This window comes from Silene latifolia, chromosome 1, assembly GCF_048544455.1.
Source record: "Silene latifolia isolate original U9 population chromosome 1, ASM4854445v1, whole genome shotgun sequence".
NCBI classification, from domain to species: domain Eukaryota; kingdom Viridiplantae; phylum Streptophyta; class Magnoliopsida; order Caryophyllales; family Caryophyllaceae; genus Silene; species Silene latifolia.
In genome coordinates this window covers 15,113,386-15,257,564 of record NC_133526.1, presented here as the reverse complement: position 1 = coordinate 15,257,564, position 144,179 = coordinate 15,113,386, and the positions used below count along the sequence as shown (strand labels likewise).

The 144,179-nt window shown below is 39.2% G+C and overlaps 7 protein-coding genes, 2 long non-coding RNA genes and 1 other non-coding gene across 17 annotated transcripts; 6 read left to right on the top strand and 4 right to left on the bottom strand.

Moving 5' to 3' along the window:
• Positions 1-41,833: 41,833 nt before the first annotated feature.
• LOC141599762 (uncharacterized) lies at positions 41,834-43,848 on the bottom strand. The gene is made up of 4 exons (XM_074419875.1): positions 43,410-43,848; positions 42,905-43,121; positions 42,403-42,501; positions 41,834-42,090 (listed from the first exon to the last, which is right to left on the bottom strand). The coding sequence occupies exons 2-4, from the start codon at positions 43,001-43,003 to the stop codon at positions 41,965-41,967; spliced, it is 324 nt and encodes a 107-aa protein (XP_074275976.1). The 5' UTR covers positions 43,004-43,121; positions 43,410-43,848; the 3' UTR covers positions 41,834-41,964.
• Positions 43,849-44,904: 1,056 nt separating this feature from the next.
• Positions 44,905-49,042, bottom strand: LOC141599771 (uncharacterized). 7 transcript variants are annotated; one of them, XR_012523933.1, is made up of 8 exons: positions 48,858-49,037; positions 48,578-48,611; positions 48,411-48,444; positions 48,068-48,180; positions 47,509-47,879; positions 46,500-46,596; positions 45,113-45,222; positions 44,906-45,015 (listed from the first exon to the last, which is right to left on the bottom strand). It is a non-coding gene; the product is annotated as an uncharacterized LOC141599771 (long non-coding RNA). The 7 variants fall into 7 exon arrangements; XR_012523940.1 differs by having other exon boundaries at positions 47,519-47,879; positions 48,858-49,036; XR_012523943.1 differs by having other exon boundaries at positions 45,113-45,203; positions 47,519-47,879; positions 48,858-49,036.
• Positions 49,043-66,447: 17,405 nt separating this feature from the next.
• Positions 66,448-69,910, top strand: LOC141599795 (MLP-like protein 34). Its single transcript, XM_074419915.1, has 2 exons — positions 66,448-66,722; positions 69,410-69,910. Exons 1-2 carry the CDS (start codon positions 66,527-66,529, stop codon positions 69,679-69,681), a joined length of 468 nt encoding a protein of 155 aa, XP_074276016.1. The 5' UTR covers positions 66,448-66,526; the 3' UTR covers positions 69,682-69,910.
• Positions 69,911-70,193: 283 nt separating this feature from the next.
• LOC141652264 (MLP-like protein 31) lies at positions 70,194-72,835 on the top strand. Its single transcript, XM_074459816.1, has 2 exons — positions 70,194-70,419; positions 72,378-72,835. The coding sequence occupies exons 1-2, from the start codon at positions 70,218-70,220 to the stop codon at positions 72,650-72,652; spliced, it is 477 nt and encodes a 158-aa protein (XP_074315917.1). The 5' UTR covers positions 70,194-70,217; the 3' UTR covers positions 72,653-72,835.
• Positions 72,836-73,277: 442 nt separating this feature from the next.
• On the bottom strand, positions 73,278-74,583 carry LOC141652177 (uncharacterized). The gene is made up of 2 exons (XR_012547047.1): positions 73,647-74,583; positions 73,278-73,532 (listed from the first exon to the last, which is right to left on the bottom strand). It is a non-coding gene; the product is annotated as an uncharacterized LOC141652177 (long non-coding RNA).
• Positions 74,584-80,219: 5,636 nt separating this feature from the next.
• LOC141599753 (MLP-like protein 34) lies at positions 80,220-82,319 on the top strand. The gene is made up of 2 exons (XM_074419865.1): positions 80,220-80,457; positions 81,819-82,319. Exons 1-2 carry the CDS (start codon positions 80,262-80,264, stop codon positions 82,088-82,090), a joined length of 468 nt encoding a protein of 155 aa, XP_074275966.1. The 5' UTR covers positions 80,220-80,261; the 3' UTR covers positions 82,091-82,319.
• A 283-nt stretch (positions 82,320-82,602) lies between these two features.
• On the top strand, positions 82,603-85,255 carry LOC141652063 (MLP-like protein 31). Its single transcript, XM_074459740.1, has 2 exons — positions 82,603-82,828; positions 84,798-85,255. The coding sequence occupies exons 1-2, from the start codon at positions 82,627-82,629 to the stop codon at positions 85,070-85,072; spliced, it is 477 nt and encodes a 158-aa protein (XP_074315841.1). The 5' UTR covers positions 82,603-82,626; the 3' UTR covers positions 85,073-85,255.
• Positions 85,256-85,697: 442 nt separating this feature from the next.
• On the bottom strand, positions 85,698-135,059 carry LOC141599732 (putative catabolite repression protein creC). Of its 2 annotated transcripts, XM_074419845.1 has the most exons (12): positions 134,463-135,059; positions 132,833-133,138; positions 132,641-132,749; positions 132,464-132,557; positions 130,213-130,300; positions 130,017-130,097; positions 129,132-129,228; positions 128,947-129,034; positions 126,734-126,839; positions 87,923-88,015; positions 86,067-86,463; positions 85,698-85,952 (listed from the first exon to the last, which is right to left on the bottom strand). In XM_074419845.1, exons 1-12 carry the CDS (start codon positions 134,694-134,696, stop codon positions 85,870-85,872), a joined length of 1,776 nt encoding a protein of 591 aa, XP_074275946.1. In that variant the 5' UTR covers positions 134,697-135,059; the 3' UTR covers positions 85,698-85,869. The 2 variants fall into 2 exon arrangements, with proteins under 2 accessions (XP_074275946.1, XP_074275949.1); XM_074419848.1 differs by lacking the exons at positions 85,698-85,952; positions 86,067-86,463; positions 87,923-88,015 and adding exons at positions 124,271-125,045; positions 126,527-126,619.
• On the top strand, positions 89,047-97,886 carry LOC141599744 (MLP-like protein 34). Its single transcript, XM_074419856.1, has 2 exons — positions 89,047-89,348; positions 97,358-97,886. The coding sequence occupies exons 1-2, from the start codon at positions 89,153-89,155 to the stop codon at positions 97,627-97,629; spliced, it is 468 nt and encodes a 155-aa protein (XP_074275957.1). The 5' UTR covers positions 89,047-89,152; the 3' UTR covers positions 97,630-97,886.
• LOC141620312 (small nucleolar RNA R71) lies at positions 112,330-112,436 on the top strand. Its single transcript, XR_012531933.1, has one exon. It is a non-coding gene; the product is annotated as a small nucleolar RNA R71 (small nucleolar RNA).
• Positions 135,060-144,179: the final 9,120 nt, after the last annotated feature.

Sequence of the window (144,179 nt, the reverse complement as noted above, 5' to 3'; positions counted from 1 at the left end):
AGCGTTCGGTGCATTGGTGCAGGCTTGGAGGGATATCGCGAAGAGGAAGCTGCGGGCCAACCTTAGCCTGGTCCGCGCTTTCTTGGACCGATTCTGGGACACGACTTCCACTTTTCACATGCCTTTTGGTGAGGTGGGAGTCACTCTGGAGGACTACGGCATGATTTACAGTGTCCGCCGTGTGGGGATCGAGGCGTGGAGTGGCGGAGGCGCCATGAGGGTGGACTCGGCCGAGGTTAGGAGGTTTATCGGCTGGAACTTGTCGCTGAAGGCTGTTACAGTGCCTGGTTTGGTGCCCTATTCCTACGTTTGAGACTATTTCGCGGGAAAGATCCCGGCGTTGGTGACGATTGACGGGAGGGAAACAGCTCCTCCTTCCTGTACTGCTGAGCAGAGGGCTCGCTTGTGGCTTTGGTGGTTTCTGTCTTCGATTTACCTCGGAGACAAGAGATAGAGGCTGTCGACGAAGCTTCTTCCCTTCCTTTCTGACCTGAGCTCCCTAGGGCGTTGGGACTAGGTCACTGCTGGTTTTGCGGTCCTCATCCGCTTCATGAGGGCCATGGTTCGTCCGGAGTTGATGGAGAAGGGGACTTCTCCTGGTGCTGTCGACCCTGGACTGCTGTTGGAGGTATGAACCTTCATTTAGACTAAAGCCAATTCTTTTCCTTATCAATTTACGAAAGATCGATATTTGACTATCTTGCTTTACAGGCGTGGGTGTACTCCTACTTTCCGAGCCTCTCGCCCAAGAGGACGGAGCCGTTGGAGAAGGCCTATCCCGTGGTGAAGGATTGGGTGATATGCAGGACGAGGAGCAAGCGTTCCTCTCACGGTGTCTACCGGCGGGACGTGAACGCTCTTCAGCTGGACAGCATGAGCATCTCACTTATATTCATTTTGCTTCTACATTGCTTTTAATCGATCATAAGAATGATTCCTTGTTTGTCTTGTCCCAGTGTGTGCCCAGGCCTTGGGCGGAGTACGCTGGAGCGCCTCCTTTTGTGGCTGAGGTCCTTCGACCTAGGAGCTCGAGTCGGCTGCTGTTGAGGACGTCGATGGGTCATGTGTGGTACTTGGGCGAGCGCTTGGCTCGTCAGTGCTCTCGGGACGTGTTGACGGTTCCCATCGATCCTTCTAGGACGATGTTTAGGGAGCCTTCTGAGGCTGAGAGGGAGGCTTACTTGGCTGGCGTTGGTGGTGACGCCCTCCTTCTTCCTGGCGAGGACTACTCGGCGTTCCTCTACGGAAGGTTGGCGTACTGGCCGGTTATGGTGAGCATATTTTCTCTCCTTTTATTCTTGATTTTGAGAATATGATGAAAGATCATCGATTAATGGGAAACATTTGACTTTGCAGGAGGTTGAGGCGGCGGGCATCGAGCCCCCAGAGTACCCCGAGACCCTCGAGTACACTGACGCGACTGGGAGGACGACGATCTCCGAGCTACGTGACTTTGACGTGGCTGTGACGGTTGCTGGCCTGGACGATTGGCAGCATCTGATTCGGAGGGTGAGCCTCTAACTTGCATGATATTTGCGTAAGAACACATTTGGTTGAACTTATTCAATTATTGAGAACTTCCTTTTTTTTTGAAAATGCAGGTTGCGCCGTCTCGGTTCGTGGCGTTATGGAGGGTGGCCAACCGGCTGCGAGCTACTGCCGTCGAGGCACTCGTCGGCGGTCGAGGTCGTCAGGTATGAACCTTGTGTCTATTTTATTTTTGAATTTTGATTTTCTGACTTCTCTTGTAATTGCTTGAAATGGTTGACATGAGCCAATTTGTTGTTTACAAGGGGACCGTGAGCTGGAGCGAGAGTTGGCTCAGTCTCGAGAGGAGACAGCTCACTTGTTGAGGGAGCTCGAGGTTCGCGATGCCGAGGTTGCTGCTCTCGCGGCAAGAGTCGCGGAGCTGGAGGGCGACCGGCAGTAGTTTTGTTTTGTTGTTGTTTGTATCTTGCACATTTGTACATTTGGACCTTCGTTTTGAACATTTTTGGACTTTGCTTGGGGCTCAAGCCCCCAGTTTGTTGTACATTTCCCTTTTTTGTTGTATACATGATGGCCTGAGTGCCTTTGCTGCTGGGTTGCGTTGCTTGTATCTGCAGGTTAACTTTGAACAGGTTTGGTAGATGACGGTTTACGCCGTCATGCTGCCGAAATTACATAGAAATCACGTAGAACATACATTTGTATATACACATGGCCTGAATTAGCGCAAAACGAATGATTCAAAAAAAATGCAAAAAGTGCAAGATAAAATGCAAAAATGTAAAAATTTTGCCGGAAATGACCGGACGGACGGTAGGGAGGGTTACCTCTAAAAAAAGAAAAAAATAGAAACCTTTAAGTTAGAAATGAAATGAAAAAAGAAATGAAAGAAATATAAATGAAATGAATATATGAATTTTGAAATGAATTAAATTATAATGAAAATTATTTCCTAAAAAGGATGAATTAAAATGAAAATTATTTCCTAAAATGAAAATATACAAGTGTGGTAAAATGGCGAAAATGTTGATATCGTCTCGAAATGCGTGCCCGCGGAATTAGGAAACACGAAATATGGTAACTTCCACGTTTTTACCAAAATAATAACCTGTAGGAATAGGAAATTATTCGTCAACGAATTTAGGAAAGATCCAACGCGGAAAATCACAGAAACCTAGCTGAGGAAGAGGCGCAGCATGAGCTGCGTCCCTTTGAAGAGGCGCAGCAAGTGCTGCGCCTGTTCCCAAGTGCTTCTGTTCTGGCAGATTTTAGGAAACAGATTTTAGTATAAATAGAGACGTCGATAGAGCTTTTATTCACATAATTCTTCCGTCTCTTCTTCGTCTTTATTACATAAAAATTCTTAATACAAGCACTCATCATGAATACTTTAGAGATTCGTCTAAAAGAATGGACCAACGAGTTTTCCAACATGGAGAAGTACGACATGGGCGCCTATAATCTTGGATCTTTGTTGAGTTTGAAGCTTATCAAGGTTGTCAAACCATTCCTAGATGCTTGTCTTGATTACTGGGACCCGAATTATCATGTTTTAGCTTTCCCCGGAGGCGACATTTGCCCATTTCCTGAAGAAATTGCTGCGATTGGTGGGTGGGACCCTGAACACTTGCCTGCCATTCCCTCTACTTCGCAAGGGTATAAGAGAAAATATAGAGACTTGCTTGGGTTGACTAGGCTTGAGGTGGACCGTTTAGTGACCTCGAAAGGAGTGCGAATGTTGGACTTCATTGACCGATTTATCAACAAGGCCGACCCCACCGTTTCTTATGTTGCTAGGCGAAGGGCATTTTGATTTTGCTTGTTGCATGTGTATGTCTTCCAAGGGTATGTTGATGAAGACTTGAGAGGTGATCCTCGTCTTCTGGGCCTAGTTGAGCAAATGGAGCTGCGCAGGAGCCCAGCTTGTTTATGTCTAGGAGAGATCCTGTTGGGCTTGGATAATAGGAAAGCCAATCGTGACCTACCGTACTTGGGAAGTCCCGTTATCTTGCAGGTAAAAGAACATTTCTCTTCTCTTTTTTTTTTTTTTTTTTTTCGTTCCTTTTTTCGTTTTTTTTTTTCGTCTTTTTTTTTTTTATGTCTAATACCCGCTTTTGGTAGGTTTGGCTTATGGAGCGTCTTCGATTGATCGAGCCCCCAGTTCATGTTCCTTCTTATCATGCTCGTTCGATTGCAATGAGGACCAGGTTGTACATGGTGGACTTCACTCGAGTCTGCAATTATTGGGAGAACAAACTGAAGAGTGATGATGGCCCTTTGATTAGGTGGACTGTACCATGGTGGCACCTCAAATCTTTCACTGGAGTGTCTTCTTTGGATCTTACTCGATCTGTACGCATTCCTGTCTTGGAATTCATGGTGTGCATCTTCCCGGAAAGGCTGATGAGACAGGTTGGACTAAAACAGACGATCTCAAAGCTTGATACCATCCCGCAGACTGCCGTGGTGCTTACTACAGAGAGCCGAAGGGAATGGGCCATTAAATGGGCCCAAAGAAACGTGTGGTTATTGAACTCTTCTGCTAATGCCTTATGGGTGTCGGTTTCTTATCTGCGATGGAGGAAAGCTACTACTCCGGAAGAGCGCGAGAGATTGAGGAAGCGCGAGCCCGTTGACTACAAGGTGCGCGAGGTGGAAAAAGAGAAAGAGAAGCATCTAACCGAGGGAGAGGAGGAAGCCGGATTTCGAGTTGTTCATCCTTCGAAGAAACCGAAGACCTCTCCTGTCGTGGACAAAGTGATTGATAAGAATGGGAAGTCTAGGCCTCGAGAAAGACCGTTGGTGATTAGGTCCGAGGTGGCGCAAGCGCGTCCGGCTCGAGGTCGTGACAAGAAGCATGACAAGAATGACAAGGGCAAAGGGAAGATGGAGGAATAGCCAAATTCTTTATTATTATTTATTATTATTATTATTATTATTGTAATAAAAAGGTGGGGTTTTTAGAATCCTAGCCTATTTTTATTTTTATTATGTAGCGTATTATTACTATTAGAAAGTGAATGAAATAAAAAAGGTTAAATGGTTATGAAACCGTTGTGATTTTCTATTTATTATTCTTGTCGAATTCCAAATGCAATGCAAATGTCCTTCTATTTACACTTTAAAAAATAATGGGTTGTATCCTGTGAAGGATTGCCTACGTATTCATTAAGAAAATGAAATCAAACCATTGCGCGTAGTTCGAGTAAATGTAAAAGAATAATTGTTCTAAGCAAGAGCTTGTAATGAACTTAGAAAAATAAGCATGAGCTTTTGCTTACTCTGAAGGTGCAGTTTAGCTTATTCGATGATATGAGGATGACAAATTTGTCAAAATGCAAGAGCAGAGTGACATTAGCTTATTTCAGCTTGGCCAGGGGCCGTTTATTTAGTGCCACAAGAGCGACATGTGAGGTTACGCGAGGCGCGTTTTTGTTCCTATTCTAGGCATAATACCGTTTTAGTTGGTCAAGGTTTGTCGGGTTGGAAAACTCATTCCCATCTAGGTCTGTGATTCTAACCGCACCCCCTGGAAGTATGGATTTGACTAAAAATGGCCCGGTCCAATTAGGTTTGAATTTTCCCCGTGGGTCAACAGGTAAAAGAGCTCTAACCGACTTGAGTACTAAGTCTCCTTCCTTGATGTTTCTTGGCCTAACCCTTTTGTTGAAAGCTCGTTTGATACGTGCTTGGTATGTTTGGACATTATGCAAGGCGCGTAGCCTACGTTCATCCAGAAGGATGAGTTCTTCATATCTATCCCTCTTCCAATCGGCTTCCGGGATTTGACTTTCGAGTAAAATACACAAGGATGGTATCTCTAGCTCGACTGGTTGTACAGCTTCCATGTCGTAGGTCAAATAGAAAGGAGTAGCCCCAGTGGGTGTCCTAACAGATGTGCGATATCCCCACAAAGCAAAAGGTATCTTGCTTGGCCAATCTCGATAGTTGTCAATCATTTTCTTGAGAATTGTGACAAAGTTCTTGTTTGCCGCCTCTACCGCGCCATTAGTCTGAGGTCTATAGGGCGAAGAGTGGTGATGCCTAATTTTGTACTTGGCTAGCAATTGCTCAGTCTCAGCTTGGAAATGTGATCCATTATCACTAATGATCTCATGTGGGCAACCGTATCGACAGATGATGTCGTTTTGTATGAACTTTGCCACGTTTTTGGCCGTGAGACTAGTGTAGGAAGCCGCTTCTACCCATTTGGTGAAATAGTCGATTGCTACTAGGATGAAACAGTGACCTTCTGTTCCGACTGGGGTTATCTTCCCGATTATGTCGATTCCCCAGGCAGAAAATGGCCAAGGAGATGCCATCGTATAGAGCAATGAAGGTGGGACATGTTGTACATTCCCGAAGATTTGGCAATTGTGGCAATGCCTTACGTATTTGATGCAATCGGACTCCATTGTTGTCCAATAGTACCCCAAACGTGTGATCTTCTTTGCCATCATGGGTCCACTCATGTGAGGACCGCACTCTCCATCGTGGACTTCTTCCATCACTTTCCGTGCCTGTGAATGATCAAGGCAACGTAGGATTACACCAAGAGGTGTTCTTTTGTATAACTCTCCTTGCATGAGAACATATTGGGAAGCTAGTAGGCGTATAGCACGTTGTCCCCTTTTGTCCATATCGGGTGGATAGGTACCGTTGAGCTTAAATATTAGGATTGCTTGGAACCAGGGTTCCTGTGCGATTTCCTCTTCGTCGGTGATTTGATGGACATAAGCTGGCTCTGACCGTCGTTCGATGCATAAAGGCATTTCCACCATGTCATCTAGCATATTAATCAAAGATGCGAGTTTTGCAAGAGCTTCCGCAAATTGATTTTCTTCCCGAGGTAGGTGTAGATAGGTTACGTGATCAAAGAATTGGGCCACTTGGTCTATTCTAGCTTGATAAGGCGCTAAGCTTTCGCTTTGAATTTTCCATGATCCTGTAACTTGATTGATGATCAGGGATGAATCCCTATGTACTCGGAGGTTTTTGATGCCCAAGCTCACTGCCGCTTGTAGTCCAATGAAACAAGCTTCGTATTCTGCAGCGTTATTTGTCGTCTCGAAGTCGAGTTTGACAGAGATTGGTGTATGCTCACCTTCAGGAGAAATGAGCAACACCCCTATTCCAAATCCTCTTAAGTTTGATGCTCCATCAAAGTAAAAGTCCCACGAGTCTACATCTGTTTGGAGTATATCCTCGTCTGGAAATGACCAAGTGTCTACCGTTTGTGCATCGTTAATGGGATTTTCTGCAAAGAGTTCGGCAACGGCGCGCCCTTTTATAACTTTCAGGGGCACGTATTTGAGGTCGACCTCTGAGAGCATCAAAGTCCATCTTGCTAGGCGTCCGTTGAGGACGGGCTTCTCGAAGAGGTATTTGACTGGATCCATTTTGGAGTATATTTTGACGGAGTAGCTAAGCATGTAATGGCGTAGCTTCTTCGTCGCCCACACAAGAGCGAGGCATGTCTTTTCGAGTTGTGAGTATTTGCACTCATACTCCAAGAACTTCTTACTAAGGTAGTAGATAGCCCTTTCTTCGTTTCCTACGGTTTGAGCTAGCATGGAACCCATGGCTGTTTCGGTTACTGTAAGATATAAACCAAGAGGTTGATCTCGTTGAGGTGGCATGAGCACTGGTGGTTTAGCCAATATCTCTTTGATTCGGTCAAATGCCTTTTGAAAATCGTCATCCCACATGGTGTGGTCCGTCTTCTTGAGCTTCTTGAAGATAGGTTCGCAAATCATGGTGAGTTTCGATATGAATCGACTTATATATTGCACTTTCCCTAGGAATCCTCTGACTTCTTTTTCTGTTTGAGGTTGTGGCATTTCGATCAGAGCCTTGATCTTGTAAGGGTCTATTTCTATACCTCGTTGGCTAACGACATATCCCAGGAGTTTACCAGATGTTACTCCGAATGCGCACTTCTGAGGGTTGAGCCTCATGTTGTATTTTCGTAGCCTTGCGAAAAATTTGTGAAGGTTCGCAATATGACCCTCTCTATCTTTGGACTTGACAATCATGTCGTCTACGTATACCTCAACTTCTTTGTGCATCATGTCATGTAAGAGTGTAGTTGCGGTGCGTTGATATGTAGCTCCGACGTTGATTAACCCGAACGGCATGACCGTATAGCAATAGGTTCCCCATTGAGTGACAAAGGCGGTCTTATGCATGTCTTCTATGGCCATCTTGATTTGGTTATAACCCGCATATCCATCTATGAAGGATAGTAATGCGTGGTCTGCAGTATTGTCCACCAATATGTCGATGTGTGGCAGAGGGAAGTCATCTTTAGGACTTGCTTTGTTTAAATCCCTAAAATCAACACAAACAGGGATTCTCCCATCCTTTTTGGGTACAGGTACTATGTTGACTACCCAGTCAGAATACTCGGAAACTTTGATGAACCCCTGTAATACTCCGTATTTATATGTCTTGGGGGTACTCTATCGAGTAGCCCTTACTCTGTCGAGTATGGGCAAGTTGCGAAATAAAATAGTTTCTGACCTGTTGGGTACTCGATCGAGTAGCTGGGGTACTCGATCGAGTAAGGGGGTACTCGATCGAGTACCTTGGGTACTCGATCGAGTGTCCGGTTTACGGGGAGTTTTTCGCGGGTTTTGTTAATTATGCGATTAGGGTATTTAAATATAATCGTCGTTGTTTTAAAACACTTTTACCAAAACCTAAAACCTGTTTAAGAGAGAAAGCAGTCGGTTCATCTTCCTAATCGCATCCTTAACAATTCCCGGAGTTCAGACGGTCGGTTCTCGTTGTTTTTCGTGTCGTTGGATTCCTTGCGTCGAGGGTAAGCTTTTAACATAGTTTTTATAATGTTTTGTTAAGATTGGTTAAACCCTAATCTAGGAATTGGGGGTTTTAGTGTGTAGTTTGTGATGTGTAGTCTTTATGTGCTGTGTGATAGGAGGAGAATTCGTAGAGGAGCCGTTTTGATACAGCTGTAGATACCGTCTGCGTGTTGTGCTTTCCAGGTAGGATTTCTACTCAAAAGTATTAGTCCCATAATGGGATATTGGTGATGTGCTGTAGTTAGTTGTTGATATGATGATTGTGATTGTGATTGTGATTGTGATTGGCTGTTGATGGTTCTCGAGATGCGTTCTCGGCTGAGTGGGGTCACTTGCGGGAGTGACTTCATGCCCTAGTTTCGCCCTTCGTGGAACCCGCCACGAAAGGGGATGTGCACATTAATGGGATAGGGTTATCGCTCGTACGATGAGCGGGGCTTAGGTGGGAACGGCTGCGGTCCCCCATCGCGGGGTCCGGTGGACGGTCGGTGTTGAGATGATGGGAGTTGTGTGTGTGTGTGTGTGTGTGTGTGTGTGTGTTCGGTTGTATCTGTGTATCTTGTTATTGTTATTTATGTTGATTGTGTGATTAGTGCGACCCGGTGTTGTTTTGTAAACTGCGGTGATCCATTCGGGGATGGTGAGCAGATATTGAGCGGTATAGAGATGAGTTGGGATATTTGGGATGGCCACGACACGACGATAGAGTCTTCCGTTGTAGTTTAGCATTTATTTACATTTCAGTTGAGAACAGAGAGTTTGGAATAATGTATTGTACTTTGATCGGTTTCGAGGATTGTATTTATTCATTAAACTATTTACAATAAATGTTGTTTCTGTTTTGTCTATTTGATTATCATACCTCGGGCGACCGAGATGGTGATGTCTTCATACCTGAGTGGTCCTGGTAAGGCACTTGGAGTATGGGGGTGTTACAAATGGTAACAGAGCGACGATCCTGAAACCTGTAACCAATGAACTTAATGAACATAGGGAGTCAATTAAAATGAACCCGGGGTAAAAGTTGTAGGAGCTAGTGCAAAGGCTTGGGAGACGTCCTAAAGTCGCGGGGGTCGCCCTACAACTTTGAACCGGTCACGGGGGAAAGTGTTTGTCGAGTATATGTGTGCTTGGTTAACTTGTTAACAATGTTATGAAGTGTGTGATTGTTGGATGTTGAAGGAGAAGTTGGGAATGTGAAAGAAAAGTAATATATATTAGGCTTGATGTTGGAATAACATGTTGGATGTTTACAATGTGGCTTTAATGGCATGATGAATTGATCTTGTTGATGGTAGAGTAGATACGTAGCATATTTATTATGATATCATGTGATTTTGTGAAGTTTAGCATGTTAGTATATGACGTAACATGCGGGTAGCTCTTACGTATTAGTGGTACTCGATCGAGTGAGACTGACTCGATCGGGTGCGTTTTTAAGCGATTTTGAGTCGAATCGAGTTTTGGGGCACTCGATCGAGTAACTAGGGGTACTCGATCGAGTAGGGGTCACTCGATCGAGTAGCCTAGATACTCGATCGAGTGTGTAAGAGATCGAAGGTCCTGTTTGGTTCGGAGTTTGGGTACTCGATCGAGTACATGGGGGCACTCGATCGAGTAGCCCGTTACTCGATCGAGTGGGTTTGGATACTCGATCGAGTAGGTTCTGGGCAGCGTGTTTTCGTGTTTTGAAGTTTAGTGCGTATGTTCATATCTACCCCTTTTCTTATATATGTATAGTTTCAAGATGCCGCCTAAGAGAAATGCTTTGTACGCGAGAGCAGAGCTTATGACCACGGATGACATCGTTAAGATGTTGGAGCACCAGGATGCCCTTACTGAGACCCTGAAGAGAGTGAATGAGGACAAGGATAAGAGTAAGGAGAAGGAGGTTGACCATGCTAAAGTCAGCCTCTATATTGCGAGGTTTAACCCGAAGGAGTACAAGGGAGTTGAGGAGCCTAACCTTCTTGATAGTTGGCTGAGGGAGATGGAGAACATACTAGATTTAGTTATTTGTCCGATGAGATGAGAGTGGATCAGCTGCATTCTATTTGAGGGAGGCGGTGGCAAGTGGTGGGATTCGGTGAAAGTGAGTGCCAAGGAGATATATACCAACCAAGGGTTACCTGCTATACCTTGGGAGGAGTTTTAGTAATTTGTGAGGAAGGAGTTCGTACGAACATGTGAGGAGTAAGTTGAGAGAGGAGTTTGACAAGTTTAAGATGACAATTTGAGATGTCTGTGGGTCGAGTACTACAGGCAGTTCAATGAGAAATCTAGATATCGAGGATATGGGTTTGAGTGAGGAGAATCTGGTTTTGAGGTTTGAGAGAGGGCTAACCACGAAAATTATGGATAAGTTACCCGTGGGAGTCCTTACTGATGTAAAGGAAGCGTATGAGAGGGCTGGGAGAGCTAAGAGACTAGTGGAGATGGCTCAGGAGAGGTCGGGTGGAGAGAAGAGGAAGTCTGAGAGCGAGGGTGGTGGCCAGTCTAATTTCAAGAAAGGCAACCACAATAAATCTAAGGGATTTTCTTCTGGATCTGGGTTTAGTGTTGGAACTTCCTTTGGGCGAGGCCGTGGGAGTGTGAGCAATACCTGGGGAGTGACCTGCTTTGGTTGTGGTGGCGTAGGCCACAAGAGACATGAGTGCACAAGCGCACCAGGATCTTTCCAGAGACCTGCGCAGAGCTTCGCGAGCAAATGCCGGCGGGATCATGGCCAAACCGGGGAAGTCGAGTTACCGAGTGAAGGCAACCGCAACGGCGGTAATTCTTATCGAAGACACCGATGAACAACAACAACAAAAATCAAGGGTCGGGTGCTAAGCCGACCGCATCGACCCAAGATCTTGTCCGGGGAGGTGGGCGGAAGACCGATGGCAAGTTATTCATGATGGAGAAGAAAGCGGTGAGGAAGATGCGCATGTTATCACCGGTACATTTCTTGTTAATGGTGTTCCTACGTTTGTTTTGTTTGATTCGGGGGCTTCTCAGTCGTTTGTGTCTTCGAGTCATGTAAAACAGTTGGGTTTGAGAGTATATGAGTCTGTTATGGAGCAAGTCTTCATACCTTCGGGTGAGTCTGTATCGTGTGGGAGGTTGTTTAGAGATGTATCTTTGATAGTTGGGCAAGTCGATTTCCCGGTAGACTTGCTAGAGTTTCCTTTTAATGGTTTTGAGATGATAGTTGGGATGGATTGGTTAGGAAAGTATAAAGCTAAGATAGACTGTCATCAAAAGAAAGTGTCTTTAAGAGGTCCAAAGGGTGTTAGTGTGTCTTACCGTGGGTTTCTAGTCAAACCCAAGGTTAAGTTGATTGCAGCTGTTACCTTGAAGTCTTATCTGAGGAAGGGATGTCCTTTGATTTTGTGCCATGTGAGAGATGACCGGATAGAGAGCCCGGCAGTTGACGAGATTCCAGTGGTGGGAGAGTTTGCAGATGTTTTTCCAGAGGAGATTCCGGGGTTGCCACCGAAGAGGGAGATAGATTTCACCGTTGAGTTGAAGCCAGGGACGGGGCCAATCTCTAAGGCACCGTACCGTATGGGTCCTAAGGAGATGGAGGAGCTTAGGAAGCAGTTGGATGATTTGCTAGAGAAGGGATACATTAGACCAAGTGTATCGCCTTGGGGAGCACCAGTTCTTTTCGTGAAGAAGAAAGATGGGAGTTTGAGGTTGTGCATAGATTACCGAGAGCTGAACCGTGTGACGATAAAGAACAAGTATCCTTTGCCAAGGATAGATGACCTGTTTGATCAGTTGAGCGGTGCAACAGTCTTTTCTAAGATTGATTTGAGGTCGGGGTACCATCAGGTGAAGATTAGAGATGTGGACATACCGAAGACAGCTTTCACGTCGAGGTATGGCCATTATGAGTATGTGGTGATGCCGTTTGGGTTGTCTAATGCGCCGGCAGTGTTTATGGATTTGATGAATAGAATCTTCAGACAGTTCTTGGACCAGTTTGTAGTGGTGTTTATCGATGATATCTTAGTCTACTCTAAGACTAAGGAGGAGCATGAGGAACATCTGAGGATCGTGTTGCAGACTTTGAGGGATCATGAGTTGTATGCTAAGCTGTCCAAGTGTGAGTTCTGGTTGGATAAAGTTGCTTTTCTGGGGCATGTGATCTCTAAAGATGGGGTAGTGTGGATCCGGCGAAGATTGAGGCGATGACAAAGTGGGAAGCACCGAAGAATGTTCTTGAGGTTAGAAGTTTCTTGGGTTTAGTGGATACTACGAGACGGTTCGTGAAAGATTTCTCCAAGATAGCTAGACCGATGACAATACCGATGAGGAAAGAGAACGAGGTTTCGTTGGGATGAGAGTTGTGAGACGGCGTTCCAAACATTAAAGGAGCGTTTGACCACAGCTCATGTCCTAGCATTGCCTGAAGGGAGCGAGAATTTCGAGGTTTATACAGATGCCTCGAAGAATGGGTTGGGATGTGTGTTGATGCAGAATGGTAAAGTGATTCCCTATGCTTCTAGGCAGTTGAAGCCTTATGAGGAGAACTACCCTACTCATGATCTGGAGTTGGGTGCAGTGGTGTTTGCTCTCAAGATTTGGAGACATTACCTTTATGGAGCAATCTTTAAGGTATTTTCTGATCACAAGAGTTTCAAGTACATCTTCACGCAGAAGGAGTTAAACATGAGACAGAGGAGGTGGATGGAGTTGATTGGCGATTATGACATGGAAATCATCTACCATGAAGGGAAGGCCAACGTTGTAGCTGATGCCTTGAGTAGGAAGAGTGTACATTCCTTGTGTACAGCTCTATCTTTGATGAGGCTGAGGGATGAGGTAGCGAGCTTTGGGATTCATATGATGCAGAAAGGAGATGCCATGGGTGATATGACAGTACATATGGAGTTTTATGATGATATTCGGGAGAAGCAGGCTTTGGATCCTAAGATAGTGGAGTGGAGAGCTGGAGTAGAAAAAGGGACAGTGTCCCGGTTTTCCATTCATACAGATGGTAGCTTGAGGTTTGATGGTAGGTGGTGTGTTCCTAATAACGAGGAGTTGAAAAAGACGATCATGACAGAAGCGCATTGCACACCATATTCAGTTCATCCAGGTGGAGACAAGCTATACAAGGATTTGAAGAAAACGTTTTGGTGGCCTGGGATGAAGAAAGAGACAGCGGAGTTTGTGTCTCGTTGTTTGACATGCCAGAGAGTTAAAGGGGAACAGCGAAGACCACAAGGTAAGATTCAGTCTTTAGAGGTGCCTGAGTGGAAGTGGGAATCCATTTCCATGGATTTCATTGTGGGTTTGCCTAAGAGTCAACAAGGTAACAACATGATTTGGGTGATAGTGGATCGTCTGACCAAGTCAGCTCACTTCGTTCCAATGAAAGATACATGGACTAAGGCACAATTGGCTATGGCCTATCGAAAGAACGTGCTTAAGTTACATGGAGTGCCTAAGGACATAGTGTCTGACAGAGATGCGAGGTTTATATAGAGGTTTTGGAAGGAGTTGCAGGAATCGTTGGGAACAGCTTTGAAGATGAGTACAGCATTTCATCCTGCGACAGATGGATGGGGGACCGAGAGAACAATCAAGACCCTTGAGGATATGTTGCGAGCTTGTGTGATGGATTTTGGTGGTAGCTGGGAGCAGAGGTTGGACTTGATAGAATTTTCTTACAACAACAGCTATCACACCAGTATAGGTATGGCACCGTTTGAGGCTTTGTATGGGAGGAGGTGTAGGAGTCCAATCTGTTGGGACGACAGTGCTGAGGCAGTGGTTTTAGGACCAAAGATGGTGCATGAGATGGTGGAACAGATTAAGATGATCAGGGAACGGATGAGAGCAGCCCAGGATCGACAAAAGAGTTATGCAGATCTACATCGTCGGGACATAGAGTTTCAGGTTGGGGACAAGGTTCTTTTGAAAGTGTCTCCGATGCGTGGAGTTATGAGATTTGGGAAGAAAGGCAAGCTAAGTCAGAAGTTTATAGGGCCTTATGAGATCTTAGAGCGAGTTGGGGAAGTTGCTTATCGTTTGGCCTTACCAGCTGCGTTAGAGAGAGTGCATAATGTGTTTCATGTATCGCAGCTGCGGAAGTATGTGAGTGACCTGTCACATGTGTTGGAGGCAAAGAGCTTAGAGCTAGATGAGTCCTTATCATATCTTGAGGTGCCTAAGCAGATCCTAGACCGAAAGGTTAGAAAGACCAGGAGTGGTGAGACAGTTTTGCTTAAGATCCTTTGGTCTAACCACGAGACTGAGGAAGCCACATGGGAGGCAGAGAATATCATGAAAGAGCGTTACCCTTTCCTTTTTGATCAGGTATGTATGGTTACGGGGACGTAACCTTGTTTCTTTTAGGGGGGTAGGAGATGATCGCGAGCAGTTTTTAAGAGTTTATACACCTTTTACATGTTGTGTCGGTATGGTTGTCAGGATAAGTTGGGTTAGTATCATGTTTTATGTTATGTTAAAATTTTGTTTGGCTTTTGAGTCGGGAATGTTGTGGGAGTACCTTTGTTGGGTAGTGGTTTGAACTTCGGGGACGAAGTTCCTTTTAAGGAGGGAAGACTGTAATACTCCGTATTTATATGTCTTGGGGGTACTCTATCGAGTAGCCCTTACTCTGTCGAGTATGGGCAAGTTGCGAAATAAAATAGTTTCTGACCTGTTGGGTACTCGATCGAGTAGCTGGGGTACTCGATCGAGTAAGGGGGTACTCGATCGAGTACCTTGGGTACTCGATCGAGTGTCCGGTTTACGGGGAGTTTTTCGCGGGTTTTGTTAATTATGCGATTAGGGTATTTAAATATAATCGTCGTTGTTTTAAAACACTTTTACCAAAACCTAAAACCTGTTTAAGAGAGAAAGCAGTCGGTTCATCTTCCTAATCGCATCCTTAACAATTCCCGGAGTTCAGACGGTCGGTTCTCGTTGTTTTTCGTGTCGTTGGATTCCTTGCGTCGAGGGTAAGCTTTTAACATAGTTTTTATAATGTTTTGTTAAGATTGGTTAAACCCTAATCTAGGAATTGGGGGTTTTAGTGTGTAGTTTGTGATGTGTAGTCTTTATGTGCTGTGTGATAGGAGGAGAATTCGTAGAGGAGCCGTTTTGATACAGCTGTAGATACCGTCTGCGTGTTGTGCTTTCCAGGTAGGATTTCCTACTCAGTATTAGTCCCATAATGGGATATTGGTGATGTGCTGTAGTTAGTTGTTGATATGATGATTGTGATTGTGATTGTGATTGTGATTGGTTGTTGATGGTTCTCGAGATGCGTTCTACCGAGTGGGGTCACTTGCGGGAGTGACTTCACGCCCTAGTTTCGCCCTTCGTGGAACCCGCCACGAAAGGGGATGTGCACATTAATGGGACAGGGTTATCGCTCGTACGATGAGCGGGGCTTAGGTGGGAACGGCTGCGGTCCCCCACTGGCAGGGCTGGTCCAGTGGACAGTCAGTGTTGAGATGATGGGAGTTGGTGTGTGTGTGTGTGTGTGTGTGTGTGTGACAGTTCAGCTGTCTGTGTATCTTGTTATTGTTATTTATGTTGATTGTGTGATTAGTACTGACCCCGGTGTTGTTTTGTAAACTGCGGTGATCCATTCGGGGATGGTGAGCAGATATTGAGCAGGTATAGAGATGAGTCTTGGGATATTTGGGATGGCCACGACACGACGATAGAGTCTTCCGCCGTAGTTTAGCATTTATTTACATTTCGATTGAGAAACGAGATAGTTTGGAATAATGTATTGTACTTTCAGTCTGGTTTCGAGGATTGTATTTATTCATTAAACTATTTACAATAAATGTTGTTTCTGTTTTGTCTATTTGATTATCATACCTCGGGCGACCGAGATGGTGATGTCTTCATACCTGAGTGGTCCTGGTAAGGCACTTGGAGTATGGGGGTGTTACAACCCCACTTTGAATTGCTTATCGACTTCTTCCTTAATCTTGAGAGCCCATTCCGTTCTCATTCGACGAAGCTTCTGTTTTACAGCCTTGAAACCTGGCTTAATTGGGATTCTATGTTCGGCGATATCCTTGTCGATCCCTGGCATGTCTTTGTAGGAACACGCGAAAACATCTTTGAATTCGTGTAGGAGATCTATGAAGTCGGCCCTTTCGGTAGAGCTCAGGGTGGTCCCTATCCTAAGTTCTTGGGGTTCTAGTTCGGTTCCTACATTGATGGGTTCGGTGTTCTCTATTACTGGTCCCCCTTCCTTTTCCTGTAGTATTTCTTTGGCTACGTAGGGAGGTATTTCAATTGAGTCTGGGTCTTGGTCATCCTCAGTATCATCGTAAACAAAATTGCACTCAAGATAACACAAAGAGTAAGCAGAACTTGATTTATTCATATTAAAGTTTGAGAAAAGTTGAAACAAAGAAGCCATCTGATCTGTGGTCAGTGGCGGCAAAGGGACAGTGATTGGGACATTTCCCGAACTACTGTTACTACTCGAGGCTAAGCTAGGAGAAACAAAGGGAATGGGGATGACGACAGGAGGTGACTCCTTAGCGACTTCTCTAGATTCCGACTCTGACTCTGACTCTGACTCGAACTCATCGTCTTCTGGTTCTCCTTTGAACATCTCTCCTTCTCCAGTGGTGAGCTTGAAGAGTCTTCCTTGATTGTTGGTCCACTTGATTGATTTTCTCCATCCTTTCTGCTGACTCGCGTTAGTTTCTGTGATTAACGCGGTAGGGTTGAAGCGATCGTCTTGAAGTATCATGGTAATGATCTCATCCTGCGCGGCTCTAACGAATCGATCCTCACCAAACAATAGACTAACAGCTTGTTCGTCTAAGCAAGGTGCTTGACGGGTTTTGACGGTAGGAACCGTTTATGGAGGGATGAAATAGCAATCGTGAAAGATCTTGATTCCGGCTAGCTTCCTCTCGAGATAATGCCAAGGCTCGGGAAATCCGTGAAAGAGTTCTAGACTTTCTTCCTTAACGAAGTACCCATTTGGGGTAGGGAGGTAGGGTCGCATTTGGACTCCTATGTACTTGCGGTTTTGAACCTGAGCAAGCATCTCGAGAACTTCCTCTTTAGTGGGTTTGTACCCTAGTCCAAGTGGTATCCTTTTTTAGTTGCCTTCCTTGTATGGTGCGAAGGTGTTTCTTCGGATGGGTTCAAAGGCATTCCAGGGAAGTATCCCTGGGATTTGATTATGTGGTTGACCACCAAGTTGGAGTATGGATCATAGTATAAGGGTGCCAACTCGCTTTCTATGACATTTATGCTTTGGAAGCCCCCAAGTTCATTTACTGGATCTGCAAAGACTTGATTGTTCGTCTTCTTTTCGATTATTTCCTTGATGGGTGACGAAGTGATCGTCACCACTTTGCCATTTAGTGGGATCTTGATCTTTTGATGAAGGGTGGATGTCACCGCTTTGGAAGCGTGAATCCAAGGTCTTCCTAGAAGTATGTTGAAGGAATCTTCAATGTCCACTATTTGGAAGTTAACCTTTCGTTCAATTGGCCCTATGGCTATGGTTAGGTTAACGAGTCCTACTACCTTTCGTCGTGTACCATCATATGCGCGAACACCTTGATTGGTAGGGGTCCAATCCGACTCTTTCATGCCTAATTTATATGCCGTTTTGAGGGGTATGACGTTGACTGCGGAGCCATCATCTACCAAGGTCATTGGCACATTTTTCTTTAGACAAATGACAGTAATGTAAAGAGCCAAGTCGTGACTAGCGCCAAAAGGTGGCAAATCTTCATCTGAGAAAGTAATAGGATTACTTAGCTTCGGTGATTCTTGGAAGACCAAGTTGACTACATCTTCGGGTGTGGAGTTATGTGCTACATTTAGTTTGGCCAAAGCTTGCAGTAAAGCTTGGCGATGCGGGAATGAGCTTGCTACCAATTGCCAGACTGAAAGATCAGCCTTTGTCTTCTGTAATTGCTTAAGCAAATGATCAGTGGAGTCATCTTCGTTATCATTTGGTGTGACAACGTTGGTTGGACCATTTTGAGTAGTACTTTGATATGGACGCCCCGAACGAGTTAGGTGGTCCACATCTTGGTCTTCTCCATTTTGGACTATTTCTTTGACTAGGGAGTTTTCAATGAGATACTCGTCCTCATCATCATCGGCCCAAACTCCATTGATTGTAGCTAGTTCCCTCATTCTCATGATTTCATCTTCTAATTGCGTGATTTGGTCGACTAGTTTATCAACCACGGCGATTATTTCTTGCATAGTAGCGTTTTGAGAGAAGATTAGTGGCACATGCTCCTTGGGTGTTGCGTTAGAATCATGTAAAGTTGTGACCACATTTTCTAATTCCCAAACTTGCCTATCCACACTCCTTGCCCATGTGATGAAGTCGGAAATAGTAGGAGAGATAGTATAGTAGAATCCATCACTCTCGATCGCATGGATCTCATCTTCAATTGGAGAAATGAGGTGTGAAAAATCTAAGGTAGATTCTTCACTTGTGATCACTAGAATACCAAGAGGGTTCGAGTGTTGTTGGGTTTACCCCCTGGCGGTATTGGTAGTCGTCCATCTTCAATCATGTCTTGAAGCACATTTTTCAATTTGCAGCATTTTTCTGTGTCATGCCCCTTGCCTCTGTGGTATTCACAGTACGAGTTCTCGTCCCATAATTTGGATTTCTTTTCAGGTTCGGGAGTAGGTCCTATGGGTTGGAGTTTGCCTTGTTTCATTAACCTTTTTAGAGCGTTGGAGTAAGTATCCCCAAGGTTTGTGAATTTCCTTGGTGGGGTACTTTTCTTGGATGGCTCGAGAAGGTTAACTTCATCGGTCTTGCTAGTGGAGCCGTATGAACGACTTGTTGAGCCTTGGTATCCTCGACCTATTGTTTTGGACAAGAGTCCTTTACGGATGTCATCCTCAATTCTTGTTCCTAGTACGGTTAAGTCCTTGAAAGTCTTGATGTTTTGGTATCTCAAATGGTTGGCATAGATGGGTTTGAGATTATCCACGAACTTCTCCATAAGGGTAGCCTCATCCGGGCGTTCAACTAGTTGGGTACTAGTCTTTCTCCACCTACTTAGGAAGTCGGTGAATCCTTCTTTGTCATTTTGGGTAAGAACCTCTAGAGTGCGCATGTTAACTTGGATTTCGGAATTATACGCATATTGCTTAGCAAACTCGATCGCGGCATCTTCCCAAGTAGCGATCTTCTTGTGTTCTAAAGAGTAGAACCATTGCTTTGGGATGGTATCAAGAGATGAAGGAAAGAACCTTAAGAACATCTCGGGTTTGATGCCTTTGATAGACATGTAATCCTTAAAGGCACGGATGTGGTTCAAAGGGTTTTCGTGCCCCTTAAATTTAGGAATATCCGTCATATTGAAGTTGGTTGGCAATTTGGAATTGACGGCCTCATACTTGCGATTATTCTCCCTATAAATGTCATCCCCTTTATTATACATCAATTGCTCCTCCAAGTATTGGAGCCTTTTCTCGGCTACAGTCATTCCCATGGGAGGATTTTCGTCCTTGGATTTACTCACGAAGTCACCCACTACTTCACTTTCTTGAGGAGGCAACCTCCCCTCTACGGCGTAGATCCGGCCCTCGATGGTGTCAAGGTGATCATACACTTGGTCTTGGGTGACTTGGATTTGCGCTAGCGCGGCTAGGATTCGATCATTACCATCTTGAAGTTGGTTGAGGTTCGCGTCGCTGGTTCCAGGCATCTTGAAAACTTGATAAGAGATCGATGACGAATCAAAACATGATCGACCATTCTAACACACTTGCTAAGAGAAGAAATGTTTTGACTCGTGAAATGGGTGTGTGCCACTTGTGTTGAGTGAGCTTTGAAGAAAAGACAAAAATTTGAAAATGTGTATCCTAATCAACTATAGTGTAGTTGTAGGAGTGGACTCGAAGTGAGGTTTTGAAATGGGCTTGGGCCCGAAATGTTGACTCGACAAACGGACAGAGTTTTGACTGGGTTTTGCGCTAATCAAAGGCCTTTTTCGAAATTTTTATTAAAAAAAGGGTTTTGATTTTTTTACAAAAATCGTCATGGTTTCGTTTAGAAATGGTGATCACGTAAGGTACAAACATTTATACAAGCATTGTAACGGGATGCTGAGTGCATTTAAAAGGGTTTTGGTTTAAAGGGTGGGTTGCCATACCAAACCATCAAACCCGAAGTCTGTGGAGAGGCTCGTGCCAAACAAGAGAAAGGCCGATTCCTAGTCCATTTCCTCAAGTAGTGAAGGCCCTTGATACAAACAAGAGTAAGCATCATGGTATGGATGACGTCAATCGTTGTCCATCCTTAGGCCCAAATAAGAATTAGGACCGTTTAGACGGGACGATTGGTCGAATGGGTTGGGTTGGGCCTAGGAAGGCCGAATAAAACGGTCTAGGAAGACCGAGTTATGAAAACCGACAATTGTCTTGTACAAACTATTCCCTAACCTTGTTCAAGTTTCACCCTTGGCTACACGTAAGTGTATTATCCCCAGCGGAGTCGCCAAACTGTGGACGATGGGGCCCACGGGGGCGCTTGGGAGAGAGAACTAGCGTTTGCATTTTTGTGGAGTCGCCACCAATTTTTATGGGAAATTGGAACCGTTCGAATACTTCATGCCATGTCAAGACACAAAGTAGAGACATGAACACCAATCAATCATTACCCTTAGCATTCTATGTCTAGAATGACTCTCGTGGATGCCAATGAACACGGATGTTCACAGAGATCTGGAGTAAGGGGTGAGGGTACGTATTATGAAGCTCTTTTGATCGAACACCTAATCCCGCCCGCCTCGATAGCGGCCTCTACTAATGATTAGGGACATCATCTATACTCGATATATCGTCGATTATATGCATGCAATGCAACATCCAAGTTTTAATCCTAGCATGTGAAAATTAACTAAGTCGGTGGACACGTAATTTAACATACAATTAAGGTCGAAGTAGGATTTAATGCTCAGTTACATGTGAAGACATGTAAATAAATCATACAAATGCGATAAATAATACAATGATAGAAAATTACAATAATTACAATGGATTAATTGATTTATGTCGAAAATACCTTTAAAACGGATGATTTGAGAAAAAGAATAAAAGGAAGAATTAACGAACAAATTAGTAGGTGATAATACGGTTAATAGTTAATTATACGTAAGCTAATTAAACTAGGTCAAGCAACAACGGAGTTCAGAGACAGAACTCAACCTGGAACAGTGTAAGAAGAGATCGCGCCCTTTGGAAAAGAGGCGCGCAGCGATTCTTTGCGTCTGTTCCAAGGGTGAGTTCTGGCTGTGAAGCCGGAACTGCAAATCGTTAATATTAATTGGTTAATTATTTAAGGATTGATTATGATATTTACTCGGATGGAAGTGATTAACAGGTTATTTACATGTGATTAATGGTCATAAAAGCAATAAAACATGGATGAGACGGATGCAAACGAATTATTTACAAGATTAATGAGTGATTAGAGACATGGGTGAACAAAATAGGTTAAACATGACGAATTAATGACAAATTAATGACGAAAACGACAATAGACAGATGAAAATATATCAAAGATTAAATTCCAGAGACTCAATAGGGATGAATCGAACCTCTAAAACCCAAATTTGATTTTAATGACGAAAATCCGCAAATATGAGACTATAAGGGATTTAAGTCGGATTTAATAACGAATTAAACATGTTAATGATGATGATTAATATACATATGAAATTATTATGGTGTTGTAACAAAGAATTAACAAGAACAATCGAAAACAACCAAAAACGAACGAATTACAGAGGACGAAGGAAGAAGAAAGGAAGCAGGAACTGCGGCAGCCTCACGAAGAGGCGCAGCAGGAACTGCGCTCCTTCGAAGAGGCGCAGCAGTTGCTGCGTCCTTTCTCGACGGTTGGTCTTCTGGAAATCCGTAAAAAGTGTTTTAAACGAGGTTTTAGAAATCGGTTTTAATAAGTATTTTCGACATAAACCTTACATTGATGTTACAAAAGGTAAATAACAATAAATAAAAGAGAGATTTACACCCTCAGACTTACATGTTTGACGAAACGAGATGAACTAAATTTACGATTAGTGATGCTCGACTCGAATGTAGACAAAAGTGCCCTCGTAAGAGGAAAATAATTAATATTAATTAAGTTGATTAATGTGGAGTTGGTCAAAGTGGTCGGTCATGCAAACGAGGCTGATACTCAGAAGGATCCGAGCTTACGTGGTCGAAAGTTCAAGCACGTAGACGCCAAAAAGTAAGAACAAAGGTCTAGAATGCAAAGGGAGAAGAGAAGGGCGGACACTCGCGTCAGAAATATGAGGAGCGAAGGCTCCTATTTATACTAATCACGTGAAAGAATTAGGGTTTCGGAGAGACTTTGGAAGTGAATCTCGGAAAGATATGAAAAAGATACGAAAAATACGCAGAAAAGGACCTGGGAAGAGGCGCAGCAGCCACTGCGTCTCTTGGAAGAGGCGCAGCACCTGCTGCGTCTGTTTCCAAGTGGTTTCCTCCTGCGAAAGAAAGATTTCCGTGTTTAAGTTATGGAATAAAGGAATAATTTGGTTTTCCTTAATAGTTTGTATGAATATTACGGGAAATTGTTTACCAAAGATTAAAGATTGTGAAATATTTATAAAATATGGAATATAAATATCCGGAACATTCCAGAACATTCCGACTCGGGATTTAACGGTTATCAGACAATGAAGACGGTTTTAGGCCCGGACTCCAAATGTACTCTAATTACTGTCAAAACGACCGTATCGGCACGTAGATGACAACTAAGAGGTAGACATCAGTGTTTGAGCAATCACTTGAAGATAAACTTACGAACTGTCACAAATCGTTCCGCGTACCAAACATGCGGCCCAATCATCACCGGGTGGTTTGCGAGAGGTGCAGAAATGAGGTATCTACAATAATTACTTTTGTTCATGTTTAATTGTTCATGGACCCATGTTGCTGAGGGTTCTGAAGCCGAATAATTATAATTGTAGGATCAATAAAGTAAAGTTTCAATGACTATTGACATGTTTTTATTCAAGCCAAGTTAAAATAACTTTCATCTCACAGGCATTTCAATATAAATAGTTTATAAGAGAGAAAGCAAAATAATTAAAAGATGAGATATGACGGCCCAGTACAGTATGTGTAGTTTCAGCAATTTTAGTAACATAAACATCATCTAAACCTTATTTAATTTACAATATCTATTTGATTAGAGCATGTTGCTCGGATGTTGATCAATTGGTTGAATTACTCATGAATTTGTTGAATGTGTTTTCACATGGGTGTCATGAATTACTGGACTCATTGAAGTTATTTTTTTTTAAAAACCACAAGTTATTAGTATATTAATCAAAATAATAACTAAAGTAGAACATATAGCTTTGAAAATAAACCAAAGTAGTCAAAGAAATAAGGCACTAGCTAACTAACTTTTATGTAGTTTAAGACTATATCTTTTTAAATGGATCAACTAATTGCTCGGACTAATCTTAACAATACGATAAAATAATAAAACTAAAACAGATAAACCCGTGAATTTCACAGGTCACAAATCTAGTTATTATATTAAAACGCTAACATAGCGACGATTTGTCTCAAATTTCTGAAAACTTTAATATGGAATAAGTTGATATAAGATGGCACATGTCACTATGAACCAAGTTCAAAGTATGAAGAATCAGTTAAGATAAGAACCTAACTTTGTGAAAATCAAAATCCGGGTAGGTATACTACCTATTTTCGAAAAATTTAAGACGGATAAATTTCTCATGAACAACTTCACAAGATATTATAATCAAAGATTAGGACAATAAGGAGTAAAGAAAGTACGTCACGAGCGTAAAATCAAAGCTTATGTACACTTGTCACAACATTTTCGGGACATTTGTCAACCTTTAAGATGGAAAATTTTGATTCACACCATTTTAGAGCAATTCCCAAACAATATTATAGTCTTGCAATACTATTAAACCGTTGTTAAGATAAAAATCAAAAATTGTTCATATTTCTCACTTGGTTCGAAAATTATGGCAAAATCGACGATGAAATCTTTGTTTTTAAGACAACGTACCACACTACTAGTGAAGATAGTAGTTTTATAAGCGAAACAAACCAAGTTTTATGCATGGATAATCAAAATTTGGGCATGAACACCCTATATTTCAAAATTTAAGACAGAATTTTCACATACAAGAATAGATCTAACATTAACAACAAAGGTTAGGCCCTTGTTGTTCAATTAAACCCAACAACAAACACCAAAAATCAATTTATAAGCTCAAGAACACCATTTTCGTGTTCCACCATTTATGTGGCAAAATTGACATAAAAATTTGATTTCTAGGAACAACAATAGTGTAGAAAGCTATTTACTACTATGAATTAAGCAAAAACATGTACATAATTGACAAATCTTGGACAAATTAATGCAGATCTAAACAAATTAAGATGGAGAAAAGAAGAGGAAAGTTTATCTACTTACATTGCTAATTAAGAAGAGATTTGAGACGAAAAATGGATTAGAAAGCTTAACCCAAGTAGCAAATTACAAAAATGGAGTTTTGGAATTAATTTTGGAGAAAATTTGGTGTTGAAGTTGTGAGGTGAAAAGAAGATAAGAAAAAGATAAGAAATGAGAGAAAATGGATTAGCCCGTGTAAAAATCTCAGCTACAGCACTCACTCGGTCGAGTGAAATTCCACTTAGTCGAGTGGTCAAGATCACTCGATCGAGTGCCCCCATTATCCAGAATGTTTCCAGTTTTTAGAAACGGGTCCACTCGGTCGAGTGCCATGGTCCACTAGGTCGAGTGCCAAGGTCCAATCGGTCGAGTGCACTGTACTCAACCGAGTGTGGACTCGTACTCGGTAGAGTGATTGCTGACGGCTTGAAATTCCGAGTCGAATTAGAACAATGAAGTCCCTGCAACACAAAGTGAAGGTTCGGGAGTCCACCAACTATCGGTGACTCACCCGAGTTAGTCCATAAATCATCCTACTTACCATCTTTGGTACGTTAATTACCGTAGCACTAGTAGCTACTCTACTAACATCCATTACTAATCATACATGATCGATAACGCTAATATGCATTCAATTAACACATAGTGTAATTCAAAGAGAAACCATTATCCGTATACCAACACATGTTAGCCATTCTCAAGCATGTTATTCACATCAATCCAAGCATTCAACTTCTATACACATTCACACATCATTGGAAATAATTATATCATGCAAGAAACTTATTTTTTTTTCGATAAAATGTAAGTATATTAAAGAAAAAAATCGTCACCATACAACGAGCGATTCGGCATAAACCAAAACCTCGTACAAAACTACAAACAAAGACTGGGTCGGCCCATTATCTGGCCAACAACAAAAACAAGAAAAGCATAGAACCCTAACATAGACAACAAATCGAGATCACTATACTCTTCATCCCAAATCTTCATCTCCCTCCATCCAATCCCTATCGTCTTCAAGCCAAGATCAAAGCTGTAGAGCTTTTATGTTATTAATCAAGTTTCTATCATGATTGCCCATCACAAGCAGCGGAGAGCTCAAGATGTGCACCTTCATTTCTTTACTTATCAACTTCGCCAATTTCTAGGGGTGTAAAATAGTAAGATCATGTTTGCTTTGATTCTGTTGCCTCCAGATGTAGTGAATACATGCATAACCATGCAAGAAACTTAACGCTATCACATAATCATGCAACCATACAACTTTTTACATAACGTTGACCCATACTCTTAACCACCTACGTAGCAACCAACCTCCTATTGTACTCATGTTGGGTTTATTTTTTTTGACACTCCTAGATTCATTTTGGTTCATTGGTTTAGGTTTCAAAATCGTCGCTCTAATACCCCTTTGTAGCACCCCCTTCTTACCCGGCCAAGGTAACTGGGAGGTGTTACCATCTCGGTTTCTCGAGGCGGTGAATCGGATATACAATCGAGAAACATTTATTATAAATGATAAATTTAGCCAATTACATAACCATGAATGAATAAATAAAATAATACAACTCATGACTACTATACTCTTTTAGTTAACTATACTCGACTCGGACGTTGTTAAGGCTCGTCCCTCTCCCACGTGCTACCAAAGATAACCTGCATTTAACCTGCTCCCCATATGATCGGAAATATCATATGGATCGACACGTGTGTCACGATCCGGTACTTTTGCCGGATCGTGGAGCGCACCCTTTCCCGGCTCAAGGTAAGATGCAAGCGACAAGGATCTTCGTACTAGTGAAGGATCGCTCACTAGCACGATACTCGGGTCTCGGCAACACTCGACAGGATTGCAACGAGAGCGTAAAGCACTAGTGTTTGTCAAGCACTAGGCATTCGTAATCGGTCTCGGATGTGTGGGTCGGGATCCTAGGGTCGATCCAAACACGGCTTGTTAGAAAGTGAAGGCAATGAGTCGTTCACAACAAAGCAACAACAAGCAACACGAAGGCACAAGGTAAGAAGCAGATTTTCATTCACTAGTACTCCCTAAAGAGGGAAATTTGATAGTTACATCCTGGTAGCAGGAGACATTGAAATTACAAAACTAGTGTAGAATAGCGATATACCTATTTATGGAAAGAAAAGCTATGCTAAACTAGGAAAGTATTTACTAAAAATATACAAGGGAAATGAAATTACATAAGCATGAATAAATCTAAGGGTTTGAAGTATGCGGATCATCACACTCTCCCCCACCTAATCTTGTTGCTGCCCTCGGCAACGCCATAGTCTTGAATTGTGCTTCAATGAGACATCGTGCTTGAGCCTTGAGTTCGTTGGTTTAGTTAGTTATAATTATCTTTCATCGGATATTATTAGCTTAGTTAGTTATTATAATTAACTAAGCTAATAATATCCGATGAAAGGCAATTAATCTCATAAGCGTTTTTCCTTACCCTAGTATAATCTACTCACTAAACATAATTATAACTAAACTAATAATGCTACCCACTAACATTAAACATAAGATAAACATGACTAACACAATAAAGATACAAACGTTAAACTAATTACCAACTAAAATTGGAATAAACATGAAAGGGGAATAAATGCTATAAAAGATAAAGGAGGAAGAAATTATACCATAAAAAAGATTAGAAATAAAATTGCATAGATCTAAGAGGGTGATTACAAAAGATGAAATATTGTCCCAAATTAATTATTAAATTCTACTCTAAAATAATTTTAGATGAGGAAATATGAGAGGAAAATTAGAGTGTTTTTGTTATAAATTATCTACTGCCTACTTTCTAAGGCTGCCGTCAAAACTCAAGTCTTTTGCTGACTTCCCTTTCTCTCTTTTTTATACCCTACAATATAACATATCAAAAAAAAGAATTGCCCTTCATTTAAACTCAACAAAAGGGAATGAATAAAGGAAGAACATGGTCATTTCACTTCTTCAATGCATATGGCCATAAGTTACTAAACTTTTGCCACGGTTTATTATTATTTTGTCACGAATTTCGCTACGTTTGTGCTTCTGTTTTTGTTTTTGGTTGTTGATGCGTAGTGGGGTCTTATGTTATTTTTTCTATATAATAATTTGTTATTCTATTTTTTTTGCACGTAATGTGTTTTTTTTTTAACATTTTAAATTGTTTTTCTATTTTCTTTTTATGGGTCACATGATGTGTTTGATCTTTTATTTTCTTTGCTTATTATTTATTTTTCTTGCACGACAATGCATTTATTTGTTTGATATTTTTTACAATTATTTTTCTTGTTTCGCTTTAATTTGTCTTTATCTTATTCCAACAATAAACGTGGAACTATAAAATTTAGTATGTATTTTAATTTTTTAATATTGTTTAATTTATTTTAAAGCTAAATAGGGCTAAAGTTTAATGTTTATTATGTTATTTATTTGCATTTAATGTTTACAAATTCATTTGTGTTTTCTTTATTCTTTTCAAAATAAGAAATGATAATGTTGTTTGATAAATTGTTCTTAAAATGTTGAATGGTGAAATGTTATGCTTTTGATTGTCTTTTTTTTTTTTATATATATATTTATAGATAGATATTGTTTAATTTATTTTAAAAGTAAATGGCTAAAGTTTAATGTTTATTATGTTATTTATTTGCATTTAATGTTTACAAATTCAATTTTTTTTTCTTTTTTTTTCAAAATAAGAAATGATTATGTGGCTTGATAAATTGTTCTTAAAAAGTTGAATGGTTAAATGTTATGCTTTTTATTGTCTTTCTATTATATTTATAGATTCCCTTTTCTCTTTGCTTCTTTTTTTCATTTATTTACATTTGTTACCTTTTAGTTTAAATTAATAGTTTAATTGTTGGAAATTGTCTTGTTTGTTGTTAGAGTAGAGTAATTATCTCTCTTGTTTGTTTATTCATGAATTTGGTTAGATTTTCTCAATTAAAGTTTGAACCTTTGCTTTGTTGTGCCCAAGTTTATTTCTTTTTGGATTAATTCTCCTCCATCTTAATTTAATTAGCCTCTTCTCATAGTTTTGTTGGTTTATTGCTTGTTTAATTGTAGAATTCAAGTTTATATCATGTCCATGGTTAAAGAATCCATCTTTATCAATTATTTTGTCTTAATAGCTATGATTAGTGAGTAGCCCTTTAACTAGGACTCGATTTAACCCCAACATGAGTAGTTTATTTAATTGATTCCCATATAATAGTTGTTGGGAGGATTAGTAAGGGTAGGCTAGAGAATTGTTTTGATTATTGGGTCAATTGTGGGTAATGTTGGTTTGTGACCCTTGTCCACCAACGAGAGTTGGTTAAGTCGGGAACCGGGTACCCAAGAATTGGATCTATTGCTAACCTAGGTTGAGACCGAAAGGGAGAACCGAGAGAGCGCACCTCTAGACTAGCGTTTGAATTCGACCTTCGAGAGAAGGAGTTGAATGACCCGGAAAATGATGAGAGTTAAATGGACTTAGGAGAAGCTAGGATACCTTAGAAAAGTGCACGTTTCTAGGGTAGTCGGGTTTCTAACTTGGGATACCGACCTCTGAGACCGAAAAGGAGGGGGGTTGGGAGAACTGATGTCCTAATGCGAACCCGAGAGGGGGGTATTAGGCGAATTAGAGTCATCTTCTCCTTACGTATCACCCTAATAACTAGTCAAAGGGATTCATGATAGTAAACTCGAATTGTTGGTGGGAAATCGGGTCCTAGGCATTTCCTTTTATTGAATTACATCCTTAACAATTAGTTGCTCATTTTCATATTTATTTCATTTGCATTTTAATTTAATTAGTTTAGTTGATTAGTAAAAGAATCCAACTAAATTTACGCCGACTTAGCTTAATAAAAGACTTAAAACGATTAGTATTTTCCCATGCTCCTTGTGGATTCGACTCGTAAATAGTGCAAGAACATGTTCACTTGCGTGGTAAGACTTTGAATCATCATGGAGTGAAAAGGAAGAAGATAGAATGAATGGGGATAAGGGAATAAGATTTCCTTATCCCGTGTTCTGATTCAGCGTCACTCGATCGAGTGGCGAGTCCACTCGGTCGAGTTTCACTCACTCGATCGAGTGCCGAGTCCACTTGGTCGAGTGGCCTTCACTCGGTCGAGTGCAAGTGTGCAACGCAGTTCTCAGCAATGACCAATTTTCGTAAAAAGTCATATCTCACTCGTTTCTTGATCATTTTGGGCGAGTGACCTACCGTTGGAATCTTAAGAGAACAAGCTATCACCTCCAATTGGAATCAAATCAATACCATATCTAGATCTCAAGTTATGGTAGTTTTAAGAAGACCCTTCTATTGGTGGACATTATAACAACTCCATTAAGGCCTTGATCTTTCTGGCTTTTTAGAGCTGAACTGAATGGAGCTGAGCTGAACTAAACTGAATGAAGTTGAGTGAATCGAATCGAGATGGATGAATCGAATGGAGCTGAAATTTGAATCGAATAAGTGAGTGAGAAATTGAATAAGTGATTTGAACTAAGCTAATTGGAGCTGAATTGAACTAAAGTAATATTAATATTATTACTAATATTAATATTAATACTAAATATATTATTATTATTATTATTATTATTATTATTATTATTATTATTATTATTATTATTATAAAATGCGCGCAGCTTTCATTATAATAAAAATAAAAGGTTTTCATTATAAAATATTATTATTATTATTATTATTACTATTACTATTACTATTTTTTTTTACAAAAACGCACTTATTATTACTATAATAATTATTACTATTATTACTATTTTTTTTATAAAAACGCAGATTATTATTATTATTATTATTATTATTATTATTATTATTATTATTATTATTATTATTATTATTATTGTTATTGTTATTGTTATTATTATTATTACTATTATTACTACTATTATTACTATTATTATTATTTTATTTTATTTTTTATGGAATGATGCGCGCAGATTTCATTAAAGGAAAAATAAAAGTTTACATGAAATTGGTGGGGAGCCGAGAGACAATCTGGGCTCCCACACCCTAAGCAATAGCAAAGCTAAGTCTAGTAAAAATATAAGCGGCCACCCGAGCCCCCGCATCCTGAGATATCGAGAATTTCTGGATCCGCTTTAGCAAGGCAACAGCATCCGAACCCAACTCCCCAGGTGAAGAGAAAGAGAAAGGAAGGAAACCATAACCCGCTACCGCGCACAAATCCCTATACTTAGCACACTTTCATTTGAGCAAAGATCGGCGACAACCCGGCCAGGCACAAAATCCGTCATCCCAGTCTGAGTCAAAGGAGAAGAACCTGTCAAGTCAACGCACACATCACGCCCCCTGTCCCAAGAATAAATCCGCAGGACGAAGAGAGCCACCATGTCCATCAACCAAACCGATATCAAGCTTCTTTCCCGCAGTAATAGATCTATAGCAGATGTCGAAAAGAGTGTCCCGGACAAGGTTATGCCGATGTTTAACGCCCACAGTACCAGTACAAGAAACAACGTGGTCCCCAAAAACATCCTCATCAAAAACCCGAGAGCAAGCCGGACAAGGCCTAGATACCGTGAATAACGGAACACCTAGACGATACCCCAGCACACAACGGTAAGTCCTCTCGTTCATAGTCTGACCCAACCCCGAGATAGGAACCGCACGTAACCAATCAGAGGAGTGAGAACCCTGCTGAGACTGCCATAAAGCAAGCTGGCGTGGTGTCAAAGAGAAAACAGACTACGAGGCGAAAGAACCGTCGCGAAATAAATATCTGCCAATTTCTTCATAAGTTTGGGGGCAGAAATTTCACTAGGGTTACCTAAAATACCAGAACCTGTAGTCGCAGTAAACACCTGCGCGGCATCATCAAAAGCAGGGCCAGCAGCTACAATACCAGAAGGGCCGAGGAGCTTAGCCTGCAAACCAGCAGGCTGCAAACGGGACGCAATAAAAGCATAAAATAAAACATCTCCCGCCACTGCCAATCCCCAAAACCCGGCCCTGACGCGGTGACAATACGTTCCAAGCTAGAATGAAGAGCGGCATCAAAAGGAAGATGGACAGACCCAAAAACACTAGGGGAGCAAGTACGAAGTGAGAAATAGAGCTTGGAAATACCAGTACAAGCTCGAAGAAGAAGCAACTCACATTGCGGGTCCTCAATCCTCGCAACCAAATCCATTAGCTCAATTGTCTTGGTTACTCTTTTCGCCACAATCCCACTGCTAAAATCAGGACAAGCACTGACATGTCCACCCAAAACTGTAACACCATGCAATGGCCGAGAAATAGAAGGGAGGAAAACCCCAGGAAGCCGACTCCGAGGATCCTCGACCGGCCAAAAGACCTCTTTCTTGGAGACATTAAGATGCAATCCAAAACGAGGGGCATCCACCATAATCAAATCCAAGACCTTCCCCACCTCCAAAGTATCACCCACGATGGTGCCATCATCTAAGTACCACGCCTGCAAAGTGAGGTCAAAAGTGTCCCGGATCTTGCAAACTAATGGATGCAAAACCAAAGCGAAAAGCAAAAGGCCCAACGGATCACCCTGCTGAACACCCTAACAAGACCACGGGCAGTGCTCCCCATAAAAAAGGCGGGTCGGGAGAGAGCCGGGCAACGACGGCGGACCTTCTGAAGTATGGTTGAACGGTCAACAAGGTTGAACGCATTCTGGAAATCAACCAGCAACATAGAAAACCCCACCTGAGCCCCTTGAGCCTCAATGAGCCGGTTCAAGGCATGAAAAATAGCCTCTCCTCCACCGGACACACCCACCCCGAACTGAAGCCCATCAAAATAAGAAGATAAAGACGGACCAACCATAGAAGCACCAACCTTAGAGACAAGCCGTCTCCAAACCGTACCAATAGCAATAGGACGAACCCCACCACCCAGTTTAACGAGTGGCGTGAGAGGGGCGCTGGCAATGTACTCACCCAGAGGAAGAGGACACCGGCCCTCAAGAAAAAGATTAACCACCCTAGTAATAGAAGTGAAATCGTCAGAGATAGCCACAACAGTGCCATTCAAACAGTCCATAAGGTGCTGGGCACGAAAACCATCCCTCCCACAAGAAGTACCACGTGGGAAACTCCGAATCATATCCAAGACCACCGCCGAAGAGGCAACCAGAGGATGATGATCCCCAGACAAAGGAGGCAATGAAGGAGGCGGGTCGACAGGATGCTTCTCACGCAGGGCCACAAGAATGGCATCCGAGTAGGGGGCAACCCCAGAGGAAGAAAGCACCCGGACAGCAGCAGTATAGTGGCCATCACAAATCTTCCGCCGACATTGGCGGAGGTTAAGCTCACTCAGATCCAGATCCTCATCTACAGTAAAAGAAGAAGGACCCTCATCAAAACACTCCTGTAACAACTGCAAACCTCCCCCCCCCCTAAGGTGCCCCCAAGCAAGGATAGCCCTGGCAATACTCTCCTCCTGATGCTGACACCGAATAGCAGTCCGACACTCGTGATTACTCCGAGGAGCGAAAGTCCTAAGCAAACAAAGCGGTAGAACTAGCAAACGAAGCCAGCGGGAGAGATCACTAGGGGCATCAAACACCTCATCCAAGGCCCCTTTCAAAGCTCGAGCAAACCCAAGACGGCATTATTATTATTATTATTATTATTATTATTATTATTATTATTATTATTATTATTATTATTATTATTATTATTATTATTACTACTACTACTACTACTACTACTACTACTACTACTACTACTACTACTACTACTACTACTATAAGAAGAAGAAGAAGAAGAAGAAGAAGAAGAAGAAGAAGAAGAAGAAGAAGAAGAAGAAGAAGAAGAAGAAGAAGAAGAAGAAGAAGAAGAAGAAGAACATTACTAAATTAAGATTAATACTAGTAATTATACTAATTAGAGTGATTAACTAGGTAGCCACTATGAACCACAGTACACCATCAATTTTATTAGGTGAAATAATAGAGAACCGATTCGCTAGAATAGTGTTCAAAGTCTAGCCATATATCATCCTGATTTGAGTGATTAGGTAGCCACCACGAAGCAACAACAATCCTAATTTTATTAATTAGATAAATAAAAATCGGCAGGCGGCCCTAATTTCATCTTTAACCAAAAATAAAATTTGATTGATTAATTAAAATTCAACAAATAATATTAATAATTGATAAATAAGTAAATTAATTTATTATTTGATAAATTAGAATCTTTCTTATAAGTTTTAAATCATTTGAGCAATTAAATTAAGTTTTAGGGAAAAATATTGATTCAAGAGACCATTTGGTTTAGTTTTAGGTGAAAAGGGTACAAACTAGAACGTTTATGAAAAAGTCTATGTGAAAGATTAAAGTTCGTATATGAAAAAATAATTAGGTATTAATAATAGTAATATTAAAATTAACAATGTTATTAATAATATTATTAATAAATAATATTCATATTCATATTCATATTAATAATAATATTAGTAGTATTATTAATATGAATATTATTGATTTTAATAACTATAATATTCAAAATGATAACAATAATGAGGCTCATTAATTAATAATAAATTAATGATAATAATAATAATTTGCTTTCTACCGTCGGTGCTGCTGGTTGTCTGCCCTTATTGGTTGTCATCAACTGCTGTTGGGAGTTCGGGTTGTATGGTTTTTTGGGGCTGTTTGTCAACCATTATCGTTTTGGTTGGTGTGTTGGTCGTCCTTGGCTGTTCAACGCCGTCGTGTGCGAGGAAGGCTGTTGGGGTTTTGTTGTCCTTTCATGCCTGAGCTAGTACGGTACCATTTTCCTTTTTCGAGTCTTCATGGATGTCGGAATGGTTTCGGTAAGGGCCTTACAAAGGCAGCTTGGCAGAAACATTTACAGGTCCGACATTGTCATGACGGTGCGTTGGACCTTACCCGTCAGACTCTTACTGATAGTTTGACTGTTTATTCCAATGCCGAGAGTTCTTTGAGACGGATGAGGCTCTGGTTGTGTGGGGTGTGTTTTATGACCCGTACTGTTAGAGCAAGATGTCGGCATCGTCGGGGTGATTTTGTGGAGCATCCGAGGTGTGTTGATGGCATTTACACCTTCCATATTCATGGTATTCCGAGACCTTTGGCTCCTTCTATTTCGGTTTCTTCTGATGATAGTGTAGAGCACGTTCAGTGGTCTATATCTTCGCTGGATCGTTTGCTGTCTTTAAGCCTTCGCACCGTGAAATCTATTCCTCTTAAGTGACGTCTTGGGTTTGCTCGGGCTTTGAAAGGGGCCTTGGATGCGGTGTTTGATGTCCCTAGTGATCTCTCCCGCTGGGTTCGTTTGCTTGTTCTACCACTTTGTTTGCTCAGGACTTTTGCTCCTCGGAGTAATCATGAGTGTCGGTCTGCTATTCGGCGTCAGCATCAGGAGGAGAGTATTGCCAGGGCTATTCTTGCTTGGGGGACACCTGGGGGGGGGGGGTTGCAGTTGTTACATGAGTGCTTTGATGAGGGTCCTTCTTCATTTTTTGTGGATGAGGATCTGGATTTGTGTGAGCTTAACCTCCGCCAATGCCGGCGGAAGATTTTTGATGGCCATTATACTGCTGCTGTACGGGTGCTTTCTTCCTCTGGGGTCGCCCCCTACTCCGATGCCACTCTCGTGGCCCTGCGTGAGAAGCATCCTGTCGCCCCGCCTCCTTCATTGCCTCCTCTGTCTGGGGATCATCATCCTCTGGTTGCCTCTTCGGCGGTGGTCTTGGATATGATTCGGAGCTTCCCTCGTGGTACTTCTTGTGGGAGGGATGGTTTTCGTGCCCAGCACCTTATGGACTATTTGAGTGGCGCTGCTGTGGCTATCTCCGATGATTTGATCACTTCTATTACTAGGGTGGTTAATCTTTTTCTTGAGGGCCGTTGTCCTCTTCCTCTGGGTGAGTACATTGCCGACGTCCCTCTCACACCACTCGTTAAACCGGGTGGTGGAGTTCGTCCTATTACTGTTGGTACGGTCTGGAGACGGCTTGTCTCTAAGGTTGGTGCTTCTATGGTTGGCCCGTCTTTATCTTCTTATTTTGATGGGCTTCAGTTCGGGGTGGGTGTGTCCGGTGGAGGAGAGGCTATTTTGCATGCCTTGAACCGGCTCATTGAGGATCGGGGGGCTCAGGTGGGGCTTTCTATGCTGCTGGTTGATTTCCAGAATGCATTCAACCTTGTTGACCGTTCAACCATGCTTCAGGAGGTCCGCCGTCGTTGCCCGGCTCTCCCCCGTTAAGTGGAGTTTTGTTATTCCAGCCCGGCCCGCCTTTTTTATGGGGAGCACTGCTTGTTTTCTTGTCAGGGTGTTCAGCAGGGTGATCCGTTGGGGCCTTTGCTTTTCGCGTTGGTTTTGCATCCCTTGGTTTGCAAGATCCGGGACACTTTTGACCTCACTTTGCAGGCTTGGTACTTAGATGATGGCACCATTGTGGGTGATACTTTGGAGGTGGGGAAGGTTTTGGACTTGATTAGGTTGGATGGCCCTCGTTTTGGTTTACACCTAAATGTCTCCAAGACGGAGGTCTTTTGGCCTGTTGAGGACCCACGGAGCCGGCTTCCTGGGGTTTTCCCCACTTCTATTTCTCGGCCATTGTGCGGTGTTACAGTATTGGGAGGACTCACAAGATTACTTGTCCTGGTTTTAGCAGCGGTGAGATTGTGGCGACGAGAGTAACTAAGACCATTGAGCTAATGGACTTGGTTGCGAGGATTGAGGACCCGCAATGTGAGTTGCTTCTTCTTCGAGCTTGTACTGGTATTTCTAAGCTCTACTTCTCCCTTCGTACTTGCTCCCCTAGTGTTTTTGGGTCTGTCCATCTTCCTTTTGATGCCGCTCTGCGTTCTAGCTTGGAACGTATTGTCACCGCGTCAGGGCCGGGTTTTGGAGATTGGCAGTGGCGCCTTGCTACTTTCCCTTTTCATCTCGGTGGACTTGGTGTCTATGCGGCGGGAGATGTTTTATTTTATGCTTTTATTGCGTCCCGCTTGCAGTCTGCTGGTTTGCAGGCTAAGCTCCTCGGCCCTTCTGGTGTTATAGCTGCTGGCCCTGCTTTTGATGATGCCGCGCAGTGTTTCTGCGACTACGGGTTCGATATATTAGGTCACCCCGGTGAAATTGCCCCCAAACTTATGAAGAAATTGGCAGACATTTATTTCACGACGGTTCTTTGTTGCCTCAGTCTGTTTTCTCTTTGACACCACGCCGCCTTGCTTTATGGCGATCTCGGCAGGTTCTCACTCCCGATTGGTTACGTGCGGTTCCTATCTCGGGGTTGGGGCGGACTATGAACGGGAGGACTTACCGTAGTGTCTTTGGGGTATCGTCGGGGTGTTCCGTTATTCACGGTATCTAGGCCCTGTCCTGCTTGCTCTCGGGTTTTTCTTTGGGGATGTTTTTGGGGACCACGTTTGTTTCTTGTCTTGTATCGTGGGCGTTAAACATCGGCATAACCTTGTCCGGGATACTCTTTTCGACATCCGCTATAGATCCGGTATTCTTTGCGGGGAAGGAGGTTGATATCGATTTGGTTGATGGGCATGGTGGCTCTCTTCGTCCTGCGGATTTATTGCTTTATTCTTGGGACGGGGGCGTGATGTGTGCGTCGACCGATGGGTTCTTCACTTTTGACTCGGACCGGGTTGGCGATTTTGTGCCAGGCGGGTTGTCGCCGATCTTTGCTCGGCGAAAGTGTGCTAAGTATGGGGATTTGTGCGCGATAGCGGGTTATGGTTTCCTACCTTTCTCTTTCTCTTCACTTGGGGAGTCGGGTTCGGATCTTTGTTGCCTTGCTCAAGCCGATCCAGAAATTCTCGGTATCTCAGGATGCGGGGGCTCGGGTAGCCGCTTACATTTTTACTAGACTTAGCTTTGCTATTGCTAAGGGTGTGGGAGCCCAGATTGTCTCTCGGCTCCCCACCAATTTCATGTAAACCTTTTATTTTTATTTTAATGAAAGTTGCGTGCATCTCATTATAATAATAATAATAATAATAATAATAATAATAATAATAATAATAATAATAATAATAATAATAATAATAATAATAATAATAATAATAATAATAATAATAATAATAATAATAATAATAAAATAATTATTATAATAATAATAATTATTATTATAATATAATAATAATATTAATAATATTAAAAATATTAATAAAAACTATTAAGTTTAAGATGTGCAAAATTGAAATGGCCTGAATTTAGTGGAGCCGAATCGAATCGAGCCGAATGAATGGAGGTGAGTGAAGTTGAATCGAATGGAGTTGAGTGAATCGAATCGAATAGAGTGAATCGAATCGAATCGATGAGTGAATCGAATCGAATAGAGCTGAGGTGAACTGAAGTGAGATGAAAATAAGTCAGAAAGAATGGGGCCTAAGTCTAGTATAGGTTATACATATTATAGTCATACTTCACTCCCGAGTAGAGTCATCAAACTCGAGGGTCCTCTCATGAATCCCAAGGTTCCTTTGCGGGTCCCAAAATATCCAGGTATTACACATACTCACTGATTCACAAGCTTATTTAGTTAGGCTCTGTTCTTTTGGACTTCAAGTTGCTGATCTGAACTGAACTAAACGTATAGGAGCTGAAGTGAACTGAACTTATAGGAGCTGAACTGAACTGAACTTATAAGAGGTGAACTGAACTGAACTTATAGGAGCTGAACTGAACTGAACACTACTACAAATCCAGGCAACTACAACGCCCCTTTAACAACGATTATTCACGAAAATCACAATAGACGTTGTAGAATGTATAGCGCGAATTTTACTAAAATTAATTACAACGGGTATGGTTATAAAAACCGTTGTTATTAGTTTTAACAACGGGTCACACATGCACAACCGTTGTTAATAATTTGGCGCAAAATTGGCGCAAAGTTAGTGAAAAGTAATCACAACGATTACTTTTGTAACCCGTTGTTAAAACATATTTGACAACGGGTGTTTTTTACAACCGTTGTTAAAACATATTCACAACGGTTGTTGTTTAATAACTGTTGTCAATACCTTCCATATTATAAACCACACAAACACAAGTCTGCTGCAGCCACAAAACACAACCCTTAATACACAAACACAAACACAGCAGACAAACAAACACAAAACACACACTTTCTCTTTCTCTCTTTCTCTCTTTCTCTCTTTCTCATCGTCGCTTTATCTTCTCGCCGTCACTGTTGATTTCATCGTCTCTTACGTTCTGTATTTATCAGGTAAATATCGCCGTCACTGTTAGTTTCATCGTCATTATTTTCTTTTTCTATTTATTTCTTTTGCATGCATGTATGTGTTTTTATCGACCATTATGTTATTTGTTTAAGTATTGTTCGCATAATTAATTAGTAAAACAATGAAGAAGCAAGATGAAGAAGCAAGATAAACATAATTAATATATATATATATATATATATATATATTTATAAATACATAAATTAAAAAAAAAATTACATATATAAAAATGCAATTCTTATATTTTCATAGAGGATCTTATTCTGCTCTATCGTATCCGTCCTCTCCTCCTTGGCTATTTGGAGGTTCCGTTCAGCAGTTGCTATATCATCATATAGCTGCAACTGCTGCTGCTCCGTCAAGCCATCTTCTTTGGTGTGCTTCAGTGCGGATCGAGCATCCGCAAGGTAGCTCCTGAAACTTTCCTCAATATGGAGGAACCGGCGGATGAAGCTGTTGTTGTTCTCGATCATAGTAAGAGTCTTAAGGATGAAATCATTCATTTTGTTGGAGTTTGGAGTTTGTTTTGAAAGATTAAGTAGAGTTATTTATTTGGAGTTTGTTTTAGCAGTTAGGGTTTGGAGATGTATATATTGAGATAATGGAAATGTTAGTTGAGATAATGCAATGTATTTATACTAAGCAATGTGTGGGTTGAGTTGTTTTTTAATTAATATATATGTTAGGAAGTTGTGCCATAATCATCATCATATCTCTCAATGCTGCTTCAAATCTTATTACTAACCCTTCTCATTCCATATTGTCCGTTCATATGCACTGTGATGTCAGTAATAATGCATGCATCGGAATTCTAACGGGCCGTAATTATGCATGCATCTAGTAATATTTAATTTAATTTTTTTTTTATTTTTTAAGAACAAACAACAACGGTTATTTACAAACAACCCGTTGTCTTTAGTTATAACAACGGTTTTGTATATTAAAACCCGTTGTTATAACTTTCCCCCCAAAATTAAGTCACACTTTCCACAACGGGTTTTTATACTTAAAACCGTTGTTAATATTTTTAACAACGGTTTCCTTAAAAAAACCAACCGTTGTTAAAACCTTTTACAACGGACGCTTTAACAACGTCCGCTTTTTTTATATAACAACGGTTTTTGACCGTTGTTATAGCCTGTATCTGTAGTAGTGGAACTTATAAGAGCTGAACTGAACTGAACTTATAAGAGCTAAACTGAACTTCTATGAGCTGAACTTATAGAAGTCGAACTGTACTTATAAAAATTTTACGTTTATTATAAGGTAGATTTTTATATAAGTACTACAATATATTACAATAAAAAATACATTACATATTATATTTTTTTTCTAACCATCTATTTCCATATATTACATTTTATATTTTTTTTCTAACCATCTATTTCCATATTATCATCCTCCTCGTCACTTTCATCTTCATCTTCATTTTCTCTGAGATCATCGAATCCATTGTCTCGCCAAATGTCTTTTACTATGTTATTTCGTACCTTGTACATAGCTTCCTTACGCTTACACTAATTTGTTAGATGTTAGGTGTAAAAGAAGATAACATGTAGTATGTGTTTGACTATTTTACCTACACTAATTTGTATGGGTGTAGTTACTGCTTAGGTTTTGTTTTTTTGTTTTTTTAAGAATAATGTGTATAGGATAATTTTAATATTGAATTTTTTCATTGATTTTAATGAAAAGCGTACTATTTTTTTTTTTAAATTCGTCAATATTTAAAAAAAAAGTATGAATTTAAAGTTAATATAAGTTGTATGAGCTTGTCTAAACTGAATTTATAGAAGCTGAACTGAACTTATAGGAACTGAACTTATAAGAACTGAACTTAACTTAACTAAACTGAACTTATAGGAACTGAACTGAACTTAAAGTGGCAAATAGAAGTCCAAAAGAACAGGGCCTTAATCATACTTGTTTGAGTGAGGACTGGATCATAGATACAGAAGCCAGTGATCATATGACTGCCAATAAAAGACTGTTGCATGACATACACCAGTTGTCTAAGCCTATTCTCGTAGGTTTACCTGATGGCACAATCAAATCTGTTCATTTGACTGGTTCTGTTTACTTATCCCCCACCATTACATTGTCAAATGTTTTCTATGTCCCAGACTTTAAACAAAACTTGTTGTATGTGGGAAAACTAATCTCAAATACTAACATGTGTGTCTTGTTTTATCCCACTCACTGCATCTTTCAGGACCTTTCAAGTAAGGTCACTGTTGGGCAAGGGCTTAAGAGTGGTGATCTATACAAGTACAAGCTTCCAGTTGCTTCTATACTAGAGAATACTATAATAAATGTTGTGTACTCAATCTTAAAAAGAGTTGGTGAAACTCAGAATAATATACACAACCATTGTAATGTTGTTGATACTTTTTCTGTTGTTAATAAGTCTAGACAAGATCTAGATATAGGTTTAATGCATGCTAGGCTTGGCGATGTTTCTTCTGATAAAATGCAGCATGTAATACCTAAGAGTAGAAAATTAATGGAAGATCTATTTTTTGAATCTTGTTTATTAGCTATGCATCACAAACTCCCTTTCCCTAGAAGTCAGTATAGGGCATCTCAGTCTTTTGAATTGACTAGTTGTTGCGCCGCGCCCTCCCGGGCGCGGAGCCCCAATTTGGTCTTCTGTTTTCAGACACCCGAGAGGAGTTTTGGGTATGTGTTGTGGTTATGCTTAAAATACATTTTGCGTTTTAATGTGCCAATTTGGGGCTAGTTAGGTAACAGCCATATTTCTGTGGGTGTGCATCATCTAAAGGACTACGGTAACTCGTTAGCGTAGCATATTATATAGGATTACGATGTGTCAAAGCGGAATATATATATATAAAGATAACAATGTAGTCTTGTAGAAAAGATAGTTACTTATACACAATATATATATATATAAAGATATCTAGTTTCTTCTTGTGCCGACAAGAGGTAGTCAAAGTGTGTGCAGGGTTAGCCCGACAGCTGCTGTATGGTAGTATATTTGCCTCCAAACAATGGCAGGAAATGGGAGCAATATGAAGTAGGCAGTCGAGCGCCGGTTGTTGGCCAAAGTGTTGCTCGGTTCAGGAGTCTTGACTGCACATGCAAGGCATAGCAATAGCTGCGTGAGCATATCAAAGAATATTTGCAGGGACAACAGTAGATTTTGAGCTTCTTGTATAGGATAACAGAAGTGCGACATTGTTGAGGGAATCTAGAATGGTGCCTATGTTTCAGTCAGCGATTAGGTAGGTTCTCTGTTGTGGCCGATCCCAAACAGGGAGGGTGTGGGGTGTTGGGGGTTTTAGCCAAGTGTGTGCAGTACAACGGGTAGAATGTGGATGGCTTTTGCAAGAGGTCGCGTATACGTGAAGTCAAATTAATCTGCGAGTGATACTCGATAAATACCTGCTCGGCAAAGGCAGTGCCTCCGGTGCAGTTTTGGCATGTCAATGCAGGAGATGTAGCTTTCCCTCGTACTGCGGCGACACTGGTACAATGCTTGCACTACAGTTGCAATCAAAAAATGGTTAAGATTATAAGGGGCACTTCAACGCAAATTCACGATTGCAGTCGGTTAATAAGCATCCCAAACGTAAAACATCTGACAATAACAGTCCTGTGGAGATTATACAACTTTCCTGGCGCTGTAATTTTTTTTTTTTTTAGAGCGACTGGTTTGATGGGTCTAGTACAAATATCTGGGAATGACGATTAAGTTTAGTACGAGTTTGTTTCGCTGTACAAAATTGAAAAATGAGCACTAAGAAGGTCTATTACTCATTAATATTTGGTTTTTATCATTTAATTATACGGGTTATTTGTACCATTTCAAAGTAAAATGTCATCAACAAAGTGAGGGGTACAAAAGAAGAAGCCTCCATAAGAGTTGTTCAAAAGCAATAATTACCTGGAAAATCAACACGGACCATCCCACCACGTTGCTTCCGGATGACAACACCTTACCACCAGCCACCGTGCTGCCATGCATCAACAATTGTACCAACATTAAAGGCCCAAGAAAATTTGCCTTTAGGTGCCGCCAAGGATGGTCTAATCATTGTTCTGCCATGAAGTCTTAGATCCATCTCATCCCGAACAACAATTCTTAATGCTGATACCCATTCCTATAATGCAAACCAAGACAAAATCGTAAGCAAGCCTGGAAAGAAATGGGAAGTTTAATTAATTAAATCCCAATGTGGTAGGAAATATGTTAAATATATAAACCACTGAACAGCATACATTCGATATACATTTGAAGTTTACTTGAAAAAAACTGCAAAATTTAGTGAGAAGAAGTAAACAGAATTTAATTAGAAGATTTAATGCAAGTGAATACATAAGTCCAGTAGCTTAAAGGTAGTTTTTCTAATTGAAAATTTTTTCAGAGAAAAACGAAATAAAACATATACCTCAAGACAATTTGCTTCATTCTCTGCATCCTTAATGTCATGATAAGACAGAGCCGACAGAAGCTACTCGAGGGGGAGCTTCTACTTTCCCTCCAAGCCTGGATACAGTTACGAGTGGCCTTTCTTTGGAAGAATAACGGTATCAATTTACGTTGCATCTTTAACAGTTAGTTTCATTCTCCAATCGCGTGCCAAACGCAATATTTTGCCTTGGTTTCGACCCGCTCCCATCGTTGATTTCCTTTTTCCGAGAATCCTCGGGCTCATTTGCATCAGACGAACCACCACTGGCCTGAGGTGATACAAGAGTTGGAAAATGTGCATGTAATTGTTTAGGTTGTTATTTAAAAAATAGACGTCCAGCGGAGGTCCAGAGATTAAACAACAAAAAGCAAAATCAAACTATCCACACCAAAGAAGGCAACACTACTACAGATGAGGGGAAACACCAGCAGCAAAAGGTAAAATAAAACAAACAACAAAAAATATTTTGAACCACAGATAAAGAGGTGACGGGAGTTGGAACATGTAATAACCTAGATATGAAGAAGGCATAAGGGTGCCGAAGCTCTGAACCGGATTGGTATAACAATCCTGCAGCCCATAGCAGCCGTTGTTAAGTGAAAATAGTTTTGTGAAAGAAATGACGATGATTAAATTATGACATATTAACCATACTGAACAACACTTTCAGTTGTCATTACAACAATCCCCGACAGTTGCGCTAAAGTGTAGCATTACTTGTTTAAGGATTTCTTAAATACGAAACACTTAAACCATCAACAAATTCCAAAGCCTAGACGTTTTTGTCCTGAATGTGATGCACATGAGTACTCACTTCACCAATTTCATCCAAACTTACGCTTCCCATAAAATATTTACTTCAAAATATTTGGAAAACTCTTTCGGCATAGTTACAAATAAATCTAGGGTAGAAAAAAAGAATCACAATATAGATTAGAAAAGTAAACATATCAGCCATCCTTTAACATCATAAAGCATATAATCCACCTGTACGAATCAATTTTTATTGGGACGGTGGAGTACACATAAAACTTCGCTGTACATTGAGTTACGGGTTAATTTGGAAAGAAAAGACAACTATAGTTCAAAGTATATAAGCCCAATTTATACTTCCTCTATAGAAGAAGTTTGACAGCTATAGTGTTTTCAAAACATAAGTGTAACTTTCACGTGAATCATCCATGGCCATTTGAGAAGACATACCACACAGTTTTTTGGGTGGCGTAACCAATTTTCTTTATAAGAATCACACAGAGTCGCCGAAGGTTATTCGAGTGTCTGAAAACTAAGGTATTGTTCCCTAGGTTCAAGATAAACTTACATCCAAACAGGAGCTATGAAGTTTGTTAAAAAAATTCAAAGCAATAGGCAAAGCGTTGGGTCCTAATAGCAGCTGTACCTGAGAAGGTGATACAGGCTACACATGCCTCATGGCGCGTAGCAAGCTGGCAAGATGCAACTCACCGCATCTACCCCCTATGTAGATCACGTCTCTGCTAGGCTCTAACATAAAAACGGGAATAATGGCCCAGCAGCCTTATAGACTCTGCAGGTTTGCGGAAATTTGTGTTGCTCCAAAGATCTGTCGTACAACACTATACAGATCAGCATCGTGGTTAACGGCATATTACCATGTATATAAACTTTAGTAAAGATACTTGCTAGGTTGCTTGCATTACAAGGCAAGAAGTGCATGCACCTTTTGGTTAGCGAGGCGTTTAGTGCAGGACTGGCAGCCGCCATCGATCCAGGCGTTAAGGGCCGACCTGCCTGCGGGTTCAAAACACGCCTGTAAACTTTTCCAAATAAGAAAGAATAAAAGCGTCAAGGTAAAAGGCGGTGTAGGTTAAGCTCGGATTGACGTGAATAGCACTATCAAACTCACGGGAAAAAATGACATGGTCAATAAGGTGCATTACATCAAGGCACTATTGGAAGCTTAAGTAAACCCATAACGATTAATTAGAGGTAATTGGAAATGTATAACGGCGAATGGCGAAACTTTCCTGTTTAGGAGTCCCTAATCAGAAATTTCAACACTAACATCTGAGGCGATGTTCACTTGGCCATTGCAGCCCCCGAATGGGGTGACTTACATGGTCCATGTGGTGGTGCGGGAATGCATGGGTCCGGGGGAATTCAACCCTCTCGTCATCAAAAAAATTTGTTAGGATTGTGTTTTAAGAAAGTTCCCCCAATTTGTTTTTGTTGCTCTAACCAGATATCTTGACTGGGGTGATGGGTTTATGTTTGGGTTGTGGGATGGTTTTTGTTATGACATCCATGGGGAAAAAAACAGCTTCAAGCACCGCTTGTGGAGATAAAAAAAAATGGCATAAAAAAGAAGATAAACACCAACATGAAAATCAAACTAAAATTGTCTTGTTAAAAAATACGCCTTCAGCTGTGTCCCTTTAAAACAGGTGTCTGTTTTGTACACATTTCATTAAAAGCTATTCTCTCCAGAGCAGCAACAGAGAGAATGTAATAGCTGGCAGTCTACAGCAGACGCCACGAAACAGAGAGGATGAACAACAAGAACAAGAATAATAATAATAAAAAAAAAAAGAAAAAGAAGCAACAATCATGAGACGACAGCGGCGATGAAGAGGAATTTGGTGACAGAAGCAAGGACAATAAAAAGACCTGTTGCTGCTCAATGGAAAGAGGCTTATATGAAATTCAATAAACAATAAAATGGTTTCCATCATCGGGCATGTTAAAACTTTACTCTCAAGAGTTACAATTTCTAATTGGTTTCTCTATAAGGGATTGAATAAAGACGTTAAAAATTACTTGGGACGACATGCAAATTATCTCAAATCACTTCGAGAGACAAGAAGATCAAGAATATGGAAATTGTATATTGTCTGAACAAAAAGAAAGGCGTCCAGCATTTTGGGTAAGTAATAGCTCACATAAAGAATAGAATAGGCCGCACATGGAACCGGGGGCATTTCTAAGAATAGGAGAAAGTAGTTTTTGGGCAAGTAATAGCTCATATAAAGTAATCACAATTCACAATGTATAACCATATGTTCAAATTGAAATGCGAGGGAAACATACCATCTTCCCAAAACATCCACTGGCATTTCGTAACCATACTTGTGGCGAAATTCAGCAGCTTGCTGTCTTGCTTGTTGGACCAAGTTCCTAGATTCAGCTGATAAGAAATGGCATATCAGTAACAGTAACGTTTCTCAAGCATTCTAAAAATGATACAGAAAGTACATATCCAATTGCTCCAGAGATATCAATAAATCCCAACTCAGACCAGCTTATAACATTGTTAATACCACTTTATCAGTTCAACATGTCGATCATATAAATACTTCAACTACAATAGCAAGTTATCATCTAAAAGTTATCGCACTGCATCCACAGCAACATCGGTTCTAAAAAAAAAAGACATGCTCGCTTCTCTATCGAGTATATCTCTTCTTTAACCACATAACTAAACTCTTTTAATTACAAAGAAACCCTAAAAGCTACACCCAACCAAGATTTCCCTAACACTACATTGATTTACAGATGACCACCTGCCCGCCCTAAAAGACTACGCTAAGGAACCCCTAAAACCCAGGTGTTAAAGCAGACACCACCATTTCCAGTATTGTAACAGGAGGCCCGACCAACAACAGGCAAACAAAGCAGTGTAGATAATTCTCAAACAGACTAAGCCTGAGCCCTGGAGCGGTCAATTGAACTGCCAATCCTAAGGCGGCATCACACATGTTTGGTCGTTTTGTGCAAATGAGTCTAATCTGCAACGGTGCGACCTTAGGACTCAATTTGGTGATGGTAGCAGCCGGATACTAATGAAAAGGAGAGGCTGATAAAGTGCAGGTTCTTAGTCCCCACCTCAAGGACTCTCACAGTCACCGCCCCTATTTAAAACAGCCACATATCCACAAATAAGCCTGCTATGGCAGTAGTAAACCAAAAAGTAGTCAGATGTTTCCCTGTTTGTTTCTAAAATCTCTGGAATTCAATAAAGGCGGTGGATTAGAAATGGGACATATTGTTGTACAAGCTTAATCGCGGCACCTGCAATCGTACGACCATGCCTGCTTACCTCAACGTACCTATAAATGATATGAAACTCAGGCGTTGTACACGATCCTCTGTGTAAAAAGGGTACTCCACCACTAATAGTGGGACCCGCCAGCACTAACACCCGCAGCACAGTACAGGTAAGAGACTGTTCTAGGTAAACCCAACAACTGCAGCACAGTTAGTCAAACAGAATACCAGTTCCGCTGCAGCCGAAGATAACTGATTCCTGAAAAAAAAAAATGTAAAGCCAAGAAACCCTCATCGACATAGTCTAGAAACTGTAATCAAAGTCTATCACACAATAAAAGTAGCAACCGTATGTTCGTATTGAAAGCCGGCAACGCCGCTAGGCGCCCACAACACACGCCGGTATCTGGAAAGGGTAAGTTTCTGGAAATCCACGAAACCCAAATGAACAAAGCGCAGAAAATTCTCGAAAAGGTAAAAAAAAAAATAGACAGCAGAGTTTAAGGAAACACACAGGCGTTAGACGGTAACCCAATTACCACCGCTACCAACAACAAACCTCTGTCTGTGGACAGTACACAATGCAGGAACTATAATGTTTGAGCCCTCACCTTATAGTTACATCTACACTCCTCTTTACCGCTCCTCGTTAACAAAAAACGCAACACTAACAAATCAGGAGCCGTTATCACTTTGTACTTCTAACCTCTACAGCCCACAACAACTGCAGATACATCAAAGACCAACCACATCAATTAAGGAAGGGCAACAAATCCGATTGTAGCACAATAACAATAGTAATTAGCACCCATATAACAGATCTAATAGTAATAAGCAAAATATAGTCATAGAAAGGATAACACCAGAAGTAGTAATAGCAATAATAACACTACAAATGCCCAAACTAAACCGTAAAAAAAATGGCTCAGATCAAAAGATAATTAGAAGTCATACCTTTGAAGACAAGGTCGTATCGAGCTCCTAAAGCCTATACGAAAAAAATCTGGAAAATTCAGTACTAATAATAACACCAGAAGTAGTAGTAGCAATAATAACAGTACGAATGCTTAAACTTATTGGCAAAAAAATGGTTCAGCTCAAAAAATAATTAGAAACCATACCTTTGAAGACAAGGCTGTACCGAGCTCCTAAACGCTAAATGAGAAACACCGAAAAAAATCAGCAACAATAATAACAATAAGAACAACAACAACATCAACAATAACAACAACAACAACATTGGCCGTCATAAGGAGTAAATAACTTAGAGCTCCTAACCCCTAAACCAAGTACGACAATGGATCTCACACAGAAACAACAATAACATCTAAATAGTCTAACAATAATACCGCCCAAATCAAATTGAAACACAGAAAAAAAAAGGGAATGAAGACTAAATACCTTCGAGAGGATGTGAGATGCTAGGTTGTGTGTTGAGAAAAAGGAGTGACGGATGAGAATGAGCAGTGGAAAGAATGGGAAAAGGTATGGTTGTAAGTGAAAGAAAAACGGAGGGAGGAGATCTAAAAGTGGGAAATCAACGGTGGAAAAGGAGACTTGGTTGTGCACTATTCATTGCTACAGTGCAGCCAAGTTCTCTCTTTTAAAGAGGTAAGGATTCACATTGACATACGGGGGCAGTATAAGGTACCCAGTCTTTCAAGGGCAAGATATTTTCTCACCATTCTTGATGACTATAGTAGAGCAACTTGGACCATCCTATTTCAAAACAAGGGACAAGTGGGATATTTGATCAAAAACTCTCTCTTATGTTCAAACTCAGTTTAAAGCCAATATCAAGTTAATAAGAAGTGATAATGGTACTGAATTTTACAAGAACAATGTGATGAGTTGTTTAAAGAGAAAGGGATTGTGCACCAGAGAAGTATAGTTGGGAGACTACAATAGAATGGCCGTGTAGAAAAGAAGTATAGGGATCTCCTAGATACTGCTAGAGCCTTGAAAATTCATGCTAATTTGCCAACTAAGTTCTGGGGAGAATGTCATGATAACTACTTATCTCATCAACAAGATGCCCTCTGTTGTTAATAACTGGAAAACCCCTCGTGAGTTTTTGTTTGGGAATCACCTTCTTATGAAGAACTTAAAGTTTTTGGATCAGCATGTTATGCAAGTCAGCCACTTACTTACAAAGATAAGTTTGGTCACTACTACAGATACAGGCTATAACAACGAGTAAAAACCGTTGTAAAAACAAAAAGCGGACGTTGTTAAAGCGGCCGTTGTAGAAAGTATTTACAACGGTTTGTTTATTTAATGAAACCGTTGTCGATAGGGGTGAGCAAATTTAGGTCCGGACCGGAAAAATGGACCGGACCGGACCATTTGGTCTGGACCAAACCCGGACCGAATTATTTTGGTCCGGTCCTCGGTCCTCATTTTTTCAAGGTTTGGTCTTCGGTCCGATCCGGTCCAAGACCAGTTATTTTAGGTCCGGACCGAATGGACCAAATTTCATGTGTTTTAATGACGCAACATTAAAATATTATGAATCAAATTAATATTTTATCTTCAAAAGACATTATAAATTAGTATTGTCAATGATTTTCATAAAAATAGTTGTCTAATTATTTGAATGCATTTTATTTATCGGAATTAAAATGTAATTATCGTATACGAAATAGTGAAAAAACTAATTTTAGGTCCATTTCGGTCCAAGACCGGACCGGACCAAATATTTCGGGTTTGGTCCGGTCCAAGACCGAAAGATTTAGGTCCGGTCTTCGGTCCACTAAATTTTTATTTTTGGTCTTTGGTCCGGTCCGGTCCGATCTTGGACCGATTCTCAACCCTAGTTGTCGAATGTATTCACCACGGTTAAAAGCCGGTGTTGTTGGGTGTTCTCCGTTGTGGAAAGTGTTTCAAAAATTTGGAGGGAATAATATAACAACGGTTGTCATATGTATAACCGTTGTTGTAACTTTCCCTCCAAAATTGTGAAGTCTTTTAACAACGGGTTTATGCTACATACCCGTTGTTGAACTTGTTAGTAACAACGGTTCTTAGTTTAAAACCCGTTGTTGTAACTTTACCTCCAAAATTGTGAAGACTTTTAACAACGGTTCTTCGTTTAAAACCTGTTGTTGAATATTATGCGCGGTATTTGTGAAAGTCATTCACAACGGTGTTATTTTTATTAACCGTTGTGAAAGGTATTCACAACGACGGTTTTTTTTAGTAACCGTTTTTATTACGAACTCCTAATGTTTTGAAAAATTAAATTTGTTTCATGCCATTCAAAAACTCGCATATATCAACAAAGACCGTATACCAAAGACTAACATAAATCACAAATTTGGGTTTATCGAACTCAATAGATTCAATTCAACCACAACAAATGACCTCATATATATATATATATATATATATATATATATATATATATATATATATATATATATATATATACTTACAAGGAGTTGAATTTACATGAACTAATCATTCCCTAACTTCAACAAAAAATTTACTAATAAGTTGATCTAAACTCTGAGTATCATGCATTTCTATTTTCTAAGACGTATTTGTCCAACATGTCCCTTACCTCGTCTATATCTATACTTGAGTACTCCTCAATCTGTTGTGACGGGTTGATTACATACTGCGGAAAAAACAAAGAGAATACATTATTGTAACAACATCAATTACTGCATAGCAACATCATGGTATATATAGCAGCAAGCAAGACAACATTAGCTCTAATTTAAAAAAAGTAATAAACACATTATTAAATTATTAACCTTTTCTGGAATAATGATATATCTTCGCCTAATAATCTCCAACATGAACCGACAAACGTAGTATCCACATTGTATGCTATCTGGCTGGCGAGGGGCCTATTATTACATAAAAACAAACAAACGAGAGAAGGCTCACATCAGAATCTTGAACTTTAGGTATTGTATTAGTATTAAAACATGATTTTTGCACTTAATGTTATTGTATTTGAGCACGTACCTCGTTATCGTAATAAAATCGGGGCCAACATCGAATCTTTCCTGGGTTGATCCTGCTCATTTGCTCTTCTCTTCTCAAAGGCCCTTTTTTTAAAAAAATAAAAAAGGAGGCAGAAACTCATTTTTTTAGGGGCAAAAATGAGCTTTTTTCTATAAATAAAAATTGAAACTTAATTTTATTATAAATAAATCAGTATTATAAACTTACTTATTAATCAAGCGCTTAAAAGTCTCGCTTGGTGGATGATGTATAGAGTCCAACCAGAATACTTTTTTCCTTGTCGGCATGATGGCTGCTAGCACCCAATGAGTCCCACATCAAGAGACATCATCATTATTAACAAGTACATATATTAGTTATGAAAATGCAATTGTAGGGGAAAACGTAATATTAATTTGTTTATTACCCTTTTTCATTATAAGCGCCAAAAATCAGCTTCTTGGTTGTCGCCAATTGTTGAGCAATATAATCTACCCGTTCTTCGAACGAGAAATCCGGAATAAATAAAGATAAAACATAGGGGCACAGGAATCCGTATTGATCAGATGGAATATTCTTCTCGGGCATCACTCTCAATTTCAATATCCTACATTATTACGGTATTAATTCTGGTATTTAAAACACTATCTATTAGTCAGAATATTATAATATGAAATTATTTATTAAGAAACTTACTTCATCCAAACAAATAGGTGTGCCGCATCAATCTGGTCTAGGCCAGCCCAAACGGCTAGCATATCCCATGATATAAGTGCTTGGCGCTCAACCCCTAGAATATCCTCCTCGAGCGGAATAACTATCAATTGCTCGGTGGCTATGCGATGTCCAGCCTCCTCATGCAGTTTCCTCATCGTCGTCGTTCTTACTTTTTGCATGTAATCCTTCCCAGAATATTTTGAGTCGTTTAAACTCCTAACTTCTTTCAGATCCGGAAAAGAATGAGTCTTTGATTTTGTGCTACTACCACCAGCCTACACATGTAGTAGATAATTAAAATAATAAAAAATCCAAAGGTAACATATCCTAGTTGGAGTAATAAAAATAAAAGCGTACTTAATTAAATACCTTGTCAACCTGCTCTTTCAATGATGAGGTAGTAGTAGCAGGTAAGACTGGGGACTTAGGCTTATCAGTCTTTTTTGTCCCCTACACAAAATTACCATGCTTTTTATAAATACAGACAAAATATAAATAAAGGGAGCGAGGTTTCTAAAAAAATGGAGAAGTTAATTAAATACCTCATCAAGTTGTTGTCTCGACGAGGTCGTTAGCATGTCTGTGGACTTAGGCTTATCCGCCAAAGCCGGCTTTTTTGTTCCCATCAAAAAAAAATAACATATAAATTTAACATATAAAAACATTCAACAATTAAAAATTTAACATATATATAAAGGTATTTCTTCTAACCCCAACTGCTTTCCGCTTCTGAGGCGGAGACGTCCGAGCCAAGTAGATGTGAGTTTCAGGCCATTAGATGAAACTTCCAACCGCATCTCCCAGAATGGTAATGTCATCACGAACTGGGACAGGCAGTTGAAATTTTTCATGGCCTGGAAAGACTGTAGTTATCTCTACTTTGGTATGATTCGGCAAAAGTTTTTCGCCATGAACTATAGTTTCCGCTACTGCAGATTTGGTGTGCATTTCTACGAGACCCCGGCCAACACGCACATGTGGCTTTTCGGTTTTAGGGTCAGCAAGAATAACTGGCCTCTTGTTTACGGCCTGAAGAATATACACATACATTATTATATCCCAAAATTTAATATAATTCATATAAATTTAACTAATTAAACACTTCATGCATACCTTACTGAAAACAGGAACTGACTTGAAGGAGATGTATGCTGTTTTCCATCAGCCGTCTTCTTAAGTTGCATCTCCTTTTCAGGCCCATTATTTACCTAATAAAATTAACCAATGGCACCAAGTCAGAAGTTATAGCATTAGAGCTGGCAGGGAACACACCCCTTGATCTTACCCAAAAAAAAAAATAAGGAAGTATTAGGTACCTGATCGGCTTTAGTTGTTACAACTTCAGAAGCATTATTAGGTACCTGATCTTTCTGAATCTCGTTGACCGATACTTCCTTCTCATGTATTGCCAAGGTAGTAGCGGCCTCTTGACCAATCTGTTGTACCTTATTATTACCCCCTTTAGAAATGACATCCTCCATCATCTTCACTTCTTCTTCGGAAAGCTTGCCTCCAGCATTCAGCTTTAGTAGTACGGATGCCATTAACTGAAGCTGCGTACCAAGAATGTAATGTGTCAGCAATTTTTATCCCAACAATAACATGTGAATTGAACTTAAATGAAAATAATAGAATAAATGTTACCATGTCAGCCTTCTCAGACTTAGTCTTCCTTTTCTTCTTAATCGGGACAGTTTTCCCATAATATTTCGTTACTCCAACCTGTAACGGGACGCCCCTCAAACGACCTGGATGTTCGGGTCGGCCGATCGCTCTAGCAAGAACGTCATTACGACCACTGGGAGTGAATTTCCTTTCTTCTACCTCTTTCAATACGTTGTCCTATAATATATTAAATAAACTTCAAATTATATTTGTGACTAAAATAATAAAGTTAGTAATGAACTCGTCTTAATAAAATAATGCTTACTATGTTGGCCAACACTTCCTCATCATATTTGTCACGCGACCGGGATCCTTTAGGCGTGTGCCCTTCTTTATAAGTTACATGCCGATCCACCTCTTTCACTCTCTTTGCCACCTACACATTAACATGGTAACATTTATACACGTAAATGTGTATCAATGCAAGTCCAAGTGTGATTAAAAAAATAAAGTCTCACAGGGGAATAATGCATGCTACTTACGAAGTTCTCTTCTATCTTTTTGTAACCGCCTCGAGAACCATACCATTTCCCCTTCTTGCATGAAATGTTAGCACGATTTCTTCTGCTAACGGCCTTCAAATAATTATATAAAAGCGCAAGTAGATGAGATAATAAAAAGATTATATAAAGGACTCATTAATTAAAAAAATGATAGGTAAATCGTTAAAAGGCGAGGATATTTAACTGAAACTTCTCGTAGTTCTCATCTTTTGAAAAGATCCCATTGTTCCTGCTTGATGGTGGGACACTTTTTTTCCGGTGGGCTCTTACGCATCTCCCCCGTTACCTTGTCCACATACAACCAATCCCTAGCAACGTCACACCTCCACTGCCTGTGGACATCCGCTGCCTTATGCATTAAATACTTATCATGGCTTTCATCGGGTATAATAAAGCCTTTCTTTACACGAGCCAAGTATAACTCCGCCAATTTTGGATTCAAATTTCTAAAATCATCTAAATGGATAGGCACAAAATGTCTTGTGCAAGTACCAATCCAACCGGAGAAAAACCCGCATTTGGACCAAGAGGGAAACCCATCTCACTCCATGTTATTTCCAACTACTGTTTAGCGGCTATAGCCGCAAGGACTTTTCGGCATTTCGTAGCACCCTCTCACCAGGCTTATTATCCCGAGGCTTATTATTCTTTTGACTTCTTTTACGTTTTTCACCCATGATAATCCTAAAACCCAAATATGAATGATATAGGAAATGAACAACTTAACAACGTACATGCAGAGTATTATCTAAAACCCTAAACCCTAATAGGAATGAAAATTTAAAACAACAGATTGAGCTTCTAAAATCCTAAACCCTAATAAGAGGAGTGAAGTAGATGATGCGGGATGATAAAGATAACAAAGAAGACGAAAAACAAACAGATGCATGAAAAAGAAAAAAGATGATCGTCTTAAAACCCTAATGACGAAACACAAAATTAAAGTGAACATACCTGATGATGATGATGATAAAGAGAACGAGCAGGATGATAAGGGAAGGCAACGGAATCTGGGCGTCGGAAATTGGGCGACGGCCGGCAATGAGAATGTAGAAAGCGAGGAAGAGAGAAGAATTAACTCAGGATACCAACGGTTGAACTAATGTTGTGTGTGTTTGTGTATGGCATGCTGTATGGGTTTCTAAATTAGTTTTTTATTAAGACAAATTATTGACAACGAGTGCTCAAAGAAGAACCGTTGTTATATGTTAATAACAACGGGTCAATAAAAGTTAACCGTTGTCAAAAGTTTATTACAACGGTTAAAATATACCCGTTGTAATATATTTTCACCAAATTTGCGCCAAATGAAATATGTCAAAAAAATCATTGACAATGGGTAGAGGTACTACACCCGTTGTTGAAAGTATTAACAACGGGTAATTTAAATATAACCGTTGTTATTGTTGAACCTCTTTTTTTTAAAAAAAATTACTGTAATTCCATTACAGTCCAAACTGTAATAATACATATCGTAATGTAGAAGCACCATATATTGCAACATTATTCAAAGCAATTTCAACACCAAAGATCCACATCTAATAATAAGATCAAGAAAATAAGACAACACCAAAGATGCATGCATACCGCATATCTAAGCTACAGGATTTACCATGCCATGCAAATTTGGGAATTTTTATTTAACAATATAATGACCATTATTGATTTACCAATAAATTAAACCATCAAATTATTGGTCTGAAAATGACTCAAAATGTTGGTCGTCCATATCACTGTGTCCTGATGAACTATCTCAGGATCGGGGACGTTTCTTGGATGTCATAGTTTCTTCGTTAACCCAAATACCTTCACCATGGTCATCACGCATATAGATGCTTTCAGTGTCCTCATGATCAGTGTCAACATCGTCGAAATAAGATACAGTGGTAGACTGATCCATTCCCTCAAAAACGACATCTTGATCATCATCACCATTATCGGATGGACTACTCCTTCTACTACTTATAGACAGTACAACATACCACTTCTTATTCATAGGATCGGTGACATAGAACACTTGTTTAGCTTGGGATGCCATTATGAAAGGATCATCCTTATTATTGCCAACCTTACCCAGATTGACCAACGTAAATCCCATCTTATCCTTTCGGACACAATGGATGTTGTTATCAACCCAGTTACATCGAAACAAAGGCATTGTGAAATCAATGTAATCTAGTACCAATATTTCTTGAATAACACCATAATAAAGGCATTTTCCCCAAATAGGCTTTTTATCTTTTGAAGTAGCAAAGTGCATTGCCTCAAATTCAGAACTCACACCACTATTTTGCATTGTGCTCAACTCATCTTGCTCGCGGGTGTAAAAAGTATATCCATTAATGGCAAAACTGTTGTAAAAGGTGACCCTGACATTTGGACCTAAACCAAGACGTAGTAACCTAGGAGAGATGTCATCACCAGTTTGATCAGTACACTCTAAGACAATATTCCTAAACCACTCTGCAAACGTCTTCGTATGCTCGTTCCCAATCCACTTCTCGGTCTTGTTTGGGTGATCGTATTTGAGCTCATCTTTGTGTTGTTGAATATAAGGTTGCACCTCATCTTCGTTGTTTAGCACATACGTGTGTGCTAAATGCAACATTTCACGTGTCACAATTTTTTCAACCCGGCCCCTAATACCTTTTCCGGTCATCCAGTCACTATGACGATTCTTAGGAACGCCAATCAACTCCTCAGGGGAGAGATGAGCGTAACAATATGAAAGAGCTTTGTCTAAAATAGCGCGTTCAGTAATACAACCTTCCGGACGATACCGATTAGATGTATAGTCCTTGTAGACTTTCATCAATCTTTCGAAAGGATACTGGTATCTCAAGTACACGGGCTCAAGGTACAAAATCTCCCTAACCAAGTGAATGGTCAGATGAATCATGATAGTGAAGAAAGAGGGTGGAAAATACATTTCCAACTGACAAAGAGAGGTTACAACGAGATCCTGCAATGAATCCGCGTCATCGGGATTGATGACTTTCTCGCATATGGACTGGAAGAAGAGACAGAATCTAGTTATAGCATATCTTACCTTTTCAGGTAAAATGGAACGAATAGCCACAGGTAGTAATTGTTGCATCAATGTGTGACAATCATATGTCTTTAACCCGGTGAGTTTTAGGTCTTGCATCGACACTAGGCTTTTGATGTTCGACGAATAACCATGTGGCACTTTAATTCCATTCAAGCATGCACAGAACTCTTTTTTCTCATTCCGTGAAAGGGTAAAAGCTGCTGGCGGTAAAAATGTACGATTACCTCTCTTCTGTGGTGCCAACTCTAGCCTAATACCCATCATTTTCATATCTTCCCTAGCTGCGGCGTTATCCTTTGTTTTACCAGGAACATTCAGAAGGGTATTGATAATATTATCACAGACATTTTTCTCAGTGTGCATGAAATCGAGGCAATGCTCGACCTCCGTGTCGACCAATATGGAAGTTTATCAAAAAATATGGATCTTTTCTTATACCCACGAGTAGACAATTTAGAGCCGCTCTTCTTCCCATAATCTATCTTAATATGCTTTACTTTCTGATAAACTTCATGCCCACTCAAAATTCTAGGAGGTTGACGAAATTCTTGTCTTCCATTGAATGTTTTCTGCATCTTGCGATAACAATGGTCATGATACAAGAACCTCCTATTTCCCATATACACATACTTACGAGAAGACTTCAAGTATTCAGACTCGATATCCTCCCCACACAATGGACAAGCCTCTTTCCCATGAACTGTGTGCCCAGAAAGGTCGCCATAAGCCGGATAGTCAGTTATTGTACACAATAACATCGCTCTCAAATTGAAAGTTTCGTTATTATATGCATCAAATACTTCTATCCCACTATCCCACAACAATCGCAAATCATCTAGAAGAGGTTCCAAATGTACATCTATATCATTTCCAGGTTGTTTAGGGCCGGAAATTAACAACGACAACATCAAATACTTTCTTTTCATGCACACATATGGAGGTAAGTTATAAATAGCCAACACTACTGGCCAAGTACTATGTTGGCTACTCATGTTTCCATGTGGGTTCATTCCATCAGTGGACAGCGCTAGACGTAAGTTTCTAGGTTCATTGCCGAACTCGGGATACTTAGCGTCGAACGATTTACATTGCTTACCATCTGTCGGGTGTCTTAGCTTTCCATCATTTATTCTTCCTGTTTCATGCCAAGTTAACATTTTTGCATCATCGGGATTCGCATAAATCCTTATGACTCTTGATATCAATGGAAAATACCACAACACCTTAGCCGAGATCCCTTCCTTATCCTTATAACGCCACTCCAAACATTTAGGGCAATTGGTTAAGTTTTGATATAATTTCCGATACAATATGCAATCATTTGGACATGCATGTATTTTCTCATATTTCATACCCACTCCTCTTATTAGTTTTTTCGCCTCATATGTCTTAACAGGTAGAACATTACCATCAGGAAGCAACTCCTTTATCAAGGCTAAAAAACTAGTGAAACACGTGTCACTCACCCCATTTGCCCCCTTGATATTACAACTTCACCACAGCCGACATTTTTGTGAACTTACAACCAGGATACAGAGGTGCTTCAGACTCACACAACTTCTCATACATGTTGTTAAGGTCATCCCAATTACTAGTGTCATCACCTACATCTTCAAAAGCAATGGACTAATCATCATTCTCTTCATTATCTATAGACCCAACATTCAACTTCTCTACTTCCAACTCTTCCAACTCAAAAAACTCGGCAAACTCAGGATCATCAGTTAGCCTTTCGTGTACCTCAACATCATCTTCTTCAGAGTTCTTCTCTTCCTCTAATGATTCCCCATGAAAAATCCAATGTGTATAGGATCGACTAAATCTCCACTTTTCTAGGTGTATTTTAACGTCCGGAAAAGTCATATAGCTAATATTACCACATCTTTCACAAGGACATGCAATACTAGAAGAACCTTTCAAATTGTTCGAAACGAATTCATAAAATTCAGCTAAACCCTCCTTGTAGGTGCGGTCACTCATATTTGCATCAATCATCCAAGTTCGAGTCATTATTCTACATTCGTAATAATAGGAACTAATTCAGAAAATACAATAATAGGCAAACAAATAAACGAAATTCAGGGAAGCAATTAAACTAAATTATCAATAAATTAGATAATAACCCAAAAAATCCTATATCTATAAGCGTTGCTAAGAAACATATATATACCTGATTGATAAACACGATGAGGGAGAGAAGACGTGACAACAGTGACGGAGATGAAGACAGAGAGACGATCAGGGAGGAAAGGAGGATGATATAGTAGCAGTATTAGCTTGTGTTTGTGTTTTGTAGCGTATAGCAGAATAAAGCAATCTGTTGTTCTTAAGATTTTCATAATATTAATAACAACGGTTATTGAGTCTACAACCGTTGTTAAAAAGTATTAAAAACGGGTTCTAATATAACCGTTGTGATTACTTTTCACTAATTAAAACCATTAACGGTTAAAATTTAACCGTTGTTATTAGTTTTTTCATTAACAACGGTTTTTTAAGTATGACCCGTTGTTAAAACCAATAACAACGGTTACCAACACAGAACCGTTGTAATTAAGTTTGGTAAAATTCGCGAAATCAATTCTACAACGTGTTTTGATGATTTTCGTGAATAAGCGTTGTTAAAGGGCCGTTGTGGTTGCCTGTATTTATAGTAGTGGGTGCAAGGGCAAGAAGATGTATAATATCCTTTTGCTCAGAAGGGATATCATTTGTATGATTTGGATAACCACAAAACCTTTGTAAGCAGAGATGTAGTTTATAAAGAACACATTTTTCCCTATAAGAACAAAAAACATCATCATTTTGTTCTATTTACTTTAGTTGATTAGTTAAAAACAAAAAACATCATCATTACCCACTTAACTAAACAAAAGACTTAATGCTATGTTTGGGAACCTTGAATTGGAATTGAATTATGGAATTGAGACATTTCAAGTGTTTGGGAACTCTTAGAATTTGGAATTGGAATTGACTCAATTCCTTATCAATTCCAAGCTAGTTTAAATTTGAGGTTCTCAAATACCTAGCATATACTAGTCATTTCAATTCCATGACTTCTTACGTTTTATTTTGTGTCGCAAATTTCATCACAAAATTTTTATTTATGATATTTTTTCCGATGGCAAATATTTTTCGAGACAATATTTTATTTTTTCAAATATAAAACATCCAATGGTCTCAACCCATATCCGTCTCGCCCAAATTCAATTCCAATTCCAATTCCACGGGTTTACCAGACACAATTTTGGAATTGGATTTGGAATTGAATTCAAACATTTCAATTTCTACAATTGAAATCATGAAAATGAAATCAATTTCGTGTTTTCAAACACTACCTAAAACATTTAGTATTCTCTCATACTCCTTGCGGATTCGATCCTTAAATAGTGCAACGAACTCGTTCACTTGCGAGGTAAGACTTTGAATCATCAAGGTTGCCAGAAATGATACATGCATCTTGCTCAATCAGAGGAAGTATATACTTGATATACTCCATGATGTAGGAATGGAGAACTGTCAGGACAACATTTTTTCCATTGCCAAGGGGTTTGAAGTTGACAGTTCAAGATGGGGATCTTCTGGACAATCCAGAGCAATATAGAAGACTTATTAGAAGATTTCTGTATCTTAATTTGACTAGACCTGGTATTTTCTACTCTGTTCAACACCTAAGTCAGTTTTTAAGCCAGTCAAGGACTCCCCCATCTACATGCTGCTATTCATGTGCTCAGATATTTGAAGACCACTGTTAATGTTGGATTATTCTATCCTGCTCAGAATGATCTTCATTTGATTGCATACAGAGATGTAGGGCTGAGCAAAATCGGTTATCCGCTCCAGCTTTGCAAACCGGTTCGGTAAAGGGTTTTAAAATTTGGCTTTTTTCCTAAACCGAATCCGCTCCGGATTAATCCGTTAACCGGTTTTTTCTAAATTTAAAAACCGGATCCGAGAATCGGTTTATCCGCTCCGGTTTCAAGAAAGATGCCCAATAAAATGCATAGAAACACATAGAAAAATTAGGTTAGCAGTTTAAAAAGCGGTTTTAAAACAAGTTTCCGGTTTTGAATTTACGTTAATTTTGACTTTTTAGTTTCTAAAAAAGAAACCGGTTTAAAAACCGGTCCCCGGTTTTGAATTTTCTACAACCGAATCCGCTCCGTTTTTATAGTAAAAAATCTGGTTCGGTTACCGCACAAAAAAAACGAATATTTAGACTCCATAATTCGGTTTTCGGTTCGATTTTGGTTTAAAAATACGGTTCAGACTTTTTTGCTTAGCCCTATAGAGATGCAGATTGGGGTCAGTGTGCTTTCTCTTGCAAATCTCTTAGTGGTTATTGCATGATGTTAGGCTCTTCTCTCATTTCATGAAAAACTAAAAAGCAACGCACGGTGAGTAAGAGTAGTGCAGAATCAGAGTACATAAGCATGTCTTATGCTTCATCTGAACTGGTCTTGCTTGTAGGTTTGCTTAAAGATCTGGCCATTAATGTGCCATTACCAGTCGCCATGCTTTGTGACAATCTAGCAGTTGCTCACATAGTGTAGAATCCAGTATTTCATGAAAGAACTAAGTGCATCAGTATTGACTGTCATTATATACGTGACAAGTTTCAAGAAGGATTGTTTGTGCCAAAGTACATTAGGACATGATTGCAGCTAGCTGACCTAATGACTAAACCATTAGGGGCAGCAGAGCATAAATTCCTCTCAGTCTAGCTTGGACTGCAGTTTCCTGACCATATTCGAGCTTGAGGGGGGGGGGGGGGGGTGTATGGATTATATCTGAAAGACTCAAAATCTTCAGTTGACTCCTTGCTGTCATGCTGGCAAAAGCTGGCCCTGCGTTAAACTCCTTGTTCCAAGGTTTAAGCGCGAGACTTTTTTTCAAACGTCATGGCCGAACCGCAGGAGATAGTTTCCTATCATACGGCTCACCAACTTCACTTGCCTCTATGGGAGGCTCGCTCCGGGCAGGTTCGGATCACTTACAATACACGGCTCTACAAAGGAAGGGCTTGGGCGAAAATCACGGGGTTTTACTAACTTTTGAATTTTAAAAATCAGTATAAACCATATGGGTTAGTTAGAAGTTAGTTGTCAAATGATCAATTTGTATATATATATATATATACTCATAATGTACTCATTTGACTTAAGTTAATACAATAACAAACTTTATTTACTCTTTCTCTACTTTGCTATTTATCTCTCTATAACTGAAAATATTTTTCTGTTATTTCCATGGTGTTCAAGAGCAAGGTTTCATAATTTAATCTGTAACCGGATGTAGAAACCGACTCTCCCCACCATTCTCGATCGACCTAACCCAAAATTAGAGTGCATACACCTTGCTTTCTCAAAAAGTGTACGGTTCAGCCTTTTCTCCACTTCATTTTATTGTGGTGTGCCCTTTTACTGTCCAGTGTCCTACAATATCTTCCTAATTACTAAACCTCTTGAACCCTCGATGAATTCGGTACCGTTATCGTACCCTATAGGTAAATAGGTGTAAAACTATTTAGGTTTGGAAGCAATTAGAGGTGCTCATTGGGCTGGGCCGGGGCGGGCCAGGGGCGGGTCGGACTAAGGAATGGCAGCACTAGCACAGCACAAGTGAGGGACCGGGCTGGGCCGAGCCAGTGCTGGGTTGGTTTTGTCCAGCCCGAGCCCAACCCACATAGTAGCGGGGCAGGGCAGGGCGGGTCAGGGTCACATATATTTTTATTTTTTTAGTGTTTGGACTGGGCTGGGTCAAGGAAAATACGGCGCTGGCCTGGCCCGAGGGAAGGAACGGCATGTGTTGCGCTGGCACACGGGCTGCTCAAAGTCGGCCCACGAAATCGGGCCGGGCTGGATAGGCCCCATGTTGAGCAGCTCTAGAAGCAATGGACAAGTTGTGGATCCCATCTACACCTAAAATTGGTAAACGCGAAAGAGAGGAGAAACAACATAATTCATGTGAGGCAAATTGATGTGTGCCATTATCGAATGAGATAGCGAATTGTGTATCCCATATTTGTGATACCTGAGATAGCGATCTCTTATTGCCTATTCTAAGATACCCACGAATTTTTATATAAGACCATATGTCTGTTTTATAAACCAAGACTCATTGTAAGATAACACACAAGACGAAAGTGACGACATGTCTAATAGACTAAAATATTTCATTAGACGACGGTAGCTAAGTGCTAACTCAAGTTCTCTGGATTTCTATTAAAAAAAAAATTCTTTTTTTCCTAATGTTTATGGTTGATGTGAAATGTACGCTAAGAAAATGACATATTACATGGTTTTAAAATTCATGTAAATTGAATAATGTTCAATCATCACATATATAGAAAAAAAATACGGAGTAGAAAATTAGACAATCTAACAAACGACTAAACATTATTTGACAATTATAATGCCGATATAGGCTGAGTTATGTGGTTTCTTCCCTTCAACATTTTTCAGATCCTTGATATATTGTGAATATTCTCGTTGGAATTTAATTTAGACTTGAATGTACGCAACTAAAACTAACATATTACTTAATTAATCTAGACAACAATAATTCTCGTTTACCTAGCTTCTAAAAGGTCAAATGTTTATTTTGTTACAATTGGTCTCTCTTGTGACGGGTTACCATTTGTGGCGGATATTTTGTGAGTTAAAATGATAACAAAATGGGTTAGTGGAGAAAGGGGACCACATGAATAGTGTTGCAGAGAGAGAAAAAGTGGGTACTTTGTGAGGTAAAATGGTATCTGTCACTCAAGAGTGACGGATATGTACCGTCACAAACAAGAATTTGTGATTTTGTTATTAACGTTAATAAAAGCATAGAGTAATATGGTGACAGAAAACCTAACCTTAAAACAAGAATATAAATACTATAATAATAATAATAATAATAATAATAATAATAATAACAATTTCTTTGTGTGTTGAAAACTTCATGATTGAAAAAGATTTTTAAAAAACAAATTGAAACAAGATGATCAAGAAAGGTGTAGTACTGAACGAATTCATGTGATCAAGTATTATAATGCGGGCCATCTAATAATTTAACCTTACCCTTGAATAATTCTACCTGCTCGCATTCATGTCATATCATATCAATTATTTTGTTCATATCAATCCGATTTCTAAAATGATCTCATTCTGATTACCATGTCTCAGATATGTCTATTGTACCCCCTACCACACTTTTCATGGTTGCACAACTTAAGAGAGGTTAAATACGCTTATGTGGTCAAAATAAGATAAAAGCAGAATGTATTGAAAAAAAAAAATTGTCTTATATACACATGTGGAATGATATTTAACCCGTTTTAATATTAAGTTTTAGGGAAATTAAAACTGACTGTGCTTTTATAGTTATATTAATCCCTACATGCATAAGTTATTATAGAGTCCTTTACGCAATAAATTTATTGGACAACATAATCTAAATCGAAATTGCTCCACTTTGTTTTCATGAATATTACCAAAAATTTATCCAAAAATTTGCTCCATCCCAACTATTTATTTGTCTTTTTTTATTCCTTGTAAGAGATTAGATTTTAAATTTAAGATATACAAATAATTAGGATTGCTTAGTAAGCTCTAAGAGCAACAACATTGCCTTAGTGTATTAAACGACAAGCGGGGAAGGTCGGATGCGTGCAATATTGATCTGTAATTATTTTTTGAGCTTAATATTTTAGTGAATGAACTCAGAAACCTTATGGTAAAACTCATAATTTTTAATGCTCAAAAACTATAAAACGTATTTAATTTAGTGAATCATTTTTTTTATTGCATAATAATTCTAACCTTATGGTAAAACTCATAATATACTCATCTCTGCGAAGTGAAAAGAAAAATAACATAGTTTACTGAGTAGTCATATGTACTGGTCCGTTAGCCTAGCCACTGGTTAGGTTGTCTATGTAATTGAACTCTTTTCTTTCAATAAAAGTTCATTGTTGTCAAAAAAAAATAATAATAATGATAATAATAAACCTAGTGCTGCCAAAGTGCGAAATAATTCAAACTTTAAATCAACATGATACAACTAGCCAAAACTCAACTCTCTCCATTCATATTTAAATTTACCATTTCGATTTTTAACGCTATTCATTAATAGTAAAGAAAATTGATATTAAGAACTTCTTGCAATATGTGAAGAAAATATAGCCTGTGATGATTTGTTTCAGACTACAATAACAACGTAAAATATTTATAATATTTTATAATACTCCCTCCTATTCTCTATTTTCTTCCCTATTTCCTAAAACGGATTATTCAGGTTTTCTTCCCCTTTCCTTTTTTGGAAACTTTTTAATCTTATTTTATTCATTCCTCTCTCCTATCACCAAACCCCACCCAACTCACAATTCTTTATTTAATTCCTAATTATTCATTTCTCTCTCCTATCACCAAACCCCACCCAACTCACAATTCCTTATTTTATTCATTCTTCTCTCCTATCATCAAACCCCACCCAACTCACAATTCATATTTTATTATCCTCCTTAATATTTGTGCCCCAACCAAAGAGGAAGAAAAAGAAGAATAGGAGGGAGTATATAATTAGAGATATTAAGGTTGCATTATGGGCATTGACATATGTCTAGATTGAGTGTTTGGATTTTTTTTTTTTTTTTTTTTTTGACAGAAGGTGAATAACTTACATTATTGTAACCAATACAGAGTAAGCTATTCGACTAAATAGCACCAGACACTTGACAGCTAGATCTAGCACTATAAAGCCATACGTAAAGATTACATAACCTTTATTTAAAAATAAATCTAAGACAGCACGATAAGCAAGATTGAGTGTTTGGATTTGATCCAAGTAAGACCTTATTCTTTTCGGTTAAAAGGAGCTAGTTTGAAGTGAATAAGGTTGAGTTGAGTTGAGCTAAACTGAAGTGAATGAAACTAATTAAATTAAACTGAATGGATATGAAGCAAGAGTTAATTTAAATTAAGGTAGGTTAAACTAAAATAAGCTGAATTGCACTGACATGAAATTAAGTCGGAGATAAAATGGCATACCCACCAAAGTGAAGTCATTTGAGACGTCACCCACAAGGCCACAGTAAAGAAACAAAATTCCAATACCCCTATAAAAGGAGTGGCTCCACGAAGTATAAGACATCACAAAATCCAACTAGTTTGTAATCTATATTTGTCTTAGAAATGGAAGGTATGTTGAAACGAAAGTTAGAGGGAGAAGTAGAGATAAGAGAGGGAGCAGCAGATGCATTCCATGACTTTTTTGCAAATAGACCACACCATATCCCTACTGTTAAGGATGATTTTATTCATGCTTGTGACTTGCATGAGGGTGATTATGGTACTCAAGGCTCTACCATCGAATGGACCTACACCGTTGGTATACTACAATACTCCCTTTACTTACTATTATTTCTTCATTAACTTCCAATATATGTTCCTATAATCCTATGTTAATTCCATGTAGGCTAGCCTTTTTTATTCCTATTGTAGGGTAATTGACTAGTTACTTACTAATCATTTTCAAAAAAACAATTGATCTTGTTTAACACCGCTTTTCTCACAACCTAACATATTATGGTATTTGATCTTACTAAACTTTATTCTGAATGAAATTGTAGTAGATCCGTATTACCCCCGTGTTTTAAGGTCTCTCACAAATAGCGGGATAAGGGGTTCGGATATACAGAATATTACCTTTGTGTTAATGACAACATTAGAGAATATTAGGAATAATAGGAGAATATATTATCGGTAGATAATATATTATAGTTAGGTAGTATTATCTTTAGGAAGATCTTTAGATTGTTTCCCAATGCATTGCTACTATAAATTGTAATGTTTCATTAATAATATTCACATCATTCAGTTATACTCTCACTCATATTATTAACAGTGACAACATTGAAGATGAATTTTGCATTGAAAGCTACATCGTATAACTGATACTTCACAATAAAAAAAAAAAGTGTGTAATCATTATAATGAGTCATTTTCCTTTATTTCATCATAATTCAGAGCTAAGAATAATGAGCCTTTAATCTGTTAAAAGTTGGAGAATAATTTTGACTAAACTCAAGTGATTTAATCATGATCCAACACAAACTGATTAAACTCGGTTAAGTTTTCGATTTTGAAATTATTTGGTCTGGTTTCACTTATTTCCAAGTTTTAGGTTTAATTTAAGAAATTAAATCTTTATAATAAGATTTAATTAGAAAGACAAATGGATTAGTCTTGTGTAATATAGTTGTAGAACAGATTCAAACACAATACTATTAGGAGGTAAAAATAGTTACTAAAATATTCCATTTTACGATTAATTTTTCACTAATAAACCAAATATGGAAAGATTCATATGATATTTTTACTAATTATGGTAAAAGTAAGTTTATAATTGCATTTATCATGAGAATATGTCGTAAATCTTTCCATATTTGGTTTAGTAATGTGTGTCCGTAAGGACACCCGTTAGAAAAACCCCAAAAATTAATCGTAAAATAGAATCTTTTAGTAGCTATGTTTACCTCTTAATAGTAGTGTGTTTGGATCCATTCTACAACTACTATTACAGAAGACTGGTCCATTTGCCTTTCTAATTAAAGCTTATGCAAGTATTGGTATTTTTTTAATGTGAGTTTCAAGGACCCGATCTCTTTAAATTAGGCACATGTAGAATTAAATGTTGTGTCCTCTGTTTGGACGACTCCCAGCAAAATACGGTTTACTCCATCACGTCTTGAGGACCCGATCTCTTTAATATCCTTGTTCATATTCACTTCAACATTGAGTACCGTACTTTGTACTCTCATTATTTTTGTCGGTCGATTTTAAGTTAACATGCCACTTCTATAAATGCTTAAAGTACGCGTCCAATTATTATCACAAAACATGAGGGGTCGGGCAATGTTTAAAGTACCCGTGACAGTGGCGGTTTTGACCCTTTGTTCAGAAATATGTAGAAGTTTGTTTCAATAAGGAACATTAAATGTTTAGTGGTTCAGTGGTTGGATACTTAATTTCCAATCCGATGGTCTTGAGTTTTCACTTTTATCTCATTTAGTTATAAATTGTGTTTTTAATGCTATTTAATGCCTAGTTTTAGTATTTTATTTTCAAAATTGTGTTAGTTATAAATTCGTTCTATTATTTTTTTGGTTGTTTCATCAATTTTTATATAATTGCATAACTTATAAATTTAGAATTAAAATTTATTTTCAATTAAATAAAATCCTCGTATTTATTTAGTAACGATAAAATATCATGTACTCAACTATCTATTGCATTTAACATCAAGAAAAATATCATATTATTAGACTACTCATTATTTGGATCCAATTTTATTTTAATTTAGTGTTTTACTTTATCCTCGCGAATTTTTGTGTTTAAATTTTAGTTTCCGACCTACCGTCGCCGAAATCATTGTTAAACTTGCACCTCCTGTGATCAACTCTTAGAATCGCCCCTGTACCCGTCCAACCCTGTAAGACATGGGAGTCGGGTGGGATTGATTTGATGGTAATGGTGATGGCCGGACTAGTTCACCTAATGTGTAGTAGTAAATGGAAATTTATCTAGCTCAAAAAATAAAAAAAGGAACTCGTAACTATGAAAAAGATTTAACTTATAAAATTATTCAACATTCTTTATACGGAGTAGAGTAGTTTATATACTCTGAAGTCGATATAAATTGGCATCAAACATACTTAGTTTTTTAAGACTTTTACATAATATTATTGTAAAACAACATTTTCATTGCAAATAAAAATACCAATGAGATAATTTTACAATATGTCAATTGTCGAACCACTTTACACTAGGCGGACCTTCTAATTTTTTTTTTTTGGGTGTAAATCATCCGGTTTAGTTCGGACTGGGAGCGGGGTAAGATTACTATGGTGGTAAAGCTCTCTCTTATGACTTGTAATACTGTTAGCATTCTCATGGCTCGAACATAAGATCTCCAGTTAAAGTAGATCAAACTTCTTATTGTAGTTCTTACCGTTAATCTGACCTTCTAATTAACGTTAACTAATACAATACAATGTTTTTTTGTCCCGTATATAGATGGGAAGAAGAAAAAGATAAAGCAAATTCTTGAATTGATTGATGAAAAAAACAAGGTAATGAAGTTCAATTGCATTGGTGGAGATTTAATGGAGGATTATGAGACCTTTCTAGTGACATTCCAAGTGATTCCTGTTACTGAAGGAACTTGCAAAGTTGTTTGGACATTTGAATATGTTAAGAAGAAGCCTGGCATCCCTGAGCCAAGTGGTGAAATGGATTCTTTACTTGAAATTGCTAAACATATTGATGACCATCACCATTCTAAGTAGGTCTTCGAGTCGATACTCACCTACTCGGTACACCTATTTTCAGGTTAAAATGGACGACTTATGGTAGTACTGTGTTCCTCGTAATATGTTGTGTTTTATTTAGTGTTGTTGAAAATGAAATAATAAGACGGGGTGTTGCTGTACTTTTATTGTAATATTATGTTTTTATGACGAATATTGTATTATTATGTTACTCCTATGAATGAAAATGTAATTGTGATTGTATTAATCGTTTTAGACAGACTTAATTAAGTTAAGTGTATTCATAAGTCATAACCGACTTACATAATACAGTATTAAAATGAAAAGGGAATTGTGAGAGGTCTTAAGTTAAGAACGGCTTAGGCAAGACCTACTCTCCAATTAATTGACGTAGTCATAGCTTACTCATAATAGCGCACGTTAACACCCCTAATATACAAGTATGTCCTAGTTCCACTTGCTCATATACGGAGTAAATAGAAGGCTTCAACCAATTCGAGTTGTTCGACTAATTCAAACCTACACAAAATTACAAAATTTCTGACGTTGAAGAAATGGCAAGAAGTCATCTGAAGCGGAAGCTAGAAGGGGAAGTTGAGATAACAGAGGTGGCCGGAGACGTTATGCATGCCTTGTTCTCGAAAAGGCCTCACCACATTCCTGCCGTTATTAGCGAAGGGTTTATTCATGGTTGTGAGGTGGTTCAAGGTGCCTTTGGTTATTCTGGCTCCACCATCAAATGGACTTATTCCATAGGTAATCTTTTAAATTCTATGTCTAATTGGATACACGACTTTTAGAAGCAAAGGGAAAGGGAGGAGAAGAAAACAATGACATAATACGTAGATGTGAACTAGTTTAGTTGATAAAATCATAAGAGACGATGTTAATAACCTGAGTTTAAATCCTTTCAGCATTAATATACTTCCTTTGCATTGCTTCTCATTTTTGTTTATTATTTGTTTGAGTCTTTTTCTCCGTGTAAGTAGAGGTTGCATAATCGGGTAACTCAGGTCGGGTATGTCAGATCAAAGCATGTCTGGTCATATCGGGTTAGCTTGCGTAGGGTCAACAACGAGTTTGAGTGGTTACGGTTCATGTCGGCTCGTTGTCGAGTCAGGTCATAATCAGGTGACAAGTCGAGTCGGGTTAAGTTTGGGTCAAACAATTTAGAGATGTACCTATTTTAGTTTTAAGCTTAAAAAATTAAAATGAATACATTATTAATTAGGTAATTTTGTTATCCGGTCAAAATCGGGTTGTAATATCGAGTCACGGGTCAAATCAAGTCAGGTCGGGTCGGCTTAGGTCGAGTTCAAGTTGGGACAATTAAGGTAGTTTTCGGTTGCTAATTTGACCCCTGCAAGAGGATTGTATCAATCCGGGTTTCGAGATCCGGGTTGGGTTCCTTAGTCAGCTATAGGTAGGGGTGTTAATGAGACGAGACAGCTCGCGAGCTACTTGAGATCGGCTCGGTCAAAGCTCGGCTCGTGTGAGCTCGACTCGGGCTCGACTCGAGAGCTTAACGAGTCAAGCCGAGCAAAGGCTGGCTCGACTCGAAAAGCTCGCGAGCGGCTCGAACTTGTGTGATTACCTAAGATATTGTTATTATTTTATAAAAATATGTTATCATGATTATATTTTTGTATCACACAATCAAATGTTTCAATGAGTTGCTAAATATTTTTACATATAACCTTCGAGCCTTGTTATTGAAAATATCGAAAGAAAAAAATAAAAAAAAACAAACAGTTTTATATAGGCTCGATTTGGGCTCGAGTTTGGCTCGAGTTCGCGTTAAAGCTCGCAAGCTTTATAACGAGCGCATTTTTTTCAAGCTCGGATAAGCTCGAGATCGGCAAGTGGGTGGGAAATGGATACTCCAATGGTGTCTCTTTCACAACATGAGAGTGGATAGTGCAAGTGGGTGGGAAATGGATACTCCATTTGTCCTCCCACTTGTATTTTATGAGAGAACCACTATCCGTCTACAGTTTTAGACGGTTAGTAACCGTCTAAAATGAGACTGACTGAAAAAAGAACTTGATACACTGAAGAAAAAAAAAAAAAAAAAAAAAGATCTAACTTAAACCACCCTTGAGATAAATCGATTTCAAGTAGATCGAACCAAATCATCCTCTTATATTTAACACTCTTATTTTCTTCCACTAGATCATATTGCAATCATCAAATGTTGTTTGGTAATTGCCTAATTGGTCACTCACTAATGATGTTCCCTACTTTTCTTAAGCGTGTCTTTAAATTGTGTTACAGTGGTAAATTGGTAAATGGTCAACCCATTTACTCCTACAACCACTAAAGAATGTCCACTCAACAATTAATTTATCCAAACTCAACACTCGCTACACGTTTAACATACCAAGAACAAGCAATATCTTTTTTAAATTCTTATGGGTTATTTTCCGTTTGAAATAAGACGGATTAAATGTAGTTATTTTACCGTAAAATGATACTAATTTCTGATAAAATGTTGCCATCATTTTCACGGTAAAAAGTGGCAATTTTAATTATAACATTTTGTCATTAAATTGTTACATTCTATTAAAAAAAATGGTGACATTTAGTCTGTTTTATTTCGGACCGTTGAAACAAAACTTATTATTTTTTTTTTTAATAACAACTACCATATGTAATCTCGTAAATCTTTTTTTAATAATTTCTAGATAATTAGAGTAATTGGTGTTCTTATGTAGATGGCAACACAAAAACAGTGACACAAATATTTGATGTAATAGAAGGCAAAAACAAGGGGATGGATTTCATCTGTAAAGATGGAGATTTGACGAAGGATTACGAGAATTTCGTAGTCTCGTATCGCGTGATTCAAGTTGGCCATGGAAGTAGCAAAGTAGTTTGGAAATTTGAATATGAGAAGAAACATTCTGGCTTTCCTGAGCCTACCGGAGAAATGGATGCCTTCATTAATATTACTAAGGATATCAATGACCATCACCATGCCATACGGTAGTAGGCTTGAGATCGAAATTGGATGATAGTTATCACCGGGTGACGCTATCGCATTTTCCATTCCATATTGATAATGATTGAATTGAATTTGTAATTTGGATACTAAATTACTAATATCCTATAATTGGTATAGTCAAATTGTTGGGTCATTAGTCACGTCTCGGAAAGCATTTTATGCTCTGGATTAATGAAGCGGTTTAAACATTCGACACATTTGAATATCTTTTATGAGAAATTCTTGGGTACATCGGGTACACCGTACACCACATCATCGTACACTCTACGGTCTCTACCCAATAAAAATATTAGAAATGCCTACCCTCTCCAGAAATAATTAAACTCAACTCATTTTGGTATTGGATCCGATTTCCAAGGCTCGGATCGGAAATATAACCTGAATGATTTGATTTACAAGCGACCACGGCAACTCTTTATATTGCATCATAAATTCATAACCAGAGTCCAATACTATATACGAGGTACATGTCATTGCCCTAGTTCTGGTCTCATTAAGCTCTTAAAAAGTTAACATATGCTCTAAAACAAAATTTCCATAACAAGAAAAAAAAAGGTAAAAGAATCGAAAAAAGATAGTGAACACAGCAAAGTACAAGTGATTTTTGACATGATTTCCAACAACGCTATTATATAACACCGCCCTCTTGAGGAGGAATATAAGAACATTGTATATATCATATTAGTTCGACGTTGCTTTTCATCAATGACATTATGTACTCAAAGCTTCTTATTACTAGATATACTAGAGTTTCTTAGAAAACCGGGTTTTCTTAACCACATTTACAGCTTCAGAGCTTCATACATGCCATATCCTTGCGACAACTTTTCATCGACGACCAACACAGTTAAATCTGTGATATCAACTAAACAAAGAAAATCACAGTGTGTAATCTTTGACATTCATAGACGTAAGACGCCTAGGCGAGGGCAAGCGCGGTAAAAAGTAATAGTGATTAGATGTTGTTAATGTTTAGAACCTGATATACCGTTATTTGCAATTATCGATGACTTCTCTCTCGAACCAATACTTGGATTCATTTCTGAATTGCTGGCTTGGTTCTCGACACACCCCGGTCTCATCCACACTTTAATGTGACCTTCTCGACAAGCCGTAAGAATGGAGTCTTGAGTAAATAACACCCCTGAGAGAGGCTCGGTGTGGACCCGATGAGTGACTACCGGGTTGAGCTTTGGGACATCTCTCATGCTGGGAGAGGGTTGAAGTGTACCCACAGGGCCAATGTTGTCCCAGTGAGATGATTGGCTCGCAGTGCTATAAGTTGGGGACCCACCAAGAGGTGACCCACCAGGAGCTCGTCGAAGAGGTACCACAATCTCGTTCATTTCCAAGTCCCAAGGCAGAAGTTGTGTGTCCTGTTGCAAAGAAAAGGCAAATCAAGACCAATACAACAACAACAACAACAACAACAACAACAACAACAACAACAGGGCCTTAAACAGGTTGACCAAAGTTGTAGGTTTTTTCCATCAAAGTGTGGGAAAGCAAAGGCAGAAACTGCAGAAGTTGGAGCCATACTTCCAAGTGACCAGGTCTTCAACAGGTTTGGTGAAACTTTTGTTTGTGGGTCCATTTTGGGCCCTAAGATCTTCATGGCTCTTATACAACTTTGTCCACTTGTCATTCAAAAACAATATCTATAAATGGTCCCTTCCACTCTCCCTGGTCTTTGTGCCAAAACCAAAGGTAAACAAATGATTCAGACGGAGGGAGCATGATAGTATATGTGCACTTGTCACAGCATATTATAGAGAAATCTAACACTGTAATAGACTGATTATGGCGCTCATGGCTTGGCAATAGCAGTTTCATACTTGGTGGACTAAATCAAAATGCCTAGCTAAACCCAATGCTTTCCTTTTCATAAAGAGAAGAAAAGTGTCGTTCTGGTATGATAAGCAGTCTCTCTTTGTTGCAGAAAAACTGGTTGTATAATCCATAAATTGGCCAAATAATTCAAACTTTTACAATTGTACAACTAGCCAAAACTCAACTCTCTCCATTCATATTTAAATTCACCATTTCGATTTTTAACACTATTCATTAATAGTAAAGAAAATTGATATTAAGAACTTCTTGCAATATGTGAAGAAAATATAGCCTGTGATGATTTGTTTCAGACTACAATAACAACGTATAATATTTTATATTATATAATTAGAGATATTAAGGTTGCATTATGGGCGGCATTGACATATGTCTAAAATTAAATTGAGTGTTTGGATTTGATCCAAGTACGTAAGACCTTATTCTTTTCGGTTAAAAGGAGCTAGTCTGAAGTGAATAAGGTTGGGTTAAGTTGAGTTGAGCTAAATTGAAGTGAATGAAACTAATTAAGTTAAACTGAATGGAGATTAAGCAAGAGTTATTTTGAATAAAAGTAAGTTAAAATAAAATAAGCTAAACTGCACTGACATGAAATTAAGTCGGAGATAAAATGGCATACCACGAAAGTGAAGTCATTTGAGACGTCACCTGTTGAAGTGTGAGACTTTTCTGGAGTGTTCTAGAAGGTTCCAGTATATTCTAGAATAATGTAGAAACATCTAGAATGTTCTAGAATACTCATGTACATACTAGAATAATTTAGAAGAGTCTAGAAGGGTCTAGAAGAGACATGAATGTTCTAGGTGTGTGTAGAGAAACCTAGAATATTCTAGAGATATCTTGTATGTATAGAAGAGTCTAGAGGCTTACAAGTTTAGGTCAGTATAGAATGCTCTATTCTAGAGAATTCTAAGAATGTGGGAGAAGGAGGAGGAGCACTATAAATAGAGGTCCTCCCCTCCCATTTTGGTGTATCCAACAAATTCACAAAAATCAATACAAAAACTAATTCCTTCAAACTAAACACCAACTAATCAACCTTCAACTAATCAACTAAATAAACTAACAACTAATCTCCACTCTACTTCCTATACTCCCCCATACACCAACAAGTGGTATCAAGAGCTCTAAAGATCTTAGGGCAACAAAATAAAACTATGGCTTCCGCATCAAATACTCTATCGTCTACTCTTCCAATTTTTGGAGGAGAAAATTACGACTATTGGTGCATTAAAATGAAGGCTCTCTTAAAATCAAATGCACTATGGGAGATTGTGGAAAATGGTCCCGAAAAGCAACAAGAAGGTGTTCAACCCACCGAAGCATCCTTAAAGAAAATAAATGAGGATGAGATAAAGGACGCCAAAGCCTTGTCTTTTATCTTTAATGCTGTTTCGGAGACCATCTTTCCAAAAATAATGCGGGCTTCTACCGCAAAAGAAGCATGGGATTCACTCCAAAAAGAATTCCATGGTGATGAAAGGATAAGAACAATACGTCTCAATACCCTAAGAAAAGATTTCGAAAATTTGAAGATGAGGGAGAATGAAGACATACAAACTTACACTTCAAGAGTAACGGAGATAGTTAATCAAATGAAGATATATGGCGAAGATATTACCGACACGAGAATCGTGCAAAAAATTCTCGCGACTTTAACCAAAAAGTTCGACATGATTGTCACTGTTATTGAAGAATCAAGGGATCTCTCAAAGCTCACAGTAACCGAGCTACTTGGATCCTTACTCGCCTATGATCAAAAATTCAAGACTGGAGAATCTTCTTCCGAGGATGCTTTCAAGTCATCGCATAAAGAAAAGCGGTCCGGAGGGTGGAAGAAGAAAAGTGACGATGGTGGCAATAAACAAATGTCACAATCAAAGGGAAAGTTTCCTCCTTGTGGCATTTGTGGAAAGAATAATCATGCGGAAAAGAATTGCTTTTTCAAAGGCAAGCCCCAGTGTCACCATTGTAAGAAGTATGGGCACTTTAAAAAAGATTGTAGACAAAAACAAATGGAGTCCAAGGACCAAGCTCATTATTCAAGTAGCGTTAATAATGAGCACCTCTTCTATGCCGGCCAAGCAAAGACTTCAAGCAAAGAAAGTAGGTGGCTAATTGACAGTGGTTGTACAAGGCACATGACGAATGATTCAAGCATCTTTAGCGAGTTGGATACTTATGTCCAAACTCCGGTACGAATGGGGAATGGTGAAGTTCTGACATCGAAGGGCAAAGGTACGATCATTGTTCCAACTAATCGGGGTACAAAATACATTAAAGATGTGCTACTTGTCCCGGATCTTGCTGAAAATTTGCTAAGTGTGGCACAAATGATCAAGAATGGTTATTCACTAGTCTTTGCAAATAATCATTGCACCATATATGACCCCGGAAATAAGGAGATTGCTAAAGTTGCCATGGAAAATAAAAGCTTCTCCTTGAAATGGAAGTATGGCCTAGAGTCATCATATCGAGCTCACGCCGCGGAGACCTGGCTATGGCATAGAAGGTACGGACATTTCAACTTACGTGCACTAGCCGACTTACACAAGCAGAATGTTGTGCGGGATTTTCCAATGATTCAAGCAACTAAAGAACTATGCGAGCCTTGTCAACTTGGAAAGCAACACCGCCTGCCATTTCCAAAAGGCCAAGCATGGAGGGCAAGTAAAAAGCTAGAGCTTGTTCACACAGACGTATGCGGTCCTCAAAGAACTTTATCTCATCTTGGAAACAGGTACTTTATCCTGTTTATTGATGATTTTACTCGAATGACTTGGGTATATTTTATGAAACAAAAATCAGAAGTATTCCAAGTCTTTCAAAAATTCAAAGCTCTCGCTGAAAATCAAAGCGGGTGCAAATTGAAGATGATTAGATCCGATCGCGGGAAAGAATATACTTCTTCACAATTTGACCAGTTTTGTGAAGATGAAGGTGTAGAACATCAGCTCACAGCAGGATATACTCCACAACAAAACGGGGTATCCGAAAGAAAGAATAGGACCGTGATGGAGATGGCGGATGCATGTTGGTGAAAAGAAGATCCGAAGAAATTTTGGCCGATTTGTCTACACATCCGTATACCGCTCAACAGACTTCCAACAAAGGCGATTAAGGGAAAAACTCCAGAGAAGCTTGGAGCGGTAAAAGCCTACTGACTAAGCATTTAAAGGTGTTTGGCTCAATCGCTATGCTCACATCCCGGCGCAAAAAAGGAGCAAGCTTGATGATAAGGCGAGAGAAAGGTATATTTCTTGGCTACGACTCAAAATCAAAGGCTTACCGGATTTTCAATCTTAATACGGAGAAGATCATGATAAGCCGAGACGTGGAGTTTGATGAAGATGCAATGTGGAATTGGGAAGAGAAGAAGGTGGAAAGAAATGTGATCCTAGTTCCTTATCACCAACATCAACCAGAAGGTGATGATGATACGATCAACAATAATGATCCTCCTACACCTCCATCAACTCCAATGCATGCACACTCTCCATCCTCTAACGACAATTCGGAGAATGCTACGGGACCTCGAGGTAGGAAAGATCTCTCCGAAATTTATGCAGAATGTCCCGTTATTAATCTAAATGAAGAGGAATGTGAGAGATGCTACTTCGCTTTTGAGGAGCCAAGAGACTATGATGAGGCTTCCAAATACAAAGAGTGGCAAGACGCAATGGAGACAGAAATAAACATGATAAAGAAGAATAACACATGGGAATTAGTGGACAAACCCAAGGATCGAAAGGTGATTGGAGTGAAATGGGTCTACAAAACAAAGTTGAATCCCGGATGGCTCAATCAATAAGTACAAGCAAGATTGGTCGTGAAAGGGTACTCCCAACAAGTGGAATAGACTACGGAGACACATTTGCTCCGTTGCTCGTCACGATACGGTAAGGACTCTTATTGCTCTAGTTGCTCAAGAAAGATGGAAAATTTATCAACTTGATGTCAAATCTGCCTTCCTTAATGGAGAACTCGAGGAGGAGATATACATCGAGCAACCTCCAGGCTTTGTCACACAAGGAAATGAAGAAAAGGTGTGCAAGCTGAAAAAGGCTCTATATGGCCTCAAACAAGCTCCAAGGGCGTGGTACAGCAAGATTGATTCTTACTTCCTTGAGCAAGGATTCACGAGGAGTAAAAATGAGCATACACTATACGTAAAGGAAAAACAAGGTGATCTTCTCATCGTTTCTCTCTATGTTGATGATCTCCTTGTCACAGGAAACAATGCCCAAATGATCCTTACATTTAAGGAGGAGATGAAGAAAAGGTTTGAAATGACGGATTTGGGCTTAATGAATTTCTTCCTTGGCATGGAAGTCCATCAAGCAAAAGATGGAATCTTCATTTCTCAAACTAAGTATGCTCGGAAAATCCTCAAAAGGTTCAAAATGGAAGTAGTAAGCGGTTTCTACTCCTTTGGTCCCGAATGAGAAGCTATCCAAAAATGATGGGTCAAAAGAAGTTGATCTCAAGCAATACCGAAGCTTGGTTGGAAGCTTACTTTACCTCACAAACAACAAGACTCGATCTTATGTTCGCCACAAGCTTATTATCAAGATTTATGAGCAAACCAAGTGAGGTTCACATGGGTACAGCGAAGAGAATACTTCGATATCTAAAGGGTACTCTAGAGTTTGGAGTATTTTACCAGCCTTGCGACAATCCAAGATTAATAGCGTACCCCGACAGCGACTGGGCAGGATCGGTAGATGACATGAAAAGTACTTCAGGCTATGCATTTACTTTCGGCTCAGGAGTATTCTCATGGAATTCAAAGAAGCAAGACATCGTAGCTCAATCAACAATGAGGCCGAGCACGTTGCAGCTTGCGCCGCCGTCAATCAAGTAATATGGCTAAGGAAGATACTTGAGGACTTGGGCTACAAACAAGAAAGAGCAACCAAGGTTATGGTGGATAACAAGTCAGCAATTGCCATTGCGAAGAATCCAGTGTGCTTCAGCAAGACAAAGCACATGAAAGTGAGGTTCTATGCACTTCGAGATGCTGAGCAAGAAAAGGAAGTGGAACTTCTCCATTGCCCATCCGAGTTCCAACTAGCTGACATTTTAACCAAGGCTCTACCGACAGGAAGGTTCGAGTTTCTAAGATCAAAGTCAAGGCGTCACTCCAAAAGTCTCAAGGAGGAGTGTTGAAGTGTGAGACTTTTCTGGAGTGTTCTAGAAGGTTCCAGTATATTCTAGAATAATGTAGAAACATCTAGAATGTTCTAGAATACTCATGTACATACTAGAATAATCTAGAAGAGTCTAGAAGGGTCTAGAAGAGACATGAATGTTCTAGGTGTGTGTAGAGAAACCTAGAATATTCTAGAGATATCTTGTATGTATAGAAGAGTCTAGAGGCTTACAAGTTTAGGTCAGTATAGAATGCTCTATTCTAGAGAATTCTAAGAATGTGGGAGAAGGAGGAGGAGCACTATAAATAGAGGTCCTCCCCTCCCATTTTGGTGTATCCAACAAATTCACAAAAATCAATACAAAAACTAATTCCTTCAAACTAAACACCAACTAATCAACCTTCAACTAATCAACTAAATAAACTAACAACTAATCTCCACTCTACTTCCTATACTCCCCCATACACCAACATCACCCACAAGGCCACAATATAGAAATGTGACTACTTCAATTACCCCTATAAAAGGAGTGGCTCCACGAAGTATAAGACATCACAAAATCCAACTAGTTTGTATCTATATTTGTCTTAGAAATGGAAGGTATGTTGAAACGTAAGTTAGAGGGAGAAGTAGAGATAAGAGAGGGAGCAGCAGATGCATTCCATGACTTTTTTGCAAATAGACCACACCATATCCCTACTGTTAAGGATGATTTTATTCATGCTTGTGACTTGCATGAGGGTGATTATGGTACTCAAGGCTCTACCATCGAATGGACCTACACCGTTGGTATACTACTATACTCCCTTTACTTACTATTATTTCTTCATTAACTTCCAATATATGTTCCTATAATCCTATGTTAATTCCATGTAGGGTTGACTAGTTACTTACTCCGTACTAATCATTTTCAAGAAACAGTTGATCTTGCTTAATATGTTTTTCTCACAACCTAATGTATGTCTGTCTAAGAAGAATTAAGCATATGTTGGTATTTGACTAAACTTTATTTTGAATGAAGTTGTAGTAAATTCGTATTACCCCCGTGTTTTAAGGTATCCCGCAAATAACGGGATAAGGGGACCGGATGTACAAAACATTACCTTTGTGTTAGTGACACAGAATTACCGATGCAGGCTGTTTCAGAGTGACAAAATTGAAGATGAATTTTGCATTGAAAGCTACATCGTATAAGTGATACTTCACAATAAAAAAAAGTGTATATAACCATTAATTATAATGAGTCATTTTTCTTTATTTCATCATAATACAAAGCTAATTAAGAATAACGAGCCTTTAATCCCATTAAAAGTTGAATAATTTTGACTAACTAAGATGATTTAATCATGATCCAACACAAACCGATTAAACTAGGTATCCTTGGTTAAGTGTTCGATTCTGTAAGTATTTGGTCTGGTTTGACTTATTTCCAAGTTTTAGGTTTAATTTAAGATCGTTTTAGTTTTAAGAAATTAAATCTTTATAATAAGCTCTAATTAGAAAGGTAAATAGATTAGTCTTGTATAATATATAGTTGTATAACAGATCTGAACACAATACCGGAGATAAAAGTGGTTACTAAAAAGATTTTGTTTAACAATAATTTTTTGACTCAAAGATTTCGTGTTACGTTAAATTTTTGTAAAACGACCGCCTTACGCAAGTATTTGTGTATGTTTTGTTAATGTGAGTTTTAAGGACCCGATCTCTTTATTCAGTTAATAGGCTATATTACCAGTTGTAGTACAACGAGTGGTGTAAAATTTGAGCTTTATAATAAACTTTTCGAGTTTTGTTTTAAAGTTTCTGAACTCATCCACTTAAAATATAAAAATAAAAAAAATAAAAACTTTAAAAAACTCAAAAACTTGTATGAATTGATGGTAATGAAGTTTACATAGAAATTTGTATGAATAACGTGCAATTTTACATTGTCAATTGTCAAACCCACTTTATACAAGACTGGCCTTCTAATTTGTTTCTTCAGCCCGGGGTAGGATTTAGGGTGGTCAAGCTCTCCCTCATGACTTTTAATACTGTTAGCATTCTCATAGCTCGAACATAAGATCTCTAATTAAAGTAGATCAAACTTCTTAGCTCTTACCAGTTGATCTGACCTTGTAGTTAATGTTTTTCTGTCATGTATATAGATGGGAAGAAGAAAAAGATAAAGCAAATTCTTGAATTGATTGATGAAAAAAACAAGGTAATGAAGTTCAATTGCATTGGTGGAGATTTAATGGAGGATTATGAGACCTTTCTAGTGACATTCCAAGTGATTCCTGTTACTGAAGGAACTTGCAAAGTTGTTTGGACATTTGAATATGTTAAGAAGAAGCCTGGCATCCCTGAGCCAAGTGGTGAAATGGATTCTTTACTTGAAATTGCTAAACATATTGATGACCATCACCATTCTAAGTAGGTCTTCGAGTCGATACTCACCTACTCGGTACACCTATTTTCAGGTTAAAATGGACGACTTATGGTAGTACTGTGTTCCTCGTAATATGTTGTGTTTTATTTAGTGTTGTTGAAAATGAAATAATAAGACGGGGTGTTGCTGTACTTTTATTGTAATATTATGTTTTTATGACGAATATTGTATTATTATGTTACTCCTATGAATGAAAATGTAATTGTGATTGTATTAATCGTTTTAGACAGACTTAATTAAGTTAAGTGTATTCATAAGTCATAACCGACTTACATAATACAGTATTAAAATGAAAAGGGAATTGTGAGAGGTCTTAAGTTAAGAACGGCTTAGGCAAGACCTACTCTCCAATTAATTGACGTAGTCATAGCTTACTCATAATAGCGCACGTTAACACCCCTAATATACAAGTATGTCCTAGTTCCACTTGCTCATATACGGAGTAAATAGAAGGCTTCAACCAATTCGAGTTGTTCGACTAATTCAAACCTACACAAAATTACAAAATTTCTGACGTTGAAGAAATGGCAAGAAGTCATCTGAAGCGGAAGCTAGAAGGGGAAGTTGAGATAACAGAGGTGGCCGGAGACGTTATGCATGCCTTGTTCTCGAAAAGGCCTCACCACATTCCTGCCGTTATTAGCGAAGGGTTTATTCATGGTTGTGAGGTGGTTCAAGGTGCCTTTGGTTATTCTGGCTCCACCATCAAATGGACTTATTCCATAGGTAATCTTTTAAATTCTATGTCTAATTGGATACACGACTTTTAGAAGCAAAGGGAAAGGGAGGAGAAGAAAACAATGACATAATACGTAGATGTGAACTAGTTTAGTTGATAAAATCATAAGAGACGATGTTAATAACCTGAGTTTAAATCCTTTCAGCATTAATATACTTCCTTTGCATTGCTTCTCATTTTTGTTTATTATTTGTTTGAGTCTTTTTCTCCGTGTAAGTAGAGGTTGCATAATCGGGTAACTCAGGTCGGGTATGTCAGATCAAAGCATGTCTGGTCATATCGGGTTAGCTTGCGTAGGGTCAACAACGAGTTTGAGTGGTTACGGTTCATGTCGGCTCGTTGTCGAGTCAGGTCATAATCAGGTGACAAGTCGAGTCGGGTTAAGTTTGGGTCAAACAATTTAGAGATGTACCTATTTTAGTTTTAAGCTTAAAAAATTAAAATGAATACATTATTAATTAGGTAATTTTGTTATCCGGTCAAAATCGGGTTGTAATATCGAGTCACGGGTCAAATCAAGTCAGGTCGGGTCGGCTTAGGTCGAGTTCAAGTTGGGACAATTAAGGTAGTTTTCGGTTGCTAATTTGACCCCTGCAAGAGGATTGTATCAATCCGGGTTTCGAGATCCGGGTTGGGTTCCTTAGTCGCCTATAGGTAGGGGTGTTAATGAGACGAGACGGCTCGCGAGCTACTTGAGATCGGCTCGGTCAAAGCTCGGCTCGTGTGAGCTCGACTCGGGCTCGACTCGAGAGCTTAACGAGTCAAGCCGAGCAAAGGCTGGCTCGACTCGAAAAGCTCGCGAGCGGCTCGAACTTGTGTGATTACCTAAGATATTGTTATTATTTTATAAAAATATGTTATCATGATTATATTTTTGTATCACACAATCAAATGTTTCAATGAGTTGCTAAATATTTTTACATATAACCTTCGAGCCTTGTTATTGAAAATATCGAAAGAAAAAAATAAAAAAAACAAACAGTTTTATATAGGCTCGATTTGGGCTCGAGTTTGGCTCGAGTTCGCGTTAAAGCTCGCAAGCTTTATAACGAGCGCATTTTTTTCAAGCTCGGATAAGCTCGAGATCGGCAAGTGGGTGGGAAATGGATACTCCAATGGTGTCTCTTTCACAACATGAGAGTGGATAGTGCAAGTGGGTGGGAAATGGATACTCCATTTGTCCTCCCACTTGTATTTTATGAGAGAACCACTATCCGTCTACGTTTTTTAGACGGTTAAGTAACCGTCTAAAATGAGACGATGAAAAAAAGAACTTGATACACTGAAGAAAAAAAAAAAAAAAAAAAAAAAAAAAAAAAAGATCTAACTTAAACCACCCTTGAGATAAATCGATTTCAAGTAGATCGAACCAAATCATCCTCTTATATTTAACACTCTTATTTTCTTCCACTAGATCATATTGCAATCATCAAATGTTGTTTGGTAATTGCCTAATTGGTCACTCACTAATGATGTTCCCTACTTTTCTTAAGCGTGTCTTTAAATTGTGTTACAGTGGTAAATTGGTAAATGGTCAACCCATTTACTCCTACAACCACTAAAGAATGTCCACTCAACAATTAATTTATCCAAACTCAACACTCGCTACACGTTTAACATACCAAGAACAAGCAATATCTTTTTTAAATTCTTATGGGTTATTTTCCGTTTGAAATAAGACGGATTAAATGTAGTTATTTTACCGTAAAATGATACTAATTTCTGATAAAATGTTGCCATCATTTTCACGGTAAAAAGTGGCAATTTTAATTATAACATTTTGTCATTAAATTGTTACATTCTATTAAAAAAAATGGTGACATTTAGTCTGTTTTATTTCGGACCGTTGAAACAAAACTTATTATTTTTTTTTTTAATAACAACTACCATATGTAATCTCGTAAATCTTTTTTTAATAATTTCTAGATAATTAGAGTAATTGGTGTTCTTATGTAGATGGCAACACAAAAACAGTGACACAAATATTTGATGTAATAGAAGGCAAAAACAAGGGGATGGATTTCATCTGTAAAGATGGAGATTTGACGAAGGATTACGAGAATTTCGTAGTCTCGTATCGCGTGATTCAAGTTGGCCATGGAAGTAGCAAAGTAGTTTGGAAATTTGAATATGAGAAGAAACATTCTGGCTTTCCTGAGCCTACCGGAGAAATGGATGCCTTCATTAATATTACTAAGGATATCAATGACCATCACCATGCCATACGGTAGTAGGCTTGAGATCGAAATTGGATGATAGTTATCACCGGGTGACGCTATCGCATTTTCCATTCCATATTGATAATGATTGAATTGAATTTGTAATTTGGATACTAAATTACTAATATCCTATAATTGGTATAGTCAAATTGTTGGGTCATTAGTCACGTCTCGGAAAGCATTTTATGCTCTGGATTAATGAAGCGGTTTAAACATTCGACACATTTGAATATCTTTTATGAGAAATTCTTGGGTACATCGGGTACACCGTACACCACATCATCGTACACTCTACGGTCTCTACCCAATAAAAATATTAGAAATGCCTACCCTCTCCAGAAATAATTAAACTCAACTCATTTTGGTATTGGATCCGATTTCCAAGGCTCGGATCGGAAATATAACCTGAATGATTTGATTTACAAGCGACCACGGCAACTCTTTATATTGCATCATAAATTCATAACCAGAGTCCAATACTATATACGAGGTACATGTCATTGCCCTAGTTCTGGTCTCATTAAGCTCTTAAAAAGTTAACATATGCTCTAAAACAAAATTTCCATAACAAGAAAAAAAAAGGTAAAAGAATCGAAAAAAGATAGTGAACACAGCAAAGTACAAGTGATTTTTGACATGATTTCCAACAACGCTATTATATAACACCGCCCTCTTGAGGAGGAATATAAGAACATTGTATATATCATATTAGTTCGACGTTGCTTTTCATCAATGACATTATGTACTCAAAGCTTCTTATTACTAGATATACTAGAGTTTCTTAGAAAACCGGGTTTTCTTAACCACATTTACAGCTTCAGAGCTTCATACATGCCATATCCTTGCGACAACTTTTCATCGACGACCAACACAGTTAAATCTGTGATATCAACTAAACAAAGAAAATCACAGTGTGTAATCTTTGACATTCATAGACGTAAGACGCCTAGGCGAGGGCAAGCGCGGTAAAAAGTAATAGTGATTAGATGTTGTTAATGTTTAGAACCTGATATACCGTTATTTGCAATTATCGATGACTTCTCTCTCGAACCAATACTTGGATTCATTTCTGAATTGCTGGCTTGGTTCTCGACACACCCCGGTCTCATCCACACTTTAATGTGACCTTCTCGACAAGCCGTAAGAATGGAGTCTTGAGTAAATAACACCCCTGAGAGAGGCTCGGTGTGGACCCGATGAGTGACTACCGGGTTGAGCTTTGGGACATCTCTCATGCTGGGAGAGGGTTGAAGTGTACCCACAGGGCCAATGTTGTCCCAGTGAGATGATTGGCTCGCAGTGCTATAAGTTGGGGACCCACCAAGAGGTGACCCACCAGGAGCTCGTCGAAGAGGTACCACAATCTCGTTCATTTCCAAGTCCCAAGGCAGAAGTTGTGTGTCCTGTTGCAAAGAAAAGGCAAATCAAGACCAATACAACAACAACAACAACAACAACAACAACAACAACAACAACAGGGCCTTAAACAGGTTGACCAAAGTTGTAGGTTTTTTCCATCAAAGTGTGGGAAAGCAAAGGCAGAAACTGCAGAAGTTGGAGCCATACTTCCAAGTGACCAGGTCTTAACATATGCTCAAAAACAAAATTTCCATAACAAAAAAAAACGTAAAAGAATCGAAAAAAGATAGTGAACACGACAAAGTACGAGTGATTTTTGACATGATTTCCAACAACGCTATTATATAACACCGCCCTCTTGAGGAGGAATATAAGAACATTGTATATATCATATTAGTTCGATGTTGCTTTTCATCAATGACATTATGTACTCAAAGCTTCTTATTACTAGATATACTAGTGTTAGTTAGAAAACCGGGTTTTCTTAACCACATTTACAGCTTCAGAGCTTCATACATGCCATATCCTTGCGACAACTTTTCATCGACGACCAACACAGTTAAATCTGTGATATCAACTAAACAAAGAAAATCACAGTGTGTAATCTTTGACATTCATAGACGTAAGACGCCTAGGCGAGGGCAGGCGCAGTAAAAAGTAATAGTGATTAGATGTTGTTAATGTTTAGAACCTGATATACCGTTATTTGCAATTATCGATGACTTCTCTCTCGAACCAATACTTGGATTCATTTCTGAATTGCTGGCTTGGTTCTCGACACACCCCGGTCTCATCCACACTTTAATGTGAGGGGAGAGAACTACTGGGTTGAGCTTCCATAAACGCTACTCTCAGCAATTATAGTTACAAGTAGCCAGACAACAGCAAGCAACACTTGAAGAAGACAAAAATACAACATTTAAATGTACTACTGTGAGAGCTTCATGATGTGGGTTAGTTAGGGCAATATCCATTGCTACTTTCTAGTTCAAACTGTGTCAGGGATTACATTAAGCATAGTTTGCCAGCCAAGAATGAGAATCAGACGCATTCAAACCCATACAAGAATACGGTAATTGCAAAAAAAGACTACCAAAAGTGCTAGAATTTTAAGCGAATGTAACCATTTTTTTTTTTTTTTGTGATGGCATATTTGGCATGCCTAATAGTAATGACTAAAAGCTTCATGCAAAAGCACAACATATGTGAGAGCGTCTGCCTCATTTATCATTGTTACAAGAAAAAACAAAAACACGTATCCCATAGATAATCTACTTGCAAAAAACCCTTAATATCAAGTGACCAGAGTAGTAGGTTTTTTCCATCAAACACGTATCCCACAGATAATCGACAGAGCGCACATAAGATAAAACATTTGGCAAGTTTATTCACGAATGGAAGATTTTCGTGTTTAAAAAAAATAATTGAAAAGTGATAGTATGAATTCTATAGAGTTCACAATCATAAGCTAATGACTAAGAAGTGCAATAAACTTTAGCTGACCTGACCAACGGAGCCAAAACGATAAACAACATTTTCTCCAGTGTCATCAGAATTTGGAGGGGCCCAGTAAGGGTCAAATGCTACTCCACTAACCTGCAAACCAGTGAGTCCAAACAGACAACATTTAACAACATAGCAAGTTTATTCGCAAATACGATTATACATCCAGTTGTACCATAAACATTGTACAACCAAGTTAGATATAAGAATCCGAGCTTATATGTATTTTTTCTGAGCTAATTCAAAGTTTATGTTTTTAATGTCTAAATGGATGAATTCAGTACTTTTTAATAAAGCTCGCTCATATTATTTAACATAAAGCTCGGATACTTTATCACAAAACTCGGATTCTACACCGTATAATATATACAACTGGTTGTATAATCCATAAATTGGCCAAATAATTCAAACTTTTACAATGATACAACTAGCCAAAACTCAACTCTCTCCATTCATATTTAAATTCACCATTTCGATTTTTAACACTATTCATTAATAGTAAAGAAAATTGATATTAAGAACTTCTTGCAATATGTGAAGAAAATATAGCCTGTGATGATTTGTTTCAGACTACAATAACAACGTAAAATATTTATAATATTTTATAATATATAATTAGAGATATTAAGGTTGCATTATGGGCATTGACATATGTCTAGATTGAGTGTTTGGATTTTTTTTTTTTTTTTATTTTTTTATTTTTTTTTTTTTTTGACAGAAGGTGAATAACTTACATTATTGTAACCAATACAGAGTAAGCTATTCGACTAAATAGCACCAGACACTTGACAGCTAGATCTAGCACTATAAAGCCATACATAGAGATTACATAACCTTTATTTAAAAATAAAGCTAAGACAGCACGATAAGCAAGATTGAGTGTTTGGATTTGATCCAAGTAAGACCTTATTCTTTTCGGTTAAAAGGAGCTAGTTTGAAGTGAATAAGGTTGAGTTGAGTTGAGCTAAACTGAAGTGAATGAAACTAATTAAATTAAACTGAATGGATATAAAGCAAGAGTTAATTTAAATTAAGGTAGGTTAAACTAAAATAAGCTGAATTGCACTGACATGAAATTAAGTCGGAGATAAAATGGCCTACCCACCAAAGTGAAGTCATTTGAGACGTCACCCACAAGGCCACAATACCCCTATAAAAGGAGTGGCTCCACTAAGTAAGTATAAGACATCACAAAATCCAACTAGTTTGTAATCTATATTTGTCTTAGAAATGGAAGGTATGTTGAAAAGAAAGTTAGAGGGAGAAGTAGAGATAAGAGAGGGAGCAGCAGATGCATTCCATGACTTTTTTGCAAATAGACCACACCATATCCCTACTGTTAAGGATGATTTTATTCATGCTTGTGACTTGCATGAGGGTGATTATGGTACTCAAGGCTCTACCATCGAATGGACCTACACCGTTGGTATACTATACTCCCTTTACTTACTATTATTTCTTCATTAACTTCCAATATATGTTCCTATAATCCTATGTTAATTCCATGTAGGGTTGACTAGTTACTTACTCCGTACTAATCATTTTCAAGAAACAGTTGATCTTGCTTAATACTGTTTTTCTCACAACCTAATGTACGTCTGTCTAAGAAGAATTAAGCATATGATAGTATTTGACTAAACTTTATTTTGAATGAAGTTGTAGTAAATTCGTATTACCCCCGTGTTTTAAGGTATCCCGCAAATAATAGGATAAGGGGGCCGGATGTACAGAACATTACCTTTGTGTTAGTGACACAGAATCACCGATGCAGGCTGGTTTAGAGTGACAAAATTGAAGATGAATTTTGCATTGAAAGCTACATCGTATAACTGATACTCCCTCCTATTCTTTATCTTCTTCCACATTGCTTTTTGGGGTGTTTTTAAGAGGAGTGAAATATGTGGAGGAAAATGGAGGAAAATGAAAGTAAAGGAGAAAAGGTGGGGTCACAAGTTATAAGAACCACAAATTATAGACAAATAAGGAAAGTGGAAGATTTTAGTGAATTTATTGTTTTATTTTTTTTTTGAAAAAAAACCATAAAGGTTTATATCATATTAAGTAAATCAAGCGAAGCTACATCAACAAATTGTAGCGGAAACTCGTCCACCCAAACGCGCCTACCAATGCTCCATGGCCTAGCATGAGCAACTTCATGAGCTAAACTATTGAAGTTTCTCCTAGAATGCGAAAAAGAAACAGAAATAAAACGGTTACAAATAAGTAAAATCTCCTCGTAAATGATAAAAAGTTCGCTTCTTCCCTTTTTCTTTTTCTTCAAAGCTTGAACGACCTCGAGGCAGTCACTTTCAACAACAATGCTCCGCTGCCCCCTTGTCCATGCCTCTTTGAGCCCGAGAAGGATCGCCTCCGCTTCAGCCATGGGAACCCCACCACTACCATCCCGTTGAACCGTCACAGCCCATTCCATACCACCCTCATGATTGCGACAAACCGCTCCTATCCCCACCCCGACTCCCTCCATAACACCCGCATCCACATTTACTTTCCACGTCCCCACACCAGGCCTTCCCCAACCTCCCTCCAGCTCGCCAACCCTCCCATTACCTCTCCCACTGGTCTCCTCCACCTCTTGAATCGACTCCATTTCCCCCACCAAACCCCTAACACGCCTCAATATGCTCTCCTGCTCCCACCCCGCCTCATCAAAAATGAGCTTATTGCGTCTTTCCCATAACACCCAACAAGTTGTCACGAAAACAATCCTCTCTCTCGCATCCAAAACCTTTAGCATACCTTCCACCCACTCCCTCACCCGCACATACCCAACTGTCCTTTCCACCTCTATGCCCACGCCCTCCCAAATCCCATCCCCCCACCCACAATCCCGAACAACATGGAGACAAATCTCCACATTACTATGGCATCGAGGACACGCTGAATCAACCTGCCCCATCTGAGCAGCGATATTAGCTCTAGTCGGGAGCGCTTCATTACATAATTGCCACATGAACGCCTTAATCCTTGGGAGCACGGGAATTTTCCATATAGCTTTCCAAACCCACCTTGCGGCCGTGGAGTCAGACTGTTCCCCATCTTCACTAGAGTTCCCAGCTAGAAGTCGATACCCCGACCGTACACTATACACACCATCCTTCTCATGTTCCCAACACCAATCATCTTCGCGAACCTCCTCACTCGGTAGGACTTGCAAAATTCTCGTCCGCTTCAAAAAAAAAAAAAAGCGCCTCTATCTTACCCCTATCCCACCGTCTTTCCCCTAGCACCCAGTGACTCCCCACTTTCATGTTAGCATCAGCCTCCCTCCGTGGCGAAATCACCCGTCTAGTCTCCGTGCCTGGTATCCATGGATCAAGCCAAACACGCGTATCATCACCCCCACCAATAGACCTCCTCAAACCAAGCCCCATAACAACCTTGGACTCATATATACTCCTCCAAGTATAGCTAGGATTAGTCCCCAAATTAGCCTCCATAAAGGAACACGCAGGGAAGTATTTAGCTTTCAGAATCCTAGCCATCAAGCTGCCATCCTCACACACCAAACGCCACGACTGCTTCGCAAGTAGGGCGAGGTTGAATTTCGCAAAATCCCGAAAGCCCATCCCACCTTTAGCCTTAGCTCGACACATATGGTTCCAGGCGACCCACGGTATCCTACGTTTCCCATTGTTCGAACCCCACCAAAAGCGCGAGACAATTGAACGCAACTCATCGCAAAAATTGGACGGTAATTTAAACACACTCATCGCATAAGTAGGAATCGATTGGGCAACTGCCTTTATCAGAGTTTCCTTACCTGCTCGGCTGAATAGCATACCGCGCCATCCCTGCATTTTGTTGTTTAATTTATCTCGAATGACTTTGGAAAGTAGCTGCTTAGAGTGACCTATCACTGTGGGCAGGCCGAGGTACCGATCGTGCTCATTCACCACCCTAACCCCAAGAACCGCTGCCACCCTTTCTTTACGCCTGGTTGTCGTTCCTTTACTAAAACAAACCGTAGTCTTCTCTTTACTCACCAGTTGCCCAGAAGCCGCTTCGTACTGTGTTAAAATATTTAACACCACCCGAGCTTGATTCTCATTTGCTTTAACAAAAATAATACTATCGTCGGCAAAAAACAAATGTGAAATAACCGGGGCCTGTGGAGCAATTCGAATACCATGAAGCGATCCCAGTTCCACCTTTCGTCTAAGCATGCTAGATAGAACTTCGGCGCAAAGAATAAAAAGATACGGCGATATTGGGTCACCTTGTCGTAAGCCTCGCTCCGGAACAAAACATGCCGAGGGGGAGCCGTTGATAAGAACCTCATAGGACACCGATTGAACACAATGCATAACTCTCGAGACCCAGTTGGCGTCAAAACCCATGACCTCAAGCACCCGTCGCAAAAAAGACCATTCCACTCTATCGTATGCCTTCGCCATGTCGAGTTTCAAAGCCATATGCCCACCACCTCCTCTAGAATTTTTCATGTAATGGAACATCTCGAAAGCGATCAAAATATTATCAGAGATAAGTCTGCCCGGTGTAAAAGCACTTTGATTCTCCGACACCAACTGTCCCAAAAAGAGCTTCAATCGATTGGCGAGGACCTTCGAAATTAATTTGTACAGAACATTGCATAAACTTATCGGCCGAAAATCCTGCAATTTATCCGGGGCTTTCTTTTTGGGAATTAAAACAATATGAGTGCTATTTAGCGAGACCGGGAACTCACCACCATTTAGGATGCCCAAGATCATTCGAGTCACGGAAGGGCCAACGATGTGCCAATATGTTTGATAAAAAAGAGCATTCATTCCATCAGGACCAGGCGCCTTTAAAGGATGCATTTGGTTGAGAGCTTCAATGACCTCATCCCCTCGATAAACCGCACTGAAAATCTCGTTCATACCCATCGTAACACGCCCCTGGACACCCACAAGCAGCTCCTCGAAATCCGTGGGTTGTGAAGACGAGAATAAAGAAGAAAAGTACCTCACTGCCGCGGCTTTAACGGCCTCAGACCCCTCCCTGATTGTACCGTCCTCCTCGACAATTCGGCCAATTTTGTTCTTTCGCTTTCGTTGTCCCGCTTTCCTATGAAAATACTTGGTATTACGATCCCCGTCCTTTAGCCATAACGCCCTCGACCTTTGGCGCCAAAAAGTCTCCTCCTGTCGAAGTAAGTGGTTGATCTCCTTCATAATTTTCTTCCTTTCTTCGACATTACCCGCTGTCCTATCATTCTCATTCAGCCATGTGAGCCGTTTCCTCTTTTGCTTTAGCTCCCTGAGAATTTTCCCTATGCTAATTCCTTTCCATTTCTGGAGTTCTCGAGCACACCGTGATATCGTTTCTAATACATTCCAGTCCTCCTCCTCCCACACCCGTTTAATAGTGTCCTCACATCCCTCTTCCCCTACCCAAATCTGCTCAAAACGGAACCTGTTATTATGGGGCCGCTCCTCGTCACTCCGCCCATTTAAGACTACTTTAAGAGGAGCGTGGTCCGACCATTCTCGGTCCATATGGAAAAGCTTTGCGTATGGAAAGAGCTCCCTCCATGATTCCGTCTTCATAGCCCGGTCCAAACGACACTGTCTATTCTCCTCACCCCCTTGTCCATTGTCAAAGGTAAAAGCATAGCCCACATAGGTCAGATCACTCAATCCGCAATCATCCACTGCTTCCCGGAAGTTATTCATCTGCCATTGAGCTCTGGTCCCCCCTTTCATCTCATCTGCAAATAAAATCTCATTAAAGTCCCCCACACATAACCAAGGTTCCTGAGACTCAGCTGCGAGAGTTCTAAGCAGCTGCCAAGATAGGTGCCTATCTTGGACCGAAGGCCATCCATAAAAACCCGTCAGTCTCCACTTCAAACTATCCATCTCAATATCAAAGTCCATAAAATGAACCGAAGCAGCTCGAAAAACCACCTGTAACTCCTTTCTCCACAAAAACGCCAAACCCCCTGATCTACCAACACTATCTACCTCCATACTATAAAACTCATCAAAACTAGAGCTAATCTTTCTCATCTCTACACTACTAAGCTTCGTCTCACAAAGGAAGACGAACGCCGGGGCCTCTCTCCGGATCAAATTCCGGAGACCACCAACTGCATCGGGGTTGCCCAGCCCTCTGCAGTTGAGGCTTAAGAGATTCATTGGGCCCGGCGGGGTTGAGCTCCCTCAACCTCCGCCTCAGGTGAAAACACACCCATATCAATAAACGGTTTCTTCGCCACACTTTCCAGCCCCTCCTCAACTCCTTCCCGTCCCCTCTTCAAGCCCGTCCTATCAGTGATGATAGGGTCCCTTCCACCACTGTTCACACACCCCTTTTCCCTAGCAAATTTCTTCCATTTCCTCACTTCAGACCCGACCCCTTTCTCCTTCTCCACACAAACTCCATCACTGCCAATCGAAGTAAGCTCCCTCTCCTCGCACACCATATCATTTATCCCCCCACACCCAACAGTCTCAGCCTGCCCAGCCAAGTCAGAGCTGGCCCCCGAAACTCCAGCATCTTCTTCTACTCCCCCCGCCCTCACCTGCTTGTCCATGTTCACCATATTCCCTTCTCCATTGTCCTCTAGCGCAGTGGAAGCAGAATTCCTACGCTTAGAGGCATGAGTGACAGCAATTCTTTGAAGTTTTTCTATCATTTGCTCCATAACAAGCTCCTCCCTCCTTCTTTGCTCCTCCTCGAACTCCCCCAGTAGAGCCCTAGTCGCCTTTCCCACCGGTTCAGTAGACGTCTTCGTTACCCTCCACGGTGATGCCCGTAACCATTCACCATACTTCAGCTCACCCTCCTCGTAAGGTCCATCTTCACACTCCTTCTCACCATGGCCTAGCACCCCACAGCCATAGCAAAAAGTTGGTAATCGTTCGAACTTCACCTTAAACTCAGTCGCAGCAGACCTCCCCTCTGACATACGCACCTTGACATTCGACTTCAGAGGCCTTCGAACATCATGTATCACACGGATTCGTACTGCTCTCTCTAGTTCCGGGTTCGGTATCTCATCCATGCTAACAAATTTGCCCAACTGTTGACCCAGGTTTTTGATATTAGTCTCATTTGATCGACCTCTAATTGGCAAGTCATAAATACGCGCCCACAAAGGAACCAGGAAGAGAGGCGTATCCGTTAATTTACCCGTAGAGCACGGATCTCCCAAACACCACATAAACTTATCGAAATGCCAAGGTTGGCCTTCGACAACCCTATTCTTATCTCGATCATCAGAGAATCGAAAAGCGAAGATTTTATCTTTAGCATCAATAACATTTCCAAGAATTGTACCTTTAGGGTTCCAAAGCTTGATCATTGTGTCAATCGCTGCCCGCACGTTAATCGATTTCGAGGTCCACAGGCGCCCCACTAGCATCAACTCAGACCGCTGTATCTCCCGCACATCATCCCCCACATCCCAAACAAAACCAGAATCCCCGTCTTCGTCATCCTCGAACTGAGGTTGTTTACCCTCCCTTCGCCCTATACCACTCGAACTCGCCATTAGGGCAAAAGATAACAAAAACGCGGCACCAAAATAAAAGAAAAGAAGCCTGGAGAAAAAAACAGATGAGAAAACCGTCACCTACGATAGGAATCTAACGTAGATGAGGCCTCGATGAGGAGGAGAAGCTAACGACGGAAATTAGACGGACTTCCTCACAGGAAAACCCTAGAGGCACTGAATCAAAACGGGTGTGAATTTATTGTTTTAGGAAATGTGGAAGATGTTAGAGAATAGGAGGGAGTACTTCACAATAAAAAAAAGTGTATATAACCATTAATTATAATGAGTCATTTTTCTTTATTTCATCATAATAGAAAGCTAAGAATAACGAGCCTTTAATCCCGTTAAAAGTTGAAGAATAATTTTGACTAAACTAAGATGATTTAAATCATGATCCAACACAAACCGATTAAACTATGTATCCTTGGTTAAGTGTTTGATTCTGTAAGTATTTGGTCTGGTTTGACTTATTTCCAAGTTTTAGGTTTAATTTAAGATCGTTTTAGTTTTAAGAAATTAAATCTTTATAATAAGCTCTAATTAGAAAGGTAAATAGATTAGTCTTGTTTATGGGCACGGGAATTAAGGAGAGTAATAAAATAAGAGTAAAAAGTTGGGTGGGTTTGGTGGTTGGAGAGAGGGATGAATAATTACGAGTTAAATAAGGAATGGTGGGGCCAAAACTTTAAGAAAAGTAATAAAATATGAGTAAAAGTGCTGGGTGGGGTTTGGTGATAGGAGAGAGAAATGAATAAAATAAGAGTAAAAGTTTCCAAAATAAGAAAGGGGAAGAAAACCTGAATAATCCGTTTTAGGAAATAGGGAAGAATATATAGAATAGGAGGGAGTATATTGTTGTATAACAGATCTGAACATAATACAGGAGATAAAAGTATTTGTGTATGCATGTTTTGTTAATGCAAGTTTTAAGGACCCGATCTCTTTATTCAGTTAATAGACTATATTATCAGTTGTACTACAATGGGTGATATAAAATCCGAGCTTTATAATAAACTTTTCTAGTTTTGTTTTAAAGAATCCGACCTATACCATAAAATTTCTGAACTCACCAACTTAAAATATAAAAAAAAAAATAATAAAAAAATAAAAACTCAAAAAAGTTGCACATAACTCATTTAGATCTAGGTTAGTTGTACTACCACCGAAGATATAATGATAATTGTGCTCTTTATTAGGCACATGTAGAATTAAATGTTGTGTCCTTTTTTGGACGACTCGCAGCAAATTATGGATTCAAAGTGTCTTGCTTTGACGCTAATTTCCGTCGCGAGTTTCGCGACTTCTCACAAAAAGGAGAGGGGACAGTGACCACCCACGTGTCTTCCCACTCACCTCTCAATGGGCATTTTGTGAGAGGAAACGGTATCCATCACAAGCTTGTGACGGATATCGTCCGTCTTCAATGAGATTTTGTGTTACGGATTACTCCATGAAGTCTTTATTATCCTGTTCATATTCACTTCAACATTTTTTTTTTTTTTTTGGTTAGAATATTCACTTCAACATTGAGTACTGTACTTTTGTACTCTTATTTTTATTGCCGGTCGATTTTAAGTTAACATGCCACTTCTATAAATGCTCAAAGTACACGTCCAACCGGCCATCACAAAACATGAGGGGTCGGGCGGGATTGAATTGATAGTAATGAAGTTTACATAGAAATTTGTATGAATAACGTGCAATTGTACATTATGTCAATTGTCAAACCCACTTTATATAAGATTGGCCTTCTAATTTTTTTCTTCAGCCCGGGGTAGGATTTAGGGTGATCAAGCTCTCCCTCATGACTTTTAATACTGTTAGCATTCTCATAGCTCGAACATAAGATCTCTGATTAAGATAGATCAAACTTCTTAGATCTTACCAGTTGATTTGACCTTTTAATTAATGTTATTCTGTCATGTATATAGATGGGAAGAAGAAAAAGATAAAGCAAATTCTTGAATTGATTGATGAAAAAAACAAGGTAATGAAGTTCAATTGCATTGGTGGAGATTTAATGGAGGATTATGACACCGTTCTAGTGACTTTCCAAGTGATTCCTGTTACTGAAGGAACTTGCAAAGTTGTTTGGACATTTGAATATGTTAAGAAGAAGCCTGGCATCCCTGAGCCAAGTGGTGAAATGGATTCTTTACTTGAACTTGCTAAACATATTGATGACCATCACCATTCTAAGTAGGTCTTCGAGTCGATACTCAGCTCGTACACCTATTTTCAAGTTAAAATGGACGACTTATCGGAATACTGTGTTCCTCGTAATATGTTGTGTTTTATTTAGTGTTGTTGAAAATGAAATAATAAGACGGGGTGTTGCTCTACTTTTATTGTAATATTATGTTTTTATGACGAATATTGTATAATTATGTTGCTCCTATTAAGGAAAATGTAATTGTGATTGAATTGTATTAATCGTTTATGGATGTAAGAATTTCGTAATTACTCATACCATTTTCAACACCGAGCTTAGACTACCTAAATTGTATCCGAACTCCTCAAATTCGAACTAACTCATCAAAATGACGCATTTGCTAGACATAAGGTCCAATTATAACACAAATTGTTGTTTCAAACGGACTTAATTAAGATTTAAATAATATTAATTAAAATGAAAAGAGGTGTTGAGTTTATGGATTCAAGTACCTAAGAGGGGGAGGGGGTGAATTAGGTACTATTTAAAAATTTATAACTTCAACTTTATTGATTTAAAGTGAGTTACGAGGACAAAAGAGATGAGGAGATACTTTGAATAATATTGAAAGACTAAACAAGTATCACGATGAATGTTTGCTGAAGTATGAAAGTAACAATCGTTCTGACTGTAGCTATTTGTCTCAGTTTGTGGAATACGACTGCAGACCAAATGTGACAGTATGATGAACTGTTACTTCGAATGTTTAAGCAAAGCACGACAAACAAACAAAGTAAATTGCAGCGGAAGTAAAGTAAAACAATTGAACACGAGATTTTTGAATTGGTTCGGCATGAAACTCAAGTGCCTACGTCCAATCTACCTTTTTATTGCTTTCTTTTAGTGATCTACTCCGACAACTAAAAGACCCTTACAATAAAAGACACCAACCTACTCCGGTTGTAAAGCTAGTACAAGAACTACTCCGTTCTTATGACAAGCTAACTCGCAACCTACTCCGGTTGCCAAGAGTTAAAGACTACTCCGTCCTAAACTCTACTAACACACTTAGAATGTTATAGGATCAAGTTTCCACTAACATATTCTTAGCAAAGAATAGAGATGGACAACTTTTACAAGATCAACAATTCTTAAGCAAGAGAGTTTAGTATTATAAAGTAACAGTAGCCACGACTGTAACAACTTGAAGACTCTTTAAAGGTTTTGCAAAGAACACACGGTTTAAAGCTTTCAAAACAATTTTGCAAACTTGAAATTAATTTCAGAAAGAAGACTTGAAATTTTATGAAGGAGAGGCACGATTTATATAGAGAAGGTGAGTGAAGGGGTTGCTAGGGTTTTGAAGGGTCAAAGACCACACATGTGAAGGGTAATTGCAACCACCCAAAACTTGCACCAAAGAGGGCTCTTTTGCAAAGGCAAGAATAGAGAAAGAGTGTTTGAAAGATATCCTTAAAAGCTCTTGCAAATTCAGAAAACAAAGAAAGAAAAGACAAGTCACATGATGACAAGTTAACACCAAAATGGTAAAAAACATTCTTTGTTTTCTTAAAGAACCAAAGGGTTGAATTTGCATAAAGAGGAAACATTTTGAAAATAATAATAATTCAAACCACTCTTTGTTGAAAACCAACTCCTTAATAAAAATCTGAATTTTATCTTTGAAAAATAAGAGTCACGTGAAAGCTTTTGAAAGATAAAAAGGGACTTCAAGTTTTACGAGTTGTGGCAACAATCCAAGCAGTTGTTTACTAATGAAAGCAACAGTCGTCTGTGTAGGGTAATATCCGTATAAAACCCTTTAATTATAGGACTATAACGTAAATTTAATATGCGATTTATTGTCATAAACGAAAAACAACAAAGAAACGATAAAGCATAAGAAATAACCTCGGGTCCTTTGAGATGCGGCCTAAGAACAGAAATCAAAGTAGATTTCCTCCTAATCGATACACCCAATACCGTCTGAGACTATGCCCTTGTGCTAGAAATGTATTCTCTAATTGCCTTGCAATATTGAGAGAATTGTTGTGAATTTTTACGATGTGAGATCTAGAAATTTCAGAGGAAAAATGCCTCCAAAACCCTAATAATTTTGCAAATGAAAAATGATTAGGTTACAAAAGAGAGAGAGCCTCTCTTTTGTTTGCTTCATTCGGCCAAACCGTGAGCCCTCATGGGAAGTGGGCTTCCACTTCCTCTTAATTTTAACTCGTGGTCCGGCTCGAAAAATGCTAAATGTATATGACGCGGTTTTATTATAAATCGTCATCGGTTATCGGTTATTAAAACATCGTCTAGTAACAAGGATTAGCCGATATATTAATACATGTCCGACAAAGACAATATTGTATAATTAATTCAATATACATTAATTAAATATAACCGTTTATATTTAATTTACGAATTAATCATTTAATTCGCCTTAGCCAATTTTATTTAATCCGTATTAAATAAAATATCTCAACATCGCGTTTTGACTAATTATTAGTCAATAACTCCGACTAACTGCTTAGTCAACTTTGGCATCAACATGACTGTATTTTCATACCGTCACATCTCTCAAACGTATCCTATAGGTGTGACTTTTAGGGACCAGTTGATCACCGCCATCTGTATGACAATAACGTCAAACTTATCTAGCAAGCCAACCGTTATTGATAAACGTGGACCAACTGATAATAATACAAAAGTATACCCTTTGATCCTTTTAGAGATTTAAATGTTATTGCACTAACTGTAGAGGACACCAGCCCCAACAAGCTCCCACTTGTCCGTACAAGTGTATGTGTAATAACGTTATCCGCACTAACTGGAGGACACCACCTCCAACAAACTCCCACTTGTCCGTACAAGTGTATGTGCGATAACCGATTTTCATATCCATTTAAAATTTCTCCCACTCAATGTAAAACAATTTGCAGATCCGGATCCGCAAAGGTCGTATTTTACAATCGATCTGTATCAAGAGTGGTTTCCCCGACTAGAGAGTAACTCAACTGATAAAACGAATCTGTATTCGAGCATGGCCATGCATTTCGATTCTGACTCCTCGAGTGGCCCTGAGAAATATCGAGTACTTGATAAAGGCTGAATATTTCCTTCAACTCGACTCCTTCCGATCTAAGCACAGCATGAAATGACCCAGAAAAAATCTACTTGGCCCCCTGTTACGGATGACCGTGAGAAAGAAACCAAAGTCACCCAAAATCTGCTTTAGTCTCAAGAGACAGTCGATAGTCAAAAGAATCGACTCTTAGGATCACCATGGAGGTACTATCCACGACCTGGCACCAAATGTTATAAAACATTTAGGACTACACGTCGATGTCACAATTGTGTCCTACGAGATATCCGTATAAATCGCCTCTGTGATTGGTCAGTCAACCGTTTGACTTATGGCTCGTTGAACCCACCATCAACCAACGTCACAAAATAATTGCCAGAGTTATCAGCTCACGTGGGCAATTAAGGACTAAAAATATAATGTTTGTTCAGTTCACTTTGTGGTGTTCAAAATTGTCGTACAATTCCACATGAAAAACAAAATATATAAATATCAAAACGATGATGTCGTATAGAGTACACAAGAACATGAATCTAATCCATAAAAGAGTACTACAACTCAGGAACACGTTTAATTCCCATGGAATTAACATGCCCTTCATGCTTATCTTGTCGTAATGGTTTAGTGAGAGGATCTGCTATGTTATCATCTGTAGCAATCTTTTCTATCACTACTTCCTTTTGCTCCACGTAATCTCGGATTAGATGAGCTTTCCATTGTACATGTCTAGACTTGTTGCTAGACTTGGGCTCCTTAGCCTGGAAGATGGCACCTCTATTGTCGCAATAAATGGTGATCGGGTCATTCGAACTAGGCACTACAGATAGTCCATGTAAGAATTGACGCATCCATATCGCTTTCTTTGTAGCTTCAGACGCGGCATAGTACTCGGACTCAGTCGTAAAATCTGCTGTAACACTTTGTTTGGAACTCTTCCGGTGATGCAGCGCCATTAAGAGTAAAAACGAATCCAGATCGAGATTTCGAGTCATCTCGATCCGTTTGGAAGCTAGCATCTGCACAGAATCGGTTGCGCATAGCTTTTGTTCGCCTCCATAAGTCAATGCCCAAGCTTTAGTCCTCCGTAGGTACTTAAGAATGTTCTTGACAGCCATCCAATGTGATTCACCTGGATGCTGTTGGAATCGACTTGTCATACTCAATGCATATGCCACGTCCGGACGTGTGCATATCATGGCATACATGATTGATCCTATAGCCGAGGCATAAGGAATCCGTGTCATGCGCTCTTTATCTTCCGGTGTCTCTGGTGCCTGAGACTTGCTCAAATGCACCCCTGGAGCCATAGGAAGAAACCCCTTTTTGGAGTTAGTCATGCTGAATCTCTCTAGTGTCTTGTCTATGTAAGACTCCTGACTGAGAGATAACATCCGACGTGATCTATCTCGATAGATACGAATGCCCAAAATTCTTTGTGCCTCACCCAGATCTTTCATCTGGAAATGGTTCTTTAACCATGCTTTTACCGAAGTTAAGAGAGGTATGTCATTCCCAATCAGGAGTATGTCATCAACATACAATATTAGAAAGACAATCTTGCTCCCACTCGACTTGATATAGAGACATGGTTCCTCGACCGATCGAGTAAATCCATTTTCTTTTATCACTTGGTCGAAACGATGATTCCAACTCCTAGAAGCTTGCTTAAGTCCGTAAATGGAACGCTTAAGCTTGCACACTTTCTTAGGATGTTCTGGATCGATGAAACCTTCGGGTTGTACCATGTACAACTCTTCCTCCAAATAACCGTTTAAGAAGGCGTTTTTCACATCCATCTGCCAAATTTCATAGTCATGAAAAGCGGCAATCGCTAAGATAATCCGAATGGAACGCAGCATGACTACGGGTGCAAAAATTTCATCGTAGTGCAAACCTGGCACTTGGGTGAAACCTTTAGAAACTAGTCGTGCTTTATAGATATCTTGTTGACCTTCCACAGAATGCTTTATCTTGTAAAGCCATTTGCATTGAAGGGGACGAACCTTAGCAGGTAAGTCAACAAGATCCCATACGTTGTTCTCATACATGGAGTCCATCTCGGATTGCATGGCCTCAAGCCATAGCTTTGAGTCGAATCGGTCATGGCACCTTTATAGGTTGCGGGTTCACTACTCGTTAAGAGTAGAATGTCATCTATGTCATGTTCCTCGACCATACCAATGTATCGTCCGGAGGAATAGAGACTCTTCCCGACCTTCTAGGTTCCTCGGGAATATTAACCGCATGCACTGGGATTGAAGGAACTGGTTCCTCCAATGGTTGCTCGGTATTTGGTTCTGGAATCTCCGACAGTTCGAAGGTTCTACCACTCTTTGCATTCTCGAGAAATTCCTTCTCTAAGAATGTCGCACTAGCCGCAACAAATACACGTTGTTCGGTTGGCGAATAAAAGTAATGACCAAGCGTTCCTTTAGGATAACCTATAAAGTATGTCTTGACCGATCGCGGGCCGAGCTTATCCTCGTGTCTCCACTTGACATAAGCCTCGCAGCCCCAAACCCGTATAAAGGACAAGTTGGGGACCGTTCCCTTCCATAGTTCATATGGAGTCTTGTCAATGACTTTAGACGGACTTTGTTAAGTATTAGAGCGGTGATGAAGAGCATAACCCCACAATGAGTCGGGCAACACGGTGTGACTCATCATGGATCGAACCATATCAAGTAGTGTTCGATTTCTCCGTTCGGACACACCATTCAATGGGGTGTTCGGTGGAGTTAATCGTAAGGCAATCCCACGGTCTTTGAGGTGTTGATCAAACTCGTGAGAAAGATACTCGCCACCACGATCTGAACGTAGTGTTTTAATCTTTCTACCCAATAGGTTCTGTACCCTATTCTGGTATTCCTTGAATTTCTCAAAGAATTCACTTTTGTGCTTCATTAAGTAGACATAGCCATATCTACTTAAATCGTCCGTGAAAGTGATGAAATACCTATAGCCTTCTCGTGCGGTGATTGACATAGGTCCACACACATCCGTATGTATGAGTCCTAATAGGTCATCAGCGCGCATTCCAACACCTTTGAAGGAAATTCGAGTCATGTTACCGATGAGACATGATTCACACGTGCCAAATGATTGAAAATCAAAGGCCGAGATAGCTCCATTCTGTATGAGCTGTTTAACGCGTTTCTCATTAATGTGTCCCATGCGGCAGTGCCATAGATACGTTTGATCTTTGTCACCAACCTTTAACTTCTTATTCATTACGTGCAATATTTCAGTTGTCTGATCTAAAACATAAATTCCATTCATGGAGACTGTCTTGCCATAAATCATATCGTGTAATGAGAAAATGCAAGTATTATTCTCTATTACAAATGAAAAACCAAGTTTGTCAAGTGCAGAAACTGAAATAATGTTTTTAGAAAGACTGGGTACATAATAGCAGTTATATAAAAATAACTCAAATCCGCTAGGAAGCTGGATCACGTATGTTCCCCTCGAGACGGCGGCCACTCGTGCTCCATTCCCGACACGCAGGTCCACCTCACCCTTTACGAGGGGTTCGATGTTTCGGAGCCCCTGCACATGATTACACATATGAGAACCACAACCAGTATCTAGTACCCAAGTTCCGTAACTTGCGTGGTTAATCTCAATCATATGAATAAAAGAAGAAGAAAAAGAAGAAGACATACCAACAGGTTTAACGCGACCTGCTTTTATGTCCTCATGATAAACAGGACATGTACGCCTCCAATGCCCAGTCTTGTGGCAATGATGGCATTCCATGTTATCATTCTTGCTCTTTGTCGCGCCTGATGAGTTGCTCGACTCACCAGGCCCACTCTTACCTGAACCCGACTTCTTAAACTTCGCCTTACCTACTGCTAGGTCTGCCTGAGTGATGGTTATTAAATAATACCTCGCAAGTGCACGATTTATCGTTGTGCAAAATTGAGGGTCGATCCCACAAGGAGCTAGGAAGACTACTAATCGTTTTAACTCTTTTGTTTAGCTAAGTCGACAATAAATGATGAGTGTAAATATCTAAAAACTAGACTAAACAAAATGAAATGCAATTTAACTAGAGAATGTAAAATGAACAAGAAAGACTAAGTTGTAATTCAAATAATTAAAAGGCCTAGAACTCGGTTCTCCCACAACAATTTGCAATTCCACGTACTAATTCCTTAGGCTAATCGTTTAGGTAAACGGGCAAGGAGGAGATGGCTCTAATTCGCCTAAGACCCCCCTCTCGGGTTCGAAATAGGACACTAGCACTACCCACCAACCCCCCTCTCGGGTTCGAAGGTCGGAATCCCTAACTCAACACTCAACAACCCCAAAAACATGCATATTTCCGAGGAGGTCAAGAACTTGGTCAAGGTCATTAAGTACTCATCGTAATCCGGGTCATCCCACTCCCTCTCTCAAGGGTCGATTTCAAACGCTAGTCTAGAGGCACCCTCCCTCGGTTCTCCCTTTCGGTCTCAACAAAGGTTAGCCATAGGGTCGAATTCCGGGTACCCAACTCACAACCTAACCAACTCTCGTTGGTGGAGAAGGGTCACAAGTCGACACTACCCAAAATCAATCCATAAACCATATCATTCCTCTAAACTACCCTCACTAATTTCCCCAAATAATTAGCCTTTATGAGAATCAATTAGTGAAACTACTCATGTCGGGTCAAACCGAGTCCTAGTAGAAGACTACTCACTAATCATGGTGCTAAGAGCAATAAAAACAACAAAGATGGATTCTTTAATCATGAACATGATGTGAAAATGGATTCTACAACTAATCATGCAATTACCCAACAAATCTAAGAGGAAATGCTAATTTTACTAAGAAGAGCAAGGATTAAGACAAAAAGACTCAAACTTTAACACAATCACCCAAAGGTTCAACCTTTAGATGAGAAACAACAATGGTGAACATGAAAAAGATGAACAAGATAAAGACAATAACAATCTAACAACAAAAAAGAGGAATTCAAGCATAAATAATTAACAAAACTTGAATGAAAATAAATGTAAACAAATGAAATTAAGGGAGAGAATTATACCAACATGGAAACTTTGAATTGATGGAAGAACTTGGATAAACAAGAGATTGATTAAACTAATTAAGGAATGATTACCAATTTTATTGAAGAAATATTGAAAGGGAAATATTTAGGGTTCTACAAATATTGAGAGAGTAAGAGAGACTAATTTCTAAGGTAAAGTAATTGAAGGAGTCCTCCCTTTCTAATTCTAATGTGTGGTCCTTTATACTAGTTTATTAATTAATAATACTACTAATTACTAATAATAATTATAATAATAATAATAATAATCCTAATAATTCTCTAATTCCCTCAAAAAACCATCGACACAAAGTTTTTCACAAACCAAACAATTGAAAAACAAAGAAAAAGGAAAAAGGGGAAGGGGAAACACGATTAAAACGCAGCAGAGGTGCTCTGCCGGTCCACCGGCGGCCGGGCTTGATGCCGGCAGCGAGGGCAATTGAAAAGAGCAGAAATCAAGTGGGATGTGTGTTTTGCCGGTCAGTCGACCGCCGGGGCACCGGTAGAGAACAACAAGACTGATGCAAAATTGTTGATTTGGTGCGTTTTTTGGTGGCCATTCACGGTCCCTATACCGGTAGCGAGGCCTTCACAAAAAGGAGAACAAATTGGTGTGTTTTTCCGGTTGAGGAGTCGGCTGCCGGGGCACCGACATGGAGCACAAAGCTTCATAAAAGCTCGGTTTCGATTCCGAGCTCGAATCTGATTATGCATTGGAGAAGGTGGGGTTGCTGTTGTTGATTAATGGTGATGATTGATTATGGATTGACGGAGGATGGAGGTTGAAGGTGGTTATTAATGGTGATGCTGATGAATACGGGATGCAGGGGAATTCGTGGTTGTTGCTTCTGAGTTTGTTGCTTTGAGGCAGGTGGCGACATGCAGGTGGTTAAATGAATTGATGATGGTGACGGTGGTTGAAGGTGAAGACGGGTTTGGAGTATGGTGATGTCGGCGTTGAATGGTGAGTTGGGACGAGCTGGACTCAGCGGTGGTGCTGAGTTAAAAATGGTGAAGGTGATGAATGAATGAAGCTTGGCTTGTTCAATTGGTAGTTTGGCAATGGTGAAACATGATGAATTAGTTGATAATTGCCATTGTCATTGAAGTTGCAGAGAAACAAAGGAGCAGTAAGAAGAATGTATGAATATTTGGTTTTCGTAGAGTGTTGGGTCAACTTTGACTTTTGCTTTGTATACTTCCCATTTAGCTCATAGCTTTGACCCGTCTTTGACTCGTCTCAATTCCGCCTTGATTTATTGTAAATCGAATCTCCTCTTTATTACTTCGCGTTACCTACAAATTATTATAATAAAGTAATATTAATAATAATATTAAATAAATATCCGACTAATTAATAAATAAAACTAAGACGGCTAACTATTATAAATTAGTAATTAAATGAGCTTATTAGACAATTAAGCACACAAAATCGAGTCAGAATTAGGTATAAATGTGGGGCAAAATGTAACCAAAATTCGACTCATCAAATCTCCCCACACTTAAACCTTACTCGTCCTCGAGTAAGCTCATAAACTAAACCGAGACCCATAATATAAAAGACTAGCTAAACTAATAATATCCGATGAAAGACAATTAACGGGCCCTCTCAGTCCCTTCAACTCACACCGAAACACAATGAGGTATGCATTCCGATGCAAGGCAAGTGGGGGCTTGCGGAAAATTTTTGACACATCCAACATTAAGCACGAATCAACATATAAGACGTATCACAAAAAGTCAAACCGCTTTCCTCATCTAAGCGGCCGTTTGTTTTCAAAAACCGAACAAAGAGAGTCATTAGTGGAGGATGTCGTCTCCGGGTCTTACCAAGGTGTCGACTCCCTAATTCTAGCTCAAGTAACCAATATTGACAACACGGGGTGCCAAAGAAACAAATTCTAGGCGGGAAAGGGGAAGTATGAAGCTATACTCCCAAGAATGACACGACACACACAAGATTCGACTCCATATCAAACCTTTGACCAAAAGGAGACCAAAGTTCGACTCTCACGGGTTTCACTAGTCACACAAATGAAAGAATGGGGTGATTTTTGTGACAAAAAGTAACCAAAATCACTCTCCTAACTCGACTTGCGAAGCATGCCCGCAATCTAATATGGTACTCCATCCTATATCCGCAAGAGAAATGTCAAATTGATGCACATACAAGAGACAATCGGGTATTAATGGGGCTTGGGTTCGGTGAAAAGGGGTTGGTGTGCAAGCACCGTTTTAAGACATGTGAGGCTATCGGTTAAGTAGTCGTCACGTCCAACCAATCCACTAAACTCTACCCATACAAATGAATTCTTCAACAAAATATGGCAAGATTGCCACTTCCAAAATCATTCAATTCTCTTCAAAACAAACTCAATTTGCAAATTACCAACCCTTTATTTGAGACAAAAATATACATTCTTTTCTTTTTGTTTTTCATTTCATTTTTCTCTTTTTCTATTTCTTTTTCTTCTTCATTTTGTGCACCTCTTATTAGACAAAAGTAGCCAAAGTCACATTTCACTCATGTGGCATTAAGATCATACACCTCAAGGTGAGTCAAAATTTCAACCCAAATATACTCCACAAAAGAACCACAATGACGAACTACTCAACCAAGGTGAGTTGTTTATGGAATGTAGTTATTTTGTTGGTAATAGAAATGATAAGGCTTAGGCTCAAAATGGGTTAACAAAAGGAAACAATTGACTCAAGGGTATAACAAAAGCTTATTTGGCTATTGTGAGGTTACTTTATTTGAACAAAATTGTCTCAACATGTACATCGACACTTCTACGGAATCAAGGAACGAGCTCCATACTTATGCGTTTTGACATGACATACCACGTAAGGAGAACTACTCACATGACCTAAACGGGACCGGTTGGATGGACCGGCCATATGGAGGCTCTATCCTCACATTTTTGTAGCTATATCGGACCTAGGTCAAGTCTCGGGCCTAATACGGTCTCACAAGGTGGCCGTTACTTGGTTGTTAAGCTAGACTTCCGGGTTTTTGCAAGCAAAAACCCTAACATGTGTCATCAAAAGGCACGAGCTATCAAGAGGGAAATGACACGGGCAAAACAAATTATCATCATTGGCAACATATGCCCTCCACATTTAGACTCCTTATGCAAATTTTTACAAACGAAATGCAACGTGTATGGATGCAAACTACACATATGAACAAGCTATATGAATGAAAGAGTGAACACATATATACACTTCTAGTCTAAATGCACACAATTTCTAGTCCTAACATCACACACATATCCAAAACGGTTCCCAAAAGGAACACCCACATCAAATATCCCGTCCTCCTCCATGCTTATATTTACAAAAAAGAAAAGGAAGGATAAAAGAGAAAGGATTGGAAGAATTTTACCAAGCGTCTTCTCCGATGATTCATGTGTTGCCTATCAAAATGGTTAGGACAAATGCAATATATATAGTATAATATAAACAATGCAATTTTTGAAATTTTTCAATTTTTTCAATTTTTAGGCATTTTGTATTTTTCTCAAATTAACAAGCAAATATATACAATTATAAACAATATGCACAAAGTGGATATTTCCCTCCCCACACTTGAGATTTACATTGTCCTCAATGGAACAAAGCATAGGGAGAGAATAGGAAAAATAAATAACATATTGTTGTTGGTTTTTGAATTTTCCAAAATGTAAGAACGTGTTTTTGATTTTTTTGAATATTTGAAGATAAATAACATGTTTTTGGTATTTTTGAATGATGGAATTTCCTCCCCACACTTATTTATTTACATATTTCAAATGGAAATAAATGTGTGGAGGAAATTTCGAAATAAAATACATGTTTTTTGAAGATTTTTTTTTTATTTTTCAAATTTTTAGTGGTTTTTGGTTAATGAATGTAATGCATGAATTATTCTACATGCTAAATTAAAAGAACAATGCAAACTACACTACATGAGTGCAAAGAGAGCTAATTTAGATTAACTCCTATTCGGTTAAGTAAAGTAAATGCAAATGCAAGCAAAGCATAAATAAAGTAAGGGAAGAGAATACTAACAATGTGGTGGTTCTTAAGGGACTCCACCAAACCTCTCATGCAAAATTGTCTTGCTTGAATCTTTAAATAGCATGATCCATGTCACTCAAGGCACGGAGTAACCGATCAAAAGCTTTAGCAAAACCCTCAACTAGACACAAGTAATGCCAAGCTATAGCAAACCACAACCAACTTCTTTTCCAACACTTCTTTTCATAGTTCCTCTTACCCTCCTTGGCTTCCTTTCTTGGGTCCTTTTGATAGTTAGAACCCTTAAAATTGGAATGGTAGTTAGGTGGTAGGAGGAACAGAATCTCATAAGTTTCACTAGTTGTACAACCCTCTTCTTGGTCACCAAGGTAAGGAAATTGGTTGGGAGTAGTAGGTGGAGTAGTCAACTTCTCAACATTGAGGTTCATGATATTGTCATTTTTATCCCAATTTTCTTGACTTTCCTCTTGACCCGAACTATTTCCATTGAGAGCCGCTTCCAAGGCATCAATTTGAGCTTCCCAATCACTTGAAGAATTATCCGACCAAGGTGCACCTTCAAAAGAGCTTAGAACAAATGAATCCGGAGAGTTCAAGAATGATTCAATCTCATCATTAATTTGGTCTTCAAATTCATCTTCTCTTGATTCATTTTCACCCAAATGTCCTTTAACATCAACTCTCAATGCAAGATCACCTCCATTTCCCTCCTTGTTTGTTGGACAAACTTCCAATGGATCCAAGTGTGAAGGCTCAATATTATCCTCATTCAAACAATCCTCCAACACATCCACCCTACAACAAGAGTCACTCATAGAAGGAGACTTCATGGAATTTTCCAACGAGAATTCTATCTTGTCATCACCAACTTGAAGAGATAGTTTGCCATTTTTCACATCAATCAAGACACCCCCCGTAGCAAGGCAAGGGCGTCCTAGGATGATTGGAATTTTGGAATCCTCGGGAATATCCATCACATAGAAGTCGCAAGGTATCACAAGCTTTCCCACTTTGAGTGGTACATCTTCCACAAGGCCAATTGGATACCTCACCGATCTATCCGCAAGTTGCAAAGATACTCTTGTAGGCGAAAGTTCAAAACCCTTCAATTTCTTGAAGATATTGAGAGGCATGAGGCTAATGCTTGCCCCCAAGTCACACAAGGCTCTCTCAATATGAACGGTCCCAATGGTGCATGGTATGGAAAAATTACCCGGATCTTCAAGCTTTGGTGGCATCTTGTGCAATAGGATAGCACTACATTCTTGTGATAAATTGACCATGGTACTTGGACCCAATGAATTTTTGTTGGAAATCAACTCCTTCAAGAATTTTCCATATGCGGGTATCTCCTTGATGGCATCAACAAAAGGCATGGTGATGTTCACACCTTTCATCATGTGCATGAATTTCCCATACTTTTGCTCAAGCTTTGCTCTTGCCAACCTTTGAGGAAAAGGAATTGGTGGCACATATGTTCTCACAACTTGTTCCTTGGGTTCTTCAATAATTTTGGTAGGTTCATCAACTACCATGGGAGTTTCCACAACAACCTCTACAAGATCATCTTCAACCACTTTTTGTGGTTCAACCACAACTTCCGGTTTGCGACTCTTTTTCCTCTTTACGAACACCCGGTCTTCCAACTCCCTACCACTCCTCAAATGTATAGCATTAATGGTTTTTGGGTTCTCCTCGGTTTTACCCGGAAATTTTCCATTTGAGGCTTGAAATTGACTTATTTGAGAAGCCAATTGAGAGATTTGATTATCCGTCATTCTTTGGGAGGCTTGCATTTGAGTCCTTAGTTGGTTGATAGAAGATGTGGCCTCCTCTTGTTTTTGGTTGGAATGGGTGATGAATTGGGTTTGAGAATTCATCAATTGCTCTATCATGAGCTCCATGTTTGATTTAGGTTGGGTGGATTGTGGAAAGGGTTGAGAATTTTGTTGAAATGGTTGGGAATTTTGTTGAAATTGTGGGTTGGTTGGTTGATTTAGTGGTTGGAATTGTGGTCTTGGTTGGAAGGTGAGATTTTGCTTTTGGGCTTGGAAATTTGGTGTAAATTGTGGATTTTGTTGGAAAGTGGGGTTTTGGGCATTTTGTGAGCCATTGGAAAAATTTGGGTGGGCTCTCATTCCGGGATGGTATTGATTGTTGTTGAATGCTTGTCTAGCGGAATTGATTCCACACTCCATTCACTTGCTCCATACAATTTGCCTCTCCCATCATCAAAGGACATTCATTTGGTGGATGCCCTTGATCTCCACAAATCTCACAACAATACACTTGTGACCAATTTGATGAAAAGTTTCTTGAGGTGTTGCTTGAGTTCAACAAAGCAATTTGTTGCTTGAGTTCTTCTATCAACCCTTTAACCTCAACATTGTTGGCCGACTCAACGGTTGTCTTTCCCTTCCTCTTGTGCCTATCATTATTCCAATGAAAAGTTCGGGAAGCCATTTCCTCAATAAGCTCATTGGCCGTCTTGTGATCAATTTTATCTAATGCCCCTTTTCCCGAGCCGGAATCTAGGTTCATTTTCATTTCATTGCTCAACCCCTCATAAAAGTTGTTGATCAACTCATCATCTCCAATCCCGTGATGAGGACACGACCTTTGGAGTCCCTTATACCTTTCCCATGCTTCGTAAAGGGTCTCATCATCTTGTTGAGTGAAGCCTTGAAGCTCACTTTTTATTCTTGCGGTTCTTTGTGGTGGGAAGTACTTGTTCAAGAAGGCCTTGGAGACATCATTCCAAGTTCTAAATGAATCGGGCTCACAACTCTTCAACCATTCCTTAGCACTCCCCCTCAAGGAATAAGGAAAGAGCCTAAGGCGGATGGCATCCTCCGACACTCCATTTGCCTTAAACATGTCACAACTATCCAAGAATTCATTAAGATGTTCATTGGGGTTTTCGGTGGCTCCCCCTCCGAATTGGTTTCCTTGGACTAGTTGCAACAAAGTAGCCTTCACATCAAAGTTATTGGCTTGAATAGGTGGCTTGACAATACTTGGGTTCACCACCTTCTTCGGAGCCAAATTATCCCTCATAGGAACCGCGACCATTGTTGCTTCTTCGGGAATTCCAAATGGAATCTCAAAGAACTCAAGATTACCCGGTTCTTCTAAAACACCTTCCACTACTCAACAAATGGATTAGTAACAAAGAAAGACCTAGTCTAAACTAGAATAAAACAACTAATATCATGCCAATGCTCCCCGGCAACGGCGCCAAAAACTTGATGGTTATCAAATAATACCTCGCAAGTGCACGATTTATCGTTGTGCAAAATTGAGGGTCGATCCCACAAGGAGCTAGGAATACTACTAATCGTTTTAACTCTTTTGTTTAGCTAAGTCGACAATAAATGATGAGTGTAAATATCTAAAAACTAGACTAAACAAAATGAAATGCAATTTAACTAGAGAATGTAAAATGAGCAAGAAGGACTAAGTTGTAATTCAAATAATTAAAAGGCCTAGAACTCGGTTCTCCCACAACAATTCGCAATTCCACGTACTAATTCCCTAGGCTAATCGTTTAGGTAAACGGGCAAGGAGGAGATGGCTCTAATTCGCCTAAGACCCCCCTCTCGGGTTCGAAATAGGACACTAGCACTACCCACCAACCCCCCTCTCGGGTTCGAAGGTCGGAATTCCTAACTCAACACTCAACAACCCCAAAAACATACATATTTCCGAGGAGGTCAAGAACTTGGTCAAGGTCATTAAGTACTCATCGTAATCCGGGTCATCCCACTCCCTCTCTCAAGGGTCGATTTCAAACGCTAGTCTATAGAGGCACTCTCCCTCGGTTCTCCCTTTCGGTCTCAACAAAGGTTAGCCATAGGGTCGAATTCCGGGTACCCAACTCACAACCTAACCAACTCTCGTTGGTGGACAAGGGTCACAAGTCGACACTACCCAAAATCAATCCATAAACCATATCATTCCTCTAAACTACCCTCACTAATTTCCCCAAATAATTAGCCTTTATGAGAATCAATTAGTGAAACTACTCATGTCGGGTCAAACCGAGTCCTAGTAGAAGACTACTCACTAATCATGGTGCTAAGAGCAATAGAAACAACAAAGATGGTTCTTTAATCATGAACATGATGTGAAAATGGATTCTACAACTAATCATGCAATTACCCAACAAATCTAAGAGGAAATGCTAATTTTACTAAGAAGAGCAAGGATTAAGACAAAAAGACTCAAACTTTAACACAATCACCCAAAGGTTCAACCTTTAGATGAGAAACAACAATGGTGAACATGAAAAAGATGAACAAGATAAAGACAATAACAATCTAACAACAAAAGAGAGGAATTCAAGCATAAATAATTAACAAAACTTGAATGAAAATAAATGTAAACAAATGAAATTAAGGGAGAGAATTATACCAACATGGAAACTTTGAATTGATGGAAGAACTTGGATAAACAAGAGATTGATTAAACTAATTAAGGAATGATTACCAATTTTATTGAAGAAATATTGAAAGGGAAATATTTAGGGTTCTACAAATATTGAGAGAGTAAGAGAGACTAATTTCTAAGGTAAAGTAATTGAAGGAGTCCTCCCTTTCTAATTCTAATGTGTGGTCCTTTATACTAGTTTATTAATTAATAATACTACTAATTACTAATAATAATTATAATAATAATAATAATCCTAATAATTCTCTAATTCCCTCAAAAAACCATCGACACAAAGTTTTTCACAAACCAAACAATTGAAAAACAAAGAAAAAGGAAAAAGGGGAAGGGGAAACACGATTAAAACGCAGCAGAGGTGCTCTGCCGGTCCACCGGCGGCCGGGCTTGATGCCGGCAGCGAGGGCAATTGAAAAGAGCAGAAATCAAGTGGGATGTGTGTTTTGCCGGTCAGTCGACCGCCGGGGCACCGGTAGAGAACAACAAGACTGATGCAAAATTGTTGATTTGGTGCGTTTTTGCGGTGGCCGTCTGCCGGTCCCTATACCGGTAGCGAGGCCTTCACAAAAAGGAGAACAAATTGGTGTGTTTTGCCGGTTGAGGAGTCGGCTGCCGGGGCACCGGCATGGAGCACAAAGCTTCATAAAAGCTCGGTTTCGATTCCGAGCTCGAATCTGATTATGCATTGGAGAAGGTGGGGTTGCTATTGTTGATTAATGGTGATGATTGATTATGGATTGACGGAGGATGGAGGTTGAAGGTGGTTATTAATGGTGATGCTGATGAATACGGGATGCAGGGGAATTCGTGGTTGTTGCTTCTGAGTTTGTTGCTTTGAGGCAGGTGGCGACATGCAGGTGGTTAAATGAATTGATGATGGTGACGGTGGTTGAAGGTGAAGACGGGTTTGGAGTATGGTGATGTCGGCGTTGAATGGTGAGTTGGGACGAGCTGGACTCAGCGGTGGTGCTGAGTTAAAAATGGTGAAGGTGATGAATGAATGAAGCTTGGCTTGTTCAATTGGTAGTTTGGCAATGGTGAAACATGATGAATTAGTTGATAATTGCCATTGTCATTGAAGTTGCAGAGAAACAAAGGAGCAGTAAGAAGAATGTATGAATATTTGGTTTTCGTAGAGTGTTGGGTCAACTTTGACTTTTGCTTTGTATACTTCCCATTTAGCTCATAGCTTTGACCCGTCTTTGACTCGTCTCAATTCCGCCTTGATTTATTGTAAATCGAATCTCCTCTTTATTACTTCGCGTTACCTACAAATTATTATAATAAAGTAATATTAATAATAATATTAAATAAATATCCGACTAATTAATAAATAAAACTAAGACGGCTAACTATTATAAATTAGTAATTAAATGAGCTTATTAGACAATTAAGCACACAAAATCGAGTCAGAATTAGGTATAAATGTGGGGCAAAATGTAACCAAAATTCGACTCATCACTGAGCTTTGCCCTTACCCTTGCCCTTGTTGGACACAACGAGAACATCCTGTTTAAGGCTCCCACTAAACTTCATGTCCTTCTCGGTCTGTACGAGAAGGGAGTGTAGTGCGTGAGGACTTTTCTTCAAATCATTCATATAGTAATTGGCTCTAAAGAGCGCAAAACCATCGTGGAGTGAATGAAGCATGCGGTCAATCACAATGTTCTCGCTGATTTTACAATCAAGCGACTCCAGTTTCTCGACATTCTCAATCATGCTGAGAATGTGTGGACTAACCGGTTGGCCCTTCTGGAGTTTCGCCTCAAAGAAGCGAGTGGTAAGCTCATAGGTCACGATTCTCGGTGCTTTCGAGAATTCCCTAGTGAGTGTGGTGAAAATCTTATTTGCACCTTGGGCTATGAAGCGTTTCTGCAAATTGGGTTCCATTGCAAAAATGAGTGCGTTTTTAATCGCACCCGCTTCCATGACGAAATCGCTATACTTGGCAATCTCGTTAGCTCCAGCCGTGGGACCTGGGCTTGGCGGGATGGGCTCAATCAGATATTTGAGCTTCCCGTCAGAAATGGCAGCATTCCGTAATACCGTCTCCCATTCCGCGAAGTTTGATCCATCATTCTTCAGTCGAGTAGACTGATTCATCTGATTCATGAAGATCCGAAGCCAGGACTCACTGTCCAATGTGGCACTTGGCATTGGGTCGTTAGTAGGACCAGCCATTTTGTTATAAGCAGTTTAAAGGATCGTGTTCTACACTGAAAAAGGAAGAAAAAAACAAAAACGAAATAAGCAACTCATCGAGGTGATTTAAGTCTATTTAAAATTCATTTTAACGTGTAGACTCATTGCACTTGCATAATTGATCTCCCTCAAGAATTATAAAAGTGATCCCAAGACTCAATTTCCGTAAATTGATAAGCCAACTGTTTAGCTAGTTCTTCCGTAAGAACTCTTGGTCGATAGATTTCCGTAAATCCTATCTATAGTCCACCATAATCACAGGATCGCATTTGCAGTGACCATAGTGTTGAGATAAAATAAGTCAATCAGTTCCAACTTACCCGACGTAGAAGGGGTCATATTATGCCTACCGACGAAGAAGGGATTCATTGGAGTTTGACCTATAAAGACTATTCTCAATTTTTGGTTATACGAGGAAGATCCCATCAACTTAGTTTTAATTCATTTTAAGTGAACGAATAACTAGCATTACGTGAATGAATTAACTTAGGTGATGGCTTAAAATTGATCGTGTGACATAAGAATGTCAAAGAAAACTAACGTGTGACCTCTATATGAGTCAGTTTTCATGCAATTATTAGGTGGTTTGGTTTTAGGCGGAATATGATGCAATCTATCGTTACGATAAAATAAATAAAAGAATGCAAAACGTAAATAAAAATTCCTAGTGTGGCCTATCCTAGTAAAAAGAACATAATACAACTTTGGAATCCACCGTTGGACCCGAGAAGCTTGTCTTGATGTTCCATCTTTTTCATGCAGCGGGAGTGAGCATCTAGTCTCCATCTTTGGTCTTCTCAAAATTACAATTAAAATTTACAAAATATAAACCTATTTACATTCTAAATAAAAACTGTAATAAAGAAAAACAAAATGGAGATGCGAGATCTCAAAATACAACCAAGACCGTGTTCCATCATTACGGTAACACGTTCTACTAAGGCCACACTAAGTTACAACTGTTTGTAAAAATTAAATACGTAATAAAACATTCAAGGCATTCAAAATAACGATAAATAAAATGCATCAACTAAAATAAAATTTATTCGTGACATAATTCCGTAATTATGTTAAATTTATCCAAACCACCTTTAATAATTAAAATTATGTGGCAAAACCGCTTTAATCAACTTAATTTTAATTCATTACAATCCGTTACTTTAAATCGCTTTAAAATAACTAAATGGTACGTGAGTGAACCGTTTCACTATCAAGCGAATGCATAAAATCCGTATTATGCACATGTTAAGGCCAAAAAAAATAAAACTCAAAATATTTTTTTTTTCTTCACGTCTGACCGTGAACAGTACCAAAAAAAAAATTTTTTTTTTTAATTTGAAGCTGATTGCCGAGAGCTCAAAAGGCAAAAAAAAAAAAATTCCAGCGGTACAAAAAAAACGAGAGCCTCAACAAACAAAAACAAGATCGATTTGTTAAAACCAATTGCAATTTAACCTAATCCGTATAGAATTGAAACTACAATTGATACAACTTTAACATATTGCAATAATTATCGATTAAAATTACAATATGCAAAGAACAAAATGAAAACAAAACATCGTCTGATCAGACGGTAAAAGTTTGTCACGGTTTTCAAGAAACAAAACAAGAACAACTACAACCGTGTAAATAGGGCACGGTTCCCAAGACAAAAAAACGCAAACAGCCGAGTGCAAAAAAAAAATTTCTGCCGAGAGGCTGCCGCACGGTTTTTAAGAAAAAAAATTATCGATTCAAATTCGTTTGATGAAAATCACATAGAAAAATTTACGTGGCCTCGCTCTGATACCACTTGTAGGGTAATAACCGTATAAAACCCTTTAATTATAGGACTATAACATAAATTTAATATGCAATTTATTGTCATAAACGAAAAACAACAAAGAAACGATAAAGCATAAGAAATAACCTCGGGTCCTTTGAGATGCGGCCTAAGAACAGAAATCAAAGTAAATTTCCTCCTAATCGATACACCCAAGACCGTCTGAGACTATGCCCTTGTGCTAGAAATGTATTCTCTAATTGCCTTGCAATATTGAGAGAATTGTTGTGAATTTTTACGATGTGAGATCTAGAAATTTCAGAGGAAAAATGCCTCCAAAACCCTAATAATTTTGCAAATGAAAAATGATTAGGTTACAAAAGAGAGAGAGCCTCTCTTTTGTTTGCTTCATTCGGCCAAACCGTGAGCCCTCATGGGAAGTGGGCTTCCACTTCCTCTTAATTTTAACTCGTGGTCCGGCTCGAAAAATGCTAAATGTATATGACGCGGTTTTATTATAAATCGTCATCGGTTATCGGTTATTAAAACATCGTCTAGTAACAAGGATTAGCCGATATATTAATACATGTCCGACAAAGACAATATTGTATAATTAATTCAATATACATTAATTAAATATAACCGTTTATATTTAATTTACGAATTAACTGTTTAATTCGCCTTAGCCAATTTTATTTAATCCGTATTAAATAAAATATCTCAACATCGCGTTTTGACTAATTATTAGTCAATAACTCCGACTAACTGCTTAGTCAACTTTGGCATCAACATGACTGTATTTTCATACCGTCACATCTCTCAAACGTATCCTATAGGTGTGACTTTTAGGGACCAGTTGATCACCGCCATCTGTATGACAATAACGTCAAACTTATCTAGCAAGCCAACCGTTATTGATAAACGTGGACCAACTGATAATAATACAAAAGTATGCCCTTTGATCCTTTTAGAGATTTAAATGTTATTGCACTAACTGTAGAGGACACCAGCCCCAACAGTCTGGACTGTTTCTATTACTCTAAGATACTCTACTTTCTCACTTGTACATTAGATGACACTAAGACTCAATACAATAGGATGATTAACAACTTCAACACTTCTTAATCCATGCTTGATTTAATCATTAATCCTGAAAAGGTAAACTAAGAAAGCACAAATCAAATGGGCATGTTATCATCAACATAAGGAACCCAACAAATTCCCCCTTTGATGATGACAAGCCCTAAACGAATGTATAAGCAATGTAAACACCTTAAATCAAGATTTTAAGCAAGCAAGATCAAATGAGAGAAGGGACAATATTACCTTACCTAAGGCAAGAGCTAGAATCAAACTACCATGACAATTTTACATTGCCCCAAAACAAGATTCAAAACTAAGAAGGTTAGGCCTAGACATTAGTTAATCAAAATGCAAAGAGATTAAGAGCATGAGTTTACCTTTTCCCCCTCTTGACATCATCAAACGGATAGGGATGTCAAAAGCATTAGAGTGCAGATATTTCACAAGAAAACACAAAAAGACACATGTAATCGTGACAAGGTAACAAAGTCAACATAAACATATGGATTAAACATAAGTTAACCATAGCTTACCATGGCTAAAGAAAGTTTAAAATACACCACCAAATGTCAAAATAACAAGTAGAGAAAATATTGTCTTAGAAGGGCACAACCAAGGTGGAGCAAAATGAAAAAGGGCACGGATAAGGTTAAGGGGGCCGAGAAGGAAAGGGATAGGCTAAGGGGAGGAAGCTTGTTCACCATCCGAGCCACTACCCAAAGGATCATCATCCACATGAGCATCATCACCAATTTCCTTTGTTGACACGAGGGTGGAAATGATATCCACCTCACCACGGATGAGGTCCACTGTGGAAGCAAGGGCCGAGATCGCCAAATCCTTTTGATGAGCATCTTCCTTAAGCCAAGCACTCAACTCAGCCACGACATTAAGAACTTCCCGCATACTACCCGAATTCACTTGACTAGATGACCCAACCTCCGGGTCCTTCTTAATTTTCACCGAGATTAATTCGTCATTTTCAACTTTGATAAGCATCTTCCCCATTTGACCATCACTCATAACATCACACATATCCAATGAACCCAAGCTAGTGCTCACTAAAACCCCTTGTGCCTTGAGCACAACCGACAACCACATTCCATAGGGCAAGTGAATCATGCTAGAAGAGGGTCTACGAAGTTTGGTCGAGATAAGGTGGAAGCGCTTAAACATTAACCCAACTAAGTTCACCTTCTTATGAGTTGCAATGTGATAAATAAGGTATTGTTGGGCTATGGTGAGTTTTCCCCGATCACCCGAGGGATAAATTGACCGACAAAGCATGTTAAAAATGATTCGAAGAGGAGGGGGTATTTGGGTGTTGCTCACTGGACCAGGAGAGACAGTTTTGGGACACACTACTTGAGCGACACTAAGTGGTGAGGCATAAGGTAAAGCAACCCATGTTTCGGAGGGGAGTTTGTCATAACCTCCGACAGGAATATCAAGGGCGGTAGCGAAATCAGATTGAGAAAGTTTAAGAGGCTTACCGTTCACCTTAGCCGTAAGAAATTCACCCGTTTTATCAACTCGGACGGTTGCAAAGAACTGAATCACCTCACTCACAAAAACCGGTTCACGCATTTCCAACAGTTTTTCCCAACCTTGAGCTAAGATCATGTCTCGAACAGTGTGAAAGGCAGGAGGCTCGAACCAAGTTTGGTTGTAAACCCGAGGAGAATGGATTGCTTTTGGATTCATCAACCTCTCACAATTTTTGTAGATGGAGGTAGGGAGGTCTATGCTTTCAAGGTGATCCCAAACAATAGCCAAGTCCCATTTAGAGGTTAGGGAAACCGGATCTGAGTGAGAAAGGTACACAAGTTTCTTCTTTAAGGGTTTCGATTTTTTCTGGGGAGGTTCACTGGGAGTTTCAGTTGGAGGATCAACAATAGGGTTTTCAATGTTGCTCTGCTCGACATTTTCAGAAATTGGGGGTAATTGGGATGAAGAGGCTTTTTCTTTCCTTTTGTTGTTTTTCTTCGCCGGAATCGGTTCAGACTCGGCGGACTTGGTATGTCAGATCAAAGCATGTCTGGTCATATCGGGTTAGCTTGCGTAGGGTCAACAACGAGTTTGAGTGGTTACGGTTCATGTCGGCTCGTTGTCGAGTCAGGTCATAATCAGGTGACAAGTCGAATCGGGTTAAGTTTGGGTCAAACAATTTAGAGATGTACCTATTTTAGTTTTAAGCTTAAAAAATTAAAATGAATACATTATTAATTAGGTAATTTTGTTATCCGGTCAAAATCGGGTTGTAATATCGAGTCACGGGTCAGATCAAGTCAGGTCGGGTCGGCTTAGGTCGAGTTCAAGTTGGGACAATTAAGGTAGTTTTCGGTTGCTAATTTGACCCCTGCAAGAGGATTGTATCAATCCGGGTTTCGAGATTCGGGTTGGGTTCCTTAGTCAGCTATAGGTAGGGGTGTTAATGAGACGAGACAGCTCGCGAGCTACTCGAGATCGGCTCGGTCAAAGCTCGGCTCGTGTGAGCTCGACTCGGGGTCGACTCGAGAGCTTAACGAGTCAAGCCGAGCAAAGGCTGGCTCGACTCGAAAAGCTCGCGAGCGGCTCGAACTTGTGTGATTACCTAAGATATTGCTATTATTTTATAAAAATATGTTATCATGATTATATTTTTATATCACACAATCAAATGTCTCAATGATTTGCTAAATATTTTTACATATAACCTTCGAGCCTTGTTATTGAAAATATCGAAAATAAAAAAATAAAAAAAACAAACAGTTTTATATAGGCTCGATTTGGGCTCGAGTTTGGCTCGAGCTCGCGTTAAAGCTCGCAAGCTTTATAACAAGCACATTTTTTTCAAGCTCGGATAAGCTCGAGATCGACTCGAGCTCGAGTTTTGGTTCTTGAGCACAAGCCGAGCAAGGCCAAGCGCGCGCTCTGCTCGGCTCGTTAATACCCCTAGCTATAGGCGTAAGCTACAACAAAAACTCGGTGTGGGAGACAGTTATTAGGAACAACAATTCTCCCTTGTGACGATCACAATTTGCGACGGGCAAATGTGACCACTTTTTTATAAAATGTAACCACTCAAGTACTGTTCATAAAATGTCACCTAAAAAAAATGGTCACATTTTATCAAAAAGTAGTCACATTTGGCTCGTCGCAAATATGAACAATGTTTGTGACGGAATAGTACCCATCACAAGGGAGAATTTGCGTATTAGGAAAACACTAACAAGAAATTTAAGTGTAAGAAAACAGAAACAATTAAGACACCTCAATTTTAGGTGAAAACTCTTTCTCGAGAAAAAAATCACAACCCTTTCGACAAATCAATCCACTAATTTGTACGGAGTAACTTATAACAACCACCACAAGTATATTATCCTTGTCAATTTAGTAACTCCCACTATCTCAAAGATCTACCAAACACATATCTATAGACTATAATGAGACGGATTGAAAAGAACATAAATTTTCACTTTAGTTGATTCGTCTAAAGCTGTGACGAATACTCGAATAGTGTCTCTTTCACAACATGAGAGTGGATAGTGCAAATGGGTGGGAAATGGATACTCCATTTGTCCTCCCACTTGTATTTTATGAGAGAACCACTATTCGTCTACAGTTTTAAAGGGTTAGTAACCGTCTAAAATGAGACTGACTGAAAAAAGAACTTGATACATTGTGATTAAAAAAAAAAAAAAAAACGTAGATCTAACTTAAACCACCCTTGAGATAAATCGATTTCAAGTAGATTGAACCAAATCATCCTCTTATATTTAACACTCTTATTTTCTTCCACTAGATCATATTGCAATCATCAAATGTTGTTTGGTAATTGCCTAATTGGTCACTCACTAATGATGTTCCCTAATTTTCTTAAGCGTGTCTTTAAATTGTGTTACAGTGGTAAATTGGTAAATGGTCAACCCATTTACTCCTACAACCACTAAAGAATGTCCACTCAACAATTAATTTATCCAAACTCAACACTCGCTACACGTTTAACTTACCAAGAACAAGCAACATCTTTTTTAAATTCTTATGGGTTATTTCGGACCGTTGAAACAAGACTTATTTTTTTTATTTTTTTAATAACGACTACCATATGTAATCTCGTAAATCTTTTTTTAATAATTTCTAGATAATTAGAGTAATTGGTGTTCTTATGTAGATGGCAACACAAAAACAGTGACACAAATATTTGATGTAATAGAAGGCAAAAACAAGGGGATGGATTTCATCTGTAAAGATGGAGATTTGACGAAGGATTACGAGAATTTCGTAGTCTCGTATCGCGTGATTCAAGTTGGCCATGGAAGTAGCAAAGTAGTTTGGAAATTTGAATATGAGAAGAAACATTCTGGCTTTCCTGAGCCTACCGGAGAAATGGATGCCTTTGTTAATATTACTAAGGATATCAATGACCATCACCATGCCATACAGGAGGCTTGAGATCGAGATCGAGATCGGATAATAGTTATCATTGGATGACGCTATCGCATTTTCCATATTGATAATGAGTGAATTGAATTTGTAATTGGGATACTAAATTACTAATATCCTAACAGAAAAATTCTTAGCTCCTCCGGGAGGACCATCAATGTATCGTCCCTAACCAATAAGAAGCATTCATTTCCATTTAAAAGTTATAAATATAAAGATAAATATAAGGAGGACACATTAATAGTCCTCCGGAGGACCCAAGATTCTTGGGTACACCGGGTGCACCACGTCATCATACACTCTAGCCAATAAAAATATTAGAATTGCCCGCACTCTCCATAAATAATTAAGCCCAACTCATTGTGGTATTGGATCCGATTTCCAAGGCTCGGACCGGAAATATAACCTGAATTATTTGATTTACAAGACTTACAAGCGACCACCTGCAAGTCTTCATATTGCATCATAACCAGAGTCCAACACTATATACGAAGTACATACATGTCTATACTTCTGGTCTCATTAAGCTCTTAACATATGCTCAAAAACAAAATTTCCATAACAAAAAAAAACGTAAAAGAATCGAAAAAAGATAGTGAACACGACAAAGTACGAGTGATTTTTGACATGATTTCCAACAACGCTATTATATAACACCGCCCTCTTGAGGAGGAATATAAGAACATTGTATATATCATATTAGTTCGATGTTGCTTTTCATCAATGACATTATGTACTCAAAGCTTCTTATTACTAGATATACTAGTGTTAGTTAGAAAACCGGGTTTTCTTAACCACATTTACAGCTTCAGAGCTTCATACATGCCATATCCTTGCGACAACTTTTCATCGACGACCAACACAGTTAAATCTGTGATATCAACTAAACAAAGAAAATCACAGTGTGTAATCTTTGACATTCATAGACGTAAGACGCCTAGGCGAGGGCAGGCGCAGTAAAAAGTAATAGTGATTAGATGTTGTTAATGTTTAGAACCTGATATACCGTTATTTGCAATTATCGATGACTTCTCTCTCGAACCAATACTTGGATTCATTTCTGAATTGCTGGCTTGGTTCTCGACACACCCCGGTCTCATCCACACTTTAATGTGACCTTCTCGACAAGCCGTAAGAATGGAGTCTTGAGTAAATAACACCCCTGAGAGAGGCTCGGTGTGGACCCGATGAGTGACTACCGGGTTGAGCTTTGGGACATCTCTCATGCTGGGAGAGGGTTGAAGTGTACCCACAGGGCCAATGTTGTCCCAGTGAGATGATTGGCTCGCGGTGCTATAAGTTGGGGACCCACCAAGAGGTGACCCACCAGGAGCTCGTCGAAGAGGTACCACAATCTCGTTCATTTCCAAGTCCCAGAGCAGAAGTTGTGTGTCCTGTTGCAAAGAAAAGGCAAATCAAGACCAATATGCAAATTTAATCAAATGAACGATTTCTCTTGATCCATGGTTCATTCAAAATAAACTTCACACTCTCATTCAATAAAATAGACTTTGACTTTATACGCATCATTTGAAGCTTCCATAGACGCTACTCTCAGCAATTATAGTTACAAGTAGCCAGACAAACAGCAAGCAACACTTGAAGAAGACAAAAATACAACAATTACAACATTTAAATGTAGTGCTGTGAGAGCTTCATGACGTGGGTTAGTAAGGGCAATATGCCAATATCCATTGCTACTTTCTAGTTCAAACTGTGTCGGGGATTACATTACGCATAGTTTGCCAGCCAAGAATGAGAATCAGACGCATTGAAACCCATACAAGAATGACGGTAGTTGCAGAAAAAGACTACCAAAAGTGCTAGAATTTTAAGCGAATGTAACCATTTTTTTTTTTGTGATGGCATATTTGGTATGCCTAATAGTAATGACTAAAAGCTTCATGCAAAAGCACAACACATGTGAGAGCGTCTGCCTCATTTATCATTGTTAAAACAAAAAACCAAAACACGTATCCCATAGATAATCTACTTGCAAAAAACCCTTAATTTTAATTTTTAAGTGACGACCAAAGTTGTAGGTTTTTTCCATCAAAGTGTGGGAAAGCAGGGACAGAAACTGCAGAATTTTGGAGCCATACTTCCAAGTGACCAGGTCATCAACAGGTTTGGTGAAACTTTTGTTTGTGGGTCCATTTTGGGCCCTAAGATCTTCATGGCTCTTATACAACTTTGTCCACTTGTCATTCAAAAACAGTATCTATTAATGGTCCCTTCCACTCTCCTTGGTCTTTGTGCCAAAACCAAAGGTAAACAAATGATTCAGACGGAGGGAGCATGATAGTATATGTGCACTTGTCAGTGCATATTATAGAGAAATCTAACACTGTAATAGACTGATTATGGCGCTCATGGCTTGGCAATAGCAGTTTCATACTTGGTGGACTAAATCAAAATGCCTAGCTAAACCCAAATCTTTCCTTTTCATAAAGAGAAGAAAAATGTCGTTCTGGTATGATAAGCAGTCTCTCTTTGTTGCAGAAAAATGGTCGAATACGTTTGATCCCCCCCTTATCCAACTTCGAGCAGAGCCTCTTTACATCCACTAGCATCTATTCAGAACTGACAGAATGACATCCTGATGCAGTGATCTCAGCAAATAAGACTCTTGAGTGTCAAGCATAACCTTATTTTTTCTAATGTTCAGAAGATATGTCAACACTCAGTGTGACTCCAAGCTTATCTCCACCAGGATAATCGACAGAGCACACATAAGATAAAACATTTGGCAAGTTTATTCACGAATGGAAGATTTTCGTGTTTAAAAAAAATAATTGAAAAGTGATAGCCAGACATTCTATAGAGTTCGAAATCATAAGCTAATGACTAAGAAGTGCAATAAACTTTAGCTGACCTGACCAACGGAGCCAAACCGATAAACAACATTTTCTCCAGTGTCATCAGAATTTGGAGGTGCCCAGTAAGGGTCAAATGCTACTCCACTAACCTGCAAACCAGTGAGTCAAAACAGACAACATTTAATAACATAGCAAACACATAATATCAGAACATAGCTGCTCTATTTTGCTGATAAAGTCATAAAACATATATATAACCTTACCCAAGAGTTATGCCCCTCTCCCCAGGCTACAACTTTCCGATCTTCCATACTCCAAACTTGAACCAGGTCATCTTCACCGCCAGTCAATATATACTTGCTGTCCCCACTGTTGGCCAATCGCTTCACTGTCAATTACATTTTTTCAAAATGCCCAGCAATGGAGCTGACATGCCTCAACTTGGCTATATAAACTTTAATACACTACTTGCATTATGACAGTATGTCTAAACATGGCTACAGTCTCAAAGCTGAATATCAATTAAAATGACTTTCTATCCCGTCGTTTTAGAGCCTACAGCGCTACAGTCATAGACATGTGCAACTCAAGGAGATTAAATAACCATGTACGGAACTGACTGCTAGAGCACTAGGGGCTTATTTGGATAACATTGGGGTATGAAAGAAATGGAGGGAGAGGGATTGAAGGGATCCATTTTTCTCCTCCAAGGCAAATCAAAATCCTACCAACATAATAAAATTTGGACAGAAATTGTATCCAAACACCAACACTTCCATTCCCCCTCCCCTTCTCTTCCCTCCCTTTCCTTTCCCTTTATCCTCCTACCATTCCTTTCCCTTCCACTTTGCTATCCAAACAAGGCCTTAAGCTTTGTGTGGATGAAGGGATTTAGAGGAATGGGAAGGGAGATGACGATAGTAGGCCATACTGATTGGCAGCTCTCCTAGAGCCATAAACATGACGCAACTCAAGAACGGAAAATTACCATGTAAGAAAGTGAGTACTACAACTCTAATAAAGCTTTGTATGGATCGAGGGGTTTGGAGGAAATGGGAATGGAGGAGAGGGAAGGGAAAGGGAATGGTGTAATTTCCCTTGCTTGGTCAATAGTTAATACTACCTCCATCCCATTTACGATGTCCCCTTCTGACTTCAACCATTAACTTCTCCAAATACGTGAAGATATACAATGTATAACTTTTCATGATTGATTTATTAAACTTAACTATTTTGATAATATCATATTTAAAAAGTTGTAGCTATTATATACACATTTGAATAGCAAACTCAAATGAGAACATAACAAGCAAGATGCAATAAGGCAGTGTTTGATAAGCAGAAGTTTAGGGTGGATGGGGTACTAAAGTTTGGGGTCTATGTGATGAGGGGAGAGAGCGAGTCAAAGAAGTACGGGGTGAGAAAGTGGGGACATGGAGCATTCATCCTCAAAAAAATTGTTGACGCTACTTATTTTGATTTGCTGCTAATGAATTGAGCCTGAAGTGGATTTTCTCAAAAAAAAAAAAAAAAAACGCGTTTCATGTATTTATATTTGTTATAAGAAAATCCTTAGTAGTTAGTATTTTCAACATAAAAATAACATATAAATGGAGAAAAATGTAGTCAAATTAGCATTTTGTAGATCGCGCAAAAGCAAATGGGACAATCAGAGGTGAATGGAGGAATTATGAAAGATTTGAAAGGAAGATGTCTCCTCCTTGTCTCCTCTCCGTGGTTTAAAATCTCGGTCAATACGTCTCGTATTGACCGAGGTGATCGTCATTTAAGGTCGTGTATCGTGAGAAGTATCGAATAATTTAAAAGAAAAAGAAGGGCAAAAAATCGGCCAACTCGGTCTAAGGCCCAAGATGACCGAGATACAAGTCGTACAACTTGTTCCGACCAAACTTTGTTGAGTAAAGTATTCCGTACTAAAATATTGGTCAAATTAATTATTCTATATAAATTAAAGTTTAACACAGTGTATGAAATAGATAATAGATGGTAAAATATCTACAAAAGCTTTCAAAAATAGACATAACAGTGACCCGGATTGCGACGACCGAGTAAAGTACGATTTTGCAACAAGTTACTTCGACAGGTATCACGACCGATACCCCGATTCAAAACTATCCACCTCTCCCCATTTTCCCCACCCCTCCCTTCCCTCCTGAAACTGCTCAATTATTCTATACAAAAGGGCAAGTATCATTACCCTAAATGTGTATGTGCAAAGGCCACAGTATACCAAACCCACACATTATGCTTTTATGTAAACTAAAAAGATGCAGTACCCGACTGCATCAGAGATAACTAGAACAGATGAACAGTTAATCAAGTAATCAACTACCTCCAAGGTGAACAGAGAGTTGCCGCGTAATAACGTTTTCTACCACAGGAAAGCTTTTATATAAACAAAGAGATGTAGCACCAGACAGCATTAAGGATAACTTGAAAAGAGAGAGTCCACTACCTCCAAGCACAACAGAGAAGTGCCCCGTAATAACTTTTTCCGCCACAAATAAGTTGTTCTCTCTTGTAGTCGTATACTCGTAGGTATCCTGCAATGAAATAACACAGTAGCCATAACTCGTGTGACGCACAAATCAACAATGGTTTCAGTCATTACTATACAACATAGGATATTCGAGAAAATACCATCTCTTCCAACAGTGGCCATGTAAGCACCGTCATTTGAAAATGTAATGCAATTGATTGATCCTTGGCATATGTGCCATCTCGCAATTGGATTACTCTGCTCATTAATTTCAGACAAAGTATGAGAATAGGAGGCTTAGAGATTTTGGATCGTCAGCAACAAAAGCGCTAAAAGACTCAATTGGTCAACAAATAACATAGAAGAGACAAGCAGCAATACGGAACACGACAACAGTTGGGAAAAAGCCTCTCTTCAGATTGTACACTGTACTACTGTAGTATTCAGCCCATCAGCATTTAGCAAAGTACTACTCCGTAGTTTAACAACAGTATGCAGACATAAATCAAATTCAAACATATATCAACACATCACACGATAAATTAATATTAGTTTACGTGTACATTAATATGCCCCTCTTAGGCCTGCTGATAAAAAATAACTGCAGATTATTGAGCAGACAAGCATAATGTCTGACCCAAATTTTTAACCTACATTACGCACTTAAGTTGTGTCATACGACACTTAAAGCAAAACCAGAGTAGCATAACCTTTTACACTTTCACGACATCACTAATGTGGCAAACAGCATATAAGTAATACCCACGGAAGTACGCACACCCCCAAACTATGTCCCCGTTTATCCTTGGTGATCAACCGATGACCCAATGTTAACTTCCACCATTAATTTCTCAGAATAAATATGAAGATACAAATCTACAATGAATATTTATCATGTTTGAACGATAAAAACTATTGAAGTATTATTTTCACTATCGTTTTTAAGAAGTGGTAACTACTCCATATTACATATTAGAAAAAAGGTCAAAATCTATATCATTTGAAACTCAAATGGGACAAAGGGTGTAGAAAACACATGAAAGTACCTTATGCCGAGCATGAGAAACAGAAAACTGTGTTTGATCCTTGATAGCAGAGAATGTTGAGTCAGCAACACCGTCTTTGCTCTGAAGTGTTATTCACAAAAATAGAAGAAAATACAGACCAGTTCAACTGCAAGCTGTAAAATGTAAATATGGTGATAAATAAACTGCAGGACCTTTGAGAAGAAGTTGAGCGTACCTTCTCATATACATACACATTTCCATCTGCATGAGCAACCACAAAGGTACCATCGCCCTTTGGTACCCATGCGACACTTGTACAACGACTGCAAAACAAGCCATCTTCAAATTAGACTGTCATAATTACCAGTTACCACTGAACTATCAACTTATGCAAAAGAAACATAACACAAATCTAAAGCAAACCGTATAGCTGGTAACGTCTAAGAGAGACAGTTGAAATGTTACAAGTTTCACAACTCTTCCAACATAACTACTAACACATTAAACCATGAAGTCACTAGCTATAATTAAGAAGAACTTCTGATTGACCGAAAATCACAAGGATAGGCAAGAAAAGAAGTGTGGGATACTCAATCTGTGTGAATCGGAACGCAACTTGTGTTCTAAGTGCGGTGACGAACTCCTTGATATGTATGATTAAAAACCTTGGATAGTTTAAATATAAGTCTTTAATGCTATATCCTTGAAAGCATAGTGAGAGTGGGAAAGCAACATGCAACCAATTATCGTTCAAAGAATAAAGCCACTGAAACATGAGCCAAGGTAGGTAGCTAAATGATTCAGATGGCCAGTCCTCAATCTGTCAATCAATTTGTTAAACCTTTGCTCACTAACAGTCTTAGGAACCAGACAAGAGTTGAGAACTTGGGAGGAGTAAAAACGGTAAGTTTTCCTCAGGCTAGCAAATATTTCTTGATTAAAAATATGCAATTGATTTTGTTTAATTACTAAATCAAAGGAACAGGTAAAGACAAATAGAGCCATGTTCAAAATCCTAGAGAATGTTATTTCTTGCTATGCCCTGGGGTTTCAAATTTCATTTCCAAGAAAAAAAGGGAAGAGTTTATTTTGTAAAAAACTTCTACTTGTCAACCTTAGTACAAAGGTGTGAAAAAAGAGCTCAATCTTTCCCCTCGGTCATAAATTTCCTTACTGGTGATTCGTGGTGTTTATAAAAGACGGCAGTGAATAGAGAGATCAATTTTCTATTAGATACTATCCCATTTTCTTTCAGATTTTTCAACATTATAGACAGTGAATTGAGGAAGGGGAGCCTTGGCGCACCGGTTAAGGTGTTGCTTTGTGACCGTGAGGTCACGGGTTCAAGTCCTTGGAGCGGCCTCTTGCCAAAATGGCAAAGGAAGGCTTGCCCCAATTACACCCTTGTGGTGGGACACTCGCCTAGCGGGGACGCCATCGTGCACCGGGCTTCCCTTTTTTAATAGACAGTGAATTGAGAGATCAATTTTCTACGAAAGACAACAGTAAATAAAAGACGACAGTCAATGTATATAACGCATTAACATGTCATTTATTCATAAATAAATCATACAAATCCCAAATTAGTTAATATTAACAAAAAAATCAAACAGTTAAAAAGTGGAATACAAGACAGTAATTGTGAACGGATGGAGTTCTTCAAACTATTCATAGAATCATAGTTTTCATTCCCAATAGGTAGTAAACGTTTACTTTTTGTACAAAAATTAAGAGACGATACAATTCTACATTATTACAATATTACCCCTCATGAAACCACACTCTCCAATTTCTCCACCCGTATCCCTACACCTAGGGTTGTTTATTAGTCGGTTTAGACCGAAAATTTGCCTAGATCGGAACTGAATCTACAAAATGGGACCGGGATTAAAAATTTCTTGTCCGGTCATCGATCCAAATATTTTAGAATTCCAATAAATCATTCCATTTTTGGTGGACCCCAAATAGACCAAAGTGATTCAAGATACCAAAACCTTAGCATTAATCTTTTTTTGGTTTTTCTAGTGTGTGCCCATTGGACACACCTTAATGATATCAATTTGAATGTTTCAAGCCTGTTTTTTCCTCAGTTTCATTTTGCAAAGTTACCGCTTACACCCCTAGTAGTGCACAAAAGGGTACCTTCCATCTAACACACTTGTTCATCACCTAGTGACTCCCATATGTACACAAGATTACTCTAGAATTTCTGTAGCTAATTATACATTTTGGAAAACATCTGAAACTAATTTTTGACCAACAAGGCGATATGCAAACGAAGGAAAAATAGGTCTCTTTGAACTTTGTCAAGTACATATCTATCAGTCTCATCATACAAAAAATGAGTCAGAAAAACCTTAGCAAATGTGACCACAAAATGCATGAATACACCAAGGGAGCTGTCAAACTTCAGCTGTAATAAGACTGTGTCTACATAACTAAAACAAAACTGAAGCAAGATTTTTATATAAATATTAAATCGATACCTATTGTTTATGGAACCATCTTTATTGTAATGGTGCGTGCCAACAAGCTTTTTGCCCAGATCTTGTAACTGCTGCCTCAATGACACTGAATACACTAGAGAGGAAACATGGCGGAAAAAAATTAGTTGATGCTTTCATAGAGTTTGCAAGAATCCCATAGCAAAAAAATTTAATTACCATCCCCTGAGGTCAATCCAATAAGCAAATCATGGCCATCCTTGGCATCTGGATCAAATGCATGGCACAGAGGATTCGAGTTACCAAAATGTATTGATTTAACTGGATCCTGTAGACAAAAGCAGACAAATAAGTAAAACAACAACCTCTGAGCAACAGCTTAATTAGGAAAGATACAGACAGCATAAATACCTTATCCTGAGAATTTAAATCACTTATGAAAATTGTATCACCGACATTGAATACCAAATACGTCCCCTTGCCATCAAAATTAGAACAGCCATTTGTGCTATTCGTGCTTGAAATACCAACAGATCCATTTTTAATACTACCGTTGGCATATTTACTACCTCCATTTCCGCCAACAAAGCTAAGTGCCCTACCATTACCGGCGCCTAAAATTCTGGCAGCAGCTGACCTCACCCCACTGGCAACGCCTGCACCAGAGGTTGACGCTTGTGGGCTTTGAGTTTTTTCTTTGAGATGAGCAAGGGTCACCTGAGAACAAACAGTTCAATTACTCTCCCTAAAACGTTCTAAAAGGACGGAAAAAGATTGTCAGACACGTAATTGTAAAGTTCTCAGAAAATTGGAGCACTAGTAAAGTAAAGCAGGATCCATGACCCCTCCCTCATATTCAAAAAACAAACGAAGTGTGGACAAAGTAGTGAGTCATCAGTCTCTAGTTCTCTACTGAGTAGCTGGTCAGTGCGATGATGTAAATATGTAATATAGTCGGCCTGATTTAGAAGTTTGAGTCTCACGACCAGCATGCATATCACAACATATCCATAGTAAAACGCCCAAATAAGAAAGTCCTAGATCTACACTGGACGAAGTGGTAAATAATATTTTCCCCAGAAGGGCAGAGCATACATATAAGCACTGCTTAAAATAGAATCGAAAAAAAAAAATAAGTTAGACTTAAACCCTCCTGCCAATGCTCGGAGCTGAAAATACTAATCTCATATCCATAGTAAGGCGCTGATCCATTCTCTTCTCATTTTCTAGGACTAATAATCTTTACCTTAACAGATGACCATTTTATTTAATTCTAATAAACACCTATCAAAATCTACAAGTTAGTGAGTCACAACTCACAAGATCAAAAACCTACTAATTCGTCTCTTTAATCATATATAGCCACCCACCACGAGAAGTCGATAATTGAGCGTTATTTCAACTTCCAAACAATGATCTTGACCCTCCAACACCACCTCCAAAGATCCTCAAGTAAATGGGACTCCTGCTATCTCGAATAGCTAAACTTAATAGTTGCCTAATTCGTAGTACGTCCAGATACAAAATGTAGCACTCATACACAATATGAACGATACACACTTACTAGTTACTACTTACTACACCATAGTACAATGGTTTTAACCAAATGTCCAAATGTGTCGATACAACTGAATCAGTTATCGACTCGCTGGAGTCTGGGTGAATACAGTAACCAAGCTTGCTTACTACCAATACAATGTGCACCCCAGTGTCCCCAGACGAATAATGGACAAGCAAACTACTATAAACAGTGGCGGAAATAGTTTTGCCATGAGAATTTCGACACTTTTAGCTAAGATTTTCGATTTTCAATTTTCCCTTAATCATCCCATCAATTGTTCGCCCCTAAAATTCCCACTAAATCCCACTTCCACTACCCCACAACTCGATCATTTGTTTACCTTTAATTAAAATACCCCTCGCAACAAAACTAAAAAAGTAAAGAAATAACTGGGGCGGAGGGAGTAGTTACTAATGCAAACTAAAATCAACAACCCAGATGCAGAATTAAGCAATAATAATAATAAAATGAAAAAATAACCTGAGAAATAGTTTTGCCATGAGAAAAATGAAGAAGACCAGAAGGATGAGACTTTTCATATTGAAGTTTATAACGACCTTCAGGGGTTTTAAAGTAAGTTTTAAGAGTATTTGTAGATTGATTATTATTATGATTATGATTATTATTCCCAGTTGTTGCAGCTCCACCTGTTGTCGAAATCGAATTCGAAGACGATGTCGATGTTAAAGGGTTCATCAATCCATTGTTCATCATCTTCGATCAAGGAAGGATATTGTAATTATCATAGTAATCTCATCATCATCATAATAATAATAATTAATAACCCACAATTTATAGGGTTTGTAATTGAATTTGGAGTAATTAATTTGGGGAAGTAGTATTGTGAAATTTGATGTGGGATTTGGGGATTTGAAGAAGAGGATGAAGGATGATGATGATTGTGGTGAAATTGAGATTTATTGAGATTTCTGAGTTGACAAGTTGATGAGTTGAATTGGGGTTGTATTGTGTTATTGTGTTTGTGTTTCTTCTTTCTTTTCTTTCTTTTTGTTTTCTTTTTATTCCATGGTGAGTGTGAGATTGTGGGACTATTTTTGAGCTACTTTTTTTTAGTGTGGTAGGAAGTTAGGAACTAGGAAGGGGAGCTTTGATCTCAACTCTCAACCAAAAAAAAATACTATACAATCATTAAAAATTATATTTATTATTTTTTAAAAGTGATAAGGTAAATGAAAAATAGTTTTGAAAAATAACGCAAAAGTATTAAAAAAAACAATCAAAATGTTCTGGGATATTGTTTTTAACGTGTCATTCTAATTAATTATTTAGCTGTATTACAAATTCAAAATGTATCAAACTAACATTTTGGATTAGCAATTTAGCATATAAGGTCTCATTTGGTTATCTTGCTAATTTATAGGAATTTCATAACCCATGAATTGTGTTTTTCAAAATTTGTTTGGTTATCCTTTTTCATGTAAAATGGAGGAATTTACAACTTCCTTGAAATTTACATAATGGGGGAGTTTAATTACCCAACCCCTCCTGGGTCATTGAAAACTCCTACATCCTTTGCTAACCAAATTTACTCATTTGCCCTTGAAAAAAGAGAAATTAGGTGTTAGTAATATTACGGAGGGGTATATTGGTAATTAAAAATTAAAATCAGGTGAATTGACACAATTCAACCAAACAATTTAGGGGAGTTTCATTTGTGGGAAAAATAAACTCTCTCAAGGCAACTAAACATGTTTCTGTAATTCATGTGAATTTTATACGGGAGTTAGATTCCAGTGAGTTGTAAATTAACAGAAGAATTCAACACCTACAAAAACCAAACGAGACCTAAGTTGTCATAAAATATTATTTCACTTTCATGAAATTCTTCACCAATAAAAATAACTTCAATAGCCACTCTAACAAAAATTATGTCTAAAATATGAACACAAATTTTCCTTTAAATGGAAGGAAGATCGAAATCATTAATCCAAGTCATTAGTAGAATTCAAAATTTCTTAAGTTAATTGCACAAACCTTTCTACATAAACAATTAGTCTCATTGTAGACGTGTATATCCGTCTAAAGATAGATGTGACATACTGACAAATTTTCTTAATATAAAGACCAAATGTAATGATCAAATTTCCTTACTAAATAAACAATTAGGCATACAAATTTTCCTTTAAATTATGTCTAAAATATGAACACAAATTTTCCTTTAAATGGAAGGAAGATCGAAATCATTAATCCGAGTCATTAGTAGATTTCAAAATTTCTTAAGTTAATTGCACAAACCTTTCTACATAAACAATTAGTCTCATTATAGACGTGTATATCCGTCTAAAGATAGATGTGACATACTGACAAATTTTCTTAATATAAAGATCAAATGTAATGATCAAATTTCCTTACTAAATAAATAATTAGGCATACCTTAATGTAATGATCAAATTTTCACCATTTGAAACACTTTTTATTATTAGCAATATTGTAGGATAGATGTGACATACTGACATATATGTCATCTTTTTAGAGGTTTTGACTTAAAATACTTATAATGTAGTCATATTAGGATTTATACTTTTTTTACGATACGAAAAAGTTTTACATTTTAGGAATATGACTCTCAAATCTATACTCATGTACTCCAATGTAAAACCAAATAAGATAAAACATGGAATAATGGAATGGTCACGAGCAAGGGGCGAATAAAGAACAACGAGTAAGGGGCGATCTCCATTGGATATCCGAAACTTGATGACGGAGAACAATGGAATGGTCACGAGCATCTCCACCTAAATCATCAGCCAAACTAACATTTCTCTCAGGCGACTGGATCAATTGAGGTGTCGTGAGGCAATAACGAGGTGGATTTACGCCAGAGGTGTGTTGAAATTTAAGAGGGAAAGTAAGCTACGAAGGCCTACATCCGGTGGAGATGGCTCTCCTAGACCTCAGAGAACCATCACTCACTACAGTTAACGAAACAACAACCAAAGACAAAGAGCAACCTGACAAGCCGGGAAAAGGGATGCTCCCAAACAAATCCCAAAGCCAAATCCACGGTAACACCCCCATACTCCAAGTGCCTTACCAGGACCACTCAGGTATGAAGATATTACCATCTCGGTTACCCGAGGCATGATATTCATAAGACAATAAAGAAACAACTTAAATGATATAACTTTAGTGAAAAGTACAACTGAAACCAAATCCCAAAATACGGGTACAAGTTCTTAAAAACAACTGTCTACTGAAATACTTAAATGTCATAAAACTAATAGACTACAGCGGAAGACTTCTATCGTCAGACGGTGGCCCCTCCCAGCTATCCCAGTACTCAACTCAAACCTGCTCAATTACTGCTCACCATCCCCGAATGGATCACCGCAGGTTTACAAAACAACAACCGGGGTCAGTACTAATCACACAACTCAATATATCAACAATAAGATAAACAGACAGCTTAACCGTCACACACACACATATCCACACCAATCCAACAATCTCAATCACCGACTGTCCATTGGACCAGCCCTGCCAGTGGGGGACCGCAGCCGTTCCCACCTAAGCCCCGCTCATCATATCGAGCGATAACCCTGTCCATTAATGTGCACATCCCCTTCCGTGGCGGGTTCCACGAAGGGCGAAACTAGGGCGTGAAGCCACTCCCGCAAGTGACTCCACTCAGCCGAGAACGCATCTCGAGAACCAGAGAACAACCAATCACAATCACAATCACAATCTCTAAGGCACCGTACCGGATGGGTCCTAAGAGATTGGCCCCGTTCCCGGTTTCAACTTAACCGTGAAATCTATCTCTCTCTTCAGTGGCAACCCCGGAATCTCCTCTGGAAAAACATCTGCAAACTCTCCCACCACTGGTATCTGATCAACTGTCGGACTCTCTATTCGGTCATCTCTCACATGACACAAGATCAATGGACATCCCTTCCTCAGATAAGACTTCAAGGTGACAGCTGCAATCAACTTAACTTTGGGTTTGACTAGAAACCCACGATAAGACACACTAACACCCTTGGGACCTCTTAAAGACACTTTCTTTTGATGACAGTCTATCTTAGCTTTATACTCCCTCCAATTCTATGTATTCTTCCCTTTGTTTGTGGGCACGGGAATTAAGGAGAAGAATAAAATAAGAGTAAAAAGTTGGGTGGGGTTTGGTAGTAGGAGAGAGGGATGAATAATTATGAGTTAAATAAGAAATGGTGGGGCCAAAATATTAAGGAAAGTAATAAAATATGAGTAAAAGAGTTGGGTGGGGTTTGGTGATAGGAGAGAGAGATGAATAAAATAAGAGTAAAAGTTTCCAAAATAAGAAAGGGGAAGAAAACCTGAATAATCCGTTTTAGGAAATAGGGAAGAATATATAGAATAGGAGGGAGTACTTTCCTAACCAATCCATCCCGACTATCATCTCAAAAACGTCAAAAGGAAACTCTAGCAAGTCTACAGGGAGATCAACTTGCCCAACTATCATAGACACATCTCTAAACAACTTCCCACATGATACAGACTCACCCGAAGGTATAAAAACTTTCTCACTTACAGACTCATAAACCTTCAAACCCAACCGTTTAACATGACTCGAAGATACAAACGACTGAGAAGCCCCCGAATCAAACAAAACAAAGGTATGAATACCATTAACAAGGAAAGTACCGGTGATAACGTGTGCATCCTCCTCAGCTGCTTTCTTCTCCATCATGAATAACTTTCCACTGATTTTCTGCCCACCTCCCTGGACAGTACTGGCTGAAGTGGTCGGCTTAGCACCCGACCCTTGATTGTTGTTGTTGTTCGCCGGTGGTTTCTGATAAGAATTACCGCCGTTGCGGTTACCTCCACTCTGATAGCTCTGACTTCCCCGGTTTGCCCACGACCCAGCCGGTCTATTGCTCGCGTAACTCTGCGCAGGTCTCTGGAAAGTTCCCGGTGCACTTGTGCACTCATGTCTCTTGTGGCCTACACCACCACAACTGAAGCAGGTCACTCCCCAACTATTACTACTACCTCCACGGCCACGCCCAAAGGAAGCCCCAGCACTGAACCCTGACCCAGAAGAAAACCCTTTTGACTGATTATGGTTGTCTTTCTTGTGATTAGATTGACCACCACCCTCGCTCTCAGACTTTCTTTTCTCGCCACCTAACCTCTCCTGAGCCATCTCCACCAACCTCTCAGCTCTCTCAGCCCTCTCATAAGCTTCCTTAACATCAGTAAGGACTCATACGGGTAACATATCCATAATCTTAGGGGTCAACCCCCTCTCAAACCTCAGCGCCAGATTCTCCTCGTTCAAACCCATATCCTCAGCATACCTGGACTTCTCATTGAACTGCCTGTAGTACTCGGCCACAGACATCTCAGCGGTCATCTTAAAACTGTCAAACTCTTCTCTCAACTTACTCCTCACATGCTCCGGCACAAACTCTTTTCTCATATCCCTACGAAACTCTTCCCAAGGTATAGCAGGTAAACCTTGGTTCACATATAACTCCTTAGCACTCACTTTCACTGTATCCCACCACTTGCCAGCTGCCTCCCTCAGATAGAACGTAGCCTGTTCCACTCTCATCTCATCAGGACAGTGAACCAAATCTAATATGTTCTCCATCTCTCTAAGCCAGCTATCAAGAAGGTTAGGCACCCCAACTCCCTTGTACTCTTTCGGGTTAAACCTCGCTATATAGAGGCTGATTTTAGAATGGTCAACCTCCTTCTCCTTATCCTTATCCTTATCTTTCGCCACAGTCTTTAAAGCCTCGGTAAGAGCATCCTGGTGCTCCAACATCTTAACGATGTCATCTATGGTCATAAGCTAAGCTCTCGCATACAACGCATTCTTCTTGGGCGGCATCTTGAAACTATAAGAGAAAAAGGGGTGGATATAAACATACGCGCCAAAACCTCAAAACAAGAAAACACGCTGCCCAGAACCTACTCGATCGAGTTCCCAAACATACTCGATCGAGTAACGGGCTACTCGATCGAGTGCCCACCATACTCGATCGAGTGCCCCAACATCAGACCCCAAACAGACCTTCTGATCTCTAACATACTCGACCGAGTATCGAGTGACCCCCTACTCGATCGAGTGCCCGAGGTACTCGATCGAGTGCCCAAAAACACGATTCTGGACTCAAAATCGTCAAAAACCCACCCGATCAAGTCAGTCCCACTCGATCGAGTCATGCTAACTCATAAACGCTACCCGCATGCTATATCATATGCTAACATGCTAAAAACTTTATAAAACCAACGTTATAGCATAACTAAACATATAATGCTACACATCTTTTCATACAATTCACGAAATCATTATATCATGTTATTAAACGCCACATTGTAAACATTCATCATGTTCCTCATTCCAACAACAGTTCTACATATATCATCAACCTTTCTTTCACATTCTCAACTTTCTACTTCAAAACATCCAACAATTACACACACTTCATCACATTCATACACAAGCTAACCAAACAACGCATACTGACACACACCCCCCCCCCCCCATGTGACCGGTTCAAAATTGTAGGACAAGTTCGCGACTTTAGGACGTCTCCCAAGCCTTTGCATTAGCTCCTACAACTTTTACCCCGGGTTCATTTTAATTAACTCCCTATGTTCATTAGGTTCATTGGTTACAGGTTTCAGGATCGTCGCTCTGATACCATTTGTAACACCCCCATACTCCAAGTGCCTTACCAGGACCACTCAGGTATGAAGATATTACCATCTCGGTTACCCGAGGCATGATATTCATAAGACAATAAAGAAACAACTTAAATGATATAACTTTAGTGAAAAGTACAACTGAAACCAAATCCCAAAATACGGGTACAAGTTCTTAAAAACAACTGTCTACTGAAATACTGAAATTTCATAAAACTAATAGACTACAGCGGAAGACTTCTATCGTCAGACGGTGGCACCTCCCAGCTATCCCGTACTCAACTCAAACCTGATCAATTACTGCTCACGATTCCCGAATGGATCACCGCAGGTTTACAAAACAACAACCGGGGTCAGTACTAATCACACAACTCAATATATCAACAATAAGATAAACAGACAGCTTAACCGTCACACACACACATATCCACACCAATCCAACAATCTCAATCACCGACTGTCCACTGGACCAGCCCTGCCAGTGGGGGACCGCATCCGTTCCCATCTAAGCCCCGCTCATCATATCGAGCGATAACCATGTCCATTAATGTGCACATCCCCTTCCGTGGCGGGTTCCACGAAGGGCGAAACTAGGGCGTGAAGCCACTCCCGCAAGTGACTCCACTCAGCCGAGAACGCATCTCGAGAACCAGAGAACAACCAATCACAATCACAATCACAACCGTCACAACACAATTACTATACCAAACAATCAATCTCAACACATCAACAATCATCCCATTATGGGACTAATACTGAGTAGGAAATCCTACCTAGAAAGCACAGCTATCAGACGGTCTCTACAGCTGTCTCAAAAAGCTTCTTCTACGAAACCTCCTCCTATCATACAACATAGAAATGCTACCAAATCACAAACTACTCAAAACCCCCCAAATCCCTAGATTAGGGTTTAACCAATTTAAAGGAAAGACAACAAAAAGGGTACATAGATCTTACCCTCGACGCAAGGATCTCAACGATATATCAAACGATGAAAACTGACCTTCCAAACTCCGGGAATTGCTAACAATGCGATTAAGATGATGAACGTACTTGCTTTCTCTCTTAGACAGTAAATTAGGTTTTGCAAAAGTGTTTAGAAAGATGACGGAAAAGGTTATATATCTTAATCGCATAATTAACAAAACCCGAGAAAACTCCCCGTAAAACCGGCTACTCGATCGAGTATCTAAGGTACTCGATCGAGTACCCCCTTACTCGATCGAGTATCCTAGTTATTCGATCGAGTACCCAACAGGTCAGAAACTATTTTAAAACGCAACTTACCCTTACTCGACAGAGTAAGGCCTACTCGATAGAGTACCCAAAGACTCATAAATACGGAGTATTACATTCACGAACATTATTCCTACTAAGATTATTAAAGAAATAGAGCAAAAGACTTAGCAAATATACGGAAGAGGAGCAGGATATCCTCTCACCCAACCCCTTGGCCTCAGATGAAGAGGACAAAATTATGACAAGTCCATCCCAAATAACCAAGCACACATTATCCACCATAATCACCTTCCAGAAGCGTTTATTCAAATTAACAACCCCCCAAAAAATTACCCATCTACTATTAAACAAAAGAGTCATAATAAGCCAACTAAGGGGCAAACTCCCAGTAAAGGATCTTATTAGCAAAAATGGACATAACGATAGACAAAAGATAAGTAAAACCATTAATAAAGAATGAAAATCCACCGCATCCACCCTCCCAACCACCCCAAACCAACACTCTTTAAGCCAACACAACCACACAGATTAACACAAGGAAATCAATTAAAGCCCCTTGACTACTAGGAAAAGACCTAACCTCCTAACCAAAGACAACAAACCCGACCGACGCCCTGAAACCAAATTAAACTAGAACCAAGAAACTGAAAGAACAAAGACCCATCCATACCAAACTCGAATCGGACATACTCACAAACTAAATAAATTGTTCGATTTAGATCAACATACTAGGGTCCAAATTATATATTCACGTTTTAGTTTTTAAAGGGTACTTAATTCACCAATATTCCATGTTACGTACCAAATTCATAAACTTAATAATATTTTGTATCAAAATCTCGTGGTATTGATAACCTTGCACCTAAAAGTATAAATCCTATTTGACTATATTTTTGCTTTTTCTCTCTATAACTTTTAGAGAGAGAAAATTATTTGAAATAAAAATGGATATGGTGTTTGATCTGATTCATCCAAAATAGAAAAATAATAGTATAAATCCTATTTAACTAACTTTTATGAGAGAGGTATCTTAATAACATTATTGAGAGACCGTCTCTCTCAAGAATTTGTGATGGAAAAATAAGTCTAGAGTTCTAGACATGGTATGATATTCGTTTCTTGCCAAATTGTTAAATAAGATATAATTGAATGTATTTGCATTGTATATAATAGAATTGATATTGGAAACTTATGCTTTACAACCTCACATCTTATGCTATATATACAAGAAAAGAATAACTTATATAAGGTAAGGAAATAAACAAATTATCCTATTTACATAAAAGAGTTGATTATGGCTCCTTGATTGAAGGAGAGCCAACGGCTCTTTGGTGTTGTTGCAACGGCTTGGAGGAGTTGTCTAACATCCCCCCGCAAGTTGGAGTGTGGAGGTGCGAGACACCCAACTTGGAAAGGAGTTCTTCGAAGGGAGCACGACCGAGAGCTTTGGTAAAAATGTCCGCTAGTTGAGCTTTCGTGTGGACATAACTTGGAGCGATTAATCCCTTTTTGATTTCATCTCGAATGAAGTGGCAATCGACTTCAATGTGTTTTGTTCTCTCATGAAAGACCGGATTCCGGGTGATGTAGAGCGCGGATTTGTTGTCACATCGAAGCTGGATGGGTGCATCGTGAGGGATACCGAGGGATTGAAGTAGTCCTTTGAGCCACTTAAGTTCACAAATTGTAAAAGCGATTAGCTCGGTATTCGGCCTCTGCAGATGAACGGGACACAGTGGCTTGCTTCTAGGTTTTCCATGAGATATGAGAGGAGCCCAAGAATACAAGGTAGGCAGAGAGTGACCGACGGCTATTTGGACATTTGGCATAGTCGGCGTCACAGTACGCATTGAGGCGTAGCTCGCTGTCGGATCGAAGTAGAACGCCTTGTCCCGGAGAGTTCTTTATATAGCGTACCACGTTTAGAGCAGCATTCCAGTGTTCACTTGTGGGAGCGTTCATAAATTGAGCAAGGATGTGCAGGGAATATGTTAACTCGGGACGAGTGATTGTGAGATACACTAGTCGCCCAACGAGTCTACGATATGGCTGGGGATCTGACATGGCCGCAACTTTAAACAGACCAAGGCGATGATTTTGTTCCATTGGGGTAGGAATTGGTTTCGTGCCGAGTAACCCAGTTTCACTTAGGATGTCGAGGGCATATTTGCGTTGAGAGATGAAGATGTCGGATTTATGTCGGGAAATCTCAAGACCTAAGAAATACTTAAGTGTGCCGAGGTTCTTCATGTAAAAGCAATGACTTAAATAGTCCTTGAATTGAGCAATAAATTTTGG

Coding starts and splice junctions, on each gene's coding strand:
- LOC141599732 (XM_074419845.1), bottom strand. CDS start 134,696: ATGATGAACAATGGATTGATGAACCCTTTAACATCGACATCGTCTTCG. Junction 126,840..128,946: donor CTTCTCTGTTGTGCTTGGAG/GTAGTGGACTCT, acceptor ATTGGCCAACAG/TGGGGACAGCAAGTATATAT. Junction 88,016..126,733: donor GAGAGGGGCATAACTCTTGG/GTAAGGTTATAT, acceptor ACTGGTTTGCAG/GTTAGTGGAGTAGCATTTGA.
- LOC141652063 (XM_074459740.1), top strand. CDS start 82,627: ATGGCAAGAAGTCATCTGAAGCGGAAGCTAGAAGGGGAAGTTGAGATA. Junction 82,829..84,797: donor CAAATGGACTTATTCCATAG/GTAATCTTTTAA, acceptor GTTCTTATGTAG/ATGGCAACACAAAAACAGTG.
- LOC141599753 (XM_074419865.1), top strand. CDS start 80,262: ATGGAAGGTATGTTGAAACGTAAGTTAGAGGGAGAAGTAGAGATAAGA. Junction 80,458..81,818: donor CGAATGGACCTACACCGTTG/GTATACTACTAT, acceptor TCATGTATATAG/ATGGGAAGAAGAAAAAGATA.
- LOC141599744 (XM_074419856.1), top strand. CDS start 89,153: ATGGAAGGTATGTTGAAAAGAAAGTTAGAGGGAGAAGTAGAGATAAGA. Junction 89,349..97,357: donor CGAATGGACCTACACCGTTG/GTATACTATACT, acceptor TCATGTATATAG/ATGGGAAGAAGAAAAAGATA.
- LOC141652264 (XM_074459816.1), top strand. CDS start 70,218: ATGGCAAGAAGTCATCTGAAGCGGAAGCTAGAAGGGGAAGTTGAGATA. Junction 70,420..72,377: donor CAAATGGACTTATTCCATAG/GTAATCTTTTAA, acceptor GTTCTTATGTAG/ATGGCAACACAAAAACAGTG.
- LOC141599795 (XM_074419915.1), top strand. CDS start 66,527: ATGGAAGGTATGTTGAAACGAAAGTTAGAGGGAGAAGTAGAGATAAGA. Junction 66,723..69,409: donor CGAATGGACCTACACCGTTG/GTATACTACAAT, acceptor TCCCGTATATAG/ATGGGAAGAAGAAAAAGATA.
- LOC141599762 (XM_074419875.1), bottom strand. CDS start 43,003: ATGTTGGTACAATTGTTGATGCATGGCAGCACGGTGGCTGGTGGTAAG. Junction 42,502..42,904: donor GGTCCGTGTTGATTTTCCAG/GTAATTATTGCT, acceptor TTGCAACTGTAG/TGCAAGCATTGTACCAGTGT. Junction 42,091..42,402: donor GCACTGCCTTTGCCGAGCAG/GTATTTATCGAG, acceptor TTGCATGTGCAG/TCAAGACTCCTGAACCGAGC.